General features: G+C 35.6%; 13 protein-coding genes, 2 long non-coding RNA genes and 1 other non-coding gene across 23 annotated transcripts in view; 10 read left to right on the top strand and 6 right to left on the bottom strand.

Moving 5' to 3' along the window:
• The window catches only part of LOC106428607 (DCC family protein At1g52590, chloroplastic), a 1398-nt gene extending 857 nt beyond the window's left edge, over positions 1-541 (top strand). Inside the window, exons 4-5 of the mRNA XM_013869353.3 lie at positions 61-153; positions 255-541. Of these exons, the coding sequence (XP_013724807.2) occupies positions 61-153; positions 255-336 (175 nt within the window). The 3' untranslated portion in view covers positions 337-541. The remainder of the gene's footprint in view (positions 1-60; positions 154-254) is intronic.
• A 3099-nt stretch (positions 542-3640) lies between these two features.
• On the top strand, positions 3641-7621 carry LOC106428589 (phospholipase D alpha 2). Of its 3 annotated transcripts, none has more exons than XM_022700241.2 (4): positions 3641-4205; positions 4457-4565; positions 4642-6547; positions 6922-7621. In XM_022700241.2, exons 2-4 carry the CDS (start codon positions 4467-4469, stop codon positions 7353-7355), a joined length of 2439 nt encoding a protein of 812 aa, XP_022555962.2. In that variant the 5' UTR covers positions 3641-4205; positions 4457-4466; the 3' UTR covers positions 7356-7621. The 3 variants fall into 3 exon arrangements, with proteins under 3 accessions (XP_022555962.2, XP_022555963.2, XP_022555964.2); XM_022700242.2 differs by lacking the exon at positions 3641-4205 and adding an exon at positions 4221-4325; XM_022700243.2 differs by lacking the exon at positions 3641-4205 and adding an exon at positions 4312-4335.
• Positions 7622-24632: 17011 nt separating this feature from the next.
• LOC125584775 lies at positions 24633-24739 on the top strand. The gene has a single exon (XR_007321684.1). It is a non-coding gene; the product is annotated as a small nucleolar RNA R71 (small nucleolar RNA).
• Positions 24740-40606: 15867 nt separating this feature from the next.
• Positions 40607-42264, top strand: LOC125575366 (F-box protein At1g52495-like). The gene has a single exon (XM_048750557.1). It carries the CDS (start codon positions 41041-41043, stop codon positions 42193-42195), a length of 1155 nt encoding a protein of 384 aa, XP_048606514.1. The 5' UTR covers positions 40607-41040; the 3' UTR covers positions 42196-42264.
• A 2250-nt stretch (positions 42265-44514) lies between these two features.
• LOC106428600 (coatomer subunit beta'-2) lies at positions 44515-51134 on the bottom strand. Of its 3 annotated transcripts, none has more exons than XR_007320541.1 (25): positions 50971-51134; positions 50695-50715; positions 50542-50603; positions 50312-50366; positions 50090-50126; positions 49638-49963; positions 49404-49535; positions 49162-49310; positions 48952-49020; positions 48571-48721; positions 48408-48473; positions 48016-48204; positions 47751-47891; positions 47531-47605; positions 47263-47439; positions 47087-47178; positions 46887-47003; positions 46507-46621; positions 46345-46416; positions 45915-46111; positions 45729-45822; positions 45527-45633; positions 45297-45426; positions 44988-45229; positions 44515-44803 (listed from the first exon to the last, which is right to left on the bottom strand). XR_007320541.1 is itself a non-coding variant. In XM_048750554.1 (25 exons), exons 1-24 carry the CDS (start codon positions 50971-50973, stop codon positions 45044-45046), a joined length of 2763 nt encoding a protein of 920 aa, XP_048606511.1. In that variant the 5' UTR covers positions 50974-51134; the 3' UTR covers positions 44515-44803; positions 45036-45043. The 3 variants fall into 3 exon arrangements, 2 of the variants coding, with proteins under 2 accessions (XP_048606511.1, XP_048606513.1); XM_048750554.1 differs by having other exon boundaries at positions 45036-45229; XM_048750556.1 differs by having other exon boundaries at positions 45076-45229.
• Positions 51135-69561: 18427 nt separating this feature from the next.
• LOC106428613 (C-type lectin receptor-like tyrosine-protein kinase At1g52310) lies at positions 69562-72332 on the bottom strand. Its single transcript, XM_013869360.3, has 5 exons — positions 71997-72332; positions 71858-71915; positions 71367-71786; positions 70720-71284; positions 69562-70228 (listed from the first exon to the last, which is right to left on the bottom strand). The coding sequence occupies exons 1-5, from the start codon at positions 72081-72083 to the stop codon at positions 69703-69705; spliced, it is 1656 nt and encodes a 551-aa protein (XP_013724814.2). The 5' UTR covers positions 72084-72332; the 3' UTR covers positions 69562-69702.
• An 8575-nt stretch (positions 72333-80907) lies between these two features.
• On the top strand, positions 80908-82188 carry LOC106428564 (60S ribosomal protein L37-2). The gene is made up of 4 exons (XM_013869318.3): positions 80908-81043; positions 81142-81277; positions 81721-81822; positions 81953-82188. The coding sequence occupies exons 1-4, from the start codon at positions 81041-81043 to the stop codon at positions 81997-81999; spliced, it is 288 nt and encodes a 95-aa protein (XP_013724772.1). The 5' UTR covers positions 80908-81040; the 3' UTR covers positions 82000-82188.
• A 1506-nt stretch (positions 82189-83694) lies between these two features.
• Positions 83695-86695, top strand: LOC106428614 (proline-rich receptor-like protein kinase PERK15). The gene is made up of 8 exons (XM_013869361.3): positions 83695-84174; positions 84624-84977; positions 85219-85305; positions 85384-85454; positions 85538-85614; positions 85700-85850; positions 85920-86081; positions 86154-86695. The coding sequence occupies exons 1-8, from the start codon at positions 83826-83828 to the stop codon at positions 86454-86456; spliced, it is 1554 nt and encodes a 517-aa protein (XP_013724815.2). The 5' UTR covers positions 83695-83825; the 3' UTR covers positions 86457-86695.
• A 764-nt stretch (positions 86696-87459) lies between these two features.
• Positions 87460-89145, top strand: LOC106428612 (ras-related protein RABG3d). The gene is made up of 7 exons (XM_013869359.3): positions 87460-87611; positions 87698-87724; positions 87798-87897; positions 88319-88465; positions 88550-88630; positions 88703-88848; positions 88932-89145. The coding sequence occupies exons 1-7, from the start codon at positions 87559-87561 to the stop codon at positions 88996-88998; spliced, it is 621 nt and encodes a 206-aa protein (XP_013724813.1). The 5' UTR covers positions 87460-87558; the 3' UTR covers positions 88999-89145.
• On the bottom strand, positions 89005-92265 carry LOC106428611 (protein disulfide isomerase-like 1-5). Of its 2 annotated transcripts, XM_048750553.1 has the most exons (11): positions 91557-92265; positions 90890-91019; positions 90613-90778; positions 90412-90530; positions 90247-90327; positions 90073-90162; positions 89932-90003; positions 89779-89847; positions 89472-89687; positions 89347-89400; positions 89005-89271 (listed from the first exon to the last, which is right to left on the bottom strand). In XM_048750553.1, the coding sequence occupies exons 1-11, from the start codon at positions 92042-92044 to the stop codon at positions 89176-89178; spliced, it is 1581 nt and encodes a 526-aa protein (XP_048606510.1). In that variant the 5' UTR covers positions 92045-92265; the 3' UTR covers positions 89005-89175. The 2 variants fall into 2 exon arrangements, with proteins under 2 accessions (XP_048606510.1, XP_013724811.2); XM_013869357.3 differs by lacking the exon at positions 89472-89687 and having other exon boundaries at positions 91557-92226.
• A 2962-nt stretch (positions 92266-95227) lies between these two features.
• Positions 95228-96425, top strand: LOC106428592 (dynein light chain LC6, flagellar outer arm). Of its 2 annotated transcripts, XM_013869342.3 has the most exons (3): positions 95228-95460; positions 95622-95784; positions 96042-96425. In XM_013869342.3, the coding sequence occupies exons 2-3, from the start codon at positions 95647-95649 to the stop codon at positions 96186-96188; spliced, it is 285 nt and encodes a 94-aa protein (XP_013724796.1). In that variant the 5' UTR covers positions 95228-95460; positions 95622-95646; the 3' UTR covers positions 96189-96425. The 2 variants fall into 2 exon arrangements, with proteins under 2 accessions (XP_013724796.1, XP_013724795.1); XM_013869341.3 differs by having other exon boundaries at positions 95244-95784.
• Positions 96426-96869: 444 nt separating this feature from the next.
• On the bottom strand, positions 96870-97876 carry LOC106428610 (photosystem I reaction center subunit VI, chloroplastic-like). Its single transcript, XM_013869355.3, has 3 exons — positions 97489-97876; positions 97288-97414; positions 96870-97207 (listed from the first exon to the last, which is right to left on the bottom strand). The coding sequence occupies exons 1-3, from the start codon at positions 97617-97619 to the stop codon at positions 97028-97030; spliced, it is 438 nt and encodes a 145-aa protein (XP_013724809.1). The 5' UTR covers positions 97620-97876; the 3' UTR covers positions 96870-97027.
• A 15479-nt stretch (positions 97877-113355) lies between these two features.
• LOC111204153 lies at positions 113356-114289 on the top strand. The gene is made up of 2 exons (XR_002656567.2): positions 113356-113468; positions 113959-114289. It is a non-coding gene; the product is annotated as an uncharacterized LOC111204153 (long non-coding RNA).
• Positions 114290-115586: 1297 nt separating this feature from the next.
• On the bottom strand, positions 115587-117329 carry LOC125583521. The gene is made up of 2 exons (XR_007320540.1): positions 116020-117329; positions 115587-115893 (listed from the first exon to the last, which is right to left on the bottom strand). It is a non-coding gene; the product is annotated as an uncharacterized LOC125583521 (long non-coding RNA).
• A 1857-nt stretch (positions 117330-119186) lies between these two features.
• On the top strand, positions 119187-123589 carry LOC106428572 (homeobox-leucine zipper protein ATHB-15). Of its 2 annotated transcripts, none has more exons than XM_048750550.1 (16): positions 119187-119873; positions 119949-120108; positions 120189-120289; positions 120373-120463; positions 120593-120688; positions 120783-121127; positions 121205-121279; positions 121358-121470; positions 121557-121746; positions 121828-122004; positions 122079-122159; positions 122227-122361; positions 122435-122766; positions 122859-122964; positions 123032-123181; positions 123263-123589. In XM_048750550.1, exons 1-16 carry the CDS (start codon positions 119662-119664, stop codon positions 123407-123409), a joined length of 2511 nt encoding a protein of 836 aa, XP_048606507.1. In that variant the 5' UTR covers positions 119187-119661; the 3' UTR covers positions 123410-123589. The 2 variants fall into 2 exon arrangements, with proteins under 2 accessions (XP_048606507.1, XP_048606508.1); XM_048750551.1 differs by having other exon boundaries at positions 119188-119873; positions 122438-122766.
• Positions 123590-133774: 10185 nt separating this feature from the next.
• LOC125583519 (probable LRR receptor-like serine/threonine-protein kinase At3g47570) lies at positions 133775-137023 on the bottom strand. The gene has a single exon (XM_048750549.1). The coding sequence runs from the start codon at positions 137002-137004 to the stop codon at positions 134377-134379; it is 2628 nt and encodes an 875-aa protein (XP_048606506.1). The 5' UTR covers positions 137005-137023; the 3' UTR covers positions 133775-134376.
• Between the last annotated feature and the right edge of the window lie 4827 nt (positions 137024-141850).

The following is a 141850-nucleotide window of genomic DNA, read 5'->3' as shown; positions in this document are numbered from 1 at the left end:
TTTTCAAAAATCTATCAGCTATATTGCTTAGGTGTGTTACATATGTGTGTTTTTGTTCAGGTCTTACGTAAAATCAGAAGCGGTTTTGAAGATCATGAAATACATTGACTTGCCATTTCCACAGCTTGCCTTCTTTTTGCAGTTTTCGCCTCTGTAAGTTTTCGCTTCACATGTTTAAATAGCCCAAGGAAACGTAAATTGCCTCTTGTGAGTAAGTGATGTTATAAACAATTTGCTATCCATATTTTCTGCAGGTTTGTGAGGGACTTTCTGTATGAAAATGTTGCAAACAACCGTTATGCATTGTTTGGTCGGTCTGATTCATGTGAGATCTAAGAAGACATCAGTGATTGGTGATCCTATTTTGTTACAAAAATAAACTAGATATGTGAAAAATGCTTCCTACAGTTTAATATATGCTTTTGTACACAGATGTATAGATACAACAGCCTATGAACAACCCATACAAATGTACTCATCAACATGTATAACCTTTTGGATGATGATATTTGTATCAAATGTGGAAGTCTTTTACATAGAATATGTCAGTAGTGTGGACACAATAGGCTAATTGAAATCTCTGAATTGCACGCTCTCTACGGTATGTACTCTGAGAAGCTTAGTATATACTGCAATGAATCTACAGAAATTTTAAGAAAGATTTTTTTTTTGATAAGCAAGCAAAGATTTTAATCATTTACTGGGGTTTATGAACGATCTTTCACTGAGTCTTTGGTGTACTTACACAGTTACACCGCATGAAGGATGGCTAGAGATGTAAACCTGAAGACGTGTTTATAACATTGTGTCTTGATTTCTTGTGTTTCATGTCACAACCAGGTGGAATCCGAGATAACTGAATATGATCCAAAAAAATCTGAATCCAAATCCGATCTGAACTTTAGAATATCCAAACGGATCATGTAGTTAGGTGGTTCATGCAAAAGGTATCTAAACACAAAATATTATTGAAAACCCATAAAAACCACAAAACTGAATTCGAACAAATACCAAAATCTACATTAATTTCTGAAATCCCTTATATATTAATTGAGGAACATTTGAAAAGATGTAACCTCAATTTTGTATTAATTAAAAGAGGCTCCAATGCATAGGTGGCACTCAATTAGGTAGTCAATTACATTCAATTGAAAAATAAGTAGGTCCACATTCGATTTTTATATGTTGTTAGATACATAAGTTGGTCAAACTATATGATATAATGATATGATATGATATTTTCTTTCCTTAAATAAAACCTACGGAATTACCATAAATGACTAATATATATATGACAATTAATGAGTTTAATAATAAAGATTTGATAACAATGTATATCTGCTCCATCATTTTTTGTTTAATTTTATATTATTAAAATAAATTAAACAATCAAATTAGCTATAAAAATAAAATTTAGATTTTTTCGTATATGTTATATTTTGAATTTTTAAAAACGACAATAAATGACTAAAACTATTAAAATTATTATGTTAAAAATTAATGATCAATTGGTTTAACATTTTTATTATAAGAAGATACACATGATTTTAAAACCATATGAGTAAAAAATATCATTTAATAATAAAATAAATATATATATATATATATTAAACACTATATACCATAAGATTACATAAATATTTTAATATTAAAACTTTCAATGAATTTTCAAGAACATTTATAAATTATAAATTTATTAAAGATTTCAGATTGAAAATTTTGCTATCGATGATTTAAATATTTTGTTATAAAACGATATGAACGATCATAGAACTGTATAATTATAAATTCTTATTTAATAAATAACTATACAAAATATACTATTCCTAGAAAAATAGGTTGGTTCATCTTAACTTATATTACACTTTTTATTAAATTAACTATCGAATTGATAAATAACGTACCAAAAAATATTTTGCACTTTCCTTAAATAAAAGCTACGAAATTACCTAATATGATTAACGTATATGTGAAAATTAATTATAATGAATAATAAATATTTGATAACAATTTTTGTATCTTAGTTCTTTTTTAATTTTATATTATTAAAATATAATTAAAAATCACATTAAATATATAATAAAAACATTTATAATTTTTCTTATATGTTATATTATGAATTTTTCAAAACGTCTATAAATTATTAGAAATTTGAATATCCCCACTCTGAAAATTTTGTGATCAATAGATTATTTTTTTTGTCGTAATAAGTTACAAATGATCATAAAATTGTATTAATATGAACTTTTATTTAATATTATAAGAAGATACACATTATTTTAAAACCATATGAGTAAAAAATATCATTTAATAATAAAATATATATATTTATATATATATATATATATATATATATAGATTATACTATATACCATAAGATTACATAAATATTTTAATATTAAAACTTTCAATGAATTTTCAAAAACATTTATAAATTATAAACTTATTAAAGATTTCACATTGAAATTTTTGTTATCGATTATTTAAATATTCAGTTATAAAATGATATGAATGATCATAGAACTGTATGATTATAAATTCTCATTTAATAAATGACTATATAAAATATACTATTCTTAGAAAAATAGGTTAGTCCATCTTGACTTACATTATATTTTTTATTAAACTAACTATCTAATTGATAAATAATCTACCAAAATTTTTTTTGTACTTTCCTTAATTAGAAGCTACGAAATTACCTAATATGATTAACGTATATATTAAAATTAATTATTATGAATAATAAATATTTGATAACAATTTTTGTGTCTTAGTTCTTTTTTTAATTTTATATTATTGAAAGATATTAAAAAATCACATTAAATATATAATAAAAACATTTATATTTTTTCTTATATGTTATATTTGAATTTTTCAAAATGTCTATATATTATTAGAAATTTGAATATTCTCACTCTGAAAATTTTGTGATCAATAGATTATTTTTTTGTTATAATAAGTTACAAATGATCATAAAATATAACGCATATGAATTTTTATTTAATAAATATTCAAACTAAATAATATATATATATATAAACACTAATGATTTAAAGCAACAAGATTGGCTGATCAATTTAGTCGTCCAGTTGAAATCTTTCAAAAGTATGTGAAAGACTAAAGTCAAAGTAAATATTGATTTAGAATAGTAGTTATATTTTACTAACCAAATACCGAAAAAAACCGAACCGAACCGAAACTAACCCGATATCCGGGTTGAACACCCGTAATCCAAATGAAGCCAAACTATTGTTTCATTCTCCAAAATATAATAAAAATAATAACTTAATACCGCGCAAGGCGCGGATCTTATCCTAGTACGTGTTTATAACTTGAACAAATCATTTAAATACTCACTTTTATATTTATTTTCCGGTCATTAGTCATGTAGTATTCAAGTTTATATGTTGTGGATTAAATATTTGTTTCAAGTATAAGTCATAGTGTAAATACTAAGCTATGTAAAGTTTTGCAATAATTTTGAAAAGCATGTGTAACAAAAAGATCAAAATTTCTGGTTATTTTTTTCCTAAAATCACTAAAGATTACAAAAACATGTTCTTTTTTTTTTTAAACACATATTTCGATTAATATTAAACGGTTAGTTAGCTGCCATAAAGGTCTCACCAACAACCAAAGTACCTGCTACATTCAATGCATTCTTAGCTAAGGTGTCTGCAAGAGAATTCCTCTCACGAGGGATCCAAGAGAAAGAAACAAAATCAAAAGCTGAGACATAGGAGAAAATATCAGAAAAGACTCCGTAAAGCTCCGTTGGGCACTCTGGGCACTCTTCCATATTCACGGCTTTGATGAGTTGTGTCGAATCAGCTTCAAAAGCCACCGTCGTCAGTCCCAAGTTAGCGCATGATCGTACTGCCTCGCGTAGAGCAAGGCCTTCTACAAAAACATGTTCTATCGATCGACTTTAGTGTCATCGTTTATCTGTGATCTGGACAATGTCTTAAAACTCACATCGCGTGGTTTTTGGAGCTGAATCGTCACAGACCGTTACGTCTAAATCTTTTTATTTGTAAAACTCATTTCGTCTTTGCATCAACTTCTATTAATATCACAAAATATATCAAGCAGCTCCACACACAATTTAGCACTCATTCAAAGTAGCTTCCTTCTCGGATCAAAATCCGAATTTCTTAACAAACCAGCTTCTCTCATCTCTCTATCAATCTCTGTGAGTTTTGCAGGTAATACGTCTTCTCTCTCAAATCCATTTTGTTTTCTTTTTCTCTTACAAATTGTATCCTCTTTCCATACTTTTTGGGTTTGATTATCGACCGGTTTAGTTTCTTGCGCGCCTGAATATAGTTAAGACAAGTGATATACTAATCTCTGATCTTGAAGCATGTATTATCCTACATTTTATTTAACTACTAATGTAACAAAGAAACGAATACTATTTGCCTAATGTTTTGGAATTGGGTTTTAATGTTTATAGACGAGATAAAATGGAAGAGTTTTTGTTGCATGGAAGGTTACATGCTACAATATATGAAGTTGATTCTCTTCATGGGAGTGAAGGAGGCAGATCAGGCTTCTTCGGCAAGGTATTAATTATCATTTGTAATGTTTTTAGTTTTAAATTTCTCGATTCACTTTGATATTTGTTTCTAATCTTTTAAGATTCTAGCAAATGTGGAAGAAACAATCGGGGTTGGCAAAGGAGAACCTCAGCTATACGCTACAATCGATCTAGAGAAAGCCAGAGTTGGTCGAACAAGAAAAATAACAAACGAACCAAACAACCCAAAGTGGCATGAATCATTTCATATCTACTGTGGTCACATGGCTAAACATGTTATCTTCACAGTCAAAGACGATAACCCCATTGGTGCAACATTAATAGGAAGAGCTTACATTCCTGTTGAAGATATTCTCCACGGAGAGGAAGTTGATAGATGGGTTGAGATTTTAGACACTGAGAAGAAACCCGTTGAAGGAGGATCAAAGATCCATGTGAAGCTTCAGTACTTTGGAGTTGAAAAGGATAAAAACTGGAACCGCGGTATCAAAAGTGTTAAGTTTCCTGGAGTTCCATACACTTTCTTCTCTCAAAGAAGAGGATGCAAAGTTTCTTTGTATCAAGATGCTCACATTCCTGGAAACTTTGTCCCTAAGATCCCTCTAGCTGGAGGGAAACACTATGAGGCGAGTCGGTGTTGGGAGGATATATTTGATGCTATTACTAATGCTAAGCACTTAATTTACATCACTGGTTGGTCTGTTTACGCTGAGATCTCTCTGGTGAGGGACTCAAGGAGGCCTAAGGAAGGAGGAGATTTGACTATTGGTGAGATACTCAAGAAGAAAGCTAGTGAAGGTGTTAAAGTTATATTACTGGTTTGGGACGATAGAACATCGGTCGATTTGCTGAAACAAGATGGGCTTATGGCTACTCATGATGAAGAAACTGAGAATTTCTTTCAAGGAACTGATGTGAACTGTGTTTTGTGTCCTCGTAACCCTGATGATGGTGGAAGCATTGTCCAAAACTTGCAAGTCTCAACTATGTTCACTCATCACCAAAAGATAGTTGTGGTAGACAGTGAAATGCCAGGAGGATCATCAAGAACAAAATCAAGAAGGATTGTGAGTTTTATTGGTGGTCTTGATCTTTGTGATGGAAGATACGACACACCATTCCACTCCTTGTTTAGGACACTGGACACTGTTCATCATGATGACTTCCATCAACCAAACTTCCCTGGCGCGGCGATAACAAAAGGCGGTCCTAGAGAGCCGTGGCATGACATTCACTGCCGTCTTGAAGGAGCTATTGCATGGGATGTCTTGTATAACTTTGAGCAGAGGTGGAATAGGCAAGGCGGTAAAGATATTTTGGTTAAGATAAGAGATCTTGATGACATTATCATCCCTCCTTCTCCTGTTCTGTTCTCGGAGGATCATGACTCGTGGAACGTTCAGCTTTTTAGATCAATAGATGGTGGAGCAGCTGCTGCGTTTCCTGATTCCCCTGAAGCTGCAGCAGAAGCAGGTCTTGTGAGTGGTAAAGATAACATCATTGATAGGAGTATTCAAGATGCATACATTCATGCCATTAGACGAGCTAAAGACTTCATCTATATCGAGAACCAGTACTTCCTAGGAAGCTCATTTGCTTGGAGTGCAGATGGAATCAAACCTGAGGAAATAAATGCTCTTCATTTGATTCCAAAGGAGCTATCGTTGAAGATTGTAAGCAAGATCAAAGCTGGTGAGAGGTTTAAGGTTTATGTTGTTGTTCCAATGTGGCCTGAAGGGATACCTGAGAGTGGTTCAGTACAAGCTATACTAGATTGGCAGAGAAGGACAATGGAGATGATGTACAAAGATGTGATCAAAGCACTTAGAGAAAAGGGTCTAGAAGAGGATCCAAGGGATTATTTAACATTCTTCTGCCTTGGGAACAGAGAGGTGAAGAAAGATGGAGAGTATGAGCCTACAGAGAAGCCTGAACCAGACTCAGACTATATCCGTGCGCAAGAAGCACGTCGCTTCATGATATATGTCCACACCAAAATGATGATCGGTGAGTGTTTTAACTCTTGCAGAATTTATAATTGGGCAAATGACCTTAGATAGCATAAACAATTATAACAAAAATGGATATAAGGAGAAATTTTATCGAGATAGTATTAATTAAAAGATAAAATGATTAAATTACTTAACCCTTACATTAACTTCATCCTCTAAAGACTTAACCCTAAACCTAATAAATAAATCAAAATCCAAATACAAAATGATAAAAAAAATTCTCTTTTAAACTTTAATTAATGCTATTTTAAGAATTTTCTCATTTGTATAATATTTTTGGAACAAAAAAGTGTTTAAACATTATTCTAAGATAGTTCTTTTTATTAATTTTTTATATTTAATTAAATATTTTAACGTCTCATTTTTCAGTTGACGATGAGTACATTATTATTGGATCCGCAAATATCAACCAGAGATCAATGGACGGTGCAAGAGACTCAGAGATAGCAATGGGAGGCTATCAACCATATCACCTCTCAGTAAGACAACCAGCTCGTGGTCAAATCCATGGTTTCCGCATGTCGTTATGGTATGAACATCTAGGAATGCTCGATGAAACTTTCCTGGATCCATCGAGCCAAGAATGTGTCAAGAAAGTTAACCGTGTTGCCGACAAGTATTGGGATCTTTACTCTAGTGAGTCACTTGAACATGACCTTCCAGGCCATCTACTTCGCTACCCCATCGGTATTGCTAGTCAAGGAGACATCACTGAGCTTCCTGGATGTGAATGCTTTCCCGACACAAAAGCTCGTATCCTTGGTACTAAATCTGATTACATGCCTCCCATTCTTACCACCTAAGCTATGTGGCAATGTCTAGAGGTAATAAATAACTCTCTCTCTCTCTCTCTCCTCTTTATTCTGCTGCAATAGCTTTAGTAATATAAAAACAATTGTCTAGTAATTAATAAGCTATATTATCCTTAATTGGTATGATGTCTCACCGCTATGCGTTACTTCTTTTTTTTCATTCAGACATTAAGGTTTTGGAGAGATTGTTGTCTTTTTGTTACTTATGTTGATGTTAATTACTTATGAACTTATCTATTATATTTTCTCTTTAATTATTGTTTTACTGAAGTCAGCATCTATACATGTTTAGTGTTTGGTTGAATATCAGTTGCTTATTGATCAATATGGCTCGTTTGAAAATTAATATATGGCCTCAATAATAAGAATTACCTTCAGATTTAAGTCTTTCTATTTATCATCCTGAGGCACACCTAATCTATATCTGTTAAAAATCATATTTGAAATTGAACATGTACATTAGCTTTTAAGTGTTTTCATATATGAGGATTCACTCCAAATTAGTTAATTCATTTCTACGCTTATACAAATCATGCATGATCTTAATCAGTACCAGTCTATAAAATGTGGTCTAAAATCACTAATTACAACCGCATAGCAAACACATATATATGTTAAATGGATTGGGTCATTTCTGGCAGGATTTGTACTGTATGAATTAGATTGTAGTTGATTAAGAATTTTACCAAAACCTCAAAGAATCAAATCCGTTCTTGTCATAACTAGATTACGAGAGTTCACAATTTTTTTGACCACACCAGGTGTGAATAAAAATGAAGGAAATAATTTAGTAAGGTGTGCCGTGTGCGGTTGATTTTGTTTTGGACATCAAAGTCAGTCAACACATATGTCAATCTCTTTCTTTCGCTAGGTCCTCCCAAAACAAACTCTTGTGATGTCTCTCTTTGAAGTAGTTAATATCCTATAAACAAGTTGCACAGTACGATGATGATAGATGCTAAAATCTTATATCTTTTTTTTTGTAAACTTAAAATCTTATATCTTGCTAAATCTGTTTATTATACGTAATACGTTACTGTCAAAACTAGATAAATAAAACCGGAAAAGGAGAGAAAAATTATGTATTGATTCAGCACGATCACAGGACGATCACACATATATTAGATAAATCTAAATGAGTTCTAACATCCGGCGACGGCGATACCCAACAGCGATCGATTCCAAAAACCGCGGCGGAGGGTTTGGCTTGTGGATCTCCTCGGGCTGGCTCTCTGGGCCTCGTGGGTGGACCGGTGGAGGAGAAGATGAGCGCTCCGCTCTCTCCAAAAGTTGCAACGGTAGAGGGAGGTCACGGGAAAGTTTCATACTATGATGTGTTGTTGGAAAACTCCTCAGTTATAAAGGATTTCCCTGAGTTCATGGTTAAGGATGGAGTTGCGGAGGTCGAGATCCCAATCTCGTTAATGGAGGACGCGGAGCCACTGTGGAGGAGTTTCATTGTGGGTTACTTCATGAACGACGCCCCTCACATTGGCTCGATTCATGCGATGGTGTATAGGATCTGGGCAAGGCAAGGGAAGAAATCTAGAATTGATGTTCAGTTCATTGGTAAGACGACTGTTCTTTTCCGAATCGAGGATGCAGCAGTGAGAAACATGATATTGAAAAGGAAGTTCTGGCATATTTCTGATGTACCATTGATGTTGGGGGAATGGAGACCAGAGACTACTCGATCGCCTCCTGATCTCTCGGTAATGCCTTTGTGGGTGGATCTAATGAATGTTCCAGGTTATTTATACTCCAAAAAAGGACTAAGCTTCCTGTCGAGAACCTCTGGAAAGTTTATCAAGCTGCACCCAAACACTAAGCACTGTGTGCGTAAGGATGTTGCCCGGGTATTGGTCGAGGTTGATCTGACCAAGCCGCTACCTAACAAGATCAGTTTCAAGGGACGTGGAGGCGCAGATGTCCTGGTCTCTATCAGCTACCCATGGCTCCCTCCTCGATGCACCTTGTGCTCGAAGTGGGGACACTTGACAAAGGATTGTCAGACCGCAAAGATGGAAAATAAAGTTGGTCATGAGTCAGTGGTAAATGTTGCAGGCTCAGTGAATGATGCAATCGTGTTGGAAGGTTTCACAGCTAAGGACGCAACAGAGAAGTCAGACACTGAGATTGTGGCTAAACTAATGGAGGATCTGGAAGCAATGTCTGGAGAGGCTAGCCTGGCTGGAGCCACAGCTCCTGTTAGTGTAGCTGCGCAAACCAAACCCCTTGAAACAGCTCTTAACAGTAGTGAATGGTATCTTGTCTCTTACCAGAATAGTGGCTTGGCGATGTCTTCTCCAAGGGCTCAGGAAGACAACATTTGTGTCTCGCCAAATGGTTTCCAGGTCCTTCAGGACATTAGAGAGGAGGGTGAGTTTGTGGAAGATGAGGACGATGAGGTGGAAGAAACCACAGAGTGCTCAAAGTCAGAAGCTATAGCACACGGTGAGGACGTGGTTGTCGATGGCTCGAGTAAGAAGAGTGTTTTCTCAAACAGGTAGGGAACATCTCAACGCAACCGGGGCAGAGGATCAAAACGGCCGATAATAAACTCGAGGGACCTGGTACAGGCAGTTTCTCAGCATCAGAAGGGTCCAAAGCCAAGTCAAAAAGCTTCCTCCCGGAAGCACTGATGTCGTCAATCTTTGCATGGAACATGCGTGGGTTCAATAAGCCACGCAAACAAAAGCCAGTAAGATATTGAGTGCGAGCGGCGAAGCTGTCTTTTGGCTGTTTACTAGAGACAAGAGTGAATGAGGAAAATTTTAAGAAGATATTTGATGCTACGTTTCCTGGTTGGAGCTGTCTAAACAACTACTCAACCCATAGGCTTCACAGGATATGGGTTTGTTGGTCAGACGAAGTGGAGGTATGTCCGGTTTCGGTGAGTGCGCAAATGATCACTGTTTGGGTGCGGTACAAGGCATCTGGTGACACGTTCCTCAGCTCTTTCATCTATGCCTCAAACTGTATGATTGAAAGAAGGAAATTGTGGATTGAAATGGAAGCTATTGCGGGATCAGTGGCGGGCACAAACAACTCTTGGATCATCCAAGGTGATTTTAATGTTGCTCTCTCAGCGCAGGAGCATTCCCGGGCTGTAGAATCTGCAATGGATAGGATTTCGATGAAGGATTTTCAGAATGTGGTTTATAAGTGTGATATGATGGACTTGGCGCAGGTTGAACCATCGTTCACCTGGTCAAACAGTTAGGAAGCAAACCCTATCAGTAAGAAGTTGGATCGGGTCATGGTTAACAGTTGCTAGATCAATGAATTCCCCAACTCCTTCGTCACTTTTGAGGCAGGAGGCGTTTCAGATCATATTCGAATGCACATTCAGCTCCGTGCTGCAATTCAGGGGAACTCGAAACCATTCAAATTCTTTAACCACACTGCCTCTCACCCGAGGTTCCTCGAAGTGGTTGATAGGGTCTGGAATGAAACTGAGGATCTGTTTCACTCACGTTCTGCTCTTCGGAGGTTTCAGGATAAGCTTAAAGCTCTCAAATCTGAGCTGAGGGGCCTAAATAGGGACATGTTTTGGGATTTACCAGGTCGGGTTAAGCTTACTTATGATGACCTATGCATGAAGCAAAAAGAGGCAATGCAGAACCCCCAAGCCTCAACGTTTGAAGCAGCTTCAGATGCTTGGGAGCACTAGCACCATATTTCTGGAATTGAGGAGCAGTTTTATTACCAGAAGTCTAGAGTACAATGGATGGGGCTGGGAGACAGAAACTCACGGTTTTTTCACAAAGTTACTCAAAGTCGTAATATCCGAAATACTATAAGGAAGATAGTCACTGCGGATGGTCGAATCCTCACCTCCCCAGCAGATATCAAGCGTGAAGCTGCATCTCATTTTGACAACTTCCTGAATGCTCCACAGAGTGTCCATGCAATACCTCCTGACGTCCTTCAGGGCCTGATAGACTACAGGTGTTCCCCTGCAGACACTGTCAACCTTACGAAGCCAGTTGAGGCAGCAGAGATCACGGAAACTCCGTTCTCTATGCCTGCAAATAAAGCTCCTGGACCTGATGGATACCCAATGAAGTTCTACAAAGCCGCTTGGCCAGTGATAGGTAAAGATTTTATCACAGCGATACAATCCTTTTTCCTATTTGGGTTTATGCCGCACAGTATCGATGCTACACTGCTGTTCCTTGTCCCAAAGACCACAGAGGCAGAAAAGATGACTGACTTCAGGCCCATTGCCTGCTGCAATGTGATCTACAAAGTTATTCAAAGATCATTGTGAAGAGACTAAAGGCTACTCTTCCTGAAGACATTGAGCTGAATCAGTGTGCATTTGTGGAGGGTAGGTTGCTTCTGGAGAACGTCTTATTAGCCACTGAGCTTGTCAAGGACTACCACAAAGATTCAGTTTCATCGCGATCTGCAATCAAGTTGGATATCTCTAAAGCTTTCGACACAGTGAGCTGGTCTTTTATTGAGGATACCTTGAGGGCTATGGAATAACCGGATGTGTTTGTCAGTTGGATAATGAAATGTATAAGCACTGCAGCGTTCTCTGTCTCTGTTAATGGAGAGCTGGAGGGATTTTTCACAAGCAGTAGAGGCATAAGGCAAGGATGCTCTTTATCTCCTCATCTCTACGTTATTGTTAGTAATGTGCTGTCAAAGCTCATCAATAAATCAGTGGTGGAGGGTCAAATTGGGTTCCATTCTCAATGTCGGGAAGTTAACCTCTCTCACCTGAGTTTCGCAGATGATATAGTGGTGTTCACAGATGGATCGCCTGCCTCACTTGTTGGGACGCTACAGGTGTTTGATGAGTTTGCTTCTATGTCAGGTTTACGGATAAATGTGGCAAAGTCTACTGTATTTGCAGCAGGGCGACGGGCTCTAGAAGAGGCTGCTATGAACTTGGGTCTCTCGGTTTCAACGCTTCCTATCAAGTATCTTGGTCTTCCCCTCACTACCAAGATTATGACTAGGAATGATTATGAGGCGCTGACCACAAAAATTAGGAATCGCCTGTTCTCATGGACTAGTAAAGCTCTCTCGTATGCTGGTCGGCTCCTGCTAATCAAGTCAGTCATAGCCAGCATCACTAACCTCTGGTGTGCTGCTTTCTGCTTGCCGCAAGTATGTATCGACGAGATTGAAAGCATGTGCTCTGCTTTCCTATGGAGTGGTTCTCCAAATATCACATCTAGGGCGAAGATCGCATGGGAGGAGGTATGCTGTCCTCGGGAGGAAGGAGGTCTGGGCATTAGGAGAGTGAAAGATGTTAGCACAGTGTTCATGCTAAAGCTCATCTGGCGCTTGTTCTCAAACACTGCTTCGCTTTGGGTTTCTTGGGTCAGACGTTATTTGCTCAGAGACGCAGTACTATGGGATGTTAAGAACACGGGTCTGGGCTCATGGGCTTGGCGCAAGCTCCTGAGAATTCTAGATATTGCAAAGCCTTTTGTACATTGGAACACATGAGATGGTAACACGGTGAGGTTTTGGACTGATTTGTGGCATCCAAGTGGAAGGCTTATTGATATTGCTGGGGAATCTGGTACTCAAAAGATGGGCATTGGTCGTGATAGGAGGATCTCGGACCTTCTTGTTGGTGGGGCATGGAGGTTCAGAAGGTGTCGGGATCAAAATCTTCAGAGTATGATCCATGATGTTATAGGATTTCCAATTACTTTATCCAGCGGGCGTGACACTGTACTTTGGAAGCGTAGAGATGATGAGTTTGGTAATAAGTTCAATGCGTCTGAAACTTGGCACCAAATCAGAAGTTCGAGAAGTAGAGTTCAGTGGAGAAAGGTAGTATGGTTCTCACAAGGAGTTCCGAGATATGCTTTCATCACCTGGCTTGCAATTCGTAATAGACTGTCGACAGGCCACCGTACAAGCCAGTGGGGTCAACCGCAAAGATGTCTTTACTGTGGTGAGCCAGATGAGACGAGACCATCTCCTCTTTGCTTGCCCATTTACGTTTACTCTCTGGCTGAAGGTTGTTGGTAATCTGTTTGGTATCGACCCCAACCCGGACTGGGACACCACGCTTGAGCGTCTGCAGAATGGAACGTATGACCGGCTCATGTCCGTACTCCTGCTACTTGTCTTTCAGGTTTCTGTTTACTTCATCTGGATAGAGCGAAATGATAGGAAGCATAGTAACCGAGCGAAGTCTGTGGAGCAACTAGCAAAGCTGATTGATAAGACAGTCCGGAACATGTTATCATCTACCCATTATTTCCTCAAGCCGAAGCTGAAAGGAATTATGTGCAGATGGTTTGAAGCTCATTTCCACCGCGAGTGACCTACGGACTTGGAGCTCTTGGAAAGGAGTGATCTATAATTTTTTCATACGTTTTCCAAATTTGCTGATTCTTTAATAAGGTTTCAGTTAGTAAAAACCTTATAGATGTACATAATATATTTTTCAAAGTTGATCAATAAATTTAATATTTCATAAAAAAAAAAAATATGTTGACCACGCATTGCTGCTTATAAATAGTTGAAAGTTATGTAGAACACGGAATCAAGTATTAACGAAGAAAGAGAGGTTGCTCTAAGTCGTCTTATAATATCACAATCAAAAACTTCAAGAAATTTCGGAAGAATTAGACTTTGACTAGTCCTCTTTACTAACTTCATGTAAAACATGTTCGTAGCGTATTGATATTGAATTCAAATAGATCAATTTCAAACAAAATATTATCTCTATAATATTATTTGAGAAGTCAGTTTCCTATGTGTTTTTTACGTTAACTCTCACGATGATTGATTACAGTAATACCTTTAATCAATTAATTTACATTTAAAATACTATTATTTCTTATTTTATTTAATTTCCTTTTAAAAAATTCCGAAAAATACACATATAATAAAAAAAGGAAATTTTTTTATAGATTTTAGAAAAAAGAATTGGAAAACAAAAAATATATTTCTATATAATATGATTTCATAAAAAGAGAAAGTTTACAAAAAGTAATATTATATTTAAAAAATATTTTTAAATAACACAATATAATTTTGAAGTAATAAAATACTTTCTTTATATATATATTTTCTTATATGAAAATTATAAAATCAGTTTTCTATGTGTCGCTTTCACGTTAACTCTAACGATGGTTTATTACACTAATACCCTTAATGAATTAATTTACATTTAAAATACCATTATTATTATTTTATTTACTTTCCTTTTAAAAAATTCCGAAAAATACACATATAATAAAAAAGGAAAATTTTTATAGAGTTAAAAAAAAAGAATTGAAAAACGAAAATATATGTATATATAATATGATTTCATAAAAAAAGAGAAAGTTACAAAAAGTAATATTATATTTAAAAAATATTTTAAATAACACAAAATATAATTTTGAAATAATAAAATATTTTTCTATATCTATATTTTCTTAAATGAAAATTATAAATTTCTATATAATATGATTTCATTAAAAACAATTTACACATACAATCTTGATATTAGAAACATAAACATTATTTCTTTAAAAACATAATTTAAAAAATCCAAAAAAGTTCAAACTAATAATTTTTTTTTATATATCTATATATTTTATTAGATGATTACATAAAATAATTAAGTAACATAAACTGATATATGTTTAATTGTCTAAAAATATTTTATAATTAGTAATATTGAAATGTTTTATTTATTTTCATATATTTAGCTGACTATAATATCTTCCAATTACAGGAAAAAGGTATCGATAAATTATATTTTACTTATATAATATTATTTTTAAATACAATCACAATTTTTTTACTGCTTATTTTTAAGAGATATTAAAAAAACTAAAAATAAATTTTTAAAATTAACATCGTTTGATCAAATAATTACAAAATATTTTAATGACGTAGATATATTATATTTTATCATTATTAAAGTTATTTTTTCTTAATATTAAATATACTTTTAAATTTTATGTTATTATGTTTGTGGAACTTAATAGAACCATAATCAAAATACCAAAGCAAATCTAAATTCTCATTTTTAATATTATTTAAAAAAAATTAGTTTTCATTCAATAAATCAAAGGCATAAAGTTATTTAGAATTTTTAATATATTTTAATTATTGTAAATTTTGATATGTGTTCATGAGCTTTCAAAAATGTATCAGCTACTTACGTATGCAACTTCCTATTGATCACCACTTTATTTTCTACTATTTTTTAAAAAAAACATCAACATATAATTTGGTAAATATTATGAAAATACATGCACATTGACTTAATTATAATAAAAAAATAATTATCTTTCATTTTGAACTAGAAAGAATATATAACTCAATATACTCACAACATGAATGATTCGACTAATCCAACTTATATCTAAAATCATAGATTTAACTACGATAAGAATATATAATTTTATAAATTTATTTTAAAATATAAATCATAGGACAACTCAAACCATATTAAAAATGAAAATAGAATATTAACCAACTGTTACAATTTAGTTCTTTTGTAAAATTTATATATATGCATGAGACTTCAGAATATTATCGTTTCGTTATATTAATTTATGTAATTTGGAATCAGACACTTTAGTTTATTTTGTTTATTTCATTCTAAGCACAATATATCTTAAATTATACATAATCTTCATAAAATATATTTAATTATCTAAGACAACAACCACCTAAATGCAAATAAGAAATTAATCAAAATTTTAATATATAGAATAAAAAAAATATTACAGTTGAATTCACATATGCAATCTAATTTACCCAAATGATAACTAGATCGACATGAAAAAAGAAGAAAAAGATAACTAAATCGACTGAAAAACAACAAAACCGATTAGATATAACATATATATAATCATATGTATAATTAAAGTAATATAATACTACTAATATAAATGATCCATATAAATAATTAATTAATTTAAAATTAAAAGTAAGTAGCAATCAGTTATATAATATATTTACTTTAAAAATATTTATACCCGTGCATGAGCACGGGAAAATCACCTAGTTTATTTGTATTTATAAAGGTTAATACATCCGTTTACAAAAGAGGTTCATACATTCGTTGCAAAAGTGTTCTTCAATGTGTTGCTTGCATCGGCAAGACGGTGAGCTTTTGGGTATAAATATATCACCTTCACTCTCAGCTTCGATATATTAAAAGTCAGAGGAGGAGGAAGAGACGAAAGCACCGCTTCCATCTCCGGCGTTACTAGAGAGTTTTCCCCCATGGCTGGAGACTGTAGTCATCTACGAGGTTGATGTCTCGAGTTTTAACCCGATTATCTAACTGCAAGTGCACAGTAAAGTACGCAGTAGTAATACGGGATCGAATCCACAGGGACCGATGATCACACGTAGAGTTGCAGACAAGTTAATAGCTACAGCGAAACAAGATATATTTTTGTTGGTTTTTATTTAATTTTCTCTAGTGTCACAAAGCATAAACAAGTTGTAAAAAGATGATTTAAACGATTTGAAAACTATTTTAAAACAAACGTTGGGCATTGGGAATTCTCAGGGATTTCTTTTTAATCAAGATACAATTAATGGAAGAGACAGGGATATATTAAGAACCGTCTAGAACTCAAACACGATATTAGAATTAACCTACTTCCGTAGCGCTAATTCTCTATGTTATAGAGAATCTCCACACTAACTTCCGCTGAGTTTCAATTTCTAAACAAGCATTAAGAACAGGTTCAATATGTTCACAAAGCGCAATAACATCAACTTCCGAGGGTTAAGGACACTTTGCTCATCTAAAGTATTTTCGGAAGTTCAAACAATCACTTTCGGTGCATCAAACAATCTAATATCATGAACTAAGTGATCAATTCAGTTCAAGCAGTAAGAAATCCATTAGATGAAAAACCAAAACGTAATCCCTTAGTCTACACACGTTTTATGGATCAAAACATCAAGAAATCCCTTATGAGAACCCCTAAACCCAACTAGATGACTACTCACACATAACTAAGCAAGAACAAAACGATTTTGATGAAGAAAACATGATAAGATTGTATTAAAACAGAGTAAAGGTTCAGAAGATCTTCTCCAAATGGTTTTGAGATGAACTCCTTTACAAATCTTCACAAATCACACCAAAACAAGTACAAAACACTCAAATCTCTCTCTAGAACTTGTAAATCTCCTCCTTGGTCGCCCCCTGGTCTTTTCTGAGTCTCCAAAGTCGAGTTCTCCTGTGAATTATTGAGGGGAGTGGGTAAAAAGGAGTGAAAAGCTCGTTTGTGCGTGTGGAGCCCGTAGCGCCTGAGATCGGTCGATCCACATGGCTCGGATCGGTCGATCTCGTGTATGAAAGCCTGGGATCGGTCGATCCAGGTAGCCCGGATCGGTCGATCTCGTGTATGAAAGCCTGGGATCGGTCGATCCAGGTAGCCCGGATCGGTCGATCTCGTGCTCTGTGCGATCAATACTTCATTCGGTCCATTGTTCGGTCCATCTTGCTTCTGAATAAATCCCGAATGCGTTCTTTTCTTTCAAGCTATCTAGTAACCTGCATATTACACTTAAGAACACCAAAACGCATCAAATAGACCAAAACATTAATTAAAACCGACCATTTAATTGCTCCAAAACGAGTTTAAAACCGTTAAAAACACGGAATATCAACTCCCCCAGACTTGAATCTTTGCTTGTCCTCAAGTAAAGAGGATTAAAATTTGGGAGCTCACTAACCCTCAGTAGACCTTACCTTGTGATTTCGCTAACCACTTAAATCAGAGACTGTCAAGGCATTCATTCCAAATCCCCACCAAGACCGCGCAAACCTTTCCATATTTCAGACCTGCAAGTCTCAGTTTCAAGTAATCAACTCTTTACATTCATTAAAAAGTGCGTGACCTTTCCACCAAAGATATCTCCATCAGGTATAACGGGCTCGGTGTTTGGGAGGCTGTTTTAGTGTTTAATTAGGTGAGGCTCAAGTGTTTGTGGGTATCAGCGATAACAAAAAATGCAAAACATTATGCAAAATCGCTGGAGAAACCGAGTATATTGATAACCACGTTTTCGAACTGCTCAAGTTTCAAATGATCAAAACCCAACAAATCTCAAACTCTAACCCCAAATTTAAACAACGCATCATCTCTGGTACACAAAATAAAAATAAAATGTCTAAATCAAATCTATGAATGAGATATAAACATGAACTCTTTTTTTTTTTTTTTTTTTTTTTTTCATTATTATTATTTTTTTTTTTTTTATTATTATTATTATTATTTTTTTTTTAGAACGAAAACTTATACAAACCGAAATCGAATATATACACTGCGATGCAATCACACACTTACAACACCCAATTTTTCTATTTACACCTCTAGACACACAGGTCCGTGTCTAACCACCTAAATGTTCCGATCCTACCTAAGCAGTCGGATGAACCATGTCTACCCTAATTTCTCCATTGTTTTTGCACATGTATGCACATATGATCATTGTGTAAGAATGCATGGAGATGAAATAAAAGGGTAAGGTGTAGGTGAGGTACCAAACTATTGATGAGTCTGGCCATTCAGGATTATTAAAGAGTGGTAAAATGTGGTAAAGATAATCCTGAATGTGTATATGGTGTACCGTTTCCTGATGTTGATTCCTGGTCAAAAGAAATTAAATTCATTAATGGTCAAAAATATTTGAGTCGATTACAATTCACCGAGACTTGATAAAAGATTTAAAGAGAGGTTGCTTGGTCAAGTGGTTCCTCGGTTTGTCTGCGCTAACAGTCCTGAAAAATGGTCAATATGAAATGTAATGCACAACACACAAGGAAATAGTCTAATAATCATCACAGGGTCTGAGAAAAATACGTAGAGACTTTTTTTTTTTTTTTTTTTTTTTTTTTAAAAACAATCAAATCCGATAAACTAAGAAAATAAGAGAAATAAAAGCAATATGGTACATAAGTAGCATCCTCCCCCAGACTTACTTCACACCGTCTCGGTGTGAAAATAATTCCAAGAGAGATTACCGATCAGGCGTTGCGGTCAGTGCGCCTCTTGGAGCGCCTCTCCAAGGCTCCATCATCGTCAGAGTCCTCCGCTGCCTCAGGTCCAGCAGCGGTGTCGTGAGCGCCTTAGATCGACCGATCCATACGTGTCGGATCGACCGATCTCTTACATGGATCGCCCGTTCTGTTTCTTTAGGATCGATCGATCTCTGCCTGATCGTGATACATGCCTGAAAATCATCTAAAAACACAACCAAAAATCAATTCACACAAGAAAACATAATCACAAAAGAGAAAGAAAATCAAACCATGTGGGTTGCCTCCCACTCAGCGCTTGTTTAAAGTCGCGAGCCTGACTATTTTGTTGTCCTTAGGCGAGATCGGGTTCCGATAAAGGAATGTTGGTTCCTTCTTCGGGTTTTGCATCTGTGAAGTAAGGTTTTAGTCTCTGCCCATTGACGGTGAATTTCCTCCCATTCTCTTCCAAGACAACAGCTCCATAAGGTCTAACCTCTGTGATGGTGAAAGGTCCGGACCATCGAGACTTAAGCTTTCCAGGAAATAGCTTGAGTCTAGAGTTGAACAGAAGGACTTTGTCTCCAGCAGCGAAGTCTCTCGGGATTATCTTTCTGTCATGCCACGCCTTAGTTCTTTCCTTGTAGATTTTGGTGTTCTCATAGGCGTTCAACCGAATCTCGTCCAGCTCGTTCAACTGAACCATCCTCCTTTCTGCAGCGGTTTTAATGTCGAAGTTCATCAACTTCGTTGCCCAGAAACCACTGTACTCTAATTCCACAGGTAGGTGACAAGACTTTCCATAGACCAGATTAAAAGGAGTGGTGCCCAAAGGAGTCTTGTAGGCGGTTCTATACGCCCATAAGGCATCATCAAGCTTCACAGCCCAGTCTTTCCTCGTTTTGCCTACAACCTTCTCCAAAATCCCTTTGATTTCTCGGTTCGATATTTCAACCTGCCCACTTGTTTGAGGATGATAAGGTGTAGCTACCTTATGCTTTACTCCATGTTTCTTCAGCAGTTTATCGAACGTCTTGTTGATGAAGTGAGAGCCTCCATCACTAATAACCACTCTCGGGATTCCGAATCTTGGAAAAATGACTGTCTTGAACATTTTCTTGACAACACTAGAGTCATTTGTCTTGCTGGCTACTGCTTCCACCCACTTGGAGACATAATCAACCGCGACCAGGATGTACTCATTTCCATAAGAAGATGGGAAAGGGCCCATAAAATCAATTCCCCATACATCAAAAACTTCAACTTCAAGGATGAAATTTTGGGGCATCTCATTTCTCTTACTGATGTTGCCCTTCCGCTGACATGCATCACACTTTGAGACAAACTCATGGGCGTCTCTGAAAAGTGTAGGCCACCAGTAACCAGCCTGCAGGACCTTAGAAACCGTCTTGAATGTTGCAAAATGGCCTGCGTATTCTGAACTGTGGCAGTGGAAAAGAATCCCTTGCATCTCATTCTCCAGAACACATCTCCTGAATAAACCATCTGAGCATCTTTTGTAGAGGAAGGGATCATCCCAGTAGTAGTGGTTCACATCTCTCATGAACTTCTTCCTCTCATACCCCTTCAGGTTCGGTGGTTCAATTCCAGCACATAGGTAGTTTGCAAAGTCTGCAAACCATGGGAGATCATCCTGAATTTGTCTCATGACACAACAATCAGCCTGATCCAAATACTCATCCTCCAGCAAGGTGATCACATAGACATTCTCCTCGGGTAATGTATCATCCAGTGGTGTTTCAGCTTCCACTCTCATTCGGGAAAGATGATCTGCCACTCCATTTTCTGCTCCTCTCTTGTCTCTGATCTCAATATCAAACTCCTGTAGCAGTAAGATCCACCTTAAGAGTCTCGGTTTAGCATCTTTTTTCGTCATCAAGTACTTCAAGGCTGCATGGTCTGTGTGCACAATTACTTTCGAGCCCACCAAATAGGACCTGAACTTCTCGAAAGCATAAACTACTGCCAGCAACTCCTTCTCAGTGGTAGCATACTTGATTTGAGCATCATCAAGCGTTCGGCTGGCATAATAGATCACATGGAGTTTCTTGTCCTTTCTCTGCCCCAAAACAGCTCCAATCGCGTAATCACTTGCGTCACACATTATTTCAAATGGCAAGTCCCAATCTGGTGGCTGCACAATGGGAGCACTGACTAGAGACTTCTTGAGAATCTGAAACGCAGCGAGGCAGTCAGCATCAAAAACAAACTTCGCTTCTTTGCACAGCAGACGGGTGAGTGGTCTCGCTATCATAGAGAAGTCTTTGATAAACCTCCTGTAGAAACCGGCATGTCCCAGAAAACTCCGAATATCCCTCACTGTCCTGGGAGGCTGTAGGCTGGTCATAACTTCAATCTTTGCTTTGTCAACCTCGATACCCTGCTCTGATATCCTGTGACCCAAAACAATGCCATCTTTCACCATGAAATGACACTTCTCCCAATTTAACACCAAGTTCTTCTCCTCACATCTTTCCAGCACCTTGCACAGATTAGCAAGGCAGTCGCTAAATGAAGAACCGTAGACTGAGAAATCGTCCATAAAAACCTCCATAATGTCCTCAATAAGATCAGTAAAGATCGACATCATGCATCTCTGGAAAGTGGCAGGAGCATTGCACAATCCGAAAGGCATTCTCCTGTAGGCAAAAGTACCGTATGGGCAGGTGAATGTTGTCTTCTCTTGGTCGTCTGGATGAATGGGTATCTGAAAGAACCCGGAGTAGCCATCGAGAAAACAGTAGTAGGGGTGGTTGGCTAGTCTTTCCAGCATCTGGTCAATGAAAGGAAGTGGGAAGTGGTCCTTCCTTGTGGCTGAGTTTAGCTTCCTGTAGTCAATGCACATCCTATGCCCTGTGACTGTTCTGGTAGGAATCAGCTCATCCTTCTCATTTGTGATGACAGTGATGCCACCCTTCTTAGGAACCACATGAACCGGGCTCACCCAAGTGCTGTCTGAAATTGGGTAGATCACCCCTGCACTCAACAGCTTTAGAATCTCCTTTTTCACAACTTCCATCAGTTTGGGATTCAGTCTTCGCTGGTGCTCTATGGACGTCTTTGACTCATCCTCCAAGTGAATCTTGTGCATGCAAAGATCTGGAGAAATACCTGTAATATCATCCAAAGAGTACCCCAATGCTTTTCTATACTTTCGCAATTTTGAAAGAAGCAAAGCGGTCTCCACATTATTCAGGTTAGCACAAATAATAACAGGATATGTGGAATTCGGTCCCAAGAATGCATACCTCAGCCCAGCTGGGAGGGCTTTAAGTTCCACCTTTGGAGCATTCTCCTCACTCCAATCTGGTTGGGAGGATGACGGTTTGACGGTTTTATCGGTGCCTGAGTCTTCAAGGCTGACATAGGCGACATGCTTCTCAATCGGTGAGGCTGAATCCAAAATCTCAGAAAATCCAACCACTTCTTGGTTCATGAACCCGAACTCACTCTCCTTTTGGGTCAATGCGACTTGTAGAGGATCATCAGTGTGCAACTCTTCATCCATTTCCTCCACCAGTTCAGTCAATGTATCAACCCAGAAAGTCTGTCCATCAATAGTCGGATTTTTCAGCACCTTCTCCACATTGTATCTCATCGCCATGTCTCCTAGACGTAAGTCTATATGCCCATTCTGTACATCAATCATGGCTCCAGCAGTAGCTAAAAATGGTCTGCCCAAAATGAGAGGATCTTTAGGTTCCTCTTCCAGCTCCAGAACTACAAAATCGGTAAGCACATATCCCTTTCCAACACCAACAGGGATGTTTTCTAGTACACCGACTGGTCTTCGCACTGATCGGTCAGCAAGGACCAAGGAGATCCTTGTAGGTTTGTAGTTCGTCATGCCTAGCCTCTCAGAGACAGAGAAAGGCATTAGGCTCACTCCTGAACCCAGATCGCAGAGACTCTTCTCAAAAGTAAGTGATCCAATGCGGCATGGTAGAACAAATGCTCCGGGATCTTCACGCTTTTTAGGCATGACATTTTGTAGAACTGCGCTACACTCCTCATTGAGCATCAACACACCCCGCTCTAGGCTCATCTTATCGGTAAGAATCTCCTTCATGTACCTTTTAAGAGAAGGTACCATCTTCACCGCTTCAACAAATGGCAATCTCACATGTAACTCCCCAACAAGGTTCTTTAGCTTCTCGTACTCACGTTCTTTGATCTTCTGCCTTGGTCTGGATGGGTATGGAGCCTTAGGAACATAAGCAGGAGGCGCCACATACACCTCTTCAGGTTCGGAGGAATTTGGTTTCGTCGACACGGGATCGGTCGATCCAGATGGACCGGATCGGTCGATCTCCTTCCCCTTGGATCGGTCGATCTGTTCTTGAGATCGGTCGATCTCTTTCTCTTTCGATTCCTCAATCGTTTTTCCACTCCTAAGTGTTATAGCATTCACAAACTCCTTGGGATTCGTCTCTGACTTCCCTGGTAGAAATCCAGGTGCTGTTCTGCTGCTGGAGGCGGTTTGAGCAACTTGCTTTTCCAAAACTTTCAAATGGGTGTTCAAAGCTTCGAACTTCCCATTAAGCTCTCCATACATGTTATCCACCTTGGTGTTTATCTCTGCAGTGCTATTCTTCTGACCTTCTAGCACCATTTGCAGCATCTTCTTAATTTCGTTATCCTGAGAAGGCTGTGACGAAGAGGCATTTCCTTGATTCTGATAGTTGTTGTACTGCTGCCTTTGCTGAAATCCTGAGTTGCCCGAGTTGTTCCCCTGATATTGATTTCTGTTCTGAAATCCTTGGTTGAACACACTCTGGTTCTGATTCTGGTTCTGCCTGTTTCCTGCCTGAGGGTAGGACTGATGTTGTGGATTCTCCACATTGTTGCTCCGGTAAGACAGATTATTTTGCTGATTTTGATTCCACCCAAGGTTCTGATTGTAGCCTCTGTTGTAGTTTCCTTGACCACCAATGTAGTTCACATCAGCCTGCATATCACTTGAATCATCACCAACAGCTTCTTGTGAGGAACGATAGCCTTGCTCCTCCACAAATTTCACAGATTTCTGATCTCTCTTGAGAAGCATCTCAATCTTGGCATTCAGCTCATCTATCTTCTTGGATTCATAACCAACACCCTTCTGGCTGGTATCAAACCTTGACTTGCGGTTTGCTTTGCTGGATGACAGGTTGTTCAACAAGGTGTAAGCTTCTTCAACAGTCTTGGTCATGAAATCACCATTACTTGCTGTGTCCATGGCATCTTGACTCTCTTCATGAACTCCATTATAGAAAATGTTCAGCAAACTCACATCAGTGTAGCCATGGTGAGGGCAGTCCTGTGTGTACTCCTTGAAACGCTCCCAAGCCTCATGAAAGCTTTCTGAATCAAGTTGCTGAAAGCTTCCAATTCTGCTTCTCAGATATGTGGACCTTGACTTGGTGAAGAAATGCTGTAGAAAAGCAGCTCTTGTCTCTTCCCATGTAGTAAGAGATCCTGGAGGGATGGACTTTAACCATCTGATAGCTTTATCAGCTAAGGAAAACGGGAACAACCTGCATTTCAAAGCGCCTTGAGGAACTCCATTATGTCTGCTGGTGTCACAGACTCGCTCAAAATGCTCCAAGTGATACATCGGGTCCTCAGACGGGTTTCCATGAAACGGATTTTTCTCCACCAAATTAATGAGACCAGTCTTGATCTCAAAGTCTCTTCTCTCAATGGGAGGTGGGCGAATCCCAGAACGATCGGCATAGAATGCATCTGGTGTATCATAATGTGCAAGCGTCATCCTAGGCATGCCATAGTCTCCAGCCTGTTGTCTTGCAGCTACACCAGCCTGCTGATTATCACCAGCATTGTTGCCTTCTCGTTCATTTACAGGAATTGGATTTTGCGGGTTGTCCTGAAATTGGTCTTCTTGGTGTTCAGCCATTTCAACCTCTTCAGCGGACTCAAGTCTTTTCTTTTTCACTTGTCTCTCTAGGCGGCCGAGCTCTAACTCCAAAGGTATTAAATTCGATGATCCTTTGCTTCTAGTATGAAATCCGCTCATTCACCTGAAAACACAAACAAAAAGAGAAAGACAGAAACATTAGACAAAATAAAGAAAATGCTATAGTCTTAAACTGATCATTAACTCTAGGGTGACCAAATGGTCCCCGGCAACGGCGCCAAAAACTTGATGTCTCGAGTTTTAACCCGATTATCTAACTGCAAGTGCACAGTAAAGTACGCAGTAGTAATACGGGATCGAATCCACAGGGACCGATGATCACACGTAGAGTTGCAGACAAGTTAATAGCTACAGCGAAACAAGATATATTTTTGTTGGTTTTTATTTAATTTTCTCTAGTGTCACAAAGCATAAACAAGTTGTAAAAAGATGATTTAAACGATTTGAAAACTATTTTAAAACAAACGTTGGGCATTGGGAATTCTCAGGGATTTCTTTTTAATCAAGATACAATTAATGGAAGACACAGGGATATATTAAGAACCGTCTAGAACTCAAACACGATATTAGAATTAACCTACTTCCGTAGCGCTAATTCTCTATGTTATAGAAATCTCCACACTAACTTCCGCTGAGTTTCAATTTCTAAACAAGCATTAAGAACAGGTTCAATATGTTCACAAAGCGCAATAACATCAACTTCCGAGGGTTAAGGACACTTTGCTCATCTAAAGTATTTTCGGAAGTTCAAACAATCACTTTCGGTGCATCAAACAATCTAATATCATGAACTAAGTGATCAATTCAGTTCAAGCAGTAAGAAATCCATTAGATGAAGAACCAAAACGTAATCCCTTAGTCTACACACGTTTTATGGATCAAAACATCAAGAAATCCCTTATGAGAACCCCTAAACCCAACTAGATGACTACTCACACATAACTAAGCAAGAACAAAACGATTTTGATGAAGAAAACATGATAAGATTGTATTAAAACAGAGTAAAGGTTCAGAAGATCTTCTCCAAATGGTTTTGAGATGAACTCCTTTACAAATCTTCACAAATCACACCAAAACAAGTACAAAACACTCAAATCTCTCTCTAGAACTTGTAAATCTCCTCCTTGGTCGCCCCCTGGTCTTTTCTGAGTCTCCAAAGTCGAGTTCTCCTGTGAATTATTGAGGGGAGTGGGTAAAAAGGAGTGAAAAGCTCGTTTGTGCGTGTGGAGCCCGTAGCGCCTGAGATCGGTCGATCCACATGGCTCGGATCGGTCGATCTCGTGTATGAAAGCCTGGGATCGGTCGATCCAGGTAGCCCGGATCGGTCGATCTCGTGTATGAAAGCCTGGGATCGGTCGATCCAGGTAGCCCGGATCGGTCGATCTCGTGCTCTGTGCGATCAATACTTCATTCGGTCCATTGTTCGGTCCATCTTGCTTCTGAATAAATCCCGAATGCGTTCTTTTCTTTCAAGCTATCTAGTAACCTGCATATTACACTTAAGAACACCAAAACGCATCAAATAGACCAAAACATTAATTAAAACCGACCATTTAATTGCTCCAAAACGAGTTTAAAACCGTTAAAAACACGGAATATCAGAGGTTCGAGCTCCAGAAGCTGGATGAATCTCTCTTTTGACATGAAATCGGTGTCTCTGGCACCGGCGGCGGCTCCGGTGAGAAAGAGCCGGAGAGGACCAAGGTCAAGAAGCTCGCAGTATGGAGGAGTCATCTTGTATAGAGGAACTGGTATATGGGAATCTCATATTTGGTAACACTCATTTTTCTCAACTTTTATTTTGTACTTTGTGAGATCAAATCAAGAACTCCTTTTTATTTTATTTTTAAATGCAGGGATTGTGGGAAACAACTTTATTTAGGCAAGATTAATAATTTTAAGTGATTGTTGATTTCATCTTTAACTCTCTTCTTGATTTCAATTTATAGGTGGTTTTGATACTGCTCATGCGGCTGCTAGGTACCTCTACATCATTCTTTGGGATTAGGTTTTGTATATGAATCAACTTTGACTTTGAGTTTTTTTTTAATGAATATGTAGAGCTTTTGATCCAGCTGCTATCAAATTTAGAGGTGTTGATGCTGATATCAACTTTATTGTTGGTGTTTTTTTTTGTGAATGTAGTTTTGGGTTCCTCTTTTCTGCTGAAGCTAAAGCTACCACATACCATTGCAGTACTTTGTTTCATGTATCGATTGACTCTTACTATCATAGATTCATGATTATTAGACATTCCATGTTCATTTTTTTCATGTCTGCTTACATGAGTTTATTCATGTTTTTATGTCTGTTTACATGAAATTGTTAATGTCTTCCTTTAGGTCATGTTTACTTATTTAAACTCCTAATGAGTCTATTTCGGCTTTTGTATTTTGCAGGTACCATGATAATGCATATGTAAGCTCTGGGGTTTAGAAATTGCGGGTTCTTTGGACGCGCGTATGCTACCCTCAGTGTGTTGAAAGGGTTCGTTGAGCATCAAGGTTTGTTCATTGTAGCTGATGTTGGTTGTCTGCATCTATACGATGATGATTTTGATACGTTAATGTGGTTTCCTGAACTATGAATTGATGGGCATTGTTCTACAACATGCAGACACCAGCCCTGTCAAGACTTGAAGTTGTGGAAAATATTGTCAAGTTTGGAACAACCACATTAGGAAACTCATACCAACATGTTCTCAGATCCGGTTTCCACAATGCAAAATCTGACCGTGCAATCAGGGTTTCCTTCAAGGTGATTCCTTCAGTTTTCATCTTTGGATTGTTTTACCTTATTCAACACCTAGCCACGGAGTATTAAGAACAGAAATTGTGAACAGCTCAATCCACAAATACTGTGATTTAATGGCCAGACTCTGAATCTATCAAGTATGTTTTTTGATCGTTGTTGTTATAGGTTCAGGTTCAAATGGTGAACGTGTCAATTTAAGAAGTGTTATTAAATCTCAGTAGTCTATTTCAAAAGTTCACCAAATGATGAAACTATAAGTCACCCACCATAGCCATTCGTATTTTTTTTTGATGAAATGTGAAATTTATTGATCAAGGTAAAAAAATAGGCATATACAAAGGGTAGAAAACTATAAACTATGAGCTATACACAAGAAAATGCTTTGATATAGTCCTATGTGTGATCAAAAATCTCAAACCAAACCAGCTAGCGTTGCATCAGCCCTGCAAGCTTATGATCCGGTTTGTATCTTAGAGAACTGATTCGGTTTCGTATGGCCTTGTCAATAATTCTGGTAGCCTGCTCTGTTGTGTGATAACCTTTCTGATGTCTCCGGTCGTTCCACTCCTTCCACATGTAGTAGATACATGTCTGAAACACCATTTGGACAAGTATCTTGTCCATGCTGCTAAGAGTGTTCCTAGTGACAAACTGCAATGTGAGGATTGATCCTTCTACCACATAACCGGCCTGCAAGTCTGTTCCAAACAGTGAAGGTAAAAGGACAAGCAAAGAATATATGGTCCCTCGTCTCATCCCTTTCACATCGAGCAACAAACTTGCTGTATACCCCAAGCCCTCATACGCATTCCAGTTGATAAGCGATCCGTTTTTGCCAGCCATACAATGAAAGAGTATCTAGGGACGCCCTGTGAAAACCATACAATCTTGCTCCAAACCACCTTATCCTTCTTCACCGTATTTGATCCCAAGTTTTGCTCGATGAGAAATGCGATTCATATGTGTTCTCCCCATGCTTCCATAACACCACGTCGCTGCCATATTCATCGAGATGTACCCTTTCATTCTGGATACGGTCATGAAGTGCATGAAAATGCCTACTCATGTGCCCCCTGATGTTCCATTGCTGACCCAGAACTGCTTCACTAACTCGTACGGTTCTCACAACTCCAAAGTAGTACGTACCTATATCACCCGTAATGTCCAAGAGCCTCCCCATCTTCAGCCAATCATGATGCCAAAAAATGTAGTGCGACCATCATTTATCTCAAACCGAATGAATTGATATCCCTTTAATAGCCATTCGTATTGCTACCTTATATGTAAACAATAGTAAAATTTATCTCATATTTTGTTGTTGCGGTATAGCGCTTCAAGAGAGTTTATTGGAACACCAGTCTTCTATGTTAATAGGTTCATATTTGTAGACATATGTCAGAAAGAGTTAATGCAATTTTTTAGAAAATATATTGGTAATTAAGAAATATTATTTTTTTATATTTTGGAGGATTCATTTTCTATTTTTTCGAAGACCAACTATATTTGTTTGTTGATACCTCGTTTAAAAGTTTTTTTGTTTTTAATTTCTTCTTATGAAATTTATTTTGGAATAAGATATATAGTTACTTATTTTTTTATAATTTTTTTTATTATAGTAACAAATATATAATTTATAAAAAAGAGGAAATAGTTAAATTTGTAGTAAAAATATTGAAAATTATAATTTATAATAAACAGAAAATTTATTAAAATTTAAAATATATTTATATTTTTTCGTTCATTGTATACCCGCCCGAAGACCCTAGTATATTTATATATCTAAGATAACAACCAATGTAAATACAAATAAAAAAAATTATCATAATTTTAATATATTTACAATAAAAAAAATATTATAGTTGAATTCATAGAAATAGATGCAATCTAATATACCCAAATGATAACTAAATCGACTGTATAAAACAACAAAACTAATTAGATATAACATATCTAAAATCATATATCTACTTAAAGTAATATAATATTATTAACAAAATTATGCATACAAATTATAAATTATATAAAAATAAAAATAAATAACATTCAAATATTATAGTATATTTATTTTATAAATATTTATACCCATGTATGAGCACAGAAAAAACCATTTTTATTATTTGAGGAGTATTGGTAAAAACTAACATTTGCTTCATGTGTTTATTACATGTGTGACATTTTCTACGTGTCATCACCACAAGCTTTCTCTTTTCATTTTTTTAAAAGCCCTTTCTCGACTAGACTAATTACAAAAAATGCCATTGGTCATTAGATTGTAGTATAAGCTTCGCAACGCTTACAATGCGTTTATTTTTAAAACTTCCATCTTTAAATACGGAAATATTTTATTAACATACTAAGAGATTCTTGATTGTTATAATTCATCATATAGCATGACTACATATATATATTTTAATCATTTATAAATATTTATTGTAGACGTGTGGTGATAATTCACATTATAGGTTCATACGGTTAATCAGATTTCAATATTTTTCACATGGGGTTTTATAATCTATTAAACATATATTGCTTTTAAAAATATTTATAACAAAGCTATGAAGTGAAAAATATTAAAGTAAGAATTCTTTAAAATCAATTTTAAAAAAAAATATATTTTAATACTTCGAAGATCATGATCAAATTATGCATAAATCTATGCAATATTCGACCAATCATAAAACTATGGAATATTTGAAACTACACATATGTTCAAAATTAGCAATCTTAGTTAGAAAAGCAATTAAAATCGACAGTAATTTAGAAAAATACATTAAATTTCCGTAAACAATGCATAATATTTGATAATGTCTTTCTTCCGATGATTAATTATCATTTCCGTAAACAATGAATAATTGATACAATCAAATTATTAATTATCAAAATCATCGGAAGAAAATCAAGGATTTTACCAGTTTAGATTTTACAAATGTATCAATCAGATCTTAAATTTTGGAGTCAAGTGTGGAATCAATTCATAATTGATTTTCTACCGATGATTTTGAAAATCAAGTCAATATTTTTCCCTTGGCCTACAAACAGTTTAATGCTTAGATTGACAAGGTTTACTTCCTCAGATTTCTTTATTTTATACGTCTCAAATTTAAACTATTTCTTAGTCCTGTTCAATATGGTAAAACCGAACCGTACTGAACCAAACCGAACCGAAATAGACAATATGGTTTGGTTTTGGTATATACCATATAAACCGAATGGATATAATTTTATAAAAACCGAAGGATTTGGATATGGTTTGGTATATAACCGATTAAACCGAATAAACCGAACAAAACCGATTAAAAGTAGAAACATGTAAATATGTATCTATTTTATAACAATACATGAAAATCTATTCGTTATATAAGTTAAATTTGTGTTAATAACTATTACCATAATGTTATAGTAATAAAGAACCTTATATAATTTGTAAAACACTTGAACTATAATTAAATAACAATACATCGCAATTCAGACATCTTATTTTCTAAGTTTTTTTTTTATCTTTTTGCTTTATTTTAGTATTCACTAAATTAATATGAAGATGAAAAATTTTGATGAAAAATAATTAATGGAAAATTTTCACAATTTTTTTCTTATCTATAAACAAACAGAGTTTCGTGTTCAATCGAAAAAACATGACTTTAATGAACACCAAATATGAAAGAGTGAAAAAACTTTTCTTTCATGTATCTGTTTTGTTTCATACTTTTATTTTCAAAATTTCAGGCTCTGATTTTAATTATAGATTTGATGATTTTATTTGATGGTAGAAGCATTTTTACGTTTTTGTTCATTTATTTGAACATATAATATATTTTTAATAAATGATTGTGTTGACAATATGACTCTAAAATTCATTTTATATGATCTCAAACTAAATAATTATGTTTTTTGGTATAAAACCGAATAAACCGAAAACTGACGGTATATAAACCGAACCGAACCGAAGTAAATATGGATTTAGAATAGTAGTTATATTTTACTAACCGAAATACCGAAAACCGAAAAAAACCGAACCGAAACCGAACCGATATCCGGATTGAACACCCCTACTATTTCTATATGGTTTGAATTAATTCCTTATTTTGGTATAAATATTTGTTATTTATAAGCTATAAGGAATGTGAATTTTTGGTCATATACTACAAACATATTAATGCCGTCAGCTAACTTTATTTCCTCAGATTTCCTTATTTTACAAATTAAATTTATTTGGGATTACCTAAGAATATGGATACTGAATATTCTATTTTGCCATGATGCAAACCTTGTTGTACAATACTATTTATCAAGTTATAATCAATTCAAATGAATTTTTAAAACCATCAAGTAATTTATCTCAATTATAGTCGTTGAGAAACACGTTTCCATATACGATTCAAGATCCAAATTTTGCCTAATTTGAGAGCTGCATTTTTTAAAACAACATGTGAAAAGACCAGTTTTAAAGTAAATTGTACGGTAAGTATGAAAATATTAATTAGTAAATATTTGCTACTACAATTTTGGATATTTGTTTTCATCATTAAAAATATATATAAATATGCAGTGTCTGCAACACAACTCCTCACCACATCACTCTTTCTGAATCATCATTAACAAAACCAGAAGTACACCAATGGCAGACTTTATAAGATTGTAAACGAAGAGTTTTGAAGACACTTTTCACAGCAGTCGTAATTTTTTTAATATTTTATAAATTTTGTTTCCTTATTATATAGGATATGCTTTCACATTTTATTTTATTTTATTGCCTATGTTTCATTTTATCTTATATTCATATTTTATTTTCTGGAAGCAATAATTATATTGCATATATTTCGTTTTATCTTTATTTCATAATTAATTTTATATAAGTTTTTGTTTACTCTTATAGATTCCTTTTCACAAACTATACTTCAGTCACACAAAACAAATAACACAAGTTTTAAAAAACTTTGAATCTTACTTTATTTACATTTCCACAATTTCTTTGAATCCCTTAACATAAATAAAATGTAATATTTGTGTTTATTACTTTTACATTTCTAATATCTATATATTCAAATTTATAAATTTTTTTAATTTTTCTCATCCCGTGCAGGGTGCGGATGATCACCTAGTCACCTAGTATAACTTTAAAAGTAAATTTGGCCAAACTATTTTTAATATTTTCTACATCAGCTCAGCCACACAACCCACGTTGGTTGTCTCTGTGTTCAACATCGGAAATGGAGTGTATTGTTGAAAGATATATTTGAAAGTTTTTTTTTTGGTAAAAATGTAAAGAATATTATTTGAAAGAAGATATCTACGTTATTAAAAGAGAAGTACTCATTAAAAATACTCCTTAGTTTTTAAATTTAATTACACTTTCACGTCACTGAAAATTAAATTGAATTCTCTATTTTAATGCTTGTCTTTTTCAGTTATATTAATGTTGTTTCCTTAAATAAATTTGAGTTAAATATAATTAAATCAACTTTAAAATACACCTATATATTAACAAACTATTGAAACAAATATTAACAAACTATTGAAATAACCTAAACTATGAAAACAATTTAAAAGTTAGCTTCCACGCTTTTGGTCTTATAATACGTATACATTACCATATATAAACAAATTAATGTTTATTACTATAACTTACCAATAAAATATTTTGCATATATATTAGACATGATTCACTTATGTTTAACCTTCCTTATTATAAACTTTTCGGAATATTATCATCAATTTTTTTTAATATAAAGGAATATTCCAGCAATATCAATTTTATATTTTGAATATAAAATTAAGTTTATTTTCATGATTTAGTTAAAATATGCGGGTCAATTTAAATCCCTTCCAATTGGGTTTTTAAAATAGTTATAACTCATTTTAAGTTTGACCCAAACGCATAATATACTAATAATACATTTCAATTATACAATTAAATATGAAAGAAATATCAATAAAATTTTGATCCAACATAATATATTAATATATATATATATATACATCCAATCTTTTTGTATAGTTACATAACTGCTCCAACACTCATTTAATAAATATATATATAACACGAAACAGTAACAATAAAAAAATATATAATATACACTCGTTGCATAAACACTCGTGAGGTCGCACATATCAAACTCTAGTATAACTTTAAAACTATATTTTGCCAAACTATATTAAATTGGTTCAATTAGGTGAATATACATATGGAAAGTTAAAATTGGCGAAGTGTGCAATATTTTTAATAATTTTCGAACCAGGTGATCGCACTTGGTTAAATTACAGGCGTAACCTCAAGTAGAATTGGGGAACTGTTTAACGCAACCCGTTGTCGGTTATTTTGTCTTTTGTTAAAAAAACACTTTTTCTTGACATCGATACTTAGTAAGAAGACAATTCTTGCACGTAACCAAATCAGTTTCCGTTAAAATAAAATTATTTGTATTGTTTCATGAAAAAAACTAATTATGGTAACACAAAATTGTTCTATAACTGAAATTGGAATTAAACAAGTAAGAACAGCCACATAAGATTTCGAGCAGTGTTGAAATGGTAGTAGCAGTAAGGGAAGTATGTTCCATAGATTTCGACATATCTTCTTCTCTAACTTCTTGTTGAAAAATAAATTTGATTTGGATCAAACATTATTGGGTTAATCATGTGTTGATCCAAAACTTAGCCCAAATTCTAGAAAAATCATCCACCTCCTTAAAATAAAAATCTAGATATTCTTATAGAATTATCTAGATAATTAGAATAAAATAATCTAGATTTTTAAGTAGAATTCTCTAGATTTAAGATTAAAATATGTAAGATATTTTGTACTTTGGAGGCTATAAATACCTCCACTCTCTTTTCATTTTGTATCACCAAGAAATAAACAAAGCTTGTAACAAGTAATAAAAATCTTCTTCTAAGTTATAAAATCTTTCTTCTTCACAAAATTTCTTTCTCTTCAAACACTTAAAACACTTTTTCCATCTCTACAAAGTTTGTCATTCCAACAAAGTGGTATCAGAGTTATAAGTTCCTTTGAAGATGGTAAACAATGGTGTTCCCTTCCAAGTTCCATTACTCACTAAGAGCAACTATGACAATTGGAGTCTTAGGATGATGGCTATCCTAGGAGCACATGATGTGTGGGAGATAGTCGAGAAAGGCTTCAATGAACCGGAGAATGATGGTGGTCTATCTCAAACACAAAAGGATGGTTTGAGAGATTCAAGGAAGAGAGACAAGAAGGCTCTCTGTCTAATCTATCAAGGATTAGATGAAGATACATTTGAGAAGGTTGCTGGTGCAAGGACGTCCAAAGAAGCATGGGAGAAGCTTCAAACATCTTACAAGGGAGCGGAACAAGTTAAGAAGGTATGTCTTCAAACTCTAAGAGGAGAATTTGAAGCGTTACAAATGAAGGAAGGAGAACTCATCTCATATTACTTCTCAAGAGTCTTGACGGTTACTAATACCTAAAAAGAAATGGTGAGAAGTTATATGAGGTGAGAAATGGAGAAAGTTCTTAGATCATTGGATTCAAAATTCGAGCATATTGTCACCGTGATTGAAGAGACAAAAGACTTGGAGACTATGACAATGGAGCAACTTCTTGGATCACTACAAGCTTATGAAGAAATGAAGAAGAAGAAAGAAGATATTGTGGAGCAAGTTCTCAAGATGAGAATTGATCACAAGGAAGAAAGTGGCCGAAGCAATCCAAGACGTGGTGGCGGTCATTTCCGAGGACGAGGCCGTGGTGTAAATGGAAGAGGTTGGAGACCATATGAAGACAACTTTAACCAAAGAGGAGAGAACTCATCAAGAGGTCATGGAAGAGGAAACCCAAAATCAAGGTACGATAAATCAAGCATCACATGCTATAGTTGCGGAAAGTTTAGACATTATGCTTCTGAATGCAAAACTCCAAACAACAATAGAGTTGAAGAGAAGTCCAACTATGTTGAAGAAATGAGTAAAGAAAAAGGTATGCTATTGATGGCTTACAAGAAAGATGAACCAAATGAGGTTCACAAGTGGTACCTTGATAGTGGTGCAAGCAACCACATGTGTGGGAATAAAAGCATGTTCGTGGAGCTCGATGAATCGGTGAAAACCAATGTGGCTTTGGGAGATGAATCGAAAATGGAGGTGAAAGGTAAAGAAAATATTCTCATCCGCTTGAAGAATGGAGATCATCAATTCATTTCCAATGTTTACTACATTCCAAGCATGAAGACCAACATCATGAGCCTAGGACAACTCTTAGAAAAAGGTTATGACATTCGACTAAAAGATAATAGCCTTTCTTTAAGAGATAATGCGAATAATCTCATCACAAAGGTGTCGATGTCAAGTAATAGAATGTTTGTCCTAAACATTCAAAATGACATTGCACGATGTCTCAAGATGTGCTACAAGGAGGAATCTTGGCTTTGGCATCTTCAATTCGGGCATCTCAACTTTGGAGGCTTAGAACTACTTTCCAAGAAAGAAATGGTGAAAGAATTACCTTGCATCAATCATCCAAATCAAGTGTGTGAAGGTTGCTTACTTGGAAAGCAATTCAAGCTGAGTTTTCCAAAGGAGTCGGAGACAAGAGCAAGAAAGCCACTAGAACTCATACATACAGATGTATGTGGTCCGATCAAACCAAATTGACTTGGTAAGAGTAACTACTTCCTTCTCTTTATTGATGACTTTTCAAGAAAAATATGGGTTTACTTTTTGAAACAAAAATCAGAAGTGTTTGAAAATTTCAAAAAGTTCAAAGCCCATGTTGAGAAGGAAAGTGGTCTTAAGATCAAGTCCATGAGATCGGATCGAGGAGGAGAATTTATGTCCAAGGAGTTTCTGAAGTATTGTGAAGATAATGGCATCCGAAGACAATTGACGGTGCCAAGAAACCCTCAACAAAATGGAGTAGCGGAAAGAAAGAATAGGACAATATTTGAGATGGCAAGAAGCATGCTCAAGAGTAAGAAGCTACCAAAGGAGTTTTGGGCGGAAGCAGTTGCTTGTGCGGTTTATATATCAAACCGTTCTCCAACAAAGAGTGTTTTAGAAAAGACACCACAAGAAGCTTGGAGTGGAAGGAAGCCTGGAGTCTCACACCTAAGAGTCTTTGGAAGCATTGCTCATGCTCATGTTCCAGACGAGAAGCGGAGCAAACTAGATGATAAAAGTGAGAAGTACATCTTCATTGGGTATGACGCTAACTCCAAAGGCTACAAGCTCTACAATCCTGAAACAAAGAAGATAATCATTAGTCGGAATGTCATCTTTGATGAAGAAGGAGAATGGGATTGGAGATCAAATAATGAAGACTACAAGTTCTTTCCATCCTTTGAAGAAGAGAATGTGGAACAACCGAGAGAAGAGTCAGCTACACCACCAACTTCACCAACAACAAGTTCTCAAGGAGATGAAAGCTCAAGTGAAAGGACTCGACGTTTTAGAAGTCTACAAGACATCTATGAGGTAACTAAAAATCAAGATAATCTTACTCTATTTTGTCTATTTGCGGATTGCGAGCCTATGAATTTTGAAGAAGCTAAAGAAAAGAAGTCATGGAGAAGTGCAATGGATGAAGAAATCAAGTCAATTCAAAAAAATGATACGTGGGAGTTAGCTTCACTTCCATATGGGCATAAAGCAATCGGTGTGAAGTGGGTGTACAAGGCAAAGAAGAACTCTAAAGGAGAAGTTGAAAGATACAAGGCAAGATTGGTGGCAAAAGGCTATAGCCAAAGAGTCGGAATCGACTATGATGAGGTATTTGCTCCAGTTGCTCGCTTAGAAATGGTTAGACTAATCATTTCATTGGCAGCCCAAAAGAGTTGGAGGATACATCAAATGGATGTAAAATCAGCCTTCTTAAATGGAGACCTTGAGGAAGAAGTCTACATTTAGCAACCACAAGGCTACATAGTCAAAGGAGAAGAAGACAAAGTCTTAAGGCTGAAGAAGGCCCTTTATGGATTAAAGCAAGCACCAAGAGCATGGAACACTCGGATTGATAAGTACTTCAAGGAGAAAGGCTTCATCAAGTGTCCATATGAGCATGCACTTTATATCAAAACTCAAAACAATGATCTATTGATTGCATGATTATATGTTGATGACTTGATATTTACTGGCAACAATCCGATTATGTTTGAAGATTTCAAGATGGAGATGACAAAGGAGTTTGTGATGACCGACATTGGATTAATGTCATACTACCTTGGCATTGAAGTAAAGCAAGAAGAAAATGGAGTCTTCATTACTCAAGAAGGTTATGCTAAAGAGGTGCTTAAGAAGTTCAAGATGGGTGACTCAAACCCAGTTTGCACGCCAATGGAATGTGGAGTCAAGTTATCAAAAGAAGAAGAAGGAGAGAGTGTGGATCCAACACTCTTTAAGAGTCTAGTTGGAAGCTTACGCTATCTAACGTGCACAAGGCCCGACATCCTACACGCAGTTGGAGTTGTGAGTCGATACATGGAGCATCCAACAACAACTCATTTCAAAGCAGCGAGAGGATCCTACGCTATATCAAAGGTACAATCAACTTTGGCTTGTACTACTCTATTTCTGACGATTACAAGCTTGTTGGATATAGCGATAGCGATTGGGGTGGAGATGTAGATGACCGGAAAAGCACAAGTGGCTTCGTGTTTTTCATTGGAGAAACCGCTTTCACATGGATGTCAAAGAAGCAACCAATTGTCACTCTTTCTACTTGTGAAGAGGAGTATGTGGCAGGTACTTCATGTGTTTGCCATGCTATTTGGCTACGAAACTTGTTAAAGGAGTTGAACCTACCACAAGAGGAGCCAACGAAGATCTTTGTGGATAACAAGTCGGCAATAGCATTGGCGAAAAATCCAGTCTTCCATGATCGAAGTAAGCACATCGACACTCGTTATCACTACATTCGAGAATGTGTTACTAAGATGGATGTGCAATTGGAGTATGTGAAGACAAATGATCAAGTAGCTGATATCTTCACCAAGCCACTCAAGCGAGAAGACTTTATCAAGATGAGGAGCTTGCTCGGAGTAACCAAATCAAGTTTAAGAGGGGGTGTTGAAAAATAAACTTGATTTGGATCAAACATTATTGGGTTAATCATGTGTTGATCCAAAACTTAGCCCAAATTTTAGAAAAATCATCCACCTCCTTAAAATAAAAATCTAGATATTCTTATAGAATTATCTAGATAATTAAGATAAAATAATCTAGATTTTTAAGTAGAATTCTCTAGATTTAAAATTAAAATATGTAAGATATTTTGTACTTTGGAGGCTATAAATACCTCCACTCTCTTTTCATTTTGTATCACCGAGAAATAAACAAAGTTTGTAACAAGTAATAAAAATCTTTTTCTAAGTTATAAAATCTTTCTTGTTCACAAAATTTCTTTCTGTTCAAACGCTTAAAACACTTTCTCCATCTCCACGGAGAGTTTGTCATTCCAACACTTCTTAACTTCATATTCTCATCACTGCACCACGCTTGACGTCACACCACCATTTCTTCTTCACGTTTCATCATTATTTTCTCAGATCTATAAATAAAACAAAAAAAATCAATTACAAATATCATAACAAGAGGAAGAGAAAGAGAGTGTGTAATAAGAGGAAGGGAGACAAGATATTGACCATAAACAAACAAAGGTTTGAGCATTGAAACTGATGTTGAACCAGATCAGAGGGGAGGAGCAGAGGGAGAGAGAAAAACCAGATTTGCTTAGCTCTGATACCACCGTCGCCTCAGAGACACGTTGCCTCTTCCTCTGCCATCTTTAGCTCTGGTTAGCCATGAGATTCAAATTTGTTTAGATCTGAGTTTTTTCTTAAATAAACAGAGAACAAGAAGAGATGAAACACCAAGATGAAATATATAAAATTCGAAAAACAAGAAGAGGAAATCATGTAAAATCAGAGATTGAAAACTAATTGAAACAATGTTAAGAAGATGAAAGAACGAGTGATAGAAAGATAAACACTAAACAGGTGAAAACTCTTGTTTACTGCAAAACGTCTTTTCAGAATTAATGCACAAACGTGTTTGTGTTAGACTATTTTCTTTCTATATGTGACCGGCTACATAGGAACAACTTCGCCATTATAAAAAATTGAATAGTACGATGTCCATCTGCCTAATTAAATAAGTTTTATAGTTATCTACTGCAATTTCCCTTAAATTAATCTATTTTTTATCGATAACAATATTTTCTACATCCGCTCAGCCACACAACCTACGTTGGTTGTCTCTGTGTTCAACATAGGAAAGGAGTATATTGAGAAAAAGTATTCATTTTTTCATTCAGTCTTCCTGACGAAAAAAAAAAGAAAAAGGAGAAAGAATAATAAATTGAATGCATTTGATATATTTACCCTCAGTGGTTTCGAGGAATTTAGATCTAATGGAGAGTGATGATCAAGGTAACGAAATTTTCAGAAATAGGCAAATTTTCATTTACCGTTTTGATGGGATTTGTTTTGAGTACTTATGTGTGTTTCAGCTGCAAAGAGGCAGAGTGAAAACGAGAAGAGTATTTCTCTGTCACTGTCAGATGAATCTGAAGGTTGATTACGCAAACCTAGTTTTAAAGTTTGCTTTCATAGGCTCTTTTAAGTTTAGATTTAGATCTCGAGATCTGGATCTGGTTTTTGATTATGAAGCTTGGAACAAAAGAAAAGGAATTATTAGGATGTTCCAAAATTTTGTGGTTTCCTTATTCGGATACTTATTTTCCTTTTGAGTTTGGTTCTGACATCTGTGCAAATCTAACATTAGATCGAGCTCCAAAGTGTACTTGGTTCGTGTCTTTCTATTTTCCTATCTTTCAGCCATAAGGATAAAATAGTAATAGCATAAACCCTAAAAACATTTACATATATTATTTTTCCTTCGCCGTTTCGTATTATTTGTACGACTTTAGATCGACCTCTAGCTCCAGAGGTGTAATAAACCCTAATATATATAATTATCTTTTCTTAGCCGTTTTGTTTCTTCAAGTTCTTTTTTTCATCTGTTTCACAGATCGGTCTTCTCCCATGTTAAGTGTTTGCAAAAGGACAAGAAAGACAGTCACCGGAGATTTGTGTCTTCCTTTGGATATAATAGTGGAGATACTCAAGAAACTCCCGACAAAGTCACTTGTGAGGTTCCGAAGCGTCTCCAAGCAATGGTCAACCATTATCAGCAGCGACAGAGACTTCATCGAGTCTATAGTCACTCGCTCTCTCAGACATCCGCCCCTGAAGCTTCCTGTCTTCATCTTCCACCATTGTGTGCCTGAAACGTTCTTCACTGTTTCCCCTGTTTTCTCTCCGACCACCACCGACCATGTAGTAACTATCCCTCGACCAAGCCGTCCCTGCACCTTCCACTATCAATACTCCCGAGGCTTGATATGTTGCTCTTCTTTCGAATCTCATTTGGTTACCATATACAACCCTACCACCAGGCAGGTTTTTCCGTTACCCGAGATCCAAGCCCCAACAAGGTCCGGATTGAGTTCATGCTTCTTTGGCTACGACCCTATCACGTATCAATACAAAGTCTTGTCCATTATTTTCGACTGTGACGAGCGGAAGCAAACTTATCATGTTTTCACATTGGGATGTCAGCAATCTTGGAGGAAAGTGAAAGGCATTGATGAAGATTCCTATCCAAACGATTACAGTGTATGCATCGACGGGACTATCTACTACAGCGCATACAGAAAACCTCGTGAGACTATTTTGCTGAGTTTCGACCTTAGGTCCGAAAGATTTGATCGCGTCTTGGTTCCAGAAGCATTATCAAAAGCATTGTTGGCTCGTATTAATCATCAACGTCTGGTAAACCACCTAGGTAAGTTGGGATGCATATGTTGTAACGACGGCGACACAAGTATCTGGATTATGGATGATGCCAAAAAACAAGAATGGTCGAGAACAATCCTTTGCTTGCCAAACTACCCAGTGAAGTTGTTAGGAGCTGATGTGGATACCTTCTCTGGTGCCACCCCTGCTGGAGAGATTTATGCAACTCAATGCAACTATTTCTTTGATAAGTCATTGTATGTTTACTACTATGACATGAACCAAAACAGCTTTAGAAGAGTTCATATCGAAGGTGGTGTTCGCGATAAAACAAAGAAGCGTAGGTATTGTGTTGAAGTATTTGCGATTCATGATCATGTCGAGAATACAATGTCGTTGTAACAATTTTCTTTTGTATTTACTTCTTCTCAGTTACTTAAGTGTTATATACGACGACCCACTGCTTTTATGCTTTGCAAGTGCAGTTTGGCTGGCGACCATCTATATACATTTGGATTCTTTTCCTCTTTACTTTGACACTTGGTTAGAATTTACAACAAAATTTTATGTTTATCATGAGAGTTGTGTGTCATTCTTCACCCTAAGAATTAGGCATGGACATAAAAAAAACTGAAAACACGAATCCAAACCTGAACCCAACCAAAATAAAGGTATTGGATTTGTTTCATATCCAGCAAATAACCCGATCAGGTTTCATATTTTGATACTTCAGATATCGGGTTTGGCTCAGTCGGTTTAACCCAATAACCGAAACATAATCCGAGTATTATCTAAGAGTTACGTTGTGTATTTTTTTAAATATCAACATTCTTTTGAAAAACCATTCCACATCAAAATAGTTTTGGAACAAATGGAATATTAATTCCATTCCATTGAATTCCACTAATTATCATTCATGTAATTCCACTTATTCCTTTTATTAACATCCAGTTACAGCCTAAGAGTTCGTTGTGTGTTTTTTTAAAGCAGTTATTGGTTCCCAAACTGCAAAGAAACAGAGTGGTTCGGTTATACCAGAACGGATGGTCAGGTGTCTGTGGCTATTTCAACCAATAAAATGTATGCCTTATCCTCTGTTTCATGTCCTACTTGTAGCTGCTGCTACAAAAGAGATCTTCAACAACTAAAGTTCACTGACTTGTGTCAATCTTTTGAAGGTATATTTACAAAGTCATTGGGATGAGTTGAAGAATCATTGGTAATATGTATATTGAACCAAATGAAACTGCATCCACACAGTTCACTCTCTCGGACTTTTGAGCAAATATTTTCTGATCCAGGAAAACAAAAACAGCACAAATTGAAAAGTTAAACACAGCATAAAACAGAGAGAGTTATCCAAAAGAAATCTCAAAACTACAAGATGGATATAGCAAAACAATACCTTGATCTCGAGTCTTAGAGCCTGTTTGTTTCAACAAAACAAAAACGAAAGAAAGAAAGAAACCAGTAGTCAGTCATTACTCAAATATCGTGAATTAAAAAACACACAGAAACTTCACCAAAACCTCTTCAACAGAATCAACAATGGAACTTCAACCAAACAAATCATACACAGAACAGCTAAAAAGCCTAAAACCTAATACAAAGCGCAAGCAAAATTCTTATGCACCCAAGCGCAAAAAAAAAAAAAAAGAAAAAAAAGAAGACAATTACAGATATTTTCAAAATGAAACCGCCATGATTCTTAATCAAATTATTGTTTTTGATAAGGTGTATAAGTATTTGAGTAATAAAAATGGACTGGACTTTAATTTGATAAAAAAAAAATTCAATTGATATCAAGTCAGATATTTTCGGTTTGGTATAAGTGATTTCAGGTCAGATATTTTCGGTTTGATAAAAAATCAAGTGAATTTTTTTCGATGAGTAACAGAGTAAGATGTATTGATATCACTTGATTTTGTCTCTCATTTTCTCAGCTACAAAGGCCAACTCATCAAATCACTGGTTTTGATCCTTCTCCTAATGAGATCTTCCATGATCAAGCAGCTAACCTCTCACGCTGAGAACTACTTCATAGACTGTTGCACCACGCTCTCTCCATCCTCCATCGAGATATTCAAACAAAAACGACTCAGCTGAGAAGGCAACTTTCTCGTTCTCTTCTCCTGTCTCTGTGGAAACCTCCTGCTTTGTAGGAAACCCACTACCTTCACTCTTCTTGACAATGGAAGATCCAGTAGCGCCGAAAACGGAAGGATTATTTCGGTTTGAAAGGCCAAAGCCGAAGAGAGATACAGAACTAGTTGAACCGTCCTGACAAACCACACCGAATGAGAATAAAGAACCAGAAGCCTCTGTACTGGCGACTCCGGTGAATGCGTTTTTGCTGCTTGAATGCTGTTGGTCGGAACTGTAATCATGAATTAACTTTTTCATCAGATGTCTTTCCACATTGATTACCATTATCCTCATCTTTAGCTTTTCAGTATCTTTGACATCAATCTTCCTTCGTTTTTCCTCTCGAGAAACACATGTAAATTGATTCAATGACTGTTAAATATATAGGAATTTTTTAATATTTCAACTTTTCTTCTTGAAAAATGAACTTTTTGTTTTATATGTTATGTTCAATATAACATATATATATCATGCTTCAGTTAAATCAACGAATCACCTTCTACTAAATCCTAGGCTTCACATTTTACAAGTGTTGCTTGAACATGAATATTACATGCATTAAGAAGAACAATCAGATGAAATTGAAGTACTTGTAATAAAGAACAAAAACATGTAACAATATATGAATCTCCCTCAGTGCAAAAGAAACGACAATATAGGACACTAGCCACACTACCAATTCTCTCGACTCTCTTTTCATCTAAATCCTCCCCACAAAAAAAAAGCTTAGTCCAAAAAAACAGAACTTTTATTACAAATGGATTCAAATACTTGAATGAATGTGGTTCAAGAAAGAAAGAACGTTGCCACCTCTCCATAACAGCCATTCCCATAAACTGTAATCTCTACTGACGCGGTGTAAGCACTGCAACAAAACACACAAACAAACCATAAAGATCATTAAGTTACAAAAGAAAAAACTATAGAAGAACAGACACGACCGGATACAACTTGGTATCATGTTTCAAGAACCTAAGTCAGGTCGTAGATACAACTTGGTATCATTCCTAAAGAAAATGCATTATCATATGGGGAATCAAATTAATCACCAGAAGACAAAAAATTTCAGACTCTTTCAACACTTGGCCATGACTAACTTGCTATTTTAGGCTGATGGGTTTCCTTCACTATTCGTACCCCACTCTTCGTCAGCCTCACTTCCGTTAACAAGAACAGCTCCATCGGTTGAGTCACCATCAACAACTTCTTCTCGTTGTTGTTCATCGTGTTGTTCCTCTACATCGTCATCATTCTTCTCTTCATCACCGTTTTCTTCTGCTACCTCCTCCTCCTGAGAAGAAGATAAAAGATTCAGCTGTTTGATTAACAAATTACGCAGGAATAAACGAATGACTCACCCCGTGCTCTATATCTCCATTTTCAAGAGACTCCTCTTCTTCAACTTGCAAGTTTCTAAAGGCTTCAACGAGGGTCATGGAAGACCTATCAGCATGGCTAGGATAATTTTCTGCAGCTGTATAAACTCCCCTGTAAACCAAGATTACAGAGAGGTCTAAGCATCACACTGTGTAATCATAAGACATATCAGTGCAAGGATGCACTAGGTAGTAATGATCTGCTTGATTACCTTGTCTCTGAAGCTTTGGCTTCGACGGAAAGAGCAACTTGCCAATCTTCAAAAAGATTTGAGTACTCCTCGGGATCAGCCAAAGATTCTGCTGCTTTTGAATTAATCTGTGTACAAGTGATAGGCAACTTTAAACCACAACAATCTTTCTCGATGACCACAAATCAACATACACTGACTATAGGATCACAGGGAAAAAAACCTTGCTGAGATCTTTCCTCCAAAGAGCTACTATCTCAGATACTTTGCTTGGAAGATATGATCTTGCCATCAGAGCAGCTTCAGGTATCCGGTTGCTGGAGAAAGATAACATCGTCACACAGATAAGCAAAGGTCAATGAATTTGATTTTTCAAAAACTCCCAAGTGAATACAACTAATGACTTTACCTCTCCACCAATAAGTCCAAACAATCTTCCAATTTTCCCAGCATGAATAGGCAAAGATAGGCGACATTGTTCTTCCCTTGTTCTTTAGCAAGTGTTGCAAGTTTTGACGCACCTTCAGCATCTCCAATAGAAGAATAAAGTAGTAACAAACCACTCAAATCCATCGCATATTTCATGCATTCCTCTGCCATTTGTAGCTGCCATGATGACATTCAAATGCAACAAGTTAGCTGGAAGTCCACACATCAGAGACAAACAGGGGCAAGAAAAAATATATTTTTTAAGTTCATATTGATCTCTCGTCCAACTCTATAAAAGAACTAAGAATCATAATTTAAATAAAGTGATATACCATTTACTCCAAAGGTTTTTTGTCTTTCTACTATCGTTACAAAACATGAGGAAGAAAATGCAAAGAGAAAAGATATACCTTCCCGGAAGACATTGCTAACTCTCCTAATTGCTTCCACTTAGACTCGCTCTGTGCTTCTACAGCTATTTCCTACAAACATATAATCAAAAATAAGTTAACATATCGTCACTATACAAGAAGCAAAAAACGCATATCAATCATCACACATTAAATCACCACCTGCGCAATGTCAAGTCTAGCCAGTTGTATGGCCAACTCAAATCTGTAGTCAGGATCTGTCGCAGCTTCCAGAGCCTCTTCAACCATTCCTCGTGACTCCAAGAAATGAGCAACACTGATAGTGAACAAAAATTCAGAAATAGATAAAGAGATATCCACAAAACAACCATAGATGTGCAGCAATGTTCAACATCAGACTAAGTAGATCTAGACACCACATATTTCTAAGAGAATAATCGTTGTATTACTTCCTAAAGAAGTATATGAGTCATTAAACTATAATACTGCCAAAGACATCACAGAGCAAAAGATTAAGTGCGATAAAAAATGAACCGCATATAAACAAAAAAAGTTTAGATACTAATTGATAATATAATTACTTGTTATGCTGATCTTTAGGAATTGTAGGTAAGATTTCACTGGCTTTGGCTAGATCACCTCGCATCACAAGAGTCTTGTACTCAATCAGGCTTAGCAGCAACGTGTATCCTATAACACTGCATCCCAAAAAAAATACAGGAGAACGTGATATCAGAAACTAAGCCAATCTGACATAAACACACCAAAGTTAGGGACTTACTTGAATTCTTTGTCTACAAGGAATACCCGACTTTGATTTGCAAGATAGCCCAATAAATACATTGGGCGGTCCAAATGATACATTGTGGTTACCTAGCATTAAGATGTTAGCAACTACCATCAGACTTTGTTCATAACAATAGTCAAATTAGAGTAAGAAAGAGATATGCACAATACCTCGCCTCCGACACAGTAGTTAAGCTTCCAGGAAGCGTTGTTGTAAATGAAACAGTCACCAACCCATATACCTGTCCTAACACGTTCATCGTTCTCATGGAGAACCTCAAAAGCATCCTCAACACCTTCTTCCTCCGTAGATCTTCCACTATCAAAATGTGAAGAAACTAACTCTCGCTGTAAAACAGGATCACCATAGTAAGCACTTGGACTGTCCAACAATTGCATAGAGAAATTCACAGATAGTGTTTTTGGACAGAATCCTCACGTTGTATTTCAAGATGTAGAATGACGTGTCACTAGCAATGGCTACTAAATCACCACTGTCAGCCCAATACAGATTCTGCAAACATTGGCAACAAAAAGAATTAGAGAAGAAATAAACGACGACAACCTCCAAATGAAGCTAATAACGTCAACTTCCACTATTTCAAATAGGCCACTAAGTGAACTTCTCACAACAAACTGAGCCAAGTTAACTGCGATACCTTTACAGTGACGTCAATACGTTGAATAAGCCTACATTCAGCCCAATCATAAAAGCAGATGAAATCATTTGAACACATAGCTAACAGGGCTCCTCCAAAGATCTTCTCAGCGGAGAAAGTAGGGCGGATACTCCTCTTTTCCTGAAAACATCTTTTGTGAGTGAGCTAGATCCGAAAATGGCTATCTCCATGACAAGTAACAATAATAACCATAGAAACATGCTCCAACAAAACGTCTTAGAACGGACAGACGGGGCATACGAACCTGGAAATTTTTGCTAAATGTCTTGATCTTTGTTGAGCTTTCTCTTACAGCACACTCCCCCTCAGACGACCAAACGAATTCCAGTCCAGAACCAAATGACCTATTTCTCCAAGCCAAAGCCGTGTAGATTATATACTCTCCGTCTCCACAGACTACGACAAACCTCCCATTTGGATTGTGTTTCAAGCTCTGAAAATCAGAATACCCACATATGAGACACAGATAAGCAGAGATCAAATATATATTCTGAAGATGACACGCTTAACGATACCCACAACTTTGAGGCACGTGCCTATCATACCAGTTGTTCAGAAATCTTTTGCCCAAATAAACTATATAATTCCCCCAAACATCACAAACTATTGGATCGAGTGCTGAATAATAACACTCACTTGTGGATAAAGATCACAAGTCCCCAGCTCTTTAACAGCCAAGGGCAACCTCTCTCCATCAGTAACCTAAGGTAGAGAAGAAAAGGACAATAGCATCAGCCAAACAAATAAACAAATAGGTCATCCTATGGGACAGTATAGGAGTTACAAGTACGGCCTATACCTCGTAGTCTGCACCAATACTTTTGATGTTCGCAGTCTGAATTTCATTATGTTTAGCCCATATGATTTTTCCAGTATTGTCCATGCTAGCGACAGGAATTTCCCGTCCAAGTTTAACCATGATGGTTCCTTCATCATATCCGATCACAACCCTGTTAAGTGAAAACAAAAAGGTTTACGGTTAGGCAGGACAACTCAATGGAGTACTAAAAACAAGTCGTGCTCTCAATATCTAAGAACCCTAATCTTTACAAATTGTTAGGGAGAACAACAAACAAGCACAAGGGTGTCTATCAACTGAGAGAGATCATCTACTCCCTCATAACAATTCTGGCAAGTATCCAGTTATTAATACGAGGGAGGAAAAATCCAAAAAACATACCGGCGAGAACTTTTAATGTAACCAATGGCCCAAACTCTCTCGAGGCCATAATTTAATGTGTTCTCTAGCCTGCAAGAAAAAACATAGACATTAGGAAATTTGGATTACAAACGTAAGAACAATATAAGCATTGGTAATGGCGGAAATGTGCACAAGAATGAATCCCAACTGACAATGATATAGATAGGCATACAAGTCATATTGTACTACCTGTACGTAGTTGCATGCCAGATACGAACGGTGCCATCTTCAGAACCTGTGATTATAATTGGAAGCTCTGGATGGAAACATACTGCCGACACATTGTGTGTGTGCCCGTCTAGCGTCTGGACACAACTTTTTGTTTGATAGTCCCAGACCTGATTCCAGAAACTCAACTAGTAAATAACCTGAAGGCACATAATGTCCAGTAGAAACGTCTCATCTAACAGAGCAATGAACAGGAAGCAGACCTTAGCAGTGTGATCATCAGAGCCGGTAATTAAATAGGGCTTGTCACCACCGGTGAAATAATCTACACAGTTTACTCCTTTCTGATGGGCATCCAGTGTAAAATTTGGGTCGGGTGAGCCAAGATTCCAGATCTGAAGATGAGCAAGCATGCAAACATAGAATGAGCTAACACTTTCCAGAGCCTTATGCAGACTAAGCCATAATCAAATTACAAGCATAGACCATTTCAGCACCTTTATGGTGCGATCAAGTGATGCACTGGCAAAAGTGTTGGTGTCTTTTGGATTAAATGTGACTTGCATCACATAGTGCGAGTGTCCCTCGAATATCTGAGTGCAAGCCCAACCCTTTTCCCAGTCCCAAAGCTTTATGACCATATCATCGGAGGATGACAGCACATATGGTAACGTTGGATGAACAGCCACACATCTAATGTAGTCTGAATGAGCCTCAAACACTTTAACCGTGTCCATGGTATTGTAATTGTATACACGGATATACAAATCATCAGCTCCTGCCACAACCCATTGCTTCCGTGCTATAAACTTGGCTGACCGAACTGCAAAGCCATAATATAAGAAATCAGCATAAGTAACAAACTAGACAAGAGTATACAGTACATACATCAAAAAAAAAAAAAAAAAAACATTATAGATAAAAGAGCAGAAGAAAGAAAGACGTATACCTGGTAAGTCGGTCACCTCGAAAGACTGTGCCATCACCTGAGGATTATTAAGCAAGATTCAAATTAGAATATGTTCCACAGTCTACAAGTCTATGAGGAGACTGCAAAACCTCATCGCATACAGAAAGAAAAATAATATTTCAGTTGCATTTTTGGTCATTCCTTATCACAAACTAGTTCACTGAAAAATATGTGCATATGAAAATCAAATTATTCACCCACCTGTGTCTGGTAGTTCCATATACACAAGGTTCCAGAATACAAACTTGCTAGAATCCTGCAAGATAATGTGATATCAGGTTCCAGTCATGAACAAAGGTAAAAAAAAAAAAAAAAAAAACTTTAAAAGCAACACTCCACAAAAATGAAGGATAACAAGTTGGTCCAAAGTTGTCTCTCAATCACTACAACTAAGATGCATGAGAGAGCCCAATCAAAATCTAGAAAATTACCATGGTTCTGTAGGATGCAGATCCACAGATTTCACTCTCTCAGACCTTTGAGCAAATTTTTTCTGATCCAACAAAATAAATAAAAAAACAAATCGAATTATATCAAACACAGTGAATGATCTATAAGAGAAAAAAAAATCCCCAAATGAATACCTTGATCTCGAGTCTGAGAGGCTGTTTCAACAAACAAACAAACAAAAGAAACCAGTAGTCAGTACTCTCAACTATAAATAAAACACACATTCTTTCGATTCCATGCCACCGGCAATAACGCTACTCGAAATTTTTCAAATAATCAGATCATACAAATCGAATTGAGACAGCACGAACCCACTCAAACTAACGCTTAAATCACAGAAGAAATCGAGATCGCATCGTACACCGATTCACTCGAGAGATCTGAAGAGAGGAGAGATTCTCAGTACTCACCATGTTTGCAGATTAACCTGCAGGAGAAAGGCTAGCTGTGTGCCCTTGGGATCTCTCGTATTATCGCTTTAAATCTGTAAATCGGAGATCCAAGAACGAACGATGTTTTACCTCTGTGTGGTAACAATAAAAAAAAAAAAAAAAAAAAAATATCATTAAGAAAGAAATTCCATTTTTGCTTGACAATTACGAACGAGTGAACGAGTGAGTAAGATATTTACGATATTGCGACTTCAGGTTGGGCTCATCAAAGGCCCATTATATTTATTAGTCAAACTTTTCGGGAAGAGCCCATTTTAAAAGGCCTGAAATCCTAATAGAAAGAGGAGGCTAAGGCGAATTGTGGATAATGTTCTTAGATGGAAAATACCAAACTGTTATAAGATAAGCATTGAAATGATCATCCACTTCTTTACCAAACTCAAGCACTATGATCATCCACTCCTTTACCAACTCAAGCACTAGGATCATCTACTCATCAAGCACTATGATCACCCACTCATTTACCAAATTAAGCACCATCTTTGTTATTTTATGTATTGTTGTTCACTATAAATACCATCACTCATCTCACTCTTTTGTACACCAAAAAAAATAACAAGACTTTATAGTCAAAGAATCATTACATTTTCTTCTTCCTTCTTATAATAAACTCTCTCCCTTATACTAGTGTTATTTGCTTCTTACGGGTATTAAATTCTACTCTTATTTAAATTTCTCGATACTATAAATTATAAGTTATTTCATAACACGTTATCAGCACGATCGTTCTGCAATTCGGTAAAATTTATTGTATCATATATACTCTGCTATAATGGTCGGTATACCGCCTGTACTATTATTTATATTATGTTATAATGGCCGGAATACCGCCTATATTATTTATTAATATTTTAATTAATTTATTGGTCGGCCGAGCCGTCTTATATTCTATTTATTGTTAACTGGACGGCCGAGCCGCCTTTATTTTCTGTTTGTTGTTAACTGGACGGCCGAGCCGCCTTTATTTTCTGTTTGTTGTTAACTGGTCGGCTGAGCCACCTTATATTTTGTTTATTGCTAATTGGTCGGTCGAGCCGCCGTATAATTTATTTATTATTCTGCATTCACCGGCTGAGCCGTCGCATAATTTATTATCATAACAAAAAATATTTATTCACCATAATTTTTATTTTTATCAAATTTTATGAAATTTAATAGATTTGATTGATCGTTTAATACAATATTTTCAGACTGATTTTTAGTGCACTCGATTTAACCCCAACGGTCACAAAGAAATTTTTTCAAAAATTTCCCCTTTCTCCAACGGTCATGAACAGTGATTTTCATCTATAAATACAACTCATTTTCACTCCATTTCATCATCCAAAACATTTCATCTTCTCTCAAAAAAAAAAAAAAAAAAAAAATTCAAAATCCTCCGATTTTTTCATTTCAAGAAAGATGATTCGCGCACTTTTGTTTTTATGTGCCATTTTTATTTGTGTTTCTATTTATGGTTTATTCGTTGGAGAATTTACTCCGAGTGAATTTAAGATGAATATCGGTTTAATTTTCTTTACATCGCTTCTCCTTGTAATTGCTTGCATGATTAATGTAAACGGTTTTTAAATTATGAAGTTCATAATAAATGGTTCATTTTAAAATTGCGAAATTCTAAAAAAAAAAAAAAAATATATATATATATATATATATAGTCATTTTAGACGATGATATATATATATATATCAACGCTTGTCTATATGTAAGAATAATAGTTATTTGATGAATTAAATTTTGCTTATTATACTTTAATATGCTTCATGGTTTAATGGTATTAAGGAAACATACTTTATGATTCATGGTCTAACATCATAAAAGAAATTATTTGTAATCGGTTAGTTTTGTAGTCGATTAGTCTTTGGTCTAATATCATAAAAGAATTTGGATTATATGTTGATATTTACTAATGTAATGGCCATGTTTATATGAGCAAAATTTAAAGTTTTCAGGATTGTGTATTCTCTCGGAAAGATATGTACAAGTTATCAGCCAATTCAGAAACGTGAACAGCTGAAACTTTCATCGCCGATATACTTCTGTTTATAAGATAAGTATTTTTATGCTTTATATACAAGTTTAACAAACTTGATTAGATAAATCAATTTGCATGAAGTTGGCAGTGATATAAATTTGTTCATTAAATTGATTGATAGGTTAAACTTTGTTAAAAAGCATGAGAGTAATAATATAGTCTATATAATAATTACTATGAAAGTTTTATTTATTTTCTGATATAATAAGACACCTTTGTTAATACATATTTATATATATTTGAAATATTTTGATTTTATTACCATTTATATTGAGGATTTTAAGTTTAAAGCTTGACTCTAAAAGATCCATAAGTTTTGGAAGATAATATATATAAAAAAGGTATTATCACCTGAAGTGATTACCTAAAGCTCATTTTGTATTTTGCATTTAAAGATTACAAGACCTGAAGTCTGTAAATAAAGCCAACTATGTTGGATGTTAAGTTTAAAAGTAAAATTTCTTCAAGAAATTTTTTTATGATGCATATATATTGAAAAATATCTATTGATAAATCACGTCTAGTTGATTATGATTCATTCTCCTGAAGAGAATATGACATTTAAAAAACTCATAAATAGTGGTTTTAGACGTGAGCATAAATGAGGTCAAGGTCCAAAGAGTTTCTTTATAGAACTCATACTCTCACTTAAAGTTGAGAAAATAAACATGGTAATAAAGAAAAGAAATTATGAATTCATCTGAAGATGAAAGAAAATTTATTGTGTGTACAATACAAGGTAGTAAAAACTTATAGAATGCTTAAAAAGAGGATATATATGATGCTCCAGAAGTGTACATAGTATTACTGCACATAAAAATTCAATTTAAAGTTCTTAAGAATGCAATTTAAAGTTCTTAAGGTATTGTATTTTTATAAGTATCAAAAGTTAAAAATACATAACCCATGTAGGATATGTTGTTGATTAAGAAAATGAGATACATTCGAGATTGATAAACCTGTAGTATTATCATCTCGAGGGGAAGAGTTAAAGAATCTCACTTTTTATGATAAGTCAAACATCCAGAAGATTATGTTTACACTAAAACTAAGATTGATGAATTTTTCTCAAAGTAAATCCATGAGATTTTGAGACACTTATGTTGAGACAATAAGCAAACGAAACGATATATACATTTCAATCAGAAATAATTCTCAAAGCAGTATAAGTATTTTAGAGAAAATATCTACAGCCTCTTATATATTGTACTACACAAAGATTAGTATAATGAAGATAAATGTATAGTAAACTAGAAGTTTACATTTGGCATGAATCAGTTAGACCATTTTGGTTCATTAATAATGCGAATATATACTTAAAGGTCATATGCATAGGAACCAGAAGATTCTTCCGAATGATTTGACAAATGTTGCTTACCCATAAGATAAAAGGGTAATATGGTTTTCACCAGCCAAAATAAGATATTGGCATAAATAACGAAGATGTTAGTGGACTGATCACCCACTATGCATTTTTATAATATTGGTGAATTCACTTCTTAAAGTCTTTAACGACTATAGCACATTCACTGAGATAAGTGCTAAACATTTTGAGCAACACTGGTTCGCATCAAGCCAATAAATATTCACTAGTTCTCCCCATCATTGGTATAGAATCAGAAACCAATCATTTTCATCTAAGAATGTTGGATGTTGCTCCGCCACAGAGCTTCAAATGAAGATGTGTTTTCAAATGAGGTTGGAAATATATGTTGGATATAAATCTCTATTGACACTTAAGAATCCAGAGCCATCCCCGAAAAATATAAGTAAGGCTATACATGAATTCTAAAAGTGAGTTAGTACTTCCAACATAAGGGGGAGAAAATAAACAGCTGGAAAAGAAAATAAGTTGAAATGAATTATCATTGATCCTCGGGCTAAACACAATGTGAAATAGAAGTCCAAAAGATAATTCATTTCAAAACTTACTAAAGCAGTTGCCAGACACGACCCATATAAATATAGTGATCAAGTCACATATACCAGCTGTAAATGCTCCAATAAGAATAAATGTTCTACAAGAACAATATCAAACTGCTAGTCACGCCTGCAGCGTGGTAGACAGATTGGTTCCCAAGATAAATCCTCGTAAATGAAAAGGAGCATATATTGATAATGGTCAAAACGAGGCAATATAGTTTTGTATGATCTCCAGAAGAGAAATTAAACATGACTGACGAAAATTCAGGTACCTGAGACAAATGAAGAGATCTCAATAAGTTATGTCATGTATGAAACAAAATGGAACCGATAAGAAAATTGACGTCGATGATATTATACATGCAAAGTAGCAGTTGATATAATAAATGAGAAAGAGGATCATGAAAGAAAGTCTATTGAAAAGTGTACACAAAGAAATGATTGGCCAAATCAGAAAGATGCAATAGACAAAGATATAAACTTCTTGTGAAATAGAGAAGTATTTGGACCAGTAGTCCATACACTAAAAGGTGTAAAACAAGTGAGATGTAAATGAACCGTTGCACACAAAGAATGATCAATATGAAATTAATTGTGAAGAGACATAATTTCATGTGGTAGATGCAACTAGTTTCAAGTTCCTTATAGTCTGGTAATAAAGGAAGAACTTGAATGAAACAATCCACTTGAAAAATGTTAATCCCTGAAAGTATAATCCATGAAGGATTGATGATATCAAAATCATGTTCCCGGGAACTCTGCATATTCGATCGAATTGAAACAAACTATTTTATGGGATATATGAAATATTATAAGGTTAACAAATGTATCCATTTGTATTTATCAAGAGATTATAAATCAATAGAATCATGATTTGAATATAATCAAAACTCCTGAAGGGTTATAGAAAAATTATATTTTGAAAGAAAACTCTTGACAATACTATATTGTTTTTATGTATTCTAAACTGGAGATCTAAAACTGAGATGTTATCATAAAGATCCTTAAAGTATTTTATTTAAGACGCTCGTATATGTTTTGTCCTGAAATATCATACGTAAGAGTGTTATTTAAGAAAATTATTAATCTTTTTCATTACTGAAAGATGTAATTTCATATGAAAAGAAAGAAAATCATAATAGTAACTTCTATAGTTACAAATGAATAATTCGTATGTACGAGACGAATTTCTATACGATTATATGTAAGAAATTTGGTTTGAAATCCAAATAGACCAATAAACTATTGTCTAAGTCAAAAGAGAATTATGGACAAGAAGTCTAAAGGCCCTAGATATCATATTAGAAATGAATAGAGTTTATTCTCTTAAGCTTAATTCTCTGAAGATAGTTGATTGGAATGCATATCCTGAAGATATTGTTTCCGGGGAAAGAAATATGATAGTAAGTGTGGTTGTACTCTTTTTCCTTATCATGGTTTTTTTTTTATCCCATTGGGTTTTTCCATGACAAGGTTTTAACGAGGCAACAAAGAACATACAAAAGATAGACACCCAAAGAGAATGTTACAATTTGAGAGATGAAAATCTATCATTGTTCTAAAGGTTCTATGACTACTCATTCGAGGGGGAGCTTACATAGTTGTACTCTTTTTACTTTTACTACGGTTTTTCCTATTGGGTTTTCCATGACTAGGTTTTTAACGAGGCACCACGTAATACAAGATGGATGATCAAGGGGGAGTGTTATAAGATAAGCATTGAAATGATCATCCACCTCTTTACCAAACTCAAGCACTATGATCATCCACTCCTTTACCAACTCAAGCACTATGATCATCTACTCATCAAGCACTATGATCACCCACTCATTTACCAAATTAAGCACCATCTTTGTTATTTTATGTATTGTTGTTCACTATAAATACCATCACTCATCTCACTCTTTTGTACACCAAAAAAAAATAACAAGAGTTTATAGTCAAAGAATCATTACATTTTCTTCTTCCTTCTTATAATAAACTCTCTCCCTTATACTAGTGTTATTTGCTTCTTACGGGTATTAAATTCTACTCTTATTTAAATTTCTCGATACTATAAATTATAAGTTATTTCATAACACAAACCAATTACTTCCTCCGTTTTAAATGTCGTTCTAGAGAAAATTTTCGATTTAATGTAACATTTATTAATAAGATTCTTCTGTTTATTTTTTAGGTTAAGTGTATGGGTAATGATGTATTTTATTTTGAAAATATACAAAATTAAGCATTTTCTTAGTCTGTATGTATAATATTAAAACGACAAATAAAGTGAAACAGAGGAAGTATTGTTGTAAAATTTGAAGTGGTAATCCCTTTCTCAGATTACCTTGTTGACATGCTCAAAGCCTCCTAAGCCCTTTATTGTACATAGGGATGTTAAAATGGGTTTGAAACCCATGGGACTAAATGGATTTTGAAAAAAAACAAATAACCATTTAGACCCATTTAATAAATGGGTTATACCTAAAATTAATAGAGACCCTTTTAACTCATTTAACTTAATATAATTAATTATTTATTTTTTTGTGAAAAATGTGATTGTGTGTTTTTGACGAAAAACTCGATTTTACGGTTTAGACGGAAACACACATTTTATGGTTTTGGCGGGAAAACTCGATTTTTGGTTTTGGCGGAAAAATTCATTTTACGGTTTTGGTGGGAAAACTCATTTTCACGTTTTTAGCGGGAAAATTCAGTTTACGGTTTTAGCGGGAAAATTCATTTTGTGGTTTTGGCGGAAAAACTCGTTTCACGTTTTTGGCGTGGAAAATCGGTTTACGGTACTGGCTGGAAAACTCGATTTTACGGTTTTGGCGGGAAAACTCTATTTTATGATTTTGGCCAAAAGACTCGGTTTTCGGTTTTGGCGGGAAAACTCGATTTTTCGTTTTTAGCGGAAAAATTCGGTTTTACGGTTTTGGCGGGAATACTCGATTTTGTGATTTTGGCGGGAAGACTCGATTTTGTGATTTTGGCGGGAAGACTCGGTTTTCGGTTTTGGCGGGAAAACTCGATTTTACAGTTTTGACGGAAAACCTCGATTTTCGATTTTGACGAGAAAACTCGATTTTGTGATTTTGGCGGGAAGACTTGATTTTACGGTTTTGCCGGGAAAACTCGGTTTTCGGTTTTAGCGGAAAAACTCGATTTTACGGTTTTGGCAGAAAACCTTGATTTTCGATTTTGGCGAGAAAACTCGATTTTTTGATTTTGGCGGGAAGACTCGATTTTACGGTTTTGGCTGGAAAACTCGGTTTTCGGTTTTGGCGGGAAAACTCGATTTTACGGTTTTGGATAAAAAAAAAACTCGATTTTCGATTTTGGCGAGAAAACTCGATTTTGTGATTTTGGCAGGAAGACTCGGTTTTATGTTTTTGAAGGAAAAACTTGATTTTCAGTTTTGACGGGAAAACTTGATTTTTAGTTTTATGGGAAAACTCGATTTTGTGACTTTGGCGAGAAAACTAAATTTTACGGTTTTGGCGGAAAAACTCGATTTTGCGTTTTTGTCGGGAAAACTCGGTTTTACAGTTTTGGAGGGAAAACTCTGTTTTACGGTTGGCCGAAAAAATTGATTTTTCTAGGATAATTTGATTTACGTTTATATAATAAAAATTAGTTAATTTTTTGTTTGTTTCATATAATTTCTGCTAAAAGAGCATAAAATTTTAAAAAATCTAATTAAATCAACAATAGTTTAAATGAGTTTAAATGTGTACATGTAAATTTCGCGGGTTTTAAATAGGTACCCCTAATAGGCCTATTTTTAAATGGGTCTAAACAGATATGGATTCTAAATGGGGTAGGTTCTAAATGGGGTGGGTCTAAATGGGGTGGGTTGTACCATTTTAACATCTCTATTTATACACTGTCAACGAGCTTTCTTGGACTAGACTTTTAGTCGTGAAGACAGGGCCAATGTTCTTAGCTTTCAAGGTGAAATTTAACAATTGAACTACGGCTTCCAAGAAAACCCCAATTATGGATTTGGTCAATAAAAAAGCATAAGCGAATCGATTGAAACAGCCTCAAAACTCCGAAGTTTAGACTCTTATACAACAAGTAACCAATAATATACCTAAAACCTAATGCGTAGTAAGTAATCTATTATACAGTTTATTGTAAGCCGACCGGATATTGCAGTGGATTAGCACGTCTGACTTCGGATCAGAAGGGCGTGGGTTCGACTCCCTCAGTGGTCGTTTTGTTATCATTTGTATATTTTTATAACATAACTGATAACAAATTTTTCATTGTGTGATTAATAGTTATGGTAATTTTTTAAAAAATTCAAAACTAAGTTTAAAATTTAATTATTAAGTTGTCAATATTTATTCAATAACTTTTACCAAAATATTTGTTCAAAGAAAATTTCAAAATTAAAATATTTATATATTTTATACGGTATATAGTTTAATTTTAATATATATATATATATATATATATATCTTTTACACTTAATATTTATTACATGAAACTTCTTACTTATATGATTTTGTAATCATTTATATTTTATCATATCTTTTACACTTAATATTTATTACATGAAACTTCTTACTTATATGATTTTGTAATCATTTATATTTTATCATAACAAAAAACTTTAAACCATGGATCGCAAAAATTTGAAAGTGAGATTTTTAACCGTTTTAGTAATTTATAGTCGTTTAAAAAAAAATCTAAATATAACATATACAGAAAAATCTAAAATTTTATTATATGGTTATTGTAGTTGTTTAATTTATTTTATTAATTTAAAGTAAACAAATATGATAGAGGATATACTATTTTTTATAAAATCTTATTTATTCAAAATCATTAATTTTCATATATATTTTGGTCACATTAGGCAATTCCGTATTTTTTATTTAAAGAAATAATGGAAAACATTAATAACGAATTTTTGGTTAGTTTAATAAAACCAACATAATTTTCTAAGGATTCTAAGACTCATTGTGGTGATGACACATGGCTATCTGCTAGAGCTGGAAATTTTAATCTTTGCCCGCGGGCCCCGTCCTGTTTGATCCGCCGTGGGGCGGGTGCAGGTTAAACTATTTAAAATTTTTAAATCGTGGGTGCGGGTGCGGGTCGAGATTATTTTCAGCGGGACGGGTGCGGGTCAGCCGAATTTGAGTCGCGGATACCCGTCAACCCGCAAATTAAAAAAAAAAATTTTTTTTTTTGAAAAAAAACATTTTCGTAAAATATGTAAAAAACAATAAATATTTATATAATTTCAATTATAAATATATTATTTTAATAGTATTTTTTAAAATAACTATTATATAAATAAAAAATAATTATGTTTGATTAAAATAATTATTATATAATTAGAAAATAATTATTTTTAATTAAAATAACTATTTTTAATATAATTAATATTACCCGCGGGTTACCCACGGGTTTTGGCGGGGCGGATGCGGATATTAAAGTTTTTGTTTGCGGGTTATGCGGGTCGAGCTTTTTTAAATCAAAAAAATGATTCGATCCGCGGCGGGGCGGGGCGGGGCGGGGTGGGTTGACCCGCGAACCCAGCACTACTATCTGCCTACCTCAATTGTTGTAATGTTTTTCTTTTAATATATAAGGGATATTCAGATTAGTTGTAAAAATAAGTTTATGCTCTTGGGTAAGTATTTTTAATGTTTCCGTCTACTGAATTGTGTTTAATTAAGATATTAATTGACTCTCTTCCCATATTTGCGGACAAAACATATGGTTACCTAGCTCATTTATGTTTATAATTTCTTACAGTAAGCAACACAAGCACAGTTTTTTTCTTTTCATGCTTTATCGTCATGGAAATGTCCACATCAAGGTTTTCTAAAATGTAATTATGATGCAGCAGATGATTTAAATTCGAACCAAGTTCGAGGTGCATGGATTATTCGGAACTGTTATGGTCATCCTTATATGTGGGGTTCAGCTAATTTGGGTTCGCTAATTTCAGTTTAGTTCCAGAGGCGATGGTTTTACTTGTGGCAATGCAGAATGTGTGCCGTATAAATATGGAAAAAGTTTACTAAAGGTCTTCTGAAATTTGGTCCAATAATCTAGTCCATCATCGCAAGGGATGAATAAAAAGGATAAATTCACAAAGATTGAAGTTGCATCCCGAATTAGGAAGATAATTTATATTGAGTTGGCCTGGTCAAACCAAAATATAAAAGAAATATGGTTGTTGCTATTACTGGAGTCTGTCTTATGTGCTTTTGTCCCTTTTTAGTCTTTTTGCCGATTTTTTTTTAAATATATATAATGTTTCTATATTCACTAGTCTATATTTCGTTCCCAAAGTTTTTGGAATTTGATCTTGCGTGAGAACTTAGTTTCAGTTTGTAACTTTTTTATATCAATTCGCTCAACCTTTTAGGGGTTTTATTTTTGATGTTTTCTTCATTTCGACCTTGTTTGAGTATTTTCATCTCTTTTTCAGCTGGAGTTCCACCAATTGATGTAAGAACAGAGTTGTATACAATTCCAATGTCTTGCGTATTTTCCAGCTCTTTTTCCATTCGTACTCGTTTTATATTTTCTGCTTTATAAAAACAAACACACAAATCCCCTAGACTATATTTACGAAGTGATTTTGTCACATGTCATTTATACAATCAATTTTACAAAACAAATATGACATGGCTATTGAAATTTATGACATGTCTTATAGTTTAATATGACATGGACAATTGTATTTAATGTTCATTTATATTTTTGGTAAACTTTTTAAAATATTGTAATAACTCGTATATTACATTTAATGTCAATTTAGATTTTTGAAATTTATTTTAGAATATGATAATAACTCATAAATCATCATTAAAATAAATATATTCAAATCTGACATTATAAATTTCGAAATATAATTTAATTATATATTTTTTAATTGTACAATTTTATTTACATTATTTACGATCTTCTAGATTATATTTGTGAAATTATTTTGCCACATATCTTTTTTATAATCAATTTAACAAAATAAATATGACATGGCTTCCAGAAAAATATGACATGGATAATTTCATTTAATGTTGATTTATATTTTTGACAAATTTATTAGAATATGATAATAATTCATATATTACATTCAATATTGATATTTCTTTTTGGTAAACTTTTTTTTAAATATGGTAATAGCTCATGCATCATCTATAAAAATAAATATATTCAAATATAACATTTCAAATTTTGAAATATTATTATTTTATATAATTATACAATTTGTATTATTAAAGCTTTAAAAAATTTCTACAACTTTTAAAAAATTTAAATATGTAATCGTAAGATCATTATTTTTTTATATATCTAAAATTTTTTTAAATATTGTTTAGGCTAAATTTTTGATAATTATAAAATTTTATATCATTTTTATTAGTTTAATACAAATTGATTTAGTATATATCAAATCTATATTAAATATTAGTAAAAAATATAATATTTAATAAAAATTATTTTTAAATATAAGTTAGATTAAAAAAATTAGTTACAACACCTAGTAACATTACAAAAAGGCTAATCCAATCTTATATATTTATTCTAATAAATTTTGTACACGCGGACAATAAGATTCTATTGACACAAATATGGTACAGCGCCTGTCGCTAGATCTTGTTATTATCAAATATGTAGCATAGACTGATTCTAGATTAGAGGAAAGATTAAAACCTAAACCTAAACCTAAACTCTTTTTACTTGATAAGAATATATTAAAATTAAAAAGTGGTATTATCTGTTATGATATATGTAACCTAAAAAGGTATGAGCACTATTAATCTAACAACCCATAATGGGGTGTTTAAATTTTTTTTTTCCTGTTTAATAAAAAAATTAAAAATAAAAAAATTAAAAGTTAGATTAATCGCAGATTACCACGCGTTAGTGGAATCCACGAACAGTATAAACAGTGGTGTTTAAATAGGCTACAGAAAAACTGGTGCTTAAAATTTTGTAGATTTCACTCTAAAACTCATCCATTACCGAGTCTATCTAAAAGTACATGAGTGACAAAGATAAGCTTAAAGAGAGAGGAAGTATGTCGTAATCGGCCCATTCTCACCGCTTATCCTCTTCAATCACTTCATTTCATCTTTACCCTATAATTCTCCAAACCTTTTTGTTTCATATGAAGAGTATGGTCCACTCTTTCATATTGGCTCTTATTTCTCAGCCAAAAGAAATCTTCTCTTTTCTTTATATTCGAGAAACTTGTGGAACCAAACTTGCGGAATGAAAACTTGTGAATGATAATCCCGGCCACGAGGGGTTTTACATGGGCTCCCTCTCGCCCTCCAGACCACTTCGCGTAACCAGGGACCCTTTAGTGGACGCTTAAAAATCCTGTAATGGCTTGGGATTAGGCCCGGTGGGCTAGTCGATCACGCAAAGTGGTCGGACACTGGATTATCAAAAAAACTTGTGAATGATCAAAATATTTTTCTCAGTCGAAGAATCAATAATGATCATGATTGAGATTGTAACCAATTAATCAAAATCTAATAAAATAACTCAACAATAAGTATTTTAACTATTGTCGAATTTAAAAAAAAACTTTTGTCAAACAAATCTTGCAATATATTTTTATGAATTCTGTAAATTAATATTTAATATAAATACATTTTAGTTTTAAATAGGTTATTTTAAATATGATAAAATAGAAAATAATTAATTAATTTAAAAATTATGTAAAAATATGTGGTATTATGAATTTTTGAATATATAAATATAATAAATATTTCACTGTATTAAATTTAATGTCTATTTTTTTAAATGTCATTATCTTTTAACATTAAAATACATATATATCTATATATATAATATAGGTTACACTAAAACACAGAAGAAAATAATACAACACCAAATCTATAAAATTTGATCAATATATAAAAGGGCTTTTTGCAAAAGTGACTCAAAACTTGGAGTCAAACAGAAAACTAACATTTTCTTTTGACTCCTTTTTTTTTGAGATTTTAACCCCACACCTGCACTTTATCTACGAAAATGCCATTAACATTTTTTTTTTTTTTTTTCGAAAATGGCTTCTTTACTGTCTCAACCTCATCTTCTTCAAGTATTTACAATACTGCCACTGCAATGAATAGTGGCAACAACCTTGTACGAACTGTTTGAAGCTTTTAATGCCCTTTAATGCACGTAAATCTCTTTACACTCTCTCTGTTTCAATTGTTATGAACTAAAAACAACATTTCTTTCACTTTCTCTCTATATTCATCCAAAAAACTCAAGCTTTTGATTCAAAATATGGGCTATGGTTGCAGAGCCATATTTCTTTCGTTTTGACTTACGGTTGCTTTCGTTTGAGGTTCTGGGTGGTTGGAGAAGACCCTGTGTGCAAACGAAGTCATCTCACCTAGTTTAAGGTACGAATTTGAATTTTTTTTCAAGATCTGTTCGCGTAGAAGACTTACTAGTAAGTCATCTGTATGTAGAAGACTTACTGATGAGTCTTCTGGTCAAACGGACGACTTAAATTAAGTCGTCCAGCTTTGTTTGTTAAAAAAAAACACTTCAGACGACTTATATATACGTCGTCTACGAGAAACGGGCTAGTTTTGCATTTGACCGAATCGTGTCAGATCTTTGACTATTTCTGGACGACTTATCATTCAGTCGTCTCTGGGAAAGTTAAAATTTCAATATTTTATGAAAACTTGACGACTTACGTGTAAGTCGTCCTAGGTTAGTTTTGTAATTGAAAAATAAAACTTCATAATTTAACTTTAACCAGACGACTTAATATAAAGTCGTCCCTCCAGAAGACTTAATTTAAAGTCGTCCGGGGAAAGCAAAGTCGTCCAGAATTTTTCCCAATTTTCTGGTCAAACCTTGCTTATCCCGGACGACCTTAAATTAAGTCGTTTAGCTGGACGACTTTCATCTAAGTCGTCTGGAGAAAGTTAAATTTCAAGTTTTATTTTTCAATTACAAAACTAACCTAGGACGACTTACACGTAAGTCGTCAAGTTTTCATAAAATATTGAAATTTTAACTTTCCCAGAGACGACTGAATTATAAGTCGTCCAGAAATAGTCAAAGATCTGACACGATTCGGTCAAATGCAAAACTAGCCCGTTTCTCGTAGACGACTTATATATAAGTCGTCTGAAGTTTTTTTTTTAACAAACAAAGCCGGACGACTTAGAATTAAGTCGTCCCTTTTAATTTTCAATTGCAAAAGTGACCTCTTTAGACGACTTACCTTTAAGTCTTCTGGACGACTTAATGCTAAGTCGTCTGCGGCAATGTTTATTGAACTTCTTCATTTCCCTTTTCTCTATGTTTACTAATGTGTTTTATTTTGAATATTTGCAGATGATTTTTCAGTTACATGCAGTGTATGGAGAATGGTTGTTGAGAGATTTCCGTTGGGATTTTGTGGTTGATGATCTCAAAGGAGGAAGATTGTTTTTATTGAATGAAGATTCAACACATGCTGAACTTGTTGCAATGGCTCAAGAAGATTATAACCTGGACATGAGAACAGTGAGTGTGGAGATTAGCTACTCATTACCAGCAGAAATGATGATGGCTCCAGGCAGTCTTCCCATTCATGTTACAAGTGATAGACAAGTTCGAAATTACATTGGTAAACTTTAAGGTTTGGTCCGGTTTAGACGACTTATTCTGGCTGATAATGTACAACAGACGACTTAATATTTAGTCGTCTGTTTTCAGACGACAAAATATTAAGTCGTCCTAGACCCTAAAATGAACCCCTAAACTAAAATGACTAGATTAACTAACTAACCACGTTATAAAATCAAATTATACTTAAATAGTGTTTACTATACACAGAAATGAACACGCATAAGTAATTTTAAAAATTTTCAAAAACGGTTTTAATGCTTTCCAAAATCTAACCCTAAGAACACATACAATACTACAACATATGTTGATGAAACATAAACTTAAGAATATCATGACTCACTACTTTCACTCATCTATGCTGAAAACAATTGAAATTTGTTATATCTTAATTTATACCTCCTAAGACATATGTTAATTACATAATTCCCATTTTTCACTTATCAAAATATTTTTTACAAAATTTTTAAATTATGTTTAAGACTAACTGTCCAGACGACTTTAAGTTAAGTCGTCTGGACGACTTATTTTCAAGTCGTCTAAACAGACGACTTGCGAGGGGTAGAAACGTAAAAAGAATTCCGTTTTTTTGTTTGGTCACAAGGGGATAGTTGTAATTTCAATAGCCTTTTAGGTTACTTTTGCCTTTGACCCAAGTTGGGGTATTGTTTTGGGTTTGACTCCAAGTTTTGAGTCACACTTGGCAATTCTCCCTATATAAAATTATAAAAGTAATACTTTTTGTCTAAAGAAATTTTAAAATGTAAATTTTAAAATATTACTAAAATAATAAATCTAATTCTCTTAATATTATTAGTTTATTAAAAACTTAATCTATTACATTATCCTTTCTTCCAAATTTATTAATTATACACATTAGATATGCACTAGGACAAATTTCTGACCTCATGGTTTTTGTACAATCTCAAGACGTCCATCAAATCCGTTAGCCACGTGTAACGTTTAAAAATTATGGTTTGGCAAGACGTATCATCTACACAATACTAAAGGATAAATATGCAATTACTCTATTTTAAAATCCAAAAGAGGTGACCAGTATTTATGCTCGGACTTCTCTTCTTGTGGTAAACCACACACACAATAAGAATCTTTAATCATAATTCGAGTGAACAAAATGTGCTACAAAAAGATTATCCCTCTTGTTATTCCACCGGAGAGCTTCCACGAAAACGTGCCGGCAGCAGGAGTGACGGTGTCAACAGAGGTGGTAGTCACCGTCGGTCGCCACCGTGACGGTCGTGGTGAAAAGAAGAAGTGTGTGTGTTCACCATCGACTCATCCAAGATCGTTCAAGTGTAGGTATCATCATCATGAATATCAATGGGTTCCTTCTTCGTCTTCCCTCCCCAAATGACACATCATCATGTAATCAACAACTATAGTCTTACTTTCATGGTTATTTATTAATTTAATCAAAGTAGAATCGTGAATGTTCTGTTTCATTATAAAGTTTATCCTTCCTATCATTATAAAACGATGTTCACAAAGGTTTACAAGTCGACAGCGATCGATGTTAAAGAAATAAGTGGTTACCATGGTTCCGGTATAATTTGTTTTCTCTTAATTACAAAATAAATAAATAAATAGATAATTGATGTTACGTGACGGATCAAACTATATCAAATCACATGTGAACTTAATTTTAGTATACGCCAGTTCAGTTTAAATTAAATAATATCTAAAAATAATCTAATACACATGTTCGGTTATGAGATGTGATCGAGCTATAAACAATTTAGAATGATTAATATAAAATTTTGTTTTTTTTTTTTTTTTTCTAAAGTTTTGGGAGCTGTAGATTAATATTTGATTAACATATGCTCAAAACCGGTGAAAAGATTATGTGGAGATGAATTGGAAAAAAAAAATCACATCTGGAGGCTTATTAGCTCCAAACACAGAGAAACATCAATTGCCACCTTTACTTGCAAAAATATAAATACATAACTTGATATATGAAACAAAAGCAGGACAATAACCAACATCTCCGATAGGACTAAGCAAATAAACTGAATCAAAAAATCCTAATTGACTCATCTATAAAAAACAATGATTTGAATCCTACATAATTAAATAATGAATGAATTTTGTTATAGGGGCTATTAGTTTTACCCAAACCAAATTCGAACAAAAAAAAATTTAAAAATAAAATTTGAAACAAAACTTCGTACAAAACTCAATCTCGGTCTCTGAGTATCTAAAATACACTCTAAATACTTAAAATAGTTTATCTTGATGCATGAATAATTACCTAAAATAATTAATTTGATATATAGTTTGATATTTGGTCATTTTTATGTATTGAAAAGTGCATTTGAAGTTTAATTATAAATAGATTTTGCTTATGAAGTTCAAATAATATTGTTTTATTTTAAAGTTTCAATAATATTTTTACATTTATAGAGTTACAATTTTTTTAATTTTAATTTGTTTATATTTTATTATGTATGATTTTTGTTTGTGCAATGCTTTGGTATGCCATGATATATTTGATATTGTCACGTATGATTGATTGACAAGTAAATACTTTTGAAAGACAACACATGATTTGAAAAAGTCACATACATAAATTTATTGAAAAAAATTGGAAATATATTGTGTTTAGTCAAGTACAAATTAATATTCTTGGAACCGATAATCCGTTAATATCCGAAACCGAAACTATGTTGGGTTCAACCAGATCTTTGACATGTAACTAAATTTGAACTTAATCCAATTAAACTTAAACCGAATGCGATCCGAACTTTTATAATATTTGGATAGAATTGAAATTCATGAATTCAAAAACTCGAAATCTGAATAAATTTCATAATTTAGATTTTTTCCTATTTTTCGATTAACTTTTTATTCAAATTTTATAATTTAGATTTTTAATTAGTTATCTTTCATCTACAGATATGATTGCTAGGCCATTTAACATTTTTTATGACATAATTGATCACATATAAAAATTTATTAACTTTGACTTGGAAATTTTTTTTTTTTAGCCATAGCGACTGAAACTGAAATCGTCAAATAATATTTGATAAAAAATCCATGAGTTTGGTTAACTGTACTCTTCCCATTTTTTTCAAGAAGTTCAAAACTTCAAGAGGTCTTTATAATATCGTGGCAAAGCCTCATTTAGAACTATCAGTTCAAAACACAAATCATCGATCCCAATAATATCAGAATGATTTCCAAGCTTTAAAATCAATCTAGATCGATATGAAGACTGTATGTAAAATACTTGGAATATATAGAAAATATATACAAAGTAAACGTACTTTTTATTTTATTTTTTATTTAGGAATTTGACATACAAAACAAATATTTCTTTGTCAATTTTTCAAATTGACAGTAAAATAAACTACTATTTTTTTCTAAAAACAATTTAAAGAATTGAACTTGGGTTGAATAAATAAATGACAAATTTAAACTATCATGCTACTAACTATTTTCTGAAATTTGGGACCCTAAAAAAATTATATAATTTAGGGATCCTAGGCGAAAGCCTTTTTAGTTATGCTTGAAGCAGATGGTAGAGAAAGCCTTTTTGGTTATGCTCGAAGCAAGATCATAGAGATTCCTTTCTGCTAGTCTTTTTTACTGGCAAGGACAATACTAAACCTGGATCAGAGCCGCTGATAGTAACAAGACAAGAGTTCATGGTTACAGGCGCACTGCAGAGTTATCAGTTGAGCAAGATATGTGCTTCAAAAAATCCTCTCATGTGTTTCATTCCCTTTCCTTAGTGAGTTCAACTGTTTTCCTCTGTTTGTATTTTATCTATTAGAGAAGAAACCAAGGTAATGAGATACAGTTAAGGAGATCGAATCAGAATAGCAAAAGCTATGAAGGCATAGTAACCATTTAATAATAAAAAGAAAGAAATGGTTTGGAGATGATAAGGACTACCAGAATTTTTTCTTTTAAATGCTTTGGATATTCCGTAGCCTATTTATAGATAAAATAAACTGTTATCCTTGGTGAATAAGTTCAACTAATTATGCATATCGACGTGGTACACAAGTTATTAGTTTAAGCAGTAAGCCTACAACTTTTAGAAAGCTTCTTTTAACACGACATCGTTCTCCCCTTTGTTCACATACTCTAGGGCTTAAACTAAATTAACTGCTTACTATCTCTGATGGTGGAACCAATAGCTGAAGCTGGTGAACCACATGAGACATCCTAGGCCTCATAGATGGCACATTCTGAGTACAAGCATAAACCAAGTCCACAACTTTCTGAACCACACTCGCTTCCGGCAAACCAGACGTTATAACCGGATCAAGAAGCTCTAACCACCGGTTTGCCTGAACCAACGGTGTAGCCCATTCGAATATGCTCTGCCAACCAACAGAAGAGTTAACCGCTTGTGTCGGTCTACGACCACTCACAATCTCAAGCAACAGAACACCGAAGCTGTAAACGTCACTCTTCGTGGTGAGCTCGTTTCTGTAAACGTACTCAGGTGCGAGGTAACCATATGTCCCACCAGCCATGACCGTTCTCTCTTGCATTACTTCCCATGGGACAAACTTCGAGAGACCAACACCCATTAGATGAGCTCCAAACTCCTCATCAAGCAGCACGTTGCTAGCTCTTATGTCGCGGTGCACCACTTGTGGCTTCACCTTGTCGTGAAGGAACCTGTTCAAACCAAACCCGAACCAAAAGCTTTATCACAAGACTTATACTTATACTTACAATTATATTTATATTTTTAAACATTTTAATTTTTATAATTTATAACTAGTTATATATGTTAAACTATATTTTATACATAAAAAATATATTTTATTTTCAGTTATCAGAAACTAATGTGTATATATATTAATATTAAGAGCACCTCCAATGGAGGTATCTAACATGTGGTTCTTGTGAATATAAAAAAAACAATCAAAAAGGAAGAGAAATTGAGGAAAGTATCTAAATGTAGAATTTTTAAGAGCCTTGTGAGAACTCCATGGGGACAATTGTCTCATTGTAAGTGGTGTAATTTTAATTTTATAAAACCAAATTAGATATATAGCTAAATTGTATTAAAATATTAGTATTCTTTTTGTTTGAGAACCCCTCTAAGGTTCTATGCAATAAGGTTGCTCTATGTAAAAATATATGTTTGTATAAGACTGACTTACGCGATTCCCTGAGCAAGAGTTGTGGCAATGTTCAACCTCATGTTCCAGTCCAAGCTCCTACCACCTCTAGGCACATGATGCAGCCACCTATCAAGCGGGCCATTGGCTATAAACTCATAAACAATGAACCTCTCTCCATGATCATAGCAACAACCTTTAATAGCAACCACATTCGTGTGATGAAGCTTAGCAGCTCGTTTAATCTCAGAGTAGAACTCTTTCTTCCTCTGAAAACTCGACCTCTTCAGTCTCTTAACCGCCACTTTGGTCCCGTCTGCTAAACCGCCGGTGTAGGTTCCTCCGGTTTTCGCGTCCCCGGCGAGGCGGTTTGCTTCGCTGAAGTTCTTGGTCATTGATCTGAGCTCCTCGCTTGTGAATATCTTCCATGACGGAGGAGGAACTAAAGCTGAAGCTGGACTTGATACTTTTCGAGATTTTCGACGTTTCTTGCTGCGTTTGTAGATGAGGAACCACAGTATGATGGCGAATGTGGTGAAGAGGATCAATCCGCTCACGACTAAGAGGATGATTTGATATTCACCGTGACAGTTGCGACATTTGATGTCTGAAAAAAAAGACAGAAACATATACTTAGTTACTTTTTGCTGTCTGAATACTAGTTATAGTGAGAGAAGAGAGTGCACTACCAGAATCAATAGCGCAAATGAAAGCATGAGAAGCGTTACATCTTTCACCAAAGACTTGTAATGAACCGTTTGTCAACACCATACAGATGTCGGCACGACAAGATGAGTTCACGCATCGTGTACGAAGTGGCACTTTAGGAAACATGGTTTGGTTCCATTGAGGAGACTTGGGGTCGGACCAGGTCCAGTTAAAGCCCGAGTTAGAAGAGTTCAGGGTTCTTCCTCCAATCCAACAACTGGTAGCGTTTTCATTGCATAGCTTTTGAACAAAGCTGAGTTCTTTGTTCGATGAAATCGATGCTAAGTGGCCACCAGAGGCTATGCAGAACGTCTCTGACATCTCCCATGAAGTAGAGTTTCTGAAGTAGGCGTAGCATTTCGTTTGGTTCGGTCCAACAACCCAATTGGTAGGGCAAGAAACTGTATAGATTAGACAATAACTCGTCTCAGATATTTTCAGACAAGACTAATTAAAGTTGTAAACTTTATACCTTTGTGAGATCTGTTCTTGAAAGCAGTTGCATTCTGAGCTGGCGATTCGCTAGTTATCTATAAAGCAAATTCAAGATTTGGTATTTAAAGATTTAAGAATCGACTGAATAACATAAATTACAGAATGCTTTCACTTACAGTATCAAAGGAGGCGAGATAGAACAGAGACAGACAAGAAATCAAAACCAGAGCTTGTTTCCGACAGAAAGCCCAAGTCAGCTCCATAGCTGCAGCAGCTTCACGGGAAACCCTAGAGAGAATCAACGAAGTTCAGACTCGATTTCACAGATCATAAACCCGTGGACACGCGAAGGAGAAGATTCATCGGAGAATTAGAGAATACAGCTAAGTCATAGCATCAGAAAGGAAAACGAAGACTTTGTGTTGAATGAAGAGTCTGGAAAATTGGGGTTTCATGTAATCGCAGAGACTAGAGACTAGAGAGAGAGAGCTTTAATGGCGAATTTAATGGAGCAGACGGTTGACGGACTTCGGACAAGTCAGTGGGTAGTTCGGACATAAGAAATCTAATTTTCATGTTTCCACCCTTAATTATTATGAAAATACATTTGGCCCCTAATTTACTCAATTTTTTTTAACTTCTCACCCACAATCTACATTATTGTTATAAGATAAACTTTGAAATGATCCTCCACTTCTTTACCAACTCAAGCACTATGATCATCTACTCATCAAACACTATGATCACCCATTCATTTACCAAATTAAGCACTATTTTTGTTATTTTATGTATTGTTGTTCACTATAAATACCATCACTCATCTCACTCTTTTGTACACCAAAAACAAGAACAAGAGTTTATAATCAAAGAATCATTACATTTTCTTCTTCCTTCTTATAATAAACTCTCTCCCTTATACTAGTGTTATTTGCTTCCTACGGGTATTAAATTCTACTCTTATTTAAATTTCTCGATACTATAAATTATAAGTTATTTCATAACACGTTATCAGCACGATCACTCTGCGATTCGGTAAAATTTATTTGTATCATTTATACCCTGTTATAATGGTCGGTATACCGCCTCTACTATTATTTATATCATGTTATAATGGCCGGAATACCGCCTATATTATTTACTAGTAATTTAATTTATTTATTGGTCGGCCGAGCCGCATTATATCCTGTTTATTATTTATTGGTCGGCCGAGCCGCCTTATATCCTGTTTATTATTTATTGGTCGGCCGAGCCACCTTATATCCTGTTTATTATTTATTGGTCGGCCGAGCCGCCTTATATTCTGTTTATTATTAATTGGTCGGCCGAGCCGCCGTATAATTTATTTGATATTATGCATTGATCGGCTGAGCCGTCGCATGATTTATTGTCATATAACATAAATATTTCATTGTCATAATTTTTCACTTTTATGAAATTTTATAGATTTGATTGACCGTTTAATACGATATTTTCGGACTAATTTTTGGTGCACTCGATTTAACCCCAACGGTCACAAAGAATTTTTTTCAAAAATTTCTCCTTTCTCCAACGGTCATGAACAGTAATTTTCATCTATAAATACAACTCATTTTCACTTCATTTCATCATCCAAAACATTTCATCTTCTCTCAAAAATTTCAAAATCGCTCTCCTCCGATTTTTCAAGAAAGATGATTCGCGCACTTTTGTTTTTATGTGCCATTTTTATTTGTGTTTCTATTTATGGTTTATTCGATGGAGAATTTACTCCGAGTGAATTTAAGATGATTATCGGTTTAATTTTCTTTACATCGCTTCTCCTTGTAATTGCTTGTATGATTAATGTAAACGGTTTTTAAATTATGAAGTTCATAATAAATGGTTCATTTTAAAATTGCGAAATTCTAAATATATATATATATATAGTCATTTTAGACGATGATATATATATATATCAACGCTTGTCTATATGTAAGAATAATAGTTATTTGATGAATTAAATTTTGCTTATTATACTTTAATATGCTTCATGGTTTAATGGTATTAAGGAAACATACTTTATGATTCATGGTCTACATCATAAAAGAAATTATTTGTAATCGGTTAGTTTTGTGGTCGATTAGTCTTTGGTCTAATATCATAAAAGAATTTGGATTATATGTTGATATTTACTAATGTAATGGCCATATTTATATGAGCAAAATTTAAAGTTTTCAGGATTGTGTATTCTCTCGGAAAGATATGTACAAGTTATCAGCCAATTCAGAAACGTGAACAGCTGAAACTTTCATCGCCGATATACTTCTGTTTATAAGATAAGTATTTTTATGCTTTATATACAAGTTTAACAAACTTGATTAGATAAATCAATTTGCATGAAGTTGGCAGTGATATAAATTTGTTCATTAAATTGATTGATAGGTTAAACTTTGTTAAATAGCATGAGAGTAATAATATAGTCTATATAATAATTACTACGGAAGTTTTATTTATTTTCTGATATAATAAGACACCTTTGTTAATACATATTTATATATATTTGAAATATTTTGATTTTATTACCATTTATATTGAGGATTTTAAGTTTAAAGCTTGACTCTAAACGATCCATAAAGATAATATATATAAAAAAGGTATTATCACCTGAAGTGATTACCTAAAGCTCATTTTGTATTTTGCATTTAAAGATTACAAGACCTGAAGTCTGTAAATAAAGTCAACTATGTTGGATGTTAAGTTTAAAAGTAAAATTTCTTCAAGAAATTTTTTTATGATGCATATATATTGAAAAATATCTATTGATAAATCACGTCTAGTTGATTATGATTCATTCTCCTGAAGAGAATATGACATTTAAAAAACTCATAAATAGTGGTTTTAGACGTGAGCATAAATGAGGTCAAGGTCCAAAGAGTTTCTTTATAGAACTCATACTCTCACTTAAAGTTGAGAAAATAAACATGGTAATAAAGAAAAGAAATTATGAATTCATCTGAAGATGAAAGAAAATTTATTGTGTGTACAATACAAGGTAGTAAAAACTTATAGAATGCTTAAAAAGAGGATATATATGATGCTCCAGAAGTGTACATAGTATTACTGCACATAAAAATTCAATTTAAAGTTCTTAAGAATGCAATTTAAAGTTCTTAAGGTATTGTATTTTTATAAGTATCAAAAGTTAAAAATACATAACCCATGTAGGATATGTTGTTGATTAAGAAAATGAGATACATTCGAGATTGATAAACCTGTAGTATTATCATCTCGAGGGGAAGAGTTAAAGAATCTCACTTTTTATGATAAGTCAAACATCCAGAAGATTATGTTTACACTAAAACTAAGATTGATGAATTTTTCTCAAAGTAAATCCATGAGATTTTGAGACACTTATGTTGAGACAATAAGCAAACGAAATGATATATACATTTCAATCAGAAATAATTCTCAAAGCAGTATAAGTATTTTAGAGAAAATATCTACAGCCTCTTATATATTGTACTACACAAAGATTAGTATAATGAAGATAAATGTATAGTAAACTAGAAGTTTACATTTGGCATGAATCAGTTAGACCATTTTGGTTCATTAATAATGCGAATATATACTTAAAGGTCATATGCATAGGAACCAGAAGATTCTTCCGAATGATTTGACATATGTTGCTTACCCATAAGATAAAAGGGTAATATGGTTTTCACCAGCCAAAATAAGATATTGGCATAAATAACGAAGATGTTAGTGGACTGATCACCCACTATGCATTTTTATAATATTGGTGAATTCACTTCTTAAAGTCTTTAACGACTATAGCACATTCACTGAGATAAGTGCTAAACATTTTGAGCAACACTGGTTCGCATCAAGCCAATAAATATTCACTAGTTCTCCCCATCATTGGTATAGAATCAGAAACCAATCATTTTCATCTAAGAATGTTGGATGTTGCTCCGCCACAGAGCTTCAAATGAAGATGTGTTTTCAAATGAGGTTGGAAATATATGTTGGATATAAATCTCTATTGACACTTAAGAATCCAGAGCCATCCCCGAAAAATATAAGTAAGGCTATACATGAATTCTAAAAGTGAGTTAGTACTTCCAACATAAGGGGGAGAAAATAAACAGCTGGAAAAGAAAATAAGTTGAAATGAATTATCATTGATCCTCGGGCTAAACACAATGTGAAATAGAAGTCCAAAAGATAATTCATTTCAAAACTTACTAAAGCAGTTGCCAGACACGACCCATATAAATATAGTGATCAAGTCACATATACCAGCTGTAAATGCTCCAATAAGAATAAATGTTCTACAAGAACAATATCAAACTGCTAGTCACGCCTGCAGCGTGGTAGACAGATTGGTTCCCAAGATAAATCCTCGTAAATGAAAAGGAGCATATATTGATAATGGTCAAAACGAGGCAATATAGTTTTGTATGATCTCCAGAAGAGAAATTAAACATGACTGACGAAAATTCAGGTACCTGAGACAAATGAAGAGATCTCAATAAGTTATGTCATGTATGAAACAAAATGGAACCGATAAGAAAATTGACGTCGATGATATTATACATGCAAAGTAGCAGTTGATATAATAAATGAGAAAGAGGATCATGAAAGAAAGTCTATTGAAAAGTGTACACAAAGAAATGATTGGCCAAATCAGAAAGATGCAATAGACAAAGATATAAACTTCTTGTGAAATAGAGAAGTATTTGGACCAGTAGTCCATACACTAAAAGGTGTAAAACAAGTGAGATGTAAATGAACCGTTGCACATAAAGAAGGATCAATATGAAATTGATTGTAAAGAGACATAATTTCATATGGTAGAAGCAACTAGTTTCAAGTTCCTTATAGTCTGGTAATAAAGGAAGAACTTGAATGAAACAATCCACTTGAAAAATGTTAATCCCTGAAAGTATAATCCATGAAGGATTGATGATATCAAAATCATGTTCCCGGGAACTCTGCATATTCGATCGAATTGAAACAAACTATTTTATGGAATATATGAAATATTATAAGGTTAACAAATGTATCCATTTGTATTTATCAAGAGATTATAAATCAATAGAATCATGATTTGAATATAATCAAAACTCCTGAAGAGTTATAGAAAAATTATATTTTGGAAGAAAACTCTTGACAATACTATATTGTTTTTATGTATTCTAAACTGGAGATCTAAAACTGAGATGTTATCATAAAGATCCTTAAAGTATTTTATTTAAGACGCTCGTATATGTTTGGTCCTGAAATACCATACGTAAGAGTGTTATTTAAGAAAATTATTAATCTTTTTCATTACTGAAAGATGTAATTTCATATGAAAAGAAAGAAAATCATAATAGTAACTTCTATAGTTACAAATGAATAATTCGTATGTACGAGACGAATTTCTATACGATTATATGTAAGAAATTTGGTTTGAAATCCAAATAGACCAATAAACTATTGTCTAAGTCAAAAGAGAATTATGGACAAGAAGTCTAAAGGACCTAGATATCATAATAGAAATGAATAGAGTTTATTCTCTTAAGCTTAATTCTCTGAAGAGAGTTGATTGGAATGCATATCCTGAAGATATTGTTTCCAGGGAAAGAAATATGATAGTAAGTGTGGTTGTACTCTTTTTCCTTATCATGTTTTTTTTTTATCCCATTGGGTTTTTCCATGACAAGGTTTTAACGAGGCAATAAAGAACATACAAAAGATAGACACCCAAAGAGAATGTTACAACTTGAGAGATGAAAATCTATCATTGTTCTAAAGGGTCTATGACTACTCATTCGAGGGGGAGTTTACGTAGTTGTACTCTTTTTACTTTTACTACGGTTTTTCCCATTGAGTTTTCCATGACTAGGTTTTTAACGAGGCATTACGTAATACAAGATGGATGATCAAGGGGGAGTGTTATAAGATAAACTTTGAAATGATCCTCCACTTCTTTACCAACTCAAGCACTATGATCATCTACTCATCAAGCACTATGATCACCCACTCATTTACCAAATTAAGCACTATTTTTGTTATTTTATATATTGTTGTTCACTATAAATACCATCACTCATCTCACTCTTTTGTACACCAAAAACAAGAACAAGAGTTTATAATCAAAGAATCATTACATTTTCTTCTTCCTTCTTATAATAAACTCTCTCCCTTATACTAGTGTTATTTGCTTTCTACGGGTATTAAATTCTACTCTTATTTAAATTTCTCGATACTATAAATTATAAGTTATTTCATAACAATTATCAATTTATCATACACTTTCAACTTTATCATAATGTGCTGCTACAATTTTTTTATTTAGTTATTCGAATGGAAATTCGTGACAAGTGAAACATACAGTAGTGACACAAAAAGGGAGTAAAAGATACAGTTTATCTTGTAAAAGACCCTTTGGTGATTTTGGGCATAGATCAAAGAAATATTTATCTATAATCCAAATTTTGAAAAGTTAATATACATAATAAGTTGTATGCTTTCAAATTACATAAAATTTTTTTAAAATGTTTATGATTTCATATATTTTCAAAACCTTTCTGTCAATGACTAACAGTATACATGGTTAATGTTTGTATGAATGAATATGAGAAAACCCCGAGTTTCAAGGTTCTGTCCCACATTCTCGAAGTAAACAACCTAAGTAATTTTCTCTCTCTCCAAAAACCAGAACCTCTACGCTATTTTCTTTGTTCTACTCCGAGGGCCGTCAGCCGGGCGCGTGGTCGTCGGAGACTTGCTCTTCTCCTCTCCCTCTTTCGCCAACCCGTCGAGATACATGGTGCTCTGGTAGACGCTCCGCCGCGGGGTCTCTAATCTGCTCCGAGGAGGTTGGATCCGTGGTTGGTAAGCTTCGATCTGGAGTTCCCGTGAGGCGGTGAGGGTAGGGATCAAGCGAAGTCGGCGTTTAGGGTTTGGTTCCGGAGATTCCCGATTTTAATTTGTGGATCTCCTAGGAGTTCTCGCGTTGGAAGCGTGTGGTGGTGCGGTGGACTCTCTCCCCATGCTCATCGTGGTGGCTTCGTGGTTTCGAAGATTGTTCTTCGTAGTGGAGAGGAGTTCAGAGCTTCCCTCTCATGTCGGCTTGGCGTCTTGTCGATTGGTAGTGGGATTGTCTCTTGCTCAGGGAAGGTGGTTGTAGTTGTTGCCGGCGCGTGCATAGAGGTGAGGTGGCTGTGTGGTGGCTTCACGTCTGTGGTCTTGGCGTGCGCAGTTGCGGTTTGCAGTCCGGAGCCTGTCGTCTATGGTTTTGCTCTCCTCTTTCTCATGGCTGCTCTTCCCTTGCTCAACTGCCCCCATTTCATCGATTATGAGTTGCTTTGGCTTTTCAGTTGAAGCTTGTTTCAGGCCTGCTTCGGGTTTCCTTCGTCCCCATCGTGGGTTTCTCTTGAAGCGCAGAGAAGACTAGTACAGGTTCTATGTACCGGAGTTTGGTTTTGCCGGTTAGTATCTGGTTATGAAGCTTGTGGTTTGATGTTGCTTCCTTCTCAGCCCGGTGTTTTAGAATAGTGGTTCAGTGGCGGCAGTAGCCAGTGCTTGCTCGTTTAGAGTGGTGTTTCAGGCGCTGTGTGGCGTTTTTACAAACCCGACTTTGGTGGAACAAGGTTACGTGGTAAGTATTTGGAACTCCCTTCTATTGCTCGTCTTGCGCTTGATGGACAGTGATGGTTATAAGCTAGTGGAGTTCATCGGGAGCTAGCTACGCCAGAGACGACTTGGGAATTCCCGGCATCCGAGGAAACAAGGAGAACCTCACGTTCCCGTGGTTTATCGTCAATGGTCGGGAACGGCAACCGGTTTCCGAAGGATTTCGAAAAACCTAGCTATCGGAATGTGCCGGGTTTAGTGGGCGGGTGAAGATAGTTTGTAATAGTCTGATTTAGGATATTTTGTTCAAAGCGGGTTTGCAACCGGATCTGATTGCCCGATTTATCGGGTTGATTAAATATAATATATAATATTAAAAAAAATGAGAAAACCCAAACTAAATATTCATAATGAATTTCAACCATTAATCTTTCTCTTAATTACCGAATGCATAGATTAACAGTTTTACATAAAGCTAAATGAAAATGGACTTGCCATATATTTGATATTGTATAAAAAAACTAACATAACATATACAATCTAGGAAAAATACGATAAACCGAATAAGGTAGTCATTGCCACTAATTGGGTTTTCTCAGCTGATTAATATTTCTAACCAAAGCTTCTGAGAAAAAGAACACCGCAGAAGAGAAATGCGGAGATGGAGGCCATTGGTGCAGCCGTAATGTATCAACTAGCGTCACTGTTGAACTCAACAAAAGTTACAATCACCTAAACATGACCGAAAGTAATCACACCTTTTAGAATAAAAATTATTTGTTATGTTTTTAGTTGTCAGTCAATTTTGTTTATTTTTACTACTGATTTGATCAAAAATAAATAAATTTTCGTTGAAAAATTGTCTTTTCTTTCTTTAAAATAAAAGATGCTATTGTATTAATTGATTGGAAAATAGTATCTTTCTAAAACAAGTGGGAGAGATCTAGTAACTACTAATTAAATATTTTCTAGATTATATAATTACATATAACAAAATTTAAAAACTTGAGAATAAACTAATCTTTCACTATGTTATTATGATTATACATACATTTTGATTTCGTATAAGATTAGTTGTTTTGAAATCGCTAAAAAATTGATATGAAACAATAGTTTTTCTTTAAAAGTTTTATTCACTGGTTGATAGATCTGATACTGCAATTAACAAATGCGTATTTGAACCAAATGCAATTTATTTTTCCAAACTGGGGTAATTGACCGTTTTTATAAGAATATCTTAGCTGGAGTAAACGAAGTTCAATTCGACCATTATTTTCGGTACCGCGTCTAAAATATATATAAAATGCTTTTACAATTTCGAGAGAAAAAAAAAAACTGACTAGTCTTTCTAAAATCAATTTGGTTTTGAATTTTGTTAATCCGAAAATTTTGTTTCCAAAAAAAAAAATTGTTTTCGGAAAAAGCCCAGCAAAAAAACATATGAGCCTTTATGATCCGACAAAACCTTAATGGGCCTGCACGAAACAAATCTTGTGTGTTTTTGTGATCCGAGTAAAACCTTAATGGGATCAAAACCCTAAGATGGAAAACCCTAGGTTTATATACAGTTTTTGGTGACCTAGTTCCGTCACTTCTCCGAGACCGACCTCAAGTGGTTTTGTAACTCGCATCCGCTGCAATGGTGATCTACGATTCCCTCTCTCTCTCTCTCTCCCTGTCATCTATGTTTCGTATCGTTGATATCAATCGCTGATTTTGGTTTGTGTTTGAGGATTGCAGACGAAGGGAACGGGGAGTTTCGGAAAGAGGAGGAACAAGAGTCACACTCTCTGCGTGAGATGTGGCCGTCGCAGTTTCCACATCCAGAAGAGCCGTTGCTCCGCCTGTGCTTACCCCGCCGCTCGCAAGAGGACCTGTATGCTTCTCTCTCTCTCTCTCTCACAGCTATTCTTGATCCATTTCGATTGAGAAATGGATCGTTCTTCATTTCATTTTTTTGTTAGGCACACGAGCCTGTTGTTGTGTTTTGCAAGTTTCATCTATCCCTTTCGTTCATTAGTGCTAATTAGATATAAGTCCAAGAACTTGATGCTATTAGATGACTTCATATCCAGTAATCGACATCTCGTATAAGACTTTTATGTATGTTCTATTGCTGTAAACATCATTTCAGATTGGCATAATAGTCTTAGGGTTTTGTTCCTTGGTGATGATAGTTAGATATAAATACAAGAACTCTAATCTTTATTCTATATTATGTTGACTTCATTCCTTGGTTACACGTTATGTTTGTTCTATTGCTACAACGAGATGATGTTTTGGATTTGAGGAATCTGATTAGTGTTTATCCATTGTTAGACAACTGGAGTGTGAAGGCAATCCGTAGAAAGACAACCGGAACTGGAAGGATGAGGTATCTTCGCAATGTGCCTCGCAGGTTCAAGACCGGTTTCAGGGAAGGTAATATAATCCCTCTATACACAACCACTGATTATTATTTTTTTATATTCTTCTTGTTATTAATAAACTAGATTGAATCTGTAAGAAATGATGTTTGTAATTGAACCTTTTCATGTTTTGTCTTGCTTAGGTACCGAAGCCAAGCCAAGGAACAAGGCAGCAGCTTCATCAGCTTAAACACTAGATTTATTATGGCTTCTGAGTTTGTTGGCAAGATTACTCTGTTTTATTATTCAGCATCTGATTACTCTTTATCTTTTTGGTGTGTTTTGTACTCTTCTTATAAAGTTTTGGACTTGAATGAGATTTCTGTTGCAATTTGCAAGTCCTGTATCCTTTGCTAAGTGTGTTTATGGTTTTCATTCATGCGTTTGGTTTTGATGAGTGTGTTTATCTAGCAACGTATAACATTTTTAAGGAATTTCTTAGCATTTAGGGTTTTCTAATCTTTTGTCAGTTTCTTGTTTAAATCTTGTTTGCTTAAAAGTTGTTTTTTTTTTTTTAATCAGAGATTTTACTCTATTAAATAATCGGATAAAACAATTTTCATGGTTGATGAACAAATACATTGGTGTTATCAGTTTTATTTTTACAAGTTTGACCAAAAAAAAAGAAAGATCTTATCACTAACTATAATATAAAAATCCTAAGCAATCTGAAAAATCTTTAATAAGTAAGTTCAAAAGTTAACAATTGGTCAGTTTGCCGTATTACTAAGTTATAAATTTGGTGAAAAGGGTAGTGGTGAATATCGATTTAAACACTTCGTTATTCGTATAAGAGAATAATTCTATGTAAAGCTGTGAAAAGTATAAGATATGGTCTTAGCCCCACGCGGATTGCTTTTGCTTGTTTAATTTCAGAATCCTTCCTTTTTATGATGATGAAAGGTAGTATTTATTTTCCTTGAATCTAAAATATACAAGATAATTGCTTCCCTTGACTATTGCATTCAATAGTTGTCCTCTATTCTCCACCACATAATTTGATTTATATATAAATTATAAGTAAAATTCCGAATCATCATTGTTAGTTAATAAGATATACTTAACAACTGAGTTAGCGCGTAGAAATGTTTACCAAAGTTGGAATGAGCAAATCGGTAAGATAACAATTGTTCTATTCATGGCTAGAGTGATTGATTGAACGACAACACTTTCTAAGATTGTTTTTGGAGGTTTTTCTTACTTGTGTCCATGGTGATTAAAAATATACATACAAATTTATAACATCTTCTTCAGTTACCTCTATTTTATTGTTTTTTTTCTTGGAAAACCCCTCTATTTTATTGTTTAATAGATTTTTTTTAAAAAAATATTCAGAAATGTTATTTTTCTTTTAACAATTCAGAAATTTCTCAATGCCCCTTGAGTAGTTAATAATATAGCGTTAATTAAGTTCACTGCCTTGTTAATAAGTTCGTTGCATGGCATTCATACTTCAAAAATAATTCTAAATAAGTTTTTATTAATGCACTGCTATATAATAGATTAATATTATATTTTTGCGTTTATAAAAATTATATATTTTCCTTCTATTAATAGTTTCGTCTGTAAATATATAAATAATACAAATATACGTTCATTTGTATTTTAGAAAACACCATTATTACTCTGTTATAGAAGATACATAAAAGAAAAATGGTAGAAAAACTCACCAGTATTTATTATTTAGAAAATTATGATAGTTTAGCTTTAACAATTTAAAAGATTTTATAACTTATATACATTTTTGTGCAACTTATAACTTATATACATTTAAAGTTTTAATTTTAGGGATTAAAAGGTAATGTTTTATTGGAATAAAGAAAAAAAATATATATATATATTTAAAAAAAAAACTACACATTTTGCTAGGGAGAAAAATAAAACAGAAAGAATTAGAGACACTGCCAGAAGAATTAACTCTCAAGTGGGGGACCTACCACATGACTCTTCTTTCTTCTTCCTCCTCATTTCTCACTTCCGCCAATGTAACAAAACCAATCATCATAATCTTATCTGATGTCGTCGAACAACACTATCCCCTCCGCCGCTAATCCACCGGACCCTGTGTTTCCCTTCACCCAACCAGCAAACACTACAACTTCATCTCCCTCTCCACCTTCTCCCATCGAACCTTCTTCAACCCCTCCCTTTCCCGCGGCGCGTGCAAGCGACAGAGGCTTAGCGCCAGGAGTACTAGCTGGACTGATCACCGGAGCAGTTCTCGGAGCAACGTTTGTTCTGATCGGAGTTTGCGTCTTCGTCTGTTTCTACAAAAGAAAAAAGAGGAAGTTGCAGAGAAGAAGAGATGCTGAAGCTGCCATTAATGGAGACTCTCCATTACCTTCCTTGTCTGATCCAAAACTAGGTAACTCTTTCTACATAACTCCCGGAAATCTAGGGTTTCTCTCTTTATTTTGAAATAAAATTTAATAAGTAGTATTTAATATTCAACTCCTTTGTATTTATTTGCTATGACTGATTCTGAAAATCAGACAGTAACTAGTTGTGTTCTGTTTTCTTGATTCTTGTTTCTTGATTCTTGCTTCTGGAATGTTGATTCTTGTTTCTTGATTCTTGAATGTTGATTCTTGATTCTTGATTCTTGAATGTTGATTCTTGAATGTTGAATGTTGATTCTTGTTTCTTGATTCTTGATTCTTGATTCTTGATTCTTGATTCTTGATTCTTGATTCTTGTTTGTTTCTTGACTCTTGATTCTTGATTCTTGATTCCTGATTCTAGATTCTTGATTCTTGATTCTTGATTCTTGATTGGTTTATGTGAAATTTGATTACTTCAAACATTTTTTTGTAGATAATAGAAACAATCTTCAGCAATGGAATCAAAGTACCACTAGCTCAGACAATGTGTTCACGTATCAAGATTTGGCTAAGGCAACAGATAACTTCTCCAGCACCAACCTCATTGGACAAGGCGGGTTTGGTTATGTTCATAAAGGAGTTCTTACGGACGGAACAGAGGTTGCCATCAAGCAGCTTAAAGCTGGAAGTGGGCAAGGAGAGCGCGAGTTTCAAGCGGAGATACAGACCATTAGTAGAGTTCATCACAGGCATCTTGTTTCACTTCTTGGTTATTGCATAACGGGATCTCAAAGGTTGCTTGTTTATGAGTTTGTTCCTAACAAAACTCTCGAGTTCCATTTACACGGTGAGTAAGACTTCCTTGGGTTTGATAAATGGTTTGTGTGGTCGTTTAAATGTGGTTCGTGGTTAGAGCCGGTCATAAGATTTTAGAGACTATAGACAATTTAGTAAAAATATTAATAAAAATTTGTATTGGAAGTTTTATGTTTATATATATATTAACTCTTAAAATTATGGAGGCTTTAGGCTAATGTTTCATTTGGCTATCGGATGATAGGCTCTGATTCTGGTAAAAGTATTTGCAGAGAAAGGGAGACCAGTAATGGAATGGGGGAAGAGGATGAAGATTGCTTTGGGTGCAGCTAAAGGATTGTCATACTTACATGAAGATTGTAAGTTATGTTCTTGTCTTTGTGTTTTTGTAAGAAACATTTGTTTTCATAGATCGTTTTTTGTCTTGTTTGATTTAGGTAATCCTAAAACAATACACCGAGATGTCAAGGCTGCTAATATTCTTATTGACGATAGCTATGAGGCAAAGGTATTTGTATAACTTGTAAAAGACTACAAACATTTTATTTCTGCTTCACTACTAATGATGTTGTGATATGATTGATTCATCAGTTAGCAGATTTTGGACTAGCCAGGTCTTCCTTAGACACTGATACTCATGTGTCAACTCGGATTATGGGAACATTTGGGTATGTAACGTTCTAACCATATATGCAACCACTCAGACCATAAACAGCTAACAATCTACTGTCTTGTGATATTGTCTGGATGCAGTTACTTGGCTCCTGAGTATGCTTCTTCTGGTAAACTCACTGATAAATCAGATGTGTTCTCATTCGGAGTGGTGCTTCTTGAACTCATAACCGGACGCAGACCTGTTGATAAGTCACAGCCTTTTGTTGATGATGATAGCATCGTTGATTGGGTTAGTTATCTCTTGTGTCCCTTAGCATCAACTTTTGAATAAGCTTTCTAAACTCAACTAATGTTGTAGGCCAAACCTCTGATGATACAAGCTCTAAACGATAGCAACTTCGACGGTCTTGTTGACCCGCGGCTAGAGGGTAACTTTGATATCAGTGAAATGACGAGAGTGGTTGCTTGCGCTGCTGCTAGTGTCCGTCATTCAGCAAAACGCCGCCCAAAGATGAGCCAGGTACTATTAAGTTGAAACCTCTTTGTAACACTTAACCTCATATCAGTCCTCTGAAACTTCGGATCATTGCAGATAGTTCGAGCATTTGAAGGAAACCTATCTCTAGATGACCTAACTGAAGGAGTCACCCCAGGTCACAGCACTATTTACAGCTTAGATGGGAGCTCGGATTATAGCTCAACGCAATATAAAGAAGACTTGAAGAAATTCAAGAAAATGGCACTTGAAAGCCAGACATTTGGTAGCAGTGAATGTAGCGGTTTGACCACTAGTGACAACGGTCAGAACCCATCAGGCTCCTCTAGCATCACTGAAGGTTTACGTACAACGCAAGAGATCGAACCGGAGAAGAAAACGGATAGGACTATAAGTTAAAAACAGAGGATTCTTGATTCTTGGGTAGCTAAAGTCCAGCATTTTGGGATAGGTTAGGTAGGTGTAAACACATTTTTCATTTCTTCGTATTAACGTGTGGCTTCTATGAAAACTCGCATGAGCCTGATTTGGACGTGAGTATTTGTTGGAGACTAGCCAACAATTATTTTATTTCTTTTTAAGTTTGGTGTGAAGTTTATTGAAGAGATGCAAAGCTAGATGCTTTATGATTCCTTATATATATTTTTGGCTTTAAGGAAAAATAATAGGTTTTTTTTTTTAAGTTTGTAGTGAAGTGAAGGTATTTGTTGGAGACGAGTCAGAATTATCATAGCCTCATATGTTTTTCGTTTACTATTTAAAAATAAAATAAAATGTTATTATTATTTTTTTAAATATATTTTTATTATATCATGTTTCTTGTCTAATTTATATAACATGTTATTTTATAGTACTTAATGGAGTTTCTACATAATCTACACTATTGGTAAAACTAGTCATGAAAAAAATACTCTTAACTATAGTTTTGACATCAGTATTTTGTTTTGGTTTGTAAATATTTACACATGGACTATTAACAGAGTGGAACTATTCGTTACAATTGAAAATTTCCAGGATAAGTCAGGCTTTTAAAAATAATTAGGATTAGGAGTTTTATTTGTATTTTTTGTTGTTCACGTATTAGGATTTGTATAGATTTAACAAAAACAATGAGATCTCGTTTAAAGCAACAGTCTCATTAAGATTTTTTTTAATTTTTAATATCTACATTTTGTTTTGTTGAAAGTATGGTTTGAAAGAACAGGAGTGAATGGTAGTTAAAAAGTATTAAACATCTAAAAACTAAAAAGTAATCGGAGCCAGTAGACCGTTTGATGGTTTATTTCTTTTGTATAGTTACTTTAATTAAGTTTTTTTTTTTGTTTATTAAAGTAATAGAGATGACTAATCGAGATAGGGGCATTATGGGAAATTGAGAGATTTTAAAATAGTGGCCCCCTTTCCTTCCTTGCTGTTATTTAGCGAAGATACTTTCTTATTTTTAGCTTCGCACTTGTCTGAATCACACACGGAGAACACCAGAGACTCTTTCTTCCGCCAAATGTCTTCTCGCCGGAGAGTTCTTCTGAAGGTTATCATCCTCGGTGATAGCGGGTGATCTCCTCTCCTCTCCCGATTCGATGTGATTTTGATTTTTGTACATTGATGAAATAGATTATGATCTTTTTCTTTTGTTTCAGGGTTGGCAAAACATCGTTGATGAATCAGTACGTTTCTAAAAACCAATCACAGATCTATCCTTTTGTTTTTTTAATATGAAATTCGATTTTGCGTTGTTAGGTTTGTGAATCGCAAGTTTAGTAATCAGTATAAAGCTACGATTGGAGCTGATTTCTTGACCAAAGAGGTTCAAATCGATGACAGGATCTTCACTTTACAGGTATAATTCAACACCATTATTGCTTATTGCTTATTAGTATATACTATTATTTTTTTTTTAACTTTAGTATATACTATTATACATTTATAATTCTTATTGGATCTTGCTTTTTGAGTAACAATTTGAATTCTCCTATTGTATTGTTTCTTCGGACACTACAATGTTTTCTTGTCTATAATGATATTACTAGTACTACAAACATGACCGGTTCTAAGATTTTAGAGATTACAAACAGTTTGGTAAGAATTTTAATAATTTTTTTTTTTTTTAAATTGTTTTTGTAACTATTTTTTAAGAGTTTAGTAGTGTTTTTAAAACAAAGTGAGGATCATGTATATTAACTCTTAAGAATTTGGAGATCTTTGCTAGTTCTGAGTACAAATAGGAATGTTCTGTTAAATCCCTCGAGTCCATACTACAGATTTGGGATACTGCTGGGCAAGAAAGATTCCAAAGTCTGGGAGTAGCTTTCTACAGAGGAGCTGATTGTTGTGTTCTTGTTAACGATGTCAATGTTATGAAGTCTTTCGAGAATCTTAATAACTGGAGAGAAGAGTTCTTGATTCAGGTATGATAACACAACTCCATTTTGAATATCATTTTATAAAAATCCAATATGTTACATCGTCTTCTTCGTTGTGACATTGTTTAGGCTAGTCCATCAGATCCTGAGAACTTCCCGTTTGTCGTGTTGGGGAACAAGACCGACGTTGACGGTGGCAAGAGCCGAGTGGTGAGTCCGTTTACTTCTTCTTTAATTATCTAAAGTCTGGTTATATGCTAAAGTCATACTACATGATGTTAGGTTTCGGAGAAGAAAGCAAAGGCATGGTGTGCATCTAAAGGAAACATTCCCTACTTTGAGACATCCGCCAAAGAAGGATTCAATGTAGACGCGGCTTTCGAATGTATCACCAAGAATGCCTTCAAGAATGAACCTGAGGAAGAACCGTAAGTAACACAGCTCTTTCAAAGTTACATATAACTTTCATGTTGTTGTTTATCTCCATCTTGTCCTGTGAATGACTGCGCAGGTACATGCCTGACACCATTGATGTTGCTAGAGGTCAGCAACAAAGATCAACTGGGTGTGAATGCTAAATCAAGTTTGTTTGCAGAGGGTTAACATACACTATAAAGTTAATTTCAGTTCATTGATTCACATATTCTAAAGGATTGGGTTCCTTTCTTTTACAATTCGACACAATATAATGTCACAAAACTCTCATATATGATCTTTCTATGTCTCTTCTTGTGTCTACATTGCCTGGAACTTGATTACAATTCATCTCTAGCAGAACCATCCTTTGGTTTCAACTCTTCGTTGATGAATACAGCCATGTCCTTGGCGCTATGTTTAGTTGATAGCTTTAACTGTTAAGATAAAAACTTGGTAAGAAAACTACATACAAGGCTTATATGTCTGCTCTATTAAAAAAAGGTTATTACCGGTTTCTCCTTTTCACCAGATTTGTAGAGCAAGATGGTCGGAAAATCATCAACCTGTCACCAACACATCAATAAGATTAGCTATTTGTCAGTCTTGGGTTGCAGGTAATAAGATTTTGATTCACCTGAAGCTTGGCATGCTCATTCACCGAAGCATCGATTCTAGCAAAAACAAGATTCTTAAAGCCTTTGAAATGCTTAGCCAACTTCAAGACTTGTTTGCTCATCGCCTCGCAGTTCACACACCATGGTGTATGTACCTCAAGAAGAACATTCTCGTGGCTGTTTAATACCAACTCATCAAAAGTCTTTCCTACCACAGTCACTATGCTTGCGTTTTCCTGCAGGTCTCAACAGGTTATTTTGATCTTGGCTCGTACATATGGTTTCTCAGTTAATATCAAAGAGGATAATATATCTTTCAATACTCACATTATCCGGAACTGGCTCTGACCTATAGTAATGCGAAACGGTTCCATCAGCAAGGCCTGAACAAAACTCCTAATTTGCAAATCCAAGACAGATCACTTGAATCAGTTACTATATATGAATACTTGAAAGGGCATGAAAAAAAAAAGAACATACTTCTATGTTGCTTGGTGATGGATCTGATTCGAGCAAATACTTGGAGTTCAGGTTGTTATCAAAAGCAGCAACCTGTTGAACAAAACTATAGATTAATCCACATTGGCATGTAGCCTTATTAAGTGTCAATCAGAAACTTACAACAGTTTTATTTGCATGATCTATTCCGAATAAGGTGAGGAATGGCATCGCAAGGTTCTCATTTGTTATATCAACATATATAAGCATAAGCTGCAAGAATAAAAAAAAATAGTATATAGGTTAAGAGAGAATCTAAAGAACTAAATCAGATTGGCCTTTAAGATTTAACCATACCTTGGATTTAAACTTTCTTGCCAAATCTTCAAGAGACTGAGCCAGGTTCTGGAAGACATCAGCTTTGGAGAAAATCATAACCTAATCAACGAAGAAACAAAACAAAGTTAGAATAAAAAGTTGTAGGTAAACGATGCAAACTGAAATGACAAAAAACTTTATAACCTGAAGCTTAACAGGACTGGAGTAAACCCAAACGGTATTGCTTTCAGTCAATCTTGTAATCAATGGAAACTTGTTGTTTCCTAGGAACTCTAGTAACTTCTCCATCTTGTAAGGTCCATCTGTGTCCGAACCACATAAAACTCATTATCAACATTCCGATGAACCTTCACAAAGAGATATTCACACAATGAGAAACCTTACCATATACAGTGTATCTTTCAGCTTCAGTTTTAACCAAGCCAATAAACACAGTATTGGTTTTGAGGTGAGGAAACAGAAGCTTCGCAACATCGTTATCACTTGTTTCTACAAACTGGATTTCGTTGTCTGATTTTGCAGCTTTAACGAACTCGTTATATTCAGAACCCTGAGGCAAACAAACAAGATATCAACAGTTACATTCCAAAAAAGTCTACATACTCTTTACAGTGTAGTGGTTTCCCAAGCTTAAATCTAGAGTGTTTCGATATTAATCTACCTCAAGCTTGTGGAACAAACCAAGAGCAAAAGTATGATACTTGTTCAGGAATCTCTGAGCTTCATCGAGTGTATTGACTGTGATGATGGATGAACCAGTCTTTTTCTGCACCCAGATGACTATATCCTCTCTGAACACAAGAACACATTGACCCACAAATCTCTCAGAGATACCAAAAACTAGCCGTGGACATTTAAAACCGAGAAACCAAAGCCAAACCAAAATACCCAGAGGATCTTTGTTTCTCTATATAAGAAAAACGAAACCAAACCAAACTAAAATACGGTCTGTATCTTTAAAAATATTAATTATTTAGTTTTGTAATAATCAAATGTATTAATTTAGTTTTGTAATAATTTAAATATCTTAAAATATTATTTATAAACTAATTCTAATATCATGTATCTAAAATATTTTAAATTATCTGAAATAGCTCCATAGCTTAGTCGGACCAACCTTAATTACCTTTATTTAATCGAAATACTAATTTTTCAACATTTTTATCCAAATTTTCTAAAAAACTGGAATCAAATTGGGCTTTATATTAGTCAGTTTTAATTTTGTTACCCGAATCAAAAACCTAATTAACCCGATTCAGACCGAACCAAACACTGAGGACTATCAGAAGCCTTATTTGAACCCCAGACATTGAAACTGAGAGACTTACGCTGAGAATCCACCGGTATAAGGCTGAGAAGTCCCGTTAACAAAGAGCAGAAGCGTAGGGAACCCCTTGATCTCAAGCTCCGACGCGACCTTACCATACCTGTCGCCGTCGATCTTAGCCATCAGAACCGGACTCCCAATCTCTTTCAAACCCGTCGCAGCCTCCGAGAACCTCGGCATCAGATCCGCGCTTCTCGCGCACCAAGGCGCGTAGCCTAGAACCAACACGAACTCGTTTCCGTCGACCACTCGCTTCGCGTTGTCGCCGCTTAGCTCCAGCACGATCCTCTGCGCCTTGCTCACTGTTTCGGCTTCCGACTGTTGATGCTCGGGACGGTCTTCTTGCAGCTGCTCGTCTACTTCTAGGAGCTGTTCAAGATCGTCGTCGGATTCTTCGTCGGAGGATGATGAGTGAGAGGGGATGAGTAGGAAGGTGAGGAGTAAGAGGAGGATGAAGGTGGAGACTGAGAGTTTTGGATTCATCGACATTGTGATTTTAGTTTTTTTTTTTCGGTCGGAGGAGTGATTGGTCGGAGAAGCGATCGTCGTTAAATGAGGAAGAAGGCTCCTAAAATGTTACCAGGATTTACGGCGGGAGTTAAGAGTCGATGGACATGTCACATGTGTGATGTGTATGTTAGTAAAAGAAAAGCGATAATAAAATTATTGTTTTTTCACTGATGTATTTGTCGGCTTCATTTCTCTCAATTCACCGTCTCATTACTAAACATAAACTACAATTTATTTTTAACATTTGCATTTTCATAATTTAGTGAAGAGACTAATTAAAAACATACCTTGATTTTTTGAATCCCTTATATATTAATTGAGGAACATTTGAAAAGATGTAACCTCAATTTTGTATTAATTAAAAGAGACCCCAATGCATAGGTGGCACTCAATTAGGTAGTCAATTACATTCAATTGAAAAATAAGTAGGTCCACATTTGATTTTTATATGTTGTTAGATACATAAGTTGGTCAAACTATATGATATAATGATATGATATGATATTTTCTTTCCTTAAATAAAACCTACGGAATTACCATAAATGACTAATATATATATGACAATTAATGAGTTTAATAATAAAGATTTGATAACAATGTATATCTCCTCCATCATTTTTTGTTTAATTTTATATTATTAAAATAAATTAAACAATCAAATTAGCTATAAAAATAAAATTTAGATTTTTTCGTATATGTTATATTTTGAATTTTTAAAAACGACAATAAATGACTAAAACTATTAAAATTATTATGTTAAAAATTAATGATCAATGGTTTAACATTTTTATTATAAGAAGATACACATAATTTTAAAACCATATGAGTAAAAAATATCATTTAATAATAAAATAAATAAATATATATATATATATATATATATATATTAAACACTATATACCATAAGATTACATAAATATTTTAATATTAAAACTTTCAATGAATTTTCAAGAACATTTATAAATTATAAATTTATTAAAGATTTCAGATTGAAAATTTTGTTATCGATGATTTAAATATTTTGTTATAAAACGATATGAACGATCATAGAACTGTATGATTATAAATTCTTATTTAATAAATAACTATACAAAATATACTATTCCTAGAAAAATAGGTTGGTTCATCTTAACTTATATTACACTTTTTATTAAACTAACTATCGAATTGATAAATAACGTACCAAAAAATATTTTGCACTTTCCTTAAATAAAAGCTACGAAATTACCTAATATGATTAACGTATATGTGAAAATTAATTATAATGAATAATAAATATTTGATAACAATTTTTGTATCTTAGTTCTTTTTTTAATTTTATATTATTAAAATATATTTAAAAATCACATTAAATATATAATAAAAACATTTATAATTTTTCTTATATGTTATATTATGAATTTTTCAAAACGTCTATAAATTATTAGAAATTTGAATATCCCCACTCTGAAAATTTTGTGATCAATAGATTATTTTTTTGTCATAATAAGTTACAAATGATCATAAAATTGTATTAATATGAACTTTTATTTAATATTATAAGAAGATACACATTATTTTAAAACCATATGAGTAAAAAATATCATTTAATAATAAAACATATATATTTATATATATATATAGATTATACTATATACCATAAGATTACATAAATATTTTAATATTAAAACTTTCAATGAATTTTCAAAAACATTTATAAATTATAAACTTATTAAAGATTTCACATTGAAATTTTTGTTATCGATTATTTAAATATTCAGTTATAAAATGATATGAATGATCATAGAACTGTATGATTATAAATTCTCATTTAATAAATGACTATATAAAATATACTATTCTTAGAAAAATAGGTTGGTCCATCTTGACTTACATTATATTTTTTATTAAACTAACTATCTAATTGATAAATAATCTACCAAAATTGTTTTTGCACTTTCCTTAATTAGAAGCTACGAAATTACCTAATATGATTAACGTATATATGAAAATTAATTATTATGAATAATAAATATTTGATAACAATTTTTGTGTCTTAGTTCTTTTTTTTAATTTTATATTATTGAAAGATATTAAAAAATCACATTAAATATATAATAAAAACATTTATATTTTTTCTTATATGTTATATTTGAATTTTTCAAAATGTCTATATATTATTAGAAATTTGAATATTCCCACTCTGAAAATTTTGTGATCAATAGATTATTTTTTTGTTATAATAAGTTACAAATGATCATAAAATATAACGCATATGAATTTTTATTTAATAAATATTCAAACTAAATAATATATATATATAAACACTAATGATTTAAAGCAACAAGATTGGCTGATCAATTTAGTCGTCCAGTTGAAATCTTTCAAAAGTATGTGAAAGACTAAAGTCAAAGTAAATATTGATTTAGAATAGTAGTTATATTTTACTAACCAAATACCGAAAAAAACTGAACCGAACCGAAACTAACCCGATATCCGGGTTGAACACCCGTAATCCAAATGAAGCCAAACTATTGTTTCATTCTCCAAAATATAATAAAAATAATAACTTAATCCCGCGCAAGGCGCGGGTCTTATCCTAGTTCTTGGTAATGGATATAAAGACCTGAAAAATATTTTTAGAAACTAATTAAACACAAGATAAATATATCATTTTATATATATTTAATAAAAAATTGTCTAAAATTTGTTACATAAAAGAAAACAATGGAAATAAACCTTATTTGTAAAAAAAAATTAGCTTGAAAAAAATGAAGAAAATAATAAACAAAATATTTAACTAGTTACAGAAAATAAGAATCTAAGACATCACTCTCTCTTCAGAATCACTCTCTCTTCTCTCTAAAATATTTTTGAAAAAAATGAATTAGTTTTATGAAAAGCTGTGTAAATAATTATAATTTAAATTGATTTTATAATTAGATAAACTGCTCCAAATTTATATTTCTAACAATATTTTTAGATAATCTTTGATTTTAATTAAGACATTTATATTTTCTAATCCTTATCAGCGTAATGGGCCATGAACTTCTTTGATGGGCCTATTAATACCAACGGCCGCACCGACAATTTTTACGAAATTTGTGGAAGCTTAGGTAATCACAGATTTTGTTCACATTTACTTGTGTTATCTACGTAATTAATTATGCACCGCTCCATCGTTATCCCTTAATGGTCAAAGACAAAAGACATGGAGGAAACACGTAAGAGAGATACACATATTTACCCAAAATGAGTGATTGCACCTTCAAAATAAAATATTTTCTTACTGTCTTTTTCTTCCTTTTATCTCGAAATCGTCAGCTTCGTTGCCTTCTAGCTTCGTCATACCAACTTTTTTGACTAAATTAGAAAAAAAAAAATTCTGAGTTCGCCATTAAAGTACAACACAAAAGGTTAGGCACATTTTATCTTTGTATGGGCTTTTCTTGAAAAATATTAGATTTTTGAAGGGAATCTTTTTCAATTCGTGTCTTTTGGTGTCTATAAAGATCCAAACGCTTCCTTGTCTGTTTTATCTGCATATTATCTGAAAACGTTTTTTGAGTTTTTTGAGAGAGAAAGACAGACAGATTGAGAAGATGTTGGAAGGAAAAGCAATGGTGGAAGATTCAGATATGCCAGTGAAGATGCAGGTTCAAGCCATGTCTTTGGCTTCTCAAGCTCTTGATATTTTTGATGTCGTTGACTGTAAATCCATTGCTGGCCACATCAAGAAGGTTCCCTTTTTCTTTACCATAAACTCTTAGATACATACTCCTAATTACATTGTTACCACAAGCCTCATGGTTAAAATCTTCATACTCAAATGACTTCAATCCTAGTTTGACAATTTGTAGCCGTCTCATTGTTAATATCTTGATGGACATGTAGAAATATTTTATAGGACCCAAATGAATATTTTGGTTTGTATTAGCTTCATATCGTCCATCATCTATAGTTAATTAGACGGTTTTATGTTTTGTAATGAATTCAGGAGTTTGATGAAAGATATGGGAGTGGATGGCAATGTGTGGTGGGATCAAACTTTGGGTGTTTCTTCACACATTCTAAAGGGACTTTCATCTATTTTCAGTTGGAGACACTTAAGTTCCTAATCTTCAAAGGCGCTTCTGCTCCTTAATTAAAAAAAAACCTTATCCAATGTTTTATCCTTCTATGAAAATATGTCTGTGACAGAACAAGCTTGAAGAGCCTATCCTGATTTTTCTTCTTCTCTTTTTGCTCTTTGTAGCTTTGTTTGAATCTAGGTCTGTATATAGACTCAAGATGGGACACTGATTTCAATGAAGATGTGCTGACTTTTCTGTGATCAATAAAAGTGTAATGTACAAGATCTTTATATATCTCTTTTACTGAATTGCGGACAAAATCCCCACCAGCAGTAGAGTCATTAACAAACTAATCACCATTAGACGATTTTGAGGATGATGATAATGACATGATGATGTTCAGAAGTCAACCACCATGCACTTAAGAAACTCGATTGAATGCTCCTTGTAAGAACAAGAACAAATTGCTAAAATATAATCTCTCATTTTATGTCCATCTTCTTGATATTTGACAATTTTTGTTGTGCTTGTTTGCAGGATTGTCTTGATAAATTCAAGGATCAGAACGAGTTTTATTAAGTCAAAAAGGATTCTCCTGATTCTTGGGAGACAAGAAACGATAAGAAATGGTGGTTACCGGCGGTTAAAGTCCCACCTAATGGTTTCTCCTACGTATCAAGAAGGTTGCTACAGAGCCGAAAGGAATGTGTTAATAAAATTAGATTTGCTTGTTGCATTTTCTTGTAGCAGACTTGAAAGACAATCATCATTGATTCATCATAACTGATTCTCATAATTCATTAGCTTACAAAGCAATTAACACAGCAGAATATACATAGATCCATTAAAAGGGTTCACAGAATTGGAAAGAAAGTTTTATGACAATTTGAGGAGATTTTAGAAAGCTAGTTTAAAGCTTGCCCCGGGGACCGAGCTTAGGCTTCTCTTGAGGACCTCTCTTAATAGGAAGAACATCGCCGGTCGAGGAAGCACTGACATAAGTAAGCAAAGAGCCTCCTCCAAGAATCAAGAACTTGAGAAGCAAACCTCTCTTTGTGAAAGGAGCAGCAAATGTCTCAAAAAACTTGCTCTGCAAGAAAAGTCTCACAATCACAATCATTGTCTCAGAATTTGAAGAAGCATATAAGAGAGTTAGAGTATTTAACAAACCTGAAGTGGGTTGTAAGGTGAAGGAGTATCAGATCCGTACAAATCCCATTGTCCTGTTGTGTTACCCAGATCCTCTAAATCAAAGTATACACTTTTGTCTCCATACTTAGCCACCACGGCACCAGCTCTAATACAAACCCCCAAAAGGAACATTCTCATCAATATCAATCCAAGATTCTAAATCTTAGGGTTTTAGTTTACCTTGTGGATTTGGGTTTGAAGCTTTGGCGAGAAGGCTTAATGAAAAGCTTAGCTCCGGCGAGAGAGCTTCCTCCGAGTCCTTTGACGGTGGCAGAGGGTTGAACGGCGGCGATGGTTACTAAAGACGCCATGTTTCTCAGACCAACAAACAATAAATACTTCTCTCCTTCAGTCCTTGATGTTGCCAAAGTAAGTGAGTGGAGTGTTTGTAATATGCATAGGTAGAGAATCTACTTCACTCATGGATGAATCTTGTTCTGACACGTGGCGAAATGGTTTTCATGTCTGAGATTTCGTATGCCAATTATGAGATGCCACGTGGATTAGGTGAAGATAAGGCTATCCAATTCTTTGAACAAAAAAATGGCGTCAATCACTGCAACTTTTCGTCCACCATTGCTGCTCAGTGCTCACTATAATCTTTGAGCAAGTATCCCACCAATTATTTATTTTCCTCGTAGACATGTCAAAAGAAATAATTTTGACATATCTTCAAACACTTTTGAAGATATATATGTCTACAGACAAAGAAAATAATTTTATTAGTGAAGAAAAAGTGTACATTTTCATTCAAAAAAAAAAAAGAAAAAGTGTACATTTTTAGATGCCATAACAGAGCCGGCCTTTAGGAGGAGCACTAATTCGCAGCAAGATTACCAACTATCTACTGTAGCTAATTATAGTCATAGATTCAAATATGTCAACAGTAAGTATATGCCCTAAATCTAACGTTTATCAGTCGGTCCTGGATACGAGAAACATTAGACTTAGGGTTTGTATTGAGAAAATCAGGATTATAGAAATATAGACTAAGTATATATGAATATTATAGAACTCAAACAATAAGAATAGTCTATCAACTTCCGTATATTTAGACTATCTATCGTCGGATCTTGTACCTTATCTGTCGCTTGTTGGTCCTGAAAAAGTGTCGATCAATTGCAACAACGGGGTGTCGATCGATACACCTTTCAGCCCGTCGATCGATGCAACTAGTGAGTTGTCGATCGACGTTCCTTCCAGGGAGCATTAAGAATGGGTTTGAACGTGTTCACTAGGTTAATTAAATCAGCTTCCGCTTGTTTCTAGCAATCCTAGCACAACCTAAACTATTTCAGACAAAGAACCAAACTTCCGAATGCGCCCTAATATCTATAAGCAAGGTTCTAGTTAGTTACTTTAGAACACATGCAGTAAGAACAATTTAGTAGATTAATATCCTGACACTTAGCAATTCTATATTTTGGGTTAATCCATCATGAATATCTAAACCCTAAATCTAACAAGATGAACTACTCACACATGGCTAAGCAATTCATAACAACAAGATAAGTAAATTGCATAAATAGAATAGAGTAAAGAAACTGGAGTTCCAATCGCAAATCTCTGAAGGAGTTCTTGGATCTTCTCTCCAAACCTAAGACTCTAAGTATTTTTCTGTATGAAAAGTAGAAAGTATGAAAGTGTGTCTTGACTAGAACAATGACATAGCACATAAGTATTAGGTTAAAACTCGTCAGGGTTAATCTGGTAATTCTTGTGAGACTTGGGCTTTAAGTCGGCTGGAACCCAATATGGCTTTCGCGCGCTTCGCCGTCGATCGACACCACAAGGTGTGTGTCGATCGATTGTTGCGTTCGCCCATCGATTGATAGTCATGGTCGATGGTCAACTTCGGGCCTTTGTCATTTTCTCTCCAAAAATGCACCTAAATCACCAATTTCCTCCAAATCACTCCTAAACCTGAAAACATATTAAAAAGACTCCAAAACAACTATAATGTATTTAAAAACACATATATACCATGGCTAAAAATGGGTAAAATCCATGGTATATCATCTTCACGCGCCATTGCCGGAAAGGATAAACCCTAGATCGGAAAAGGGAAAATTAGATCTGATATACCCTTCAATCCTAAAAGCCGACCCTCCTTTTCTCAGCCTAGCCCTAGACTCGCCGCCACTCCAAACGAAAAGCATCGTATTCGACCACAACAAGAGCTCCAGAGGAAACGACAACGTCAGAAAAGCATGCATATCGTCTCGGTTTTGAACTGGGGAAAGGAAAGCAAAGAAAAAATGAGGAAGGGGAAGGAGAATCGCCTCCGGCACAGCCAAACCGGCCGGCCGATGCTAGGGATTGAAATTGCTCCAATGTCTCTCTCTCTCTCAACTTGTTTTGTTTTTGAATCCGCTAGCTCCTCGTCTTAAACATAGCTGAAACAAAACTGAATTGTAAAGGGTATATATACTTTGCTCATAAATTAAATTTTTTAATAGCTTGAACTCTTCAACCGCTGCAACAAGGCGCATAGTGGTAAGGAACAAAGGCTAGCCTGCCCGTGGATCTCATGAATCAATCTTCCAAGGTCGTGTTATAAAACGTGGAATGAAAATAATATTGTTTAATACATAAAATAAGTAAAAGATAACAAAACCGTAGGAAAGTTGAGATATTTACGAGTATTACATGGTTCTACCCAGCTCCAATCCGACCTAATTTGAACCGCGACCCAAACCAAATCAAAACCGTAAATCATTCTTAAACCGAAGGAAACCCAGAGGAACATCATCTTGTCTGCCCCTTCTCATTAAAGAATCTCCTATGCCCCTCTGAAATCGCCTATGCTCCTCTCCTTTTAATGAAATGCGCAATGACAACACTGGCCTTCCGAATTTTTTTATAGAAAAAACAGAAATTCGGGTGGAATTGATTTCAATTGGGTTTAGGAATTGGAATTGCGGTATGGTTAAATCCACATCGGTTTGGTTGGGTATCGAATATTAAAAAGAAAAATTAAAAGGTGAAGAAAAGGAAATTCCGATTCCAAAACCCGCAGCTCCTCCTCCATCAATCCATCCCGTAGCTCAGCGTGGACTGATCTCTCCCGAAGCTTCTCGTTGGCGTAGAACAATTGTTTCTCGACGTCTAGCATTCCGTCGGGGACGGTGGAATAATTTGTAAGTTTTGATCTCTGGTTGGAATCGAGCTCTTTCTCCTGTAGGTTGTAGTGAATTATAAATGGATTCGAATTAGGAGTAATGTTCAACGTCATTGATTCGTTTCTGGGTCAACTGGTATAAAATGCATTTCAGTGGGTGAATGGGGTTGTATTGGCAGTAGAATGGGAGATAGATCAATCCGCAGCTGAAACCTAATTCAATTTGTTAGACAATTGTAGTAAAACTGTATTACTCGGAACAACTGGTAAAGCTTTGGATATCTGAGAATAATGGGAACAACTGGTAGAACGTTGGATAACTATAGTCCGTTTGTTGAGTGTGTTCCATTTTTTTGGCAGGATACAATGAGAAATCACGTCAGCATTCATTTTCAATTCAAAGAACGCATGTTTAGTATTACTGTGAAGAATTCAGTGGAGGATATATGACTTTATCAATGATAGAAGAGAGGATGTATAAGAAGCTTCAGTTGGATGAATGTAAGGAAAAACTGAAACTGAGCTACATTCCATTGGTGGTAGGATGTGAGTGACCTTTAAATATTGATGATGATGAGGATTTTTTTGTTTACCTAACGTCGACAAATAAAGAGAACCGAAGCTGTCTTTTGGTTGTAGAGAGTAGTGGAAGATCAGAACTGGTTGACAAACTGTCAATAGTTGCTAAAAGTTATGTTGGTATGAACTACAAACCTTTGGAGCCATTGGAGGATTAAATTGGACCTAATGCCATAACTTTTTTTGTAGAAGAGAAAAAGGGAAATAACGAGGGGGAGAATGATGATGATAAAAGAAGAGATGATTATATGGAGACGGATACTGGTATGGCGACTGATACCGGTATGGAGACCGATACTGGTATGGAGACTGATACTGGTTTGGGGACTGATTCTGGTATGGAGACGAGTATCATACCGGTCTCCATACCAATATCTGTTTCCATACCAGTATCAGTCTCCAAACCAGTATCATTCTCCAAACCAGTACCAGTCTCTATACCAGTATCTGTCTCCATATAATCATCTCCTCTTTTATCATCATCATTCTCCCCCTCGTTATTTCCATGCTTCTCTTCTACATACAAAGTTATGGCATTAGGTCCAATTTCATCCTCCAATGGCTCCATAGGTTCATAGTTCATACCAACAGAACTTTTACCAACTATAGACAGTTTATCAACCAGTTATGATCTTCCACTACTCTCTACAACCAAAAGACATCTTCAGTTCTCTTTATCTGTCGACGTTAGGTAAACAAAAAGATCCTCATCATCATCAATATTTAAAGGTCGCTCACATCCTACCACCATTGGAATGTAGCTCATTTTCAGTTTTCCCTACGTTCATCCAACCCAAGCTTCTTATACATCATCTCTTCTATCATTGATAAAGTCATATCCTCCACTGGAGTCTTCACAGTAATACTAAACATGCGTTCTTTGAATTGAAAATGAATGCATACGTAATTGCTCATTGTGTGCTGCCAAAAAAATGGAACACACTCAACAAACGGACTATAGTTATCCAACGTTCTACCAATTGTTCCCAGTATTCTCAGATATCCAAAGCTTTACCAGTTGTTCCGAGTAATACAGTTTTACTACAATTGTCAAGAACAAATTGAATTAGGTTTCAGCTGCGGATCGATCTACCTCCCATTCTACTGCTAATACAACCCCATTCACCCACTGAAATGCATTTTATACCAATTGACCTAGAAACAAATCAATGACGTTGAACATTACTCCTAATTCGAATCCATTTATAATCCACTACAACGTACTGGAGAAAGAGCTCGATTCCAACCTGAGATCAAAACTTACCAATTACTCCACCGTCCCCGACGGAATGCTAGACGTCGAGAAACGATTGTTCTACGCTAAAGAGAAGCTTCAGGAGAGATCAGTCCACGCTGAGCTGTGGGATGGATTGATGGAGGAGGAGCTGCGGGTTTTGGAATCGGAATTTCCTTTTCTTCCCCTTTTAATTATTTTTTTTTAAATTTGATACCCATCCAAACCAATGTGGATTTAACCATACCGCAATTCCAATTCCTAAACCCAATTGAAATCAATTCCACCCGAATTCTGTTTTTTTCTTTTCAGAAGGCCAGTTTCGTCATTGCGCATTTCATTAAAGGGGGAGGGGCATAGGAGATTTCAGAGGCACATAGGAGATTCTTTAATGAGAAGAGGAGTGGCAGACAAGACGATGTTCCTAGTGGTAACAGGTAACTGAATAGTAGCAAAAAATATAAACAAAATGTTCAAAACCATTTTATTCCATAAGAAAATAATTTTTTTTTTGAAACAAGTTAACTTATAACTTGCTAAAATGTTCACATCTTTAAGTGCTATTTTAGTTTTAATGTTAGTTAATTATAATTGTTGACTAAAGATACATAACAAAAATGATCTGGTTAACAACAGAAAAAACAACCAAGTTGTTTTGGCCGTGCCATATTGATGGATTAGTTGCGTATCCAGATGGAAAGCTTTGTGGGATTAGTCTTTGGACATAAAAAACCTTTAGAATTACCACGTTTATCAAAAAATAAAATAGAAAAACTAAAATGATTGATCAACAAAAATTTATCATTTTATTGGTTCATGCAGTGTCCGTGCTTTAATTCAACTGAATTTGAAAGTTCATAATTTATTTAACATTTCCCATTTATAATTTATTTATATATTCTAAATTTTATTTTATTCTTAATATAGTAAAAAACAAGAAATACTTAGAAGATCTATAATATTATATGAGAAGTCAATTTTCTACGTGTCTCCCTCACATTAATTCTTAGAATGGTTAATTAGAATGATATCGTTAATGAATAATAAAAATTATCATTAATTTCATTATTGCCATTCATTTTCTTTTTTTACTAATCTTTGTTACTTTAATTTTTTATTTTGGTTTCATTTTCTTTATATGGGTTTTTCAAATCACATATATAAAAGAAAATATTTATAAAATATAAAAACGGTTATACATATATATATATTTGATTTCATATTATATTTTCGGACAAGTTCAAGTGACTAAGATCTAATCTAATGTAGCAACCTTTCAGTCAAAAGGTTTCCTTAAGTCTAGATCACTAATTTAAACAAGTTATTTCCCAAGATAAATGTTCCTTTGCAATCAATCATTAAACATCAATTCCTTCTGGTTTAATTCAATCAAGCAATCATTAAGAGAAAATATAATGACTATCTTAGCACCCTAACATTAATTCCCATTGGTTAGGAAGACAAATAGCAATATCAACTTGGTTCAAACATTTCATCAAATACAGTAAAAACTCTATAAATTAATAATGTTGAGACTTTGAAATTTTATTAATTTATAGAGATATTAATTTACAAAAATTTCCTTATTTAGATTTTTATTTTAAATATATTTCTTTATAAGATAAGAAAAATATTTGATTTTAGTGTATAGATATTTTTGTTATTTTTTTAAATTTGACATTCATATTGATTTTATTATATTATTTGGTGTATATAATATATATTGCATAGAACTTAAATGTGATTTTAGATATAATATTACTAAATCTCATCAAAAATATATTAAGTGGTAAGAAAATATAAAAATAATTCTATTTTGAATATAAAAGAAATAATATAATAATAGGATTTTACTTATATAAAAGATGTATACATATAAATTATTAATTTATAATTTTAATGGGACCATATATTTACATAGAATTTTCAAAAAAAATATTATCTTATTATTTTATCGATTTGTGTCAAATTTTGAATCGGTCCAAGTTGGGACCGGTGAAATTTATTAATTTATAGAGTTTATTAATTTATCGAGTATTAATTTATAGAGGTTCTATTGTACCCATGTGTGAAATGTCTAATGATGTAGATTAGAGAAGCCAACTCTAATCTAGCATTAAGAACAATAGATAAAAAAATATAGCGATCTAACACTAAACATCCTAGATCTTCACTTAATCACTCTAATCACCATTTCCCATGAATCCAGTGAGATCTACTCACTAATCACCATGTTTAACTTTTTAAACCACTAAATTCAAGACTAATCATGTTAAGAAGATGAAATAAACTTAGATTACTCAAAGAAAGAAAGATTAGATTACTAAAGATTCAAGCTTTCACCAAAGTAGCAATGTATTTTGAGATAAAAACAAAGACAAGTCCGTAATTTAGGTTTAAAATATATTACTATTAGTCTTAAAAACGAACTGGGTCAACTAAAAAAACCTAGGTTGACTCGAAAATCAAAAGATAAAACTTGGCTCGGATACAAATTGGGGACTGCTCTTGGCCGCATTTTTAGTCCGCAATGCGCCTCCCCTTCAAGCCGAGTTCCTGGTCATATATTGTGGACTGCTCTTGCCTGCTATGGTCGTCCGCAATGGGCATTAATTTTCGAGTCATGGTTGAACCTTCACTCGGATTTCAATATTTTTGCTAATCAAATCATCCAAACTTCAATTCGAAACACCTCCAAACCTGAAATACCACACATGCATATGCTATGCACCTAAATGAAACTCTAAATGCATCTAAATGGTCAAAATAAGAGCTAGAATGATGCTTAAAACATGTAAAATCTCAAGACATCAAGTTTTTTATATAAAAAAGAACGATGAGAAATTATTGGGTCCTTTAATTAAGTAATAAACATTCCTTGTAAATAGTAAAAGAAACAGAGAATGATGTGGAACGTATTATTCCCTGTCATATATTTCCTCAATTACAATCACCAGTTGCGTGCTAATTTAGAATGGTTAATTACAATGAAATCGTTAATTAATTATAAAAATTATAATTAATGTCATTATTTACATTTAATTTCTTTTTTTTACTAATCTTTGTTACTATAATTTTTTTTCACTACAAGAAAACAAAATTTTAACGACGAAAAATAACGACGGAAAAAAGTTCTCGTAAATTTACGTCCTATTTACGAGTACCTTACGAGGAAAAAATAAATCAACGTAATATCGTCGTAAATTAACGACAATAAAATTTCGTCGTAAATTAACGACAATTAAATTTCATCGTAAAACTGACGCAATTTAACATGGTTTTTGCGAGGAAATAAGGATTCGGCGAATATTTTACGTCTATTTAGCATCGATATCTCGAGTGCACCAATTTTTTAGTTTTAAACACGTTTTTTGTTTTGGCTAGCTAACTATATTTCCTCGTAAATTCCTAGTAAAATTTCACCTACCAGTTTCGAAATTTTTCTATAAATATGGCGTTTGTGTTTCATTTGAAACACACCAAAAAGAAAAAAAAACTAAAAACTTGAAACAAACAAAAAAATGTCGGTTGATGGTAATATATTCGAGTTGCGGAGGTGGATGTATACGCACAGAGATACTAACGGGAGAGTGACGAAAGAATATCTCGAAGGGCAGAAGACATTTATGTATCAAGCAGATTCTACACCGCTCGCCCAGGAAAGCGGTAAGATGTTATGTCTTTGTCGGAAATGCAACAATTCAAAATTGGCAATTCGTGAAAATGTATGGAAGCATTTAATGAATAGAGGTTTCACGCCACATTACTATATCTCGTTTTAACATGGAGAATGTTATAATTATGGGAATGAAGCTAGTAGTAGTAATAGCAATTTTCAGGATGAACCGGTTGATTATTTGCATAATGAACATAATTACCATCAGGAGGAGCAGATGGTAGATTATGATAGGGTTCATGATATGGTAGCTGATGCATTTGTAGCTCATGATGAAGTTGAAGAACCTAACATAGATGCAAAAAATGTTTATGAAATGTTAGATGCTGCGAATCAGCCAATTTACAGTGGTTGTAGAAAAGGACTCTCTAAATTGTCGTTGGCTGCTAGAATGATGAATATTAAAACTGATCACAATCTACCTGAAAGTTGCATGGATGCATGGGCAGACTTGCTAAAAGAGTATTTGCCGGAAGACAATGTGTCTATTGATTTTTATTATGAGATTTAGAAACTGGTTTATAGTCTTGGGTTGCCTTCGAAGATGATAGATGTTTACATCGGCAATTGCATGATTTACTGGGGAGATGATGAGAAGTTAGAAGAATTTCGATTCTGCAAGAAGCCACGATTCAAACCGCAAGGACGAAGACGTAATAGGGTACCGTACCAAAGGACAATATTTATAAAATATAAAAAGGTCATATTATATATTTGATTTCATAAAAAAGAAATTTCATAAATAATAAGATTCATATTTAAAAATATATATATAATTTCCCTTTTGAACATAATCTGAGACAACATAATAGATATTTTCTAAAGATAGTTTTTAAAAATTAAACTTTAATTTAAAAAAAAAATATCTCTGTTAAATTGGTTTCCAAATTAATAACATCTATAAAAATATTTTTTCTTTAAAAACGTGATCAATTGTATATAATTAATGAAAAGGAAAATTCACAAAAAGAAAGAAATAATATTTTTAAAATTAAAAGTACTACAATTTTGTTTCTATCAACCAATATTTTTTATAAATTAAAGAAGGTAAATCTTTTAACTAACATAAACTAATATCTTTTTTTTTTTGAAACACTTTTTTTTTTTGAAACACTCATAAACTAATATCTTAATGAACTAAAACTATTATACAATAGGTAAAATAAGTTGAGATAATTTTATAACTAAAAATAGAATACTATGTCATTATTAAAATGATTTTGTTTGCTTACTACTTTTTAGTTTAGTTTAAAATTTATTTTATTTCTAATTTTATAAATTGAATAAATAAATAAATATTTACAAAATATAATAGATTGGATGTTTGATTTAATTATTCAACTCCAAACCTATCAATACTTCATCTTTTTCTATTTTTATTAGAAAAAAGAAAAATATTAATTTTAGTATATATAGATTTCAACAAACTCTAAGCAATTCCAAAAAGATATTAGTCTTAGTATAATAATTAACAACACTTTAGTATAATAATTAACAACACCAATCTTAGTCTATTAAAAAAAACAATTGAGTTTAATTCCAAAAATATAATGTACGCATAATAAAAATAACCAAACAATCATGTATGATAACCAAATTGACTACATATTCTAGATAAAATCACATGTCTAACTAAAATAATTTAAATGTAGTTTAGATATTGATTAATTGTTATAGTTTATTTACTATGTAAATATTTATATTGGAATATGAGCACTGTTAAATCACATAGTCAAAAAATATATATATATACATATATATATATATATATATATATATTTAACAAAAAGGAAAAGAGTCAAAATTATTAAATTAATAGTGGCATTATAGGTAAATAAAATCGAGCGAAGGTTTTGGTTTTGTGAAATAATTTGCCAGAACCTTTAAGAATGTCTTTTAAATTAATTTTAAATAAAATTGGAAAGATATATGGTATTCTATGGTTATAATTGACTCATCAATCACAATCTTCAGTTATGAAATGAACTGGTATGCCAAAACTTGTCTCTTTGCATGATGTCAACAAATTTTCAATGTGGACATATCTAGAGGTTTGGCAATAAGTAATCATTGACACCAGAGACTGTACATATCACAAATTTCGAAGATAAAAACAATATTGCAATCAAAGCTTCATATCTATTGAGTAACAAGAATTGAAGCTATGGTACATCCAGTCATTTGACTATTTTCCTGGTTCAATCCTACAAGGCATCCAAGCCATTCATGTTGGAAAAGGAATCGTACAGTGTAAACTGATCATAGAGGACCGTGTTTTGGTAAATTCTTTCACTCATCGTTGTATTTTTTTATCATCTGAAGATTATATTAAACCATGTGAAATGCAATCCTATACATATAAACCGGTAGAACTTTATTTCCAGAGCTAAAAGCCGGCAAAGATCGAAATCTCATTGTATATTACTTGTTTTATTCCTTTTGATATTCATTTCCTTATTAGTAATGCCATTGTATTACACGAACTTGCTCAGGGAGAAGATGAGACCATTCACACTGGAGCGATTGCAGCGATAATGGAAAATATAGGAGCCACAACCATATTCTCGGCCGGAGGTGAAAGTATACAACATCAAACCGCAGTGGGCTTATCTAGCCCAGGAGAAAAGGCCCAACAACATAAACTGATAAGTCACAATGGTGAAACCGTACTGTCCAGGCAACAGAGCATAAGGACAAAGAGACCAGCTGTAGCTGACTATGAGATGTCCCTATCCAACCAGTATGTCCCTTTGCAAGCTGTGGAATGCACCTAAGCAAACGACACGTCGTTCGTGGTCCAAGACTGAGGGAACTAGGTTTAGGAAACTCTTTCTATTTGTATATAAAAGGAGCTTGTAACTAAACATTATTCAAGGAGAAAAGAAATACATCTTTCAGTCACATTGTTCTCTTCTTTCTCTCTTATTCACTTGGTATCAGAGCTCATATAAACCCTAACAGGTGCTGTAATGGCTGAGCAACAAGATCCCTATCCCTTCCCTACGCGTGTTCATGTTACAAGTTCTGTTACTATCAAGTTGAATGACAGTAACTATCTGCTTTGGAAGACTCAAGTGGAGTATCTACTCAGGAGCGAGAAGTTGTTAGGATTTGTTAACGGTCAGGTTCCTCCACCACCGGCGCAAGTAACAATCGTAGTCAACAGTGTTGAAGTTCAAGCTCCAAATCCACGTTATGATGCGTGGGTCTGCACAGATCAACTCGTCATTTTCTGGATCTACGGAACTCTCACTGAAGAAGTCCTTGGAACTGTCCACTGCTTTTCTACATCTCACGAAGTCTGGTTGTCTTTGGCAGATAATTACAACAAGAGTTCTATTGCTCGTGAGTTTGAGCTCAGACGTTCCCTGCAGCTCATGTCCAAGAAAGGTAAAGACTTTGTCACCTACTGTCGTGAGTTTAGGGCTATCTGTGACAAGCTAAGCTCTATTCGAAAACCAGTTGAAGAATCTATGAAGATCTTCAATTTTCTCAACGGTTTGGGCCGTGAATATGACCCTATAATCACCGTCATCCAGAGCTCCATGACTAGAGTTCTGGTTCCTACTCTGAATGACGTTATCTCAGATGTCTCTGGCTTTGATGTCTGTCTTCAATCTTATGAAGTTGCCTCTGATGTTACTCCGAACATGGCTTTTCAAACGCAGCGGTCTGGTTATCACAACAATAATTAGAACAGAAGCCGCGGACGAGGTTTCAACGGTCGCGGTCGTGGTGGTTACTCTACTCGTGGCAGAGGTTTTACCCAGCAGGTTCATAACTCCACGGGAAACAACAGTCAACGTCATGTGTGTCAGATTTGCGGACGTACTGGTCATACTGCTCTTCGCTGCTGGAACCGCTTTGATAACTCGTATCAAAGTGATGATGTTCCTCATGCTCTGTCTGCTTTTCCAGTCTCAGATTCAAGCGGCAGAGAGTGGGTTGCTGACTCTGGGGCCTCAGCTCATATGACGTCCAATGATGCTCAGATGACAAATGCTACTGTCTATAATGGACCAGACACGGTTATGGTCGCTGATGGGACCTTCCTTCCTATCACACATGTTGGCTCCACAGCCCTCACCACCAACACAGGTAGTCTACCTCTAAACGACGTTCTCGTTTGCCCTTCCATGAAAAAGTCTTTATTATCTGTGTCAAGATTGTGTGATGACTACCCCTGTGGGGTTTTCTTTGACTCTAATGCTGTGCATGTGATCGATCTCGACACTCAGAAGGTGGTGACAAAGGGGCCAAGGGATAAAGGGTTATATGTGTTGGAAAAGAAGGAATGCGTGGCTTACTACTCAAACCGACAGTGTGCTGCAAGTGAGATGGTGTGGCATCAGCGGCTTGGTCATGCTAACTTCCAGCTTCTTCAACTTCTCAAAAACAGCAAGGCAATAGTAGTCAATAAGAGCAGCATTTCTCCTGTCTGTGGTCCTTGCCAAATGGGAAAGAGTTCTCAACTTCCGTTTTTTATTTCAGAGTCTAGTGTTAAGGAACCCATAGATCGAATTCATTGTGATCTGTGGGGACCCTCTCCGGTTGTATCTGTCCAAGGTTTCAAGTATTATGCAGTGTTTGTTGATAACTTCTCTCGCTATTCTTGGATAATTCTATTAAAGGCAAAATCTGATTTCTGTGATGTGTTCATTGCCTTTCAAAAACAAGTTGAGAACCAATTTACCAAGAAAATCAAAGTATTTCAGAGTGATGGTGGTGGCGAGTTTATGAGTACGAGATTCATGAGTCATCTGCGTGATCATGGCATTGTTCATCTTGTCTCTTGTCCTGCAACTCCTCAACAAAACGGTCTGGCCGAACGTATACATCGTCACCTAACTGAACTAGGGCTCTCTATGTTGTTCCAGAGTCATACTTTTCTTCGTTACTGGGTTGAGGCGTTCTATACTGCCAACTTCATCAGCAATATCATTCCTTCTGCGGCTCTGCAACAGAAGAGTCCCTCTGAAATACTTCTCAAACAGCTACCTGATTATTCCTTTCTCAGAGTCTTCGGTTCAGCATGTTACCCGTGTCTGCGTCCGTTTACTCAGCACAAGTTTGAACCGCGATCTCTACCTTGTGTGTTCCTTGGATATCACCCTCAGTACAAGGGATATCGATGTTTGTATCCACCTACGGGGAGGGTATATATATCTAGACATGTCATCTTTGATGAATGGATATTCCCTTTCGCTGATCAATATAAACATCATGTGGTACAACATAATACATGTCTTCTGAAAGCTTGGCAAGAAGGTACAACTTCCTCTTCTCCTCCGGTTTATCTGCCTACTGTACCTCTCCAAGTCTCGGAATATCCACAAGATGTTAGTCAAATTCCTACGGGTCATGATGAGACTCCACCCCCAGACAACATACAAGCTTCTTCAGGTCATGATGCAGCTCCATCTACTCCTGAACGTGTCTCAGAACAAGCACAGTCAGTTTCAGATCATGATTCTCTCCAACAAGGAACCACAATGGCGCCAGAGGACGACCAACGTGCTCGCCATTCAATGACCACAAGGTCTCAGATGGGCATTAGGAAACCGAATCCTCGGTATGCGTTGGTAGCAAGTAAGACAATTCCATCATTACCTCAAACTGTTGCAGAAGCTCTGGCACATCCTGGTTGGAGACAAGCGATGTTAGATGAACTTGATTCTATCTTTCAGAATCATACGTGGGTGCTGACAGAAGCTACTAAGGATATGAATGTTTCACGGTTAAGCTTCATGCGGATAGCACACTAGACAAACTCAAAGCTCGTCTCGTTGCTAAGGGGTTCCGTCAAGAAGAAGGGATTGACTTCACTGAAACGTATAGTGCGGTTGTCAGAACCTCAACTATTCAAATTGTTCTTGCTGTGGCGACATTAAAGAACTGGAGTATTACTCAGCTTGATGTAAATAACGCATTTCTTCATGGTGAGTTGAAAGAAGAAGTGTTTATGATTCAACCACCTGGCTTTGAAGACAGTGCTAAACCCAATCATGTCTGCTCTCTGAAAAAGGCTTTGTATGGTCTCAAACAGGCTCCTAGAGCCTGGTTTGACAAGTTCAGTAACTATCTACTGGAGTACGGCTGCATATGCAGTAAAGCCTACCCTTCTCTATTTGTCTATCATCACAAGGGTGATACACTGGTGCTTTTACTGTATGTGGACGACATTCTTCTCACCGGCTCAAACCCTTCTCTGTTTCGGTCTCTCATAGCTGAACTCAGTAGCCGCTTCTCTATGAAGGACTTGGGTAATTTACACTACTTCATGGGGGTTCAGGTGCAACGTACATCATCAGGTCTTTTTCTGAGTCAGACAAAATACACAGAGGAGATCCTTCATCATGCTAACATGTCTGAGTGTAATCCGGTTCACACTTCTCTTCCATTGCGCCTTGATCAATTGTATGAAGACAAACATCTCTTTTCTGATCCAACATATTTCCGTAGTCTTGCTGGGAAGCTTCAGTATCTCACTATCACTCGTCCAGACATCCAATTTGCCGTTAATTTTATCTGTCAAAGAATGCACTCTCCGACTGAAGCTGATTTCCATCTGTTGAAGCGAGTCCTTCGATATCTTCGCGGAACCTCTGCTATGGGAATTCACTTCTTTCGTAATTGTAACTTGGATGTCTTGGCATATAGTGACAGTGATTGAGCCGGCTGTCGAGATACTCGTCGCTCTACAGGAGGTTTTTGTGTTCTGCTTGGCTCCAATATTGTGTCTTGGTCTGCTAAACGGCAACCCACCGTGTCTCGCTCCTCTACAGAGGCTGAGTACCGAACTCTTGCGAGTACTGCTTCTGAATTGACGTGGTTGTCGTTTATTCTTTGAGATTTGCGGATACATCAGCCAAGACCTGCAATTCTTCGCTGTGACAACCTCTCTGCTGTTCAGCTCACTGCTAATCCGGTCCTTCATGGTCGCTCGAAACACTTTGAGACTGATTATCATTATGTACGTGAACGTGTGGCGTTGGGGGTTCTGGAGGTTCAACACGTTCTGTCTGCACTGGAACTTGCGGATATATTTACCAAGTCGCTACCACGACAGTCGTTTCAGACACTTCGTACCAAACTGAGTGTTGGTAATCTCAGCACCATCAGTTTGCGGGGGGATGAAAGTATACAACATCAAACCGCAGTGGGTTTATCTAGCCCAGGAGAGAAGGCCCAACAACATAAACTGATAAGTCACAATGGTGACGTACTGTCCAAGCAACAGAGCATAAAGACAAAGAGACCAGCTGTAGCTGACTATGAGATGTCCCTATCCAACCAGTATGTCCCTTTGCAAGCTGTGGAGTGCACCTAAGCAAATGGCACGTGGTTCAGGGTCCAAGACTGAGGGAACTAGGTTTAGGAAACTCTTCCTATTTGTATATAAAAGGAGCTTGTAACTAAACATTATTCAAAGAGAGAAGAAATACATCTTTCAGTCACATTGTTCTCCTCTTTCTCTCTTATTCACAGGAGGATCTGATCATGCCTCGGTAGATTTCAACTATTCGCTATATTCGACAGCCAAGAAGCAAGTTAGACTTTTCTTTTATTGTGTGTTGCTTATAATTTATTAACGTTAACAAATAAATTAAAAAGTTCTCTAAAAGCATTTGAAAAATATATAAAACCACAATATCGTTCCATTCGTGTTTGGTTGGTTCGAATTTGGTTTCCAACAAATTATATGTTTAATTAGAAGTATTATAAAAGAAATTAAGCTTTAATTAATCAATTTTCTTTTTTCATTCATTTGATTTTAGTTACTGTGTATTTGTTAATTTAAAGAATGCAACCAAACAATATTTTTTTCTTCAGCTTGTAGGGATGAAACTAGATTAGACAACTTTAACATGAAATCTAATTAATGTATTTGTGTCACTGACGTGTTATAATTCATATTCATCTGCCAATATACTTATGTGAGTTGTAGACGACGAAAAGTAAGATTATACGCATTCAACTTAATAAAAACATGAATCCAATAAAATAGAAGTTTATATGTTTATCTCCTTTTCAAATTAGATAAATAATGTAGGACGAAGTAAAGATCGAAGCAAGAGTGATAGGCAGGAAAGACGATCTAACGTCCGCAGTGATTGAGATTCGAAGAGAATGTGATGAAGAACTCATAGCCACAGGGAGGCTGTGGATGGTACAACGACGTAGCCTCAATGTCAAACATAATGGTGTTGATGTACCTACCAAGCTCTAATGGCTCTAGTGTGTTGGATAAGAATAATTCCAATCCATGGACTGTTCTCTTGATTACTATTGTATGTAATGTCGTAGAAATATTTGTTTCCATCTTGTAATTTTATTTCTTCAGATATATAATTGCTGTCACGAGAGTAAACGTCGATTCTTCACGTACGTCCGGGGTCAAGGTTACGTATGTTGTTTCTTTCATGAAAAAAAAAAGCGCTAACCCACCGACCTTGTGGTTAACAGCCACACGCTCTAACCAGCTGAGCTACTGAAGCTTGTTGTTAGTACTTAATAGTAAATATATATATGGATATAACTTTTAAATAAAACTCTTTTGACTTGACTCCTTAAACCCTATTGACGAAAGACAGAAGACTTTTCTGAGTTTTTCTTCAGAGATGATATATCAAACCTACACTTTCTCGTCTAAAAAGTCATCTCCTCTCCTCTGTTCCCACAGACCCTTTTCTCAACGATCCTTCTCTTCGTCATCTCCAATGGAGAAGAACGAAACCAATAACGTTTCAAAGTCTTCTCATTTCGAGTTTAATAAGAAAAGAGCTCAAGGGTTTGACAAAATCCATAAGACTAAGAAGAATTTCGAGTTTAATAAGAGCTCAAGTGTATCTTTGTGTATAAAACTGATGAACTATTTTCATTGTTTTTGTTACAAAGGTGATGCAATAGAGTCTTTTATTCCACGTGCGGCTATGGTTCATACGCGGATTTTTGGTCCCTCTACTGTTCTTGTGAATGATGAAATTGTGAAAAATACCTGCAAGCGTCAGTGCGATTTACATTGACATGTTCTCTAAAGGTAGTCTTCTCCTAGATTGTGGGGAAGGTGCAGATGAAGTGGTTAGGAAACAGAGATGTATATGGATCTCTCACATCCACGCTGATCACCATGCAGGTCTTGCAAGAATCCTATAGCTCTTAGAAGCAAGATTTTGAGAGGTGTGACTCACGAGCCAGCGATTGTGGTTGGACCTAGGCCGCTTAAAGGCTTTCTTGATGCATATATCAAGGACTTGGGGATTTAGAGCATAATTAACCCGGGGTTCTTAGAATGGGGTTCTTAGCGGAAGTTAAAAAACTGTTTCTTAACTTTCAAGACTTTGTTTAGAGATGAGATGGTTGAGGAAGAAGCTTTTGATGGATAATTCATTAAACAGTCCATTAGGTTGTTAATTAATTAACTTTTACTTCTTTTTTGTTTGTTGATCGTTTTAAATTTTAAGTTTTAGAGGAGGATTATGACAGTATTGTCTGTCTTATGCTTGGAAGAAAAGCAAGATGCACATAAATTTGGAAAAATATTTTTTGAAATTTGCGCTCTATAGTTTTGACTTCAATTGCAATAGTTTTACAAGTAACTTCAACTTTTTTTAGTTTACCACTTTATCACCAGTGGAACATTTGAAGACCGATGGAAAAAAGAGTAATGGAACAAAACCAACACGGTATACTATATCCGATCTCCATATGTAGAAAAAAGCATCATAAGTTTAACTGACAATAAAAATAAAAACGCAGAGAGTACTATTTTAGGATTAAGAGCAACACGACATAGGACCATGCACTCTTCTTCTTCGTCTAGTTCCTTACTAATTATTCTTCTTAATTAGTCTCTTTCCAGAGAGGCTCTTCTGAAGTTCTGTTCCTGGTGGCGTCTTCCTTTTCTTGACTTGTGTTGAGTGGATCGACAAGGGAAGCCTCTATCTCATGAGAGACACTTGCGGCGGCGGCGGCCTGCTCAGCCAACACATAAAAAAAAAGATAAGATGGGGGTCAAATTTTGATACCAAGATGTTATCTTACAATGAAAAAAAATGTAATGATACAAGTTGTGACTAGGAGGAAGGCAAGGGTGCTTACTTTGTGTTCATCACTTTCCAAGTGGAGCTTCCTATTAGCATCGTTGTAATATGGATACTCGCAAAGTGTGCAAGTATTGTCAGGATAATTGTTAATGTCAAAATGTTGAGATTGAACCTTGATTAAATATCCAAGAGAAGAAGAACAAAAGAAGAGTAGCTTAGAAGAAGCTACAATGGAAGAATAAGAAGAAGCTTGGAGTGCAAGAAACAAAGAAAGAAGAAGAAGAAGCGTGCAGAGCAAGAAAGAAAGAAGAACAAGAAGTCAAGCAAGAAGACTTGGTTGTGTAACTAGAAGTTACACAACAAGAAGAATAAAAGTAGCTAGTTGGTTTGTAAGCAACTAAGTTAAGTTGAAGTTGTTAAGAGTTGTTAGAATAGATAAGCTTTGCTTGTGGAGATTAGTCTATGGCCTAATGTAGAGGCATGGACAAATGGGAGTAGGTAAAGCTATAAGTATAAGGAAGTGCATGTGTGTAGTAGTTAGAGTAAAACTATTATAATTATGTAAGTGTGTTGTTGTAAGAATGGATCCAAGTGTAATAAGAAAAAGAGTTGGAGAGAAAGAAAGATGTAGACAACTAAAGCTTACTTTCTTCTCTCTACAAGAAACCAAACGTGTGAGAGAGTAAAGAGAGTGTGTGAGTGTGCTTGTGTAATGATAAAACACAAGTAAAGAAACAAAGAGAGTGAATGAACAAATCAGAGTATAAAACAGAGAGAGCTGGCCGTGAGAAGAGTGAAGAGGCCAAGCCAAGAAAGCCAAAATCACAACACAAAAGGAATCACACTGAGAAGCAACTGCTAACCAAACCGAGATTATTATCATACTATTGGTTAGACAAGTAACAAATGTAAATGATACAAAGCTGAGAGTAGGAGGAGGCATACCACCTTATTGTGTTGTCTACTCTTGGAATGGCTGATGAAAACATCGAGAAATAAAACATGCATACTCGGCAATAAAAGGGCTTTTCATACTCAAGTATCCTGCTCCTTATCTTCAGAGGAGTCTCTTCACAAGTCTCTGTGGACCCATAAAAAAAAACTGACTAGTTCAGAAATAGCTTATATGGTTATTTCGATCAAAAAAAGTCACCTTCAAGTAAGTCTTTCCAGAGCCACTTTTCGGAAGGACAGTCATCTTTAGCTGATAGTGGCTCGGGACCTGGATATGCACGAAGCCAACTGAATCCCGACCAGGCTAATCTGTAAGTATACCACGATTCATCACCGGATATGAGAAATACTGTAGATGGATGTCCAGGCTAAAGGAAGCAGATTTGTGATGCATGATTCATTAAACAGTGCAATAGGTTGTGAACTTTTACTTGTTAGTTTGTTCATTGTTTTAAGTATTATAGGATGACGACAGCGTTGTTGCCTTGTGCTTGCAAGAGCAGTTTTGAAAAATGTTTATGCAATTTGCATTAGTTTAACAAGTAACTTCACTTACATATATGGGCAGTACTGCCACAGTTTCTGCCATAGCTACAATCTTCATAGCTCCTTGGAATCTTCTAAAAACCAAGAAAATAACATAAGCTCTTACTGAGCAGCTTATGTACTTCCATCTACAATGAAACCGAGTGGGCTACACGCAATACACCTCATGTTTGCAACTAGCCCTGCGTGATATTTGATTATCTAAATGTGCTGGGCTAAATTTAGGCTTGATTTGAAGATTGAAGTTAAAGGTCCAAAAGTTTTGTCTGAAATACAATCAATTCCACGTTTGTATCAGTCCATACCACGCAGCAAAATGAGAAACTTGAAAAAAAATGTAGACAATTTCATCATGATTCAACGATGAAAGGGTATGTATGCCACTAATGCCATCTTTCGCAGAAACAATAGTCTCTCTATTTTCCAAATAACCTTTTGTACACAATACATAAATGTATAATTTTTTTAAAAAAATACTAATTTCCAATAATTGTGAATTAATAGTTATTCAAAAAATCAAATATTGCTGATAAATATATTCTGTATCTAAAATTTGGTGTTATTAACTAAATGTAAAATATTTAATTTTAAAAATCAGCGAAAAGTGATAGAAAGATTATAAATCTGGAAGACTAGCTTAAAAAATTTGGATAAATTTAATAAATTTGGGTAACTTTCATAATTAAAAAAAAAGGAGGGGGTATTCGAAATGGAATTGACAAACAAAATGAAAATTCGAAATGGAAATAAAAGAGAGAAATGTAAGTAGCTTCAGCTTTAAGACGGAGACGCATGCAAAGAAAGGTCATGATGTTGTCTCTGCTTCCCTACGCAGACCTCTCTCCCACGCCCTTTGGTATTATTATACGAGCTTCTATAAGTTCTCACCATTCCCCCATCGCCGCTTTGTTATTACCCTCCGTTCAGTACTTTTATTACACTTGGGCCACTCTCCTACTTTCCCCTTAACACCTAGTGATTGGTCGTGTAATGAATTTGACTACAAATACATTTGTCTATAGACTATAGTTTACGGTTGCTTACTGTATGTGTTCTTTAGACAATTCTTGTAAACCATTTGGTTGTGTTGGGCTACCGATGTATGGACAAATTTATCTTGAACCGAGTACAAACTGAAGAATCAAATCGTACATAATCGAAATAACCAACTAAACCGAATTATATAAATAACCGGACGGATTCTATGTGAAAACAAAAAAAATAAAACCAAACAGAGAACCGAATAGATAACTAATTCCCAGCATTTTTATATGAACAACCCGAATTACCAGATATTTAACATGAAAAATCCTAATTATCCAACATCTTATTCATTTTATCCGAAATTATCCAACAAAACAAACCGATTGGACCCAATTTTCGAATATTATCTAATTCTTAATTTTGTTACCCGAACCGAACCGGAAAACTGAAATAATCAAAACAAAACCGAACCAAATATTATAAATAACTGAATGAAAAAGTATATGAATCGAAAACCAAAATAGAACCAAAATCGAACAGAAAACTGAACAGCCAAACCTAGATGTACCAATCAGAAAACCAAAAAACGAGGATTCCAACGAAAAAGTTAATTTACAAACGCAACACACCACTATCAAATCATTATTTACATAAAAATAAAAATAATAATTGAATATCGAAAAAGCTAAAAAATCAAAGTTGTCATGAATAAGCAGAGGAAAAAAATAAAAACAGAGCAACAGTAGTCGGTAGCTCCATGATTCCTTCTCTACATACTTTCTACGTCTCTCTCTCTTTCTTTCCTCTTCTTTGATTAAAATTTTTCCAATGAGAGCACCTCGGAGATGGAGAATATGGGTTCGAGTTTCTAACGGCTGAGTCAACTCGGTGATTGATTCCTCTGCTTTGTAATAAAGGCTGTAGCTTTCTTGTTTTCAGAGGTGTCTCTTTCCCAGTGAATGGTCGAATCTTTCTTCGGTGTTTGCAAAAGTGGAAAGATCTTCTTTTTATTCTTCTTTGGTGTTTGGTCTTTAAAAGTAGTAGAAAGTAGTAGTCTTTGTCTTGTACCCCATTAGAGATCACATGAGATGGATGAGCATTAAGTGAGTATCCTTAGGCTTTAGATTTGGTAGTGGAAACTTCTTCAAAGCTTGTGGTTGTTGTGGATTAAGTAAAGGAGTGGACTTTGGGTCTTGTCTGGAAGGTGTGTTTGATGGCGATGTCTTACAAGGATGGTGGTAAGATGGGATGCATGGACAATGGGAAGTATGTGAGGTACACACCTGAGCAAGTTGAAGCACTTGAGAGGCTTTATCATGACTGTCCTAAACCGAGCTCTATCCGCCGTCAGCAGTTGATCAGAGAGTGTCCTATTCTCTCCAACATTGAGCCTAAACAGATCAAAGTGTGGTTTCAGAACCGAAGGTAATGATGATGCTTACACTCCTTATAATGCAGTCTTAGGGATTCTTTGATCAAAATCTTTTTATAAAAATTCAGATGCAGAGAGAAACAAAGGAAAGAGGCTTCACGGCTTCAAGCGGTGAACAGGAAGCTGACGGCGATGAACAAGCTGTTGATGGAGGAGAATGATAGGTTGCAGAAGCAAGTGTCACAGCTGGTTCATGAAAACAGCTACTTCCGTCAACACACTCCCAATGTGAGAATCTTTATCTTTAATGCTTTCCTTATAATAAAAGAGTTTCATATTGATTTTTTTTTTTAATCTTTTGGTTACAGCCTTCACTTCCAGCTAAAGACACAAGCTGTGAATCTGTTGTGACGAGTGGTCAGCACCAAGTAGCATCACTGAATCCTCCAAGAGATGCTAGTCCTGCAGGGTTAGTGCTTTTAGTGAGAACATGTTACTCTCTTAGTTACACAATTATATTATAGTTCTGAATTAAATTTTGTGTGTTTGCAGACTTTTGTCCATTGCAGAAGAAACTTTAGCAGAGTTTCTTTCAAAGGCAACTGGAACCGCTGTTGAGTGGGTTCAGATGCCTGGAATGAAGGTATGCCCCTTGATCCACTTCCTCTAGTTTTCTTTCTGATTATTGCATATTGTAACAATCAAAAAAATAAATAATCAAAGAGTTATTAAACTTCTCTGTAACGGTTTGTTTTGTACATATATGTAACAGCCTGGTCCGGATTCCATTGGAATCATTGCTATTTCTCACGGTTGCGCTGGTGTGGCAGCACGCGCCTGTGGCCTAGTTGGTCTCGAGCCTACAAGGGTACGTGTAGAGATAGAACCATTCCCTATGCATTCTTCTACTACTCTACCTTTACATTTGCAGCAAGATTGATCTGCTTTCTCTTTATTTACAGGTCGCAGAGATCGTCAAGGATCGGCCTTCGTGGTTCCGCGAATGCCGAGCTGTTGATGTTATGAACGTGTTGCCAACAGCCAATGGTGGAACCATTGAGCTGCTTTATATGCAGCTCTATGCACCAACTACGTTGGCCCCACCGCGCGACTTCTGGCTGCTGCGTTATACATCTGTTTTAGAAGATGGCAGCCTTGTGGTGTGCGAGAGGTCTCTTAAGAGCGGTCCTAGTATGCCACCGGTTCAACATTTTGTTAGAGCAGAGATGCTTCCCAGTGGGTACTTGATACGGCCTTGTGATGGTGGTGGTTCCATCATACACATTGTGGATCATATGGATTTAGAGGTAACAATCTTCACTCTGCTTCAATGTCTATTTTATTCAATACATTGGGGCTAATGTTAAACTTGACTGTTGAATAGGCTTGTAGTGTGCCTGAGGTCTTGCGCCCTCTCTACGAGTCACCAAAAGTACTTGCACAGAAGACTACAATGGCAGTAAGTGAACTCAAAACATTGCTTTCTAATGTTTGGAACTATTTTACTAAATGATATGTATATTCACTTTTTTCAAAGGCGCTGCGGCAGCTCAAGCAAATAGCTCAAGAGAGTTCTCAGACTAACAGTAGTGTCAATGGCTGGGGACGGCGTCCTGCTGCCTTGCGAGCTTTAAGTCAAAGGCTAAGCAGGTTTTGATACTCATAACTATTTGCCTTTCTTGCTTCTGATGTAAGATACTATATTTGTTGTCTAATACATTTGTTTATTTCTACAGAGGATTCAATGAGGCTGTTAATGGATTCACCGATGAAGGATGGTCGGTGATTGGAGATAGCATGGATGATGTCACAATCACTGTGAACTCTTCTGCAGACAAGCTGATGGGTTTGAACCTTACATTTTCCAATGGATTTGCTCCTGTTAGCAATGTGGTTTTATGCGCAAAAGCCTCCATGCTTTTACAGGTCAGTGCATCATTTTTTCTGTTTTATAGATCAATTTATGTTTTTTTTCAACACTTCTTCTTACTCTTTTTGCAACTTTAGAATGTTCCACCGGCGATCCTGCTTAGGTTTCTGAGGGAGCATAGATCAGAATGGGCTGACAACAACATTGATGCATATCTGGCAGCAGCTGTTAAAGTTGGGCCTTGTAGTGCCAGAGTTGGAGGATTCGGAGGGCAAGTTATACTTCCACTTGCTCATACTATTGAGCATGAAGAGGTAAGTTCAAGTTTCTTTTGTACTCCTTTGATTGTTTTCTTTTTATAATGGTTGGTATGTGTTTCGTTTGTTAGTTCATGGAAGTCATCAAGTTGGAAGGTCTTGGCCATTCCCCTGAAGATGCAATCGTCCCAAGAGACATCTTCCTTCTACAAGTAAGTACTTTATACTTGTCTCCTCTGGCATGAGTGTTAATGTGGATCACTAATATCTTGTGATTAGCTTTGTAGCGGCATGGATGAAAATGCTGTTGGAACGTGTGCTGAACTTATATTTGCGCCAATTGATGCTTCTTTTGCGGATGATGCACCTCTGCTTCCTTCTGGTTTTCGCATTATCCCTCTTGATTCCACAAAGGTTAGAACACATAATGCTTTCCATTTTCTTGTTTGGTTCAGACTCTTAAAAGCTTTTCTTGAACCTTAAAAAGCAGGAAGCATCTAGTCCAAACCGAACCTTGGATCTTGCTTCAGCACTTGAAATTGGTCCAGCTGGAACAACAAAAGCCTCAACTGATCAATCAGGAAACTCCACATGTGCAAGATCTGTGATGACAATAGCATTTGAGTTTGGTATCGAGAGCCATATGCAAGAACATGTAGCATCCATGGCTAGGAACTATGTTCGAGGTATCATAGCATCAGTTCAGAGAGTTGCATTGGCGCTTTCTCCTTCTCACATCGGCTCACAAGTCGGTCTACGCACTCCTTTGGGTACTCCTGAAGCCCAAACACTTGCTCGTTGGATCTGCCAGAGTTACAGGTATAATATATATATATATATATATATATATATATATATATATGGTCTAAGTTTTGCACCAGATGATTCTTTTTTTTTTCTGTTTATATTAGGTGCTACATGGGCGTTGAGCTACTTAAATTGAACAGCGAAGGCAATGAATCTATTCTCAAGAACCTTTGGCATCATACGGATGCTATCATCTGCTGCTCAATGAAGGTACTAACTCAAATATCAAGCACATGAATGTTTTATTCACTGATCCTTTTATAACCTTTTTGTATAGGCCATGCCTGTCTTCACATTTGCAAACCAGGCAGGACTTGACATGCTTGAGACTACATTGGTTTCTCTTCAAGATATCACTCTAGAGAAGATATTTGATGACAGTGGAAGAAAGACTCTGTGCTCTGAGTTCCCACAGATTATGCAACAGGTTTTCAACAACGTTCTGATATGATTTGTGTAGTAGATTGATACAGCTTTTTATTTGTCTTACTGGGATGTTTTGGTTTAGGGTTTTGGGAGTCTTCAAGGTGGGATATGTATCTCAAGCATGGGGAGACCAGTTTCATATGAGAGAGCTGTTGCTTGGAAAGTACTCAACGAAGAAGAGAATGCTCATTGTATCTGCTTTGTCTTCATCAACTGGTCCTTTGTTTGAGATTTATGTGTACTTTTGAATAATCTGTTTTTAATTTTCAGAGGAACCTTTTGCCTCGTGGTTGTTATTGCAAGACAGGCTATATTGCTGTTTTTGATGTTTGTTGGGAAACACATTAACAGTATTTTGTTTGAAAACTCAAGACATACTTTGCTTTTAATTGATTATGTGTGATGATGATGATGATGATCCTTTCCTTTTCTCTGATTATTAGTGCATTTAGCTTTCCAAAATTTCTATTCAATTTCTTTTCAAAAGATTTGCAGTGTTATGGCAATCATTACAATTACACTCAACAATGACTTGGTGTTCAGGATAAAGTTGAGATGCAAACTGGAAATTTGAATGTTTAGGATAATGCTGAAATTTAAACACAGACACTAGATTTTGACCCGAGCTTGAAAGCGCGGATTCTTTTGTTATAACAAATTTTGATATTAATTAGTATTTTGTGATTGTTTTACATTATTATGTTACAAAGTCGAATTATGTAAAAGAACTAATTTTAAAAAAATTATATAATTCATGAATTACTTTATTTAGAATTCTGTATAAATCTTATGTAATTCTCTCTTACGCATGGGTATTTTAGATGGACCTTGAAAAATCAAACCAAAATCAACTCGAAAATACTGGTTCACGCCGGGTCCAGAGAAAAATACGTATTTGTTGAAAAATGCGGGTTTCTGTTCGCGTCTGAGACCTACCCGAAACCTGTTTGGGAGCCAAAGTACCCAAAATGTTTGTGTATATTAGATATATTTGTGTATTTTCGATATGTTTTTGGTATACATATATTTTTGATTTTTTGGTTCGAATTTTTGGTTATAGTTTTGGATTTCGAGTAAAAATTAAAATTTTAAAAATATATTTTTGGGTATTCAGATACAATTTTGGGTATTTTTTGGTTCATCGTTCAGATTTCGATACAATTTTAGGTCTTTTGAGTATTTTCTGATTTTCGGGTATTTGTTTAGATTTTGGATATTTTTCGTGTTTCGAGTATTTTTATGTTTATCGAGTTTTATTTGAGTCCTAAATATCTGAACGGATCCATACCCGTTACGTACAAAAAATAACATATATTTTATAGGTATTTGAATTATGGAGTCGAAACCATCCAGATCCAAAAGAAACCGATCCGAATCCAAATATTTTTTTTCTAAATACCTAATTAGGTCCAAAACCCCTGACCTAACAAAATTCATTGATTCGTTTTATAAAATTTTGGGTGGAAAATACTCTTCAGGTTTGATCAATAATGTTTAATAGGACATGGCTCATTTATATTTCAAAAGTTGATCTCGTAAGAAAATTTTGATCTAATGGAGGAAGATGGTATATATGACAATGACCCCTACGTATTGAAATTTCGGTGCCGTTTATATGTACATATGTTAAATTGGAAGAAGTTGATTTAAGTAAAATAACCATTTGAAACAGTCCATATATGTAGTTATGATCTTATTAAAGTGGGTGAGATTTATTTAAATGTTAGAAGATATTATTTGATTGCTATATAATAGGGGATAGTTAATAATATTTAGTTGTATACAATGGGTTGGACTAAAAAATAAATAGATGCAACAACCTTGTATAAGTAGATTTTGTAGGATTCCTTCCCTTTTGATAGTATTGATATTCTACAAAATTTGGAAATTTTTTTTTTTACTAAACTAAAATCTGTTTACAACGGGTTATTTTTCGTACCAAACAATTTTAACCAGAATAATATAACCAACCTGAACCCAATAGTCAAATTTATCGTACCGTGTATTATAAATTTATGAGGTGTAGCTCAGAAACCGGAAGTAAAGTTGTATGGGCTCATTGTGTATGTTTTTTTTGGCGGACTTTCTTAATCAAGAGCTCACAGTGCTTTGCAATCTTCTCTCTTTGGGCCAGACTGGTTATGGTTTTAGTTTTAAGATTTTTGCTCTCGAATGAAAGCTTTGAATTTTTAGGCTTTGGCTCTAGAATTAAAACTTTAGAAAGTACATAAAATTGGACGTAGGAATTTGTCTTTCTAAAGACACACAAACTTAAAATTTTAAAATGGCTGTAAACTTATAAAAATTAAGAAAACATAATTGGTTTAGATTTAGGATTATAGACATAACTATTGTTGTGGACAACGTCTACTTCAACAACCAATGTTTTTAAACCCGATCCAAACACTAAGCCGGACAATTTTTCGGATCACTGAGTTATTGGAATCACCGCGGACGAACCACAAATTTGTCAATTTATTTGTTTTAATATATAATTATATATTAATTATTGCAAAATATAAAAGAAATCTAACATTTCTTTTAAAATATATAAAAGTACTCAATTTTTGTTTTTTTATTTAAAATTTTCACTTCTCATACAAAATTTTTTAAAATAATTTAAACTATACTATGTTTGTAAATCATCAAAATTGTAATAGATTGTCGATAACAAAATAAACTGATACTAAATATGATTATTTAATTTTGGTTCTTTCTATCATCATTCACTTTATTATCCCATGTGACATAGTAAAATCTTCATAAAAGTAAACAAAAAAAAATAAAAAAAATGGTTGAGTTGATATTGTATACGATAAAAAAATCAGTAAGTTCAGCAAAACTAGAAAGATACACAGTATATGCGGCATCAAAGGAAGACAATATGTTAACGAGAAAACTAAAAAGGTAAAACTAAGCTTTTTATTTGAAATAGAAAGCCGATTTTAATGATGTAATTTAAAAAAAAAACATTAAGTAAAAAAAAAAAAATATCACTAACTTTTACAGTCAATGTTTTATCAGGGTTTTTTAAAAAAAACAGATATTTTTTAAAATCCAAATCAGATACTTATCGATCTGTTCGACCGCGAGTTAGGATCGGGTATAAAAACACGGGCAAAAACCAATCACGCTCATTATTTATAGATACACATTTCATGCTTCTTTTCCGGCATGATCTCGCTTTTAGCTTGTGTAACATTTCTCTCCACCAGAAATCCTGCCTCTTACAGTCTCTTTCGATCAAAAACCTGAGACATAAGACACACAGTTCTAAAATATAAGAACAATTTAAAAAAGTCAAACTCTCTCTGACACGTTTCCCAATGCTCAACTGTTGGAATGTTCCTGTTCTCGATTCCGGCAAGAAACCACCGGAGTTTGCCGCTGGCGAACCTCCCCCCTCCCCTTTTCCACCCGATCCGCCTGACCCCTCTTCCCCTCTCTCCCCTGTAAACTTTCCTCCCTTATCTTTTCAACCATCAACTGCTCCTAAGCATTCTCAACGTAAAGGTCCTGTCTCCTCTCCTGCCTCAGCTGTAAATTCCTACTCTGAGTGCTTCAACTACCATGAAAGAGTCTGGTTATGTCTCTTTCAATGGATCTGTAGACCCTCTAATGCCTGCAAAAACTGGTTTTCCCCAAAGATCTGAAACCTTACCTGAAACCCTAACTGAAACAGTAAAACCCTCCCCTATTCATGTACCCTCTACTGCCTCCCTTATTCATACTGATATCCAAACTAGCCCAAATACTGACCCACCATTCACTACTCTACCACCAAAACACACCTCCCCTATCTCCACAAATCAAGCCTCCTCCTCCTCTCCTGCAATTCTCCAAACTCCTTCCCTTCCCCCCTCTAGGCCCTTTCAGGTGCCTCAGCGTAGTGCTGCTCCTTCTCTGGTAGAGAAACTTAGAGCTGCAGAAGATAAGTCACTTAAGAGGTTTGCACCTGTCTCTTTCTCTCCAACAGGTCGACCTCGGGTGATTATCCCTGATTCTGTATTTGAAAAAGGAGCTGAACTCCACAAAGATTTTATCATTTGTTATTATAATGGTAAAGCTCCACCTTTTAACCAAATACAGAGTGTCTTCAACCACCTGTGGGGCAAAGGAAAAAGGCTTGAGATTCACAATAACCCACTCAACCGAACTACCATAGTCAGGATCCAAAGCGAGTACCTGAGGCAAAAGATTCTTGAGAAATGTGTTTGGTATGTGGGTGACACCATGTTTCATACTGCTCAATGGTCTTCAGTTCAATCTCTCAATGCTCCTCCAATTAAAGCCATAAGGATATGGGCGCACCTAACAGGCGTACCCCTCGATCTCAGGCATCTAGAAGGTCTGAGTTGGGTCGCTGGACTTGTTGGTGATCCAAAAGAAACCGATGACTTCACCAAAAACATGGTCAGCTTAACACTCTCCCATGTGAAGGTGGAAGTTGATCTAACTCAACCCCTGCCATCTGTAGTGGAATTCCAACGGCAAAGTGGCGAGGTAGTGGAAGTTGCAGTGAATTATCCCTGGGTGCCTCCCACCTGTGCGCAATGCAAAGAGCTGGGCCATATTATGAAGAATTGCCTCCATTACTCTCCACCTGAAAAATAGACTGCTAAAGAATCAGGCCCTGGCACTAACTCTGCAATACCAAAATCTGCGAAGAAGAAAAATGCCAAGATTTACCAACCTGTCAATAAACCTGTGGTTCGATGTGACTCCCAACCTTCTGTGGCTGAGCAAGTGGGCCTCTCTGGTCCCCCCCACTGCTCCTCTGCCTTCCTTTTCTCCTCCTCCTACTGCCACTCCTGCTCATAACCCTCCCCCTGTTACCCCTTCTCCTATGGAGGTCTCTTTCTCGTCCCCTGACCCTACTCCTCGACCCTCCCTTAAGCGTTCTAGATCCTCCCCTACCCTATCCTCCCCTCCCCTCCTCCCTCTTCCTCTAACCCAAACCCCTTTCTCAATCATGTACCAAGTTTTTCCACCCTATGTAATACCCCCTTGTCGAACTCTTTTTCAATCCTAAATTCTTTAATACCCTCTACTTCGTTTTCCTCCTTACCCCCTGTATCGGACCCCCTTATCCCCCCTCACTCTCCCAATTTTTTGGCTACTAAGGATTTTCCAGGCTCTGGTGATCCTCCTGTCCCTTCCCTATGAGTACAAAGCACTTTTTTTGGAATGTCCGGGGTATAAATGAACCGGATAAACACAGGCCTTTTGTTAGTTGGCTTCAATGCCATAAGCCTCTGTTCGGAACTATATTAGAATCCCATATAAAAGAACCTTTTCTGAACCCCCTTTTGTTAAAATTATGCCCAGGCTGGTCCTACTACTCAAACCACTCCTCTGATCCTGATGGGCGCATCATTCTTATCTGGAAAGACCCTATCAAAGTCAGTATACTCTCCCAATCCCGGCAGTGTATAAACTGTATGCTGTCCATCCCTAACAAACCTCCTCTCGTCTACTCTGCAATATATGCCTCAAATCTGGCCGAGGAGAGAGCAGAGCTGTGGGTCGAATTACTCAATACTGCTGAGGCCTATAATTTGGATACAAGCTGCTGGCTCGTTGGGGGAGATTTTAACCAAACGCTTTTCCCATCAGAGCACTCAACTAATAGTGGAATGGGGCCAGACAGCCTCATGTACCAGTTTCAGGACTGCCTACTTCAAGCTGGCTTGTTTGACCTCCGCTACATTGGTCCCTCTCACACATGGTCAAACAAATGCCCAACAGCTCCCATTGCAAAGAAACTCGACAGGCAGCTTGTAAACAGCACCATTATATCAACTTTCCCGAATGCAACAGCCACTTTCCTCCCTCCCCTGTTCTCTGACCACTCTCCTTGCGTCCTTGACCTAGCTTACACCCTCCCCTCAGCTGGAACCAAGCCTTTCAAATTCCCTAACTGCCTAACCCGCCATCCCCATTTCCTCCAGCTTGTGCAAAGCTCCTGGTTTCAAACCGGAATCGAGAATCATACATTAACTCAGTTTTGCTGGAAACTGAAGTTGATAAAGAGAGAACTCAAACACTTAAACAGAGAGAATTTTTCAAACATTCAAGAGAGAGTGAGCGAAGCTAACCGTTTGTTGCAATGTATGCAGGTTCAGGCGTTAAATTTTCCTTCTCCAGAGAATTTTGAGGCCGAAAGGGAGACTCATATGAGATGGTCCTTCATACGCAGCATAGAGGAAAGCTATTTTAGACAAAAATCGAGAATAAATTGGCTGAGGGAGGGAGATTTGAATACTGCCTATTTCCACCGCATTTGTCAAGTTCGTGCTAGTTACAATGCTATAAGAGCGTTTATGACAAATTCTGGTACCTGGATCACAGACCCAATGGAGATGAGCATCCATGCTGTCTCACATTTTGGCGCAATGCTAGCACCCTTGTCGAACTCCCCCTCATCAGTCTACTCAGCTCCGGCTTGGTTTGCTGAACTGACTGGTTTCAATGTGCCTCAATACCAATCCCAACTGATGATTGCGACGCCTTCTTCTGAGGAGATAAAGACCTTATTTTTCAAGTTTAATCCCAATAAAGCTCCGGGGCCTGATGGACTAACCTCGGGGTTCTTCAAAGGAGCTTGGTCAATCATTGGTGATGAGACTATTACTTCTGTCAAGCAATTTTTCTCTTCATGCTTTCACCCGGCCTCTGCGAACGCAACAATCCTAACCCTGGTGCCGAAGTTCCCTGGAGCAACAAAAATCTCAAATTTTAGGCCGGTCTCTTGTCTCAACACAGTTTATAAAGTTATTTCTAGATTGTTGGTAAAGAGACTAAAGCCTATTCTGCCTCAGCTTATTCTACGTAGTCAAACCGCTTTCGTCAAAGACAGGCTGCTCCTAGAAAATACCACTCTGGCGGGTGAGCTTATAAATGGGTATCATAGGAACAAAGGGACTAAAAAGATTACCATCAAAGTTGACATTGCAAAGGCATTTGATACTATTTCATGGGATTTCTTGTTCTCCTGTCTTCATGGTCTAGGTGTTCCCTCGCTTTTTCTGGCCTGGTTACGTGCCTGCATATGTACAACGAGCTTCATGGTAGGTTATAATGGTACAGTAAACGGGTTTTTCAAAGGAAGGAGAGGGTTGAGGCAAGGAGACCCGTTGTCACCTTACCTGTTTGTCATTGCAATGAATTGCCTTTCGCACATGCTTAACAGGGCAGCAGCGGAGCAGAGGGTTAAGTTCCATGCGAAATGTGAGAAAGTAAAGCTCACACACCTGTCCTTCGCGGATGACCTCTTGATCTTCATAGATGGGTCCCTTCGTTCTGTCCAACAAGTGCTCCAAGTCCTGCGGGAATTTGAAAACAGATCAGGGTTAGCAGTGAGTTTACAAAAGACATCGTTTTTTGCCTCAGGAATGGAACAACCAGAAAGAGAGATGATCCAAGCTTCAACTGGAATGGCGTGTGGCTCCCTCCCCTTTAGGTATCTCGGAGTTCCTCTTAATTCCCGGAAACTGTCTATGGCGGGTTGTGAGACACTACTACAACAAGTGAAAGCAAAGTTTAACTCCTGGTCGGTTAAATCTTTATCTTTCTCAGGACGTCTACTGCTGTTAAAAACGGTTATATCAGGGATTACCACATTCTGGTGTTCTTCTTTTATCCTACCTAAAGCGTGCATAAATAAAATCAATTCCCTATGTAGTACCTTCCTATGGACAGGTGATGCAGATTCGAGAAATTCGGCTAGAGTGGCTTGGGATAGGGTTACTTTAACTAAGGAGCAAGGAGGTCTAGGGGTGAAAGATCTACTTACATGGAACAAGTCATGTTGCCTGCGACTAATCTGGATGATCTTTTTTAGACCTGACTCAGTATGGGTCTCCTGGTTTAAAGAAGTAATTCTAAAAGGATCAGTTCACAACTACTGGTCTACAAAGCCAAGTAACTCTTACTCGTGGCTGGTTAACAAACTGTTGAAGATGAAAAGTGTGGTTTACCCTTTCATTAGACTGCAACTTCAGAATGGTGAAACGGCGAGATTCTGGTTTGATAATTGGAGTCCGTTTGGTTGCCTCTATGACTATCTTGATGCTTCAACATCACCATTTGGGATACCTTTACACGCAACGGTGGCCTCACTCTTCAGGAGAGGTGCTTGGCGTCTTCCACCTGCAAGGTCAGACCGGTTATTACAGCCGCTATCATTCATAACAACAATCCACCTAACTACTGATGCAGACAGCTATTCATGGGAAATTGATGGTAAACCTATGTTGAGGTATGATCCTGGAAAGGTATATCATCACCTATGTGGTGATCAGGCCGTAGTCCAATGGGCAGGTGCAGTCTGGTCGTCAAAAAGCATTCCGAGACACTCCTTTCACTCCTGGTTGGTTGTCCTTGACTGTAACCCGACCCGTGATCGTCTCCTCTCTTGGGGTCTTCAGGTTAGCCATCTCTGTCTTCTCTGTAATGTCACCTCCGAAACCAGAAACCATCTCTACATGGATTGCCCCTATAGCTATGATCTTTGGTCTCGCTTGGCTACTAAGTGTCAGCTTCAACCTCTTCGCAACTGGTCCGATCTCCTAAACCAGATGATTGCTCTACCGCCGCCGAAACAGAACAAGCTACTCTCCCTCTTGGCTTGGAAAGCGACGATGTACTGGCTATGGCGAGAACGGAATCAACGACTGCATGCTAACACGTTTCGATTGGTGGACTCTCTCATCAAGACCATTGATCTCCAGATTAGAAACCAAATTCAAAGTTTCAGAGAATCAAACCCTTCCCTTTCATCAAAGATGCTTCAATTATGGTTTTCTCGCTCAAATTGATTGGTTTTGGAACGTCGTCGTCGTTTTTCTTCCTGAGTTCTTACGAAAGCTCCCTCTCTCTCAAATTGACTTTCAACTGGGCTTCATCCCTCTACTCATATGGGCTTCTAACTTTCATTTTGGGGTTTCAATTATGGTTCTTTTTAATTGGGATGTATAACTGGGCTGGGCCCTATTAACCTTGTCTCTGATGTCTATAAACTTTTTCTTTTCTTTTCAGTTTTATTAATGAAAGCCTTGTTTACAAAAAAAAAAAACCTGAGACATACATAATAAAATGATACTTTTCCCCATGTTTATTTTCTTGTTATGTCGTTGGAAGGGAAATTATCTCAATGAGATCAATCGACTGCGTCAGGACAACTGCAAATGTTTTGAAGATTTCGATAGATGATCCTCCTAGGGGATTATGAACATCGGTTCCAAACTTCCTGGTATTAAAAAAAATAAAAGATAGATAAATACAGAACTGAGTCTTATTTTTAAGTGAACAAAAATGGCAATATGTATTCAAGGACAAAAGATAAACTATTCATTTTGGCTAAGATTATCCACATAATATCTCAAGGAAAATGTCTATCATAATGTAAGAGCATCTGCATTGAAGGTTCAATGCCCAGATTCACACCATTCCCCAAAAATAAAAATTATAATATTTTCACTTTTATGAACTCACCCCTTGCAGGTTCGCTGGAATGAACTCGGTTCATCACTGTAACGCAGGCTCCACGCCACGTGGCGGCCCGCGATCGGTCCGCTTATTTTTTTTTATTTTTAATTTTTAAAAAAAAACAAACGAAAAAAGTAAAAAAATAATAATAAAAAATTAAAGTTATGATCCCCCCTCAAGGTTCATTGATGCAGATGCTCTAAACATGGTAACACAAACATTCATCTTGTCACAACAAAGTATTCATTTTTTTGTGCAACAGAACATTCGCTAAGGGAACATAAATAAAGAAAAAAACAAAGTAAAAATGATGAAATGAAATATTATATGAGTTTATAAGAGATCAACCAGTTGACGAAAATAAGTAAGAGTCTATGTGTCATGTGGTCGATATTCCTTCGATAAGACAATTAAACTCTTGAATGAAATCAATGATAGTGGTTTGGGTATCTTTTGTGAGTTGTGGGCTGAAATGGTTAGGTTGGTAAGTTGAGGTCGAGTACATGGAAATACTTTCTAAGATTGGTATTAATTGATGTGCCGGTTCTTGATTTTGTGCCCCTAACCGGACCCGAATACCTTCCTAATTTTGTGCCTCTAACTCTTCATATAGAGACATAATTATAATGCCTCTGTTACGCCATTAATTAACTCATTTAGTTCGTTGTAAGGATCACTCATATTTTCACTGTATCTCTCTCCTTTGCAGGTTTTACGTGTATCCAGTATTCACCATAAACTCTTAAGCGCATCTTCCATCGTAGACCAATAAGTGCAGTTACTTTTAATCATGAACAAATGGGAACACTATTGACTCCAAATTACAGCTGCAGCTTCATGTCACTAGATGATTTAACACTAACAACAAAACTGATTGATCAATGAAGCCACCAAAACAGTCACCGTTTGTACATAGGACTGTCTGTCTAATTCAGTTAGATCATTCTCCGAAAAGATAAGTTACTAGGACACTAGTTTGTTGCGTACTATCCCCTTTAAAACTTTTCTTGATCATCCAGATTTTTAAAACCTCCAAATTTGATCACCTAGGGAAAGAAAAGCATCAATACACAATCAGAGCTTTAACAAATGGCAATTATAAAGCTGGTAACACAACATTTATTCCATTGTCTGCATATAACATAGCATCCTGCAAGCATAATCATGTTTAACTGAGTAAAACACCACAAATTATGAAAGGCAATATTATATAGGTCTCAGATTCCTTCTTTTAAGTGGGTTGCAAAGTCTGCAGAGGAAACAATAAACACATCAATGTTTAAAGAATCTCTCTCTGATTAGGATTAAATCCTTTCTGGCTTCACTCGTTGCTAAACGGTTCTTCGGTGTTTCTTCACAACACTTAAGTCCCACCTCCAACACCAGTGTCAAGCACTCATCAAGAGGGAAACCAACTCTAAGACCGCAATTAAGAATCGAATTGTCTGCAATGTCCAACACCCTCTCTGGAAACGCCAAGTTGATGTAGCTGTTTAGGGTAACGTTTCCCCCAAATAACTCATCTGTTGGTCTTTTTCCAGTGAACATTTCCAAAAGAAGAACGCCAAAGCTATACATAGCACCATATATAGATGGTTGTCCTCCCATTCCATATTCTGCACCATAATTCACAACAATTATTTTTTTCCGAATGAATGTAAAATTTATTCAATCAAAAACTTTCTTATTAAACAACGATTTTCTTCACTAAAACAATACTGATGTGTGATAAAATTTACCTGGTGCGGCATAGCCGATGGTTCCTCTGACGCCGACCGAGCTTAGTTGGTTGAATAAAGACCCTTGATCAAGTTTCATGAGCATTCGAGCAATGCCAAAGTAGCTAACATGACCAGTCAGATCTTTGTCTAGGAGGACGTTGCTCGGCTTGAGATCGCAATGAGCTATAGGTTCATGGCAATAAACATGAAGATATTCCAAAACGGAAATCACATCAACGGCAATGTTGAGCCTTTCAAAGAGGGACAAGGCTCTTGAGGGTCGACGGATCTCTTCCACTTCCTCAGGGTGCAGCCACATATCCAGGCTTCCATTTGGCATTAACTCATAGACAAGAGCTCTGAAATCATTTCCTTGAAAATCAGTACTCGAACAAGCCGTCAATAGTTTCACAAGATTACGATGCTTTATGTCCTTGAGAGATTCGCATTCTGTCACAAAGCTCTTCATAGCTCCACGTCTCTGTAGGTTTAGAACTTTCACTGCAACAACCTTGTTCTCTGTTGGGAGCAATGCCTTAAACACAGTGCCAAAACTGCCTGATCCAATCATATTGCTGGAAGAGAAGCCATCTGTCGCCTTTTGTAGATATGCATAACTTATCTTTTCATGACAAACCTCTAGTGCAGATGAAGAAGTTGGATGATTGGTCTGCTGCTGGTTCCTCTTTCTTTTTCTTAACCAACATAGAGAAATATAAGCTATTAACAACATCAAGAGAAAAGCTATGCCAATGCTAACCCCAATGGAAATTTTCTTCACAAGAGAGGAATGGCCTGTCTCCATTGCATGTACTTGCATAATACATGGCTTTAGTTTCAGCTCCTTGATGCCTCCACATAGATCTTTGTTTCCAAATACTAAAAGTAGAGTAGCATTCTTAAGGTTTCCTTCTGTTGGCACCATTCCCTGGAAATTGTTAATGGATAGATTGAGATACTCCAAAGAAGAAAAGTTTACAAAATATCCAGGTATACTTCCAGAGAGATTATTGCTCGAGAAATCAAGTCTTTTAGCACCCATCAACCCTTTTATGTTTGGAATATCACCATCAAAAAAATTTCCTTGTAGATAAAGATTCTCCAATGAGAGAAATTTGCCCAAGACTTGAGGGAGTTGCCCGGATAATTTATTATGCGCAACAGACAGTGTGCAAAGACCCTCTAGTGGTTTAATATACTTTGGCAGAGAGCCTGTCAAGGAATTATCTGACAAGTCGAGGTGAACAAGGGACTGAATTTGCATAATCTCCTGAGGTATAGTCCCATTCAACTTATTAGACCCAATCCGCAAATACAATATGAATCTGCACTGACCAAGACTCGGAGGAATGGTTCCTTCAAAACTATTGTTGGAAAAATAGAGTTTTCCTAACCGAGTGATGTTACCTATTGAAGAAGGTATCTCTCCGGACATTCTATTTGAAGTGAGGTTTAATACCACCAATCTAGAAAGCTTTCCAATGGAACTTGGTAGTGGTCCGGTCAACAAGTTATCGTCTAACATAAGTTTTTGTAGGCTGATGAGATTCCCAATGTCATAAGGAATGGTTCCAGAGATGAAATTCATTCCAAGGTCTAATTTCCAGAGGTTGGTGGACAGGTTCGTAATAGAGGTAGGGAAGTCACCTCCAAGCCTATTCCCATTTACAAGTAATGTATGAAGTTGGGTACAATTAGTCAAAGCCTTGAGAAACTCAAGATCTCCAGAGGAGTAACTACCCAAAGAATTACTGGCAAGTGCTAGGTACTGCAAGTTCTGTAGTTTTCCAAAACTTGAAGGAACACTTCCCATCATTTTGTTAAACACGATTCCAAAATTCTCAAGATTTGAGATATTGGAAAGTGTTGTGGGGATCGGTCCTGTGAAATGATTACGTCCCATATGCAAACGTCGAAGATTTGGTAGTAGCTTACCAAAATCAGGCTTTAGGCTACCCGAGAAACCACTACCAAACATGTTCAAGATCTTAAGTGAGGAAATATTGTAGATGGAGGGAGGAAAAACGCCCGAGAATTTGTTCATTCCTAATGCAAGATACACTAACTGATTCAATCTAGCTAGAGCATCAGGAACTCCTCCTTGTATTTTGTTCGATGAAAAGATGACTTGCATGAGTGATGTCAAGTTTCCTAGAGATGGAGGGAGCTTTCCACTAAGGTTGTTTCGACCAAGATTTAAAATTTCAAGCCTCGCCAATGATCCTAGTTCTGAAGGAACACCTTCTCCAAGACTATTTGAAGTTAATCTAAGACTCAACAATCTTGAGCAGTTAGACATACTAGTTGGAATCCCTCCTCCAAGAAAATTATGACTCATATCTAAGTACTCAAGTCTAAACAAGTTTCCCACCTGGTGAGGGATGGTTCCACCAATAGAGTTATCTGAGAGATCAAGTGATATGAGGAAGGAAAGATTACCAATAGATGGTGATATCACTCCGCCTAACTGCAATCCTCCAAGGTTCAAACTGGTAACTCTCTTGTGTTTAAGACCGCAAGTAACCCCTTTCCAGTTACAGAGAGGGAATGAGCTATTCCATGAGGACAAGACATTTTGTTTGTCTTCAAAAACTTGAGATTTGAGGTCTAGCATCAGATCTCTTAGAAACACAAAGAGTTTATAAGAACAACTTTTCTTATTAGCTTTAGAAACTACTCAAAACTAAAGCTCTCAATATGTTTCTCTCAGATCATATGGAACACTTCTCCATTAGACCTATATTTATATGAAAGACAATTCCCTTTAACATGGGGGATATGGAAAACACAAACATAACCTGAATAGAAACTTCATTTTCCTATTTCTAGGTTTCCTTATTGTGTTTATCTTAACATATTAAACATCTAATAATATGTTAAGTTTCCACAAGCTTGGAATTATCCAACATTCACCCCCTTAATTCCAACTTGAATTAGGGAGATCAATTTCTTGAACTCCGATTAAGCTCCTCATTTGCTTGAACATAATCCTTGCTAATGGCTTGGTAAGGATGTCAGCCTTCTGCTCAACACCCGGCACATGCTCCACTTCGATATGCCCGTTCTCCACACACTCACGAATGAAGTGATACTTCTTGAGTACATGCTTACTCCTTCCATGGAAAACTGGATTCTTGGTTTGAGCAATGGCTGATTTGTTGTCGATCCTAAGCTTGACTCTCTCGCCTTCTTTGCTTAGCATCTCACTCAACAATTCCTTGATCCATATAGCTTGCTTCGCTGCTTCTGTTGCTGCCATGAATTCTGCTTCGCATGATGACAATGCAACCGTCTGCTGCTTCTGCGACGTCCAAGTAATCAGTGATGAACCGTAGTAGAATGCATGTCCTGACGTGCTCCTCCCGTCATCGAGATCAATGTTGTGACTGCTGTCACTATAACCAATGACACTCCTTGACCCATCTCTCTTGAAGAACGGACCGTAGTTTGTTGTTCCTTTCACATATCGCAATATGTGTTTGATGGCTTGTCCGTGAGAGTCTCTCGGATTGTGCATGTATCTGCTAAGAACACCTACTGCGTAACACAGGTCGGGTCTTGTGTGAAGCAGATACCTCAAACATCCTATGATTCTTCTGAACTCGGTAGCATCTATCTCTCGTTCATCTTCAGCTTTTGAGATCTTCAAATTTGCCTCCATTGGAATTTGAGTTGCGTTACACGCTTCCATCTTTGTGTCACGCATGATTCCTTGAGCATACCTCTCTTGTTTTATTCTGATTCCGTCTGCTCCTTGAATCACCTCTATGCCAAGGTAGTACGTTAGCTTACCTAGATCTGACATCTCGAACTTCTTAGACATCTCCTCCTGAATTGCCTAATCACCTTAAGTGAAGTTCCTGTCACAAATAGATCATCAACGTAGATGGCAATGATCAAGACGTCTTCTCCTTCAGTCTTGCAGTACACTGATGGTTCCTTCGTGCACTTCTCAAATCTCATCTCCTTGAGAACCTGATCGAGTTTTACATTCCAGGCCCTGGGTGCCTGGCGTAACCCATACAAAGCCTTGTGTAACACATACACTCGATCCTCTTCTCCTTTCTTTTCGAAACCTTCAGGTTGAGTTACATACACTAACTCCTTTAGATCTCCATTCAAGAAAGCGGTCTTCACGTCCATGTGATGTATCTCCCAACCGTTCGTTGCTGCGAGGGCTATTAAGAGCCGAATGGTTTCAAGTCTTGCCACTGGTGCAAACACTTCATCGAAATCTATTCCTTCTCTTTGTACATAGCCTTTTGCCACAAGTCTCGCCTTATACTTGCTCACTGTACCATCCGCCTTTCTCTTGATCTTGAAGATCCACTTCAACCCTATAGGTTTCACTCCAGCCGGTATATCCACAAGTTTCCATGTCTTGTTTCTTGTGATAGACTCTAACTCGGCCACCATCGCCTCAACCCATTCTCGTACGTGTTCAGCTTCAAAATAGTTCTCTGGCTCGCCATCCACTGTGAGCAACAGCATTGCACTTTCTTGATCTGCAAGTAACACATAATCATCGAGATATCTTGGTTTTGTTATGGTTCGGCCTTGTCTGGTCACCAGCGGTTGACCTCCACCGTTTTGGTTTGCATTGTGATCCGCATCTTCTTCTTCTTCCTCATCTTGGTTTATAGCTTCCTGTTCATGATCCTCACCTTGATCATTACCTTCTTCTATATCACCCTCATGTGGAAGCTTAAGCATGCTCGGTTCACAATCAGCTTGGTTTGTTGTAGACGCCCAGTCCCAAGCTTTCTCTTCATCGAAAATCACATCTCTACTCACCATCACCTTCCTTGTGTCTGGATCATAAAGTCTGTAGGCTTTGGAACCCGGCTCAGTTCCAAGATTGACCATACTCTTTGATCTCTCATCCAACTTCTTCAGATAAGGACCAGTGATTTTCGCATGAGCTACACAACCGAATATCCTCAAGTGCTTGATATTTGGTTTCCTCGATGTAAGGCATTCGTATGGCGTTTGATTTTTCAAGGTTTTTGTAGGAACTCTGTTGATGAGGTAAGTTGAATGTCGTACAGCTTCACCCCACAAGTAGTTCGGCATCTTCATTGCCTTCAGCGTACTTCTTGTCATTCCCATCAAGGTTCGGTTTCTCCTCTCCACAACACCGTTTTGTTGAGGTGTGTAAGGTGCGATTAGGTGCCTTTTAACTCCATTCTCTTCACATAATAGATTGAACTCAGCTGAGGTAAACTCTCCTCCTCTATCGGTGCGAAAGGTTTTGATGGTTGAGCCTGTCTGCTTCTCTACACTCTCTTTAAACCTTTTGAATCGATCGAATACCTCACTCTTCTCCTTCAATAGCATAACCCACATATACCTAGAGAAGTCATCGATCAAGACAAAGACATACTTATTATTTGCAGGCGTTGGTGGTGTGATTGGACCACACAAATCTCCATGCAATAACTCTAATGGCTTTGTCGCACGAAACATGGCTTTGGTCGGGAATGACTGTCTGATCTGCTTCCCTGCGAGACATGCGTCACACACGCTTTCTTTGTGTGTTACACACGGCATTCCTACGACCATCTCCTTCCTTACCATGTTATTCATCACTCCATAGCTTATATGTCCTAGCCTAGCATGCCACCTCCATGTAGCATCTACGTCCCTGACATGTAAACATCTCGGGTAGCTTATCTCCATAGGGGTCTTGTAGAGACGGTTTAGAGATCTTGTCACACGAACTAGCAACCTTCCATGCGAATCTGTGAGCGTTAAGTACACATCTTTCATGTTAACCTCACATCCGTTTTCTGTTGCTTGCCCAAGACTCAATATATTGTGCTTCAGATCGTGTATGTAGTATATGTCCTTGAGTGCCTTCTTCTCTCCAGTCTTGCACACAAAGGTAACCACACCCTTTCCTACAATGTCAACACACGATCCATCACCAAACTTCACCTTCCCTTTGGTGTTGAGATTCAAACTCGAAAAGAACTCCTTGTTCCCTGTCATGTGATTGCTCGCTCCATTATCCAAATACCAGACACTTGCACTGCCTTTGTCGATATCAAGATTCTTCGGAATCACCTTATCTTCGTTCAAAAACACCACCTCGTGTACATAAGTGCATCAGCCTCTTCTGTCTCGTTTAGGTTGGTTTCTTGATTCTTCTCTGTCTTTTCAGGACAGATAGTTGCGTAGTGACCAGGCTTGTCACATCTCCAACATATCAGCTTTGAACGATTCTTCTTCGAGTTGTTATCTTCGGTGTGTGACGCACGGTTTTGGTTGTGTGACCTACCTCGACCTCTGCCTCTACCGTTCCGTCCTCTTCCTCTACCACGGGAATTCTCATAGCCCCTCTGACTATGGTCTTCATTGTTCGAAAACATCAGTTTCCCTTGGTCTTCTTTCTGAGTTTCTTCTCCTACACGCTCCTCGTACGCCTTAAGCCTTCCAACTATGTCTTCAAACCCCGTCGAGTTGAGATCTAGGACTTGCTCAAGTGATGCTACGATCTGGATATACTTGTGCCTTGGAAGACCCTTTAAGAACTTCTTGACCATCTTGGATTCTTCTATGTTTTCTCCCAACGAGGTTGCTTTGGATGATAGGCCCGATATCTTCCCCGCGAAGTCATCGACCGTATCTGCATCATCCATCTTCAACCTATCAAACTCCGTCATCAACGTCTGAAGTCTCGCCTCCCTTACACGATCAGCTCCTAGGTGTCGCGACTTGATGGCATTCCAGATCTCTTTTGATGCGGTTTGTTCTCCCACCTGGAGAATCAAAGTCTCTGGAACAGATTGAAACAAAAGAGCTATCGTAACATCGTTCTTCTTTTGATCATCTGAACCGGGTTCGATTGTGTCCCACACTTCATGAACACGTAGTAGAACCTTCATCCTCATCGACCAAACTGTGTAGTTTGTCGGTGACAACATCAGACATTGGATGGATGTAGATCCAAAGTCCTTCGTGCGTGGAGCCCTAGTCACGTCAGCCATCTTGCCGTCGCGATCTCTTGTTCACAAGCACCAGGATCTTAAGCTACAACTTAAGCTTAGATCGAGTCTCCAACCTGAGGCTCTGATACCAATTCAGATCTCTTAGAAACACAAAGAGTTATAAGAACAACTTATCTTATTAGCTTTAGAAACTACTCAAAACTAAAGCTCTCAATATGTTTCTCTCAGATCATATGGAACACCTCTCCATTAGACCTATATTTATATGAAAGACAATTCCCTTTAACATGTGGGATATGGAAAACACAAACCTAACCTGAATAGAAACTTCATTTCCTATTTCTAGGTTTCCTTATTGTGTTTATCTTAACATATTAAACATCTAATAATATGTTAAGTTTCCACAAGCTTGGAATTATCCAACATAGCAATGCTATCCTATCAGTTTCTCCGGTAAAACCATATGCTTTCAGTAACATGACAGCACTGAAAGAATATAAATAGAACAAT

This window comes from Brassica napus, chromosome C3 (genome assembly GCF_020379485.1).
Source record: "Brassica napus cultivar Da-Ae chromosome C3, Da-Ae, whole genome shotgun sequence".
Taxonomy (NCBI): Eukaryota; Viridiplantae; Streptophyta; class Magnoliopsida; order Brassicales; family Brassicaceae; genus Brassica; species Brassica napus.
Note: the sequence above shows the minus strand (reverse complement) of the source record. Positions and strands in the feature narration are given on the sequence as shown.

Excerpts from the sequence above, each read along its gene's own strand:
- LOC106428589 (XM_022700241.2), top strand. The coding sequence starts at position 4,467 with ATGGAAGAGTTTTTGTTGCATGGAAGGTTACATGCTACAATATATGAA. Across the intron at positions 4,566-4,641 it reads GATCAGGCTTCTTCGGCAAG|ATTCTAGCAAATGTGGAAGA; the intron begins GTATTAATTATC and ends TAATCTTTTAAG. Across the intron at positions 6,548-6,921 it reads CCACACCAAAATGATGATCG|TTGACGATGAGTACATTATT; the intron begins GTGAGTGTTTTA and ends CTCATTTTTCAG.
- LOC125575366 (XM_048750557.1), top strand. The coding sequence starts at position 41,041 with ATGTTAAGTGTTTGCAAAAGGACAAGAAAGACAGTCACCGGAGATTTG.
- LOC106428600 (XM_048750554.1), bottom strand. Across the intron at positions 49,311-49,403 it reads CTGATGATCACACTGCTAAG|GTCTGGGACTATCAAACAAA; the intron begins GTCTGCTTCCTG and ends TTCTGGAATCAG. Across the intron at positions 47,606-47,750 it reads GTATTGACGTCACTGTAAAG|AATCTGTATTGGGCTGACAG; the intron begins GTATCGCAGTTA and ends CAATGTTTGCAG.
- LOC106428613 (XM_013869360.3), bottom strand. The coding sequence starts at position 72,083 with ATGGAGCTGACTTGGGCTTTCTGTCGGAAACAAGCTCTGGTTTTGATT. Across the intron at positions 71,787-71,857 it reads CAAGAACAGATCTCACAAAG|TTTCTTGCCCTACCAATTGG; the intron begins GTATAAAGTTTA and ends TAATCTATACAG. Across the intron at positions 71,285-71,366 it reads CATTTGCGCTATTGATTCTG|ACATCAAATGTCGCAACTGT; the intron begins GTAGTGCACTCT and ends CTTTTTTTTCAG.
- LOC106428564 (XM_013869318.3), top strand. Across the intron at positions 81,278-81,720 it reads CGCCGCTCGCAAGAGGACCT|ACAACTGGAGTGTGAAGGCA; the intron begins GTATGCTTCTCT and ends ATCCATTGTTAG. Across the intron at positions 81,823-81,952 it reads CAAGACCGGTTTCAGGGAAG|GTACCGAAGCCAAGCCAAGG; the intron begins GTAATATAATCC and ends TGTCTTGCTTAG.
- LOC106428614 (XM_013869361.3), top strand. The coding sequence starts at position 83,826 with ATGTCGTCGAACAACACTATCCCCTCCGCCGCTAATCCACCGGACCCT. Across the intron at positions 84,175-84,623 it reads CTTGTCTGATCCAAAACTAG|ATAATAGAAACAATCTTCAG; the intron begins GTAACTCTTTCT and ends ATTTTTTTGTAG. Across the intron at positions 85,615-85,699 it reads CGGATTATGGGAACATTTGG|TTACTTGGCTCCTGAGTATG; the intron begins GTATGTAACGTT and ends GTCTGGATGCAG.
- LOC106428612 (XM_013869359.3), top strand. The coding sequence starts at position 87,559 with ATGTCTTCTCGCCGGAGAGTTCTTCTGAAGGTTATCATCCTCGGTGAT. Across the intron at positions 87,725-87,797 it reads AAAACATCGTTGATGAATCA|GTTTGTGAATCGCAAGTTTA; the intron begins GTACGTTTCTAA and ends TTGCGTTGTTAG. Across the intron at positions 88,849-88,931 it reads AATGAACCTGAGGAAGAACC|GTACATGCCTGACACCATTG; the intron begins GTAAGTAACACA and ends ATGACTGCGCAG.
- LOC106428611 (XM_048750553.1), bottom strand. The coding sequence starts at position 92,044 with ATGTCGATGAATCCAAAACTCTCAGTCTCCACCTTCATCCTCCTCTTA. Across the intron at positions 89,401-89,471 it reads ATGAGCATGCCAAGCTTCAG|GTTGATGATTTTCCGACCAT; the intron begins GTGAATCAAAAT and ends TGTTGGTGACAG. Across the intron at positions 89,272-89,346 it reads CTGGTGAAAAGGAGAAACCG|TTAAAGCTATCAACTAAACA; the intron begins GTAATAACCTTT and ends TTATCTTAACAG.
- LOC106428592 (XM_013869342.3), top strand. The coding sequence starts at position 95,647 with ATGTTGGAAGGAAAAGCAATGGTGGAAGATTCAGATATGCCAGTGAAG. Across the intron at positions 95,785-96,041 it reads TTGCTGGCCACATCAAGAAG|GAGTTTGATGAAAGATATGG; the intron begins GTTCCCTTTTTC and ends TAATGAATTCAG.
- LOC106428610 (XM_013869355.3), bottom strand. The coding sequence starts at position 97,619 with ATGGCGTCTTTAGTAACCATCGCCGCCGTTCAACCCTCTGCCACCGTC. Across the intron at positions 97,415-97,488 it reads TTCAAACCCAAATCCACAAG|AGCTGGTGCCGTGGTGGCTA; the intron begins GTAAACTAAAAC and ends GGTTTGTATTAG. Across the intron at positions 97,208-97,287 it reads CACCTTACAACCCACTTCAG|AGCAAGTTTTTTGAGACATT; the intron begins GTTTGTTAAATA and ends CTTTTCTTGCAG.
- LOC106428572 (XM_048750550.1), top strand. The coding sequence starts at position 119,662 with ATGGCGATGTCTTACAAGGATGGTGGTAAGATGGGATGCATGGACAAT. Across the intron at positions 120,689-120,782 it reads TTGGTCTCGAGCCTACAAGG|GTCGCAGAGATCGTCAAGGA; the intron begins GTACGTGTAGAG and ends CTTTATTTACAG. Across the intron at positions 121,280-121,357 it reads CACAGAAGACTACAATGGCA|GCGCTGCGGCAGCTCAAGCA; the intron begins GTAAGTGAACTC and ends CTTTTTTCAAAG.
- LOC125583519 (XM_048750549.1), bottom strand. The coding sequence starts at position 137,004 with ATGCTAGACCTCAAATCTCAAGTTTTTGAAGACAAACAAAATGTCTTG.